General features: G+C 39.3%; 5 protein-coding genes across 8 annotated transcripts; 3 read left to right on the top strand and 2 right to left on the bottom strand.

Annotated features, from left to right (window-relative positions):
• Nucleotides 1–5674: 5674 nt before the first annotated feature.
• On the top strand, nucleotides 5675–27565 carry LOC149066207 (uncharacterized). 2 transcript variants are annotated; one of them, XM_089253265.1, is made up of 4 exons: nucleotides 5675–5771; nucleotides 21734–22215; nucleotides 25168–25650; nucleotides 26980–27565. In XM_089253265.1, exons 2-4 carry the CDS (start codon nucleotides 21759–21761, stop codon nucleotides 27459–27461), a joined length of 1422 nt encoding a protein of 473 aa, XP_089109391.1. In that variant the 5' UTR covers nucleotides 5675–5771; nucleotides 21734–21758; the 3' UTR covers nucleotides 27462–27565. The 2 variants fall into 2 exon arrangements, with proteins under 2 accessions (XP_089109391.1, XP_089109390.1); XM_089253264.1 differs by lacking the exon at nucleotides 5675–5771 and adding an exon at nucleotides 16276–16405.
• Nucleotides 27566–47686: 20121 nt separating this feature from the next.
• Nucleotides 47687–58057, bottom strand: LOC149066206 (transcription initiation factor TFIID subunit 12-like). 3 transcript variants are annotated; one of them, XM_089253161.1, is made up of 6 exons: nucleotides 57996–58057; nucleotides 53380–53495; nucleotides 52922–52999; nucleotides 48393–48507; nucleotides 47995–48083; nucleotides 47687–47838 (listed from the first exon to the last, which is right to left on the bottom strand). In XM_089253161.1, exons 2-6 carry the CDS (start codon nucleotides 53464–53466, stop codon nucleotides 47785–47787), a joined length of 423 nt encoding a protein of 140 aa, XP_089109287.1. In that variant the 5' UTR covers nucleotides 53467–53495; nucleotides 57996–58057; the 3' UTR covers nucleotides 47687–47784. The 3 variants fall into 3 exon arrangements, with proteins under 3 accessions (XP_089109287.1, XP_089109289.1, XP_089109290.1); XM_089253163.1 differs by having other exon boundaries at nucleotides 58000–58018; XM_089253164.1 differs by lacking the exon at nucleotides 52922–52999.
• Nucleotides 58058–65701: 7644 nt separating this feature from the next.
• On the top strand, nucleotides 65702–92709 carry metro (membrane palmitoylated protein 7-like protein metro). Its single transcript, XM_089253140.1, has 15 exons — nucleotides 65702–65855; nucleotides 65957–66042; nucleotides 71500–71618; nucleotides 74371–74448; nucleotides 79357–79434; nucleotides 82637–82768; nucleotides 83117–83198; nucleotides 84396–84481; nucleotides 85047–85315; nucleotides 88287–88438; nucleotides 88595–88681; nucleotides 89976–90056; nucleotides 90154–90356; nucleotides 90522–90662; nucleotides 90805–92709. Exons 2-15 carry the CDS (start codon nucleotides 65964–65966, stop codon nucleotides 90982–90984), a joined length of 1767 nt encoding a protein of 588 aa, XP_089109266.1. The 5' UTR covers nucleotides 65702–65855; nucleotides 65957–65963; the 3' UTR covers nucleotides 90985–92709.
• Nucleotides 92710–103201: 10492 nt separating this feature from the next.
• Nucleotides 103202–104404, bottom strand: LOC149066204 (protein Abitram). The gene has a single exon (XM_089253224.1). It carries the CDS (start codon nucleotides 104111–104113, stop codon nucleotides 103484–103486), a length of 630 nt encoding a protein of 209 aa, XP_089109350.1. The 5' UTR covers nucleotides 104114–104404; the 3' UTR covers nucleotides 103202–103483.
• Nucleotides 104405–117253: 12849 nt separating this feature from the next.
• LOC149066203 (zinc finger MYM-type protein 1-like) lies at nucleotides 117254–119065 on the top strand. Its single transcript, XM_089253089.1, has one exon. It carries the CDS (start codon nucleotides 117254–117256, stop codon nucleotides 119063–119065), a length of 1812 nt encoding a protein of 603 aa, XP_089109215.1.
• The last annotated feature ends 2831 nt before the right edge of the window (nucleotides 119066–121896 follow it).

Genomic DNA, 121896 nt, shown 5'->3' with positions numbered 1-121896 from the left:
ATGTTATAAACTCACTACATCAGGGCCTGTGAAAAATCTGACAAGGAGGCCCGCCAAAGAACCCAGCCAAGGGGCCCTGCTGCAGAATGGAGGCCATGGATATCAGCATGGGCAAGTTGGACATTAGCTCAGATGCCCCCTCCATAATTTTGGGTGCCCTAAATTTGAACGAAATTAATTCATCGAGCGATCAAATATCTTTGACCATATTCGTGAATGCCTCCGAATTCCTATTTCCCAAGGCACCCTGAAGTCAGCCGCCGCCCCCCCCCAATGTACTGTTTTTGTTGCTGTTGCTGCAACTTCTGTTAGCAAATGAAAAGAATCGAATTTCAACACTCAATATATGATTTGTTTGTTTCTCCAGACAGTATTATGATGATGATGACGCCACTGTTGAGAGGGTATAAAAGCGAAGGACGTAATAGGGTTCCTTGAAAAGTTCGGGAGGTTGGTTGGGAACTTTTGTGGTTGGGTGCCGAGTAGAGTTGAAATGAAGAAGATCCTATGCATCTTCTTCTGTCGTGCAAAAATCTAACGAAGGAGAGGGTTCATTTCAGAAAAGAACTTAAGAAACTGTCTATTTCTTGGCCGCCTGCATTGTCCGATTTGGTCAAATCAAAGGAAGTCCTTCGCATTCTAAAAATATATGTACAAAATATCTTTGCGAAAAAATAATTGGTTTCTATTTTATTTTTTGTATATACAATGTGTACATTCTCATTTTCCTTGCAAGTGCTGTTTTCGATTCTTGAATAATTAATCAAAATTTCCATTTAAGTACTAATTATTATTATTATTATTGTTATTATTATTATTATTTATTTTTTTTTTTCTCACTATCTTTGTATGTATGTATTGGTGTGTGTATATATATGTGTATGTGTGGATATATATATATACTTATGTGTGGTCGTATATTTTTCTATTCATGTGTGTGTATTGAATTTTTTTTTTTTTTTTTTTTTTTTCATTGATACCATATGGCATTCACTGGTGCAATATTGCGCTTTGAAGTGCATTCGTATATTGTTATTGTACATACTGATCTGATTTTTCCTTTCTTTTGTATTACGCTGTATTGCAAATTTTGAGTTTCTTGAACCGTATATGTTTGTTGTTGTTACTTACGTTTGTAAGCCTCGTGGTATACTCTGTGGAACACGGGGAGTTGTTTCTGAAGGACCCAAATAAAAAAAAAAAAAAAAAAAAATGTCCCGTTTTTACTCATATTTTCAACAAAGTATGAAGATAATTTTCATTAATTATAATAGTTATAAGTTGAAGGGGGGACAATATGACTCGCATTTGACGGGATATTGTCCCGAAATTTTTGCCATTACTACTTTACAAAAATACCCCGTTATGTCCCGTATTTTCAACGAAGTCCATGGGGATTTTTATTCTGTATTGAAATTCTGCTTGATGAAATTTGTGAGGAGCTGAGAAATTTCCCAAATAATAATTGCTGAATACTTATACTCCTTAAGCACAGTTTCCGTCCCACTAGGCCATTGTTTGGTCAGTCATATGATTGCACATTGTTTTGGTCACTCAAATACTTTTTCCAGCCTGGCCCAGGTCTTTGCTGATATGTCTTCGTTGAGACAGAGCGGTGGGCCATGGTCTGGTTAGGAGGAGGTCACTCAAATGCTTGCACACTCTCTAGGTAAGTCCTCCAAGTGCTGTGGATTTTTTTTTAAAGGCAATATCTCTCTCTCTCTTGTTAAAATTCAGAACAAAGAACAGCTTGGAATATCAGTGTAAAAATAACGTTTTCTTCTTTGAAAGTTCTCCGGGTTTCGGGATTTTTAATCCTTAGGGGACATTCAAGTATTACGTCGGCATCCGGGGGGGGGGGGGTTCGGATTTGCTGACTTTTGATGACGAGGGGGGGAGGGGTTTGAAGGTTGCTTACGTCATCAACCACCCCTTTCTGAAGATATGAAATATTCTAAGCTGCTGACGAAATTTTGCTGACGGGGGGAGGGGGGGGGGAGCGGGTCAAAAATGGCTGAAGATCTGCTTACGTAATATTTGAATGGCCCCTTAGATCAGGAAAGTGGGGTCATCAACCCTTCAGACATCGCTTGCCATATTGAAACTTCCCACGAAACACGCCCATTCTAGTCTTTTTTACTACCTGTGTCTCCAAGTCACTCTTTTGGTCATCACACGCTTGCACACTGTTGTGGCCACTCACACGCTTGCACGCTGTTTCGGACACTCACACGCTCACAAGCTGTTTTGGCCACTCACATGCCTGCACACTGTTTTGGTCACTCACATATGTACTTGTACACGTACTAGTTCACTCTTCGATAGCTCACTGGATGGTTTGTTGCAAAGCCATGGAGAGGCCAAGGTGAAGGAGAACTTCATAGCCCACTCCTTTGATCATTTACACATGCTCTAGGTCAGTCTTTTGGTCATTCACAAGTTTCCACATGCTCTACGTCACTCTTTTGAGCATTCGCGGGTTTACACGTGCTCTAGGAGGTCATGCTATTGGTCCTTCACATGCTTTCACCCTTTCTAGGTCAAATATTTGGTCATTCGCATCCTTGCACACGCTCTAGGCCACTCACTGACCTGTCCTTTGCCATGTATGTGACTCTTTTGGTCATTCACGTGCTTCCTCATGATCCAAGTCATTCTTTTGCTCACTCACGTGATTGCGAACTCTATCACTAACTAACTAGGACAATCACTAACCTAGTCCCTTACTGTTTGAGCAGCTGCGGATTTAATGAGATTGATACAAATTTTGCCGCTGTTCTCCCACAAGCTTTCTTGGCCAATCATTCCTCAAATTTGCCGCCCCTCTGAACTTGCCGCTCTGTGCTGTAGGCCTATAAAAAAGCCCCCCCCCCCGCCCCGTAAATACGCCCCTCACTGGTCACAAGGGACTCAAAATAACTGAAGATAGAATAATTCAGAAAATTATATAATTTATTAATTCTGAAATATATAATTTCTTTCTACTGGAAAAATTTCTTACCAATTATTTCTCTTAATTATTCCGAAATAGCTTTAATTAATTAATTGAATTACAATTATTTAATCGAGTTATTTATTCCGGTAATTCTGTAATTACCAAAATACTACTTGCATTAATTTTCAAACAGTTTCTTTTAATTATTTGTAATTATTCATAACAATTGGAATTATTTTTCTTTTCATCAATTCCGAAATTATTTCTTCCACTAATTCGGAAGAAATATTTTATTCGAAAATTATTATTTTTTCAGTAATTCTAGAATTATTCTCCTATTAATTAGAAACTTTTATCCAATTATGAAATAATTTTATGAAATTCAATTAAAAGAAATAATAATTTCCATAATTGCGAAATTATTTCTTTCATGAATCTAGAGTTATTTTTTTCATAAAGTGTATTTTTTAGAATGTCTGTTTATTCTGTAGGTAGATATTCCTTTTTCTAGATGCTGACTTTTCCCCCAAAAACTGTTAGGGGCCTCGTACTCCTGCTCTCACTGGCCTCATGGCAGGGCCACACATCGGGGGTGAGGAAGAAGGAGCAGGCTGATCTGGTGACCCGGACGCTGAACAAGAGGGAGCGCCAAATCCACCCTTTAACAGCTTCTTCTACACGCAAGGGACGCCAAAATTTTGGCTTGCCCCGGGTCACAAAGCGACCCTGCCTGCGGGTGTAATCAAATTAGTATCCCCTCCAAATCTACCCCCCCCCTATGCTAGAGCCCTGTCAGCCCCACTCTTGTGGGGGGAGGCCCATCATGTAGGTCTAACAGTGCCGTCTTTACGCATGGACCCACCCGTGCGCGGCCCGGAGATATCAAGAGCGGGGGGAAGGGGTAGGGGCTCATAAAAATTAGATGTGCTTGAAATTTTCGAGAGTAAGCTTATAAATTGGTAGACAAGAATTTCTAGGCAGGGGAAATTAGACTTTGAAAATTTACTTTACCTGGGAGCCCATGATGCTTTTCAGATGGCCCTGGCCTCTAAGGTACATGATTACCCCCCCCCCCGCCCCACCGAATAGGCGTCGAGATGGTCCAGGATCTATTGGGCTCCGAAAATACAGATTTTCCTCTCACTATAATTATTCACTTGGCTTTTTTTCGTCACATCTAAATTTTTTTATTAGTTCTCTGTGCCCCCCCCCCCGTTATGAAATATCCCAGTATCACAAGGGAGCCATACGGCGCCGGTTGAGAAACACTGCTCTGAAGTGAACTTCTGGGGCTGTTCAAGTATTACGTCAGCAAATTTTTAGCCATTTTTGCCCCCCCCCCCTCGTCAGCAAAAGTCAACAAACCTCTGCCTCCCCCCCCCCCTTGTCAGCAAAATTTCGTGATCAACTCTGCCACCTGCCTCTTAACGCATATTGGTGGGATCAGAGACTTTTTTTAATTAAAATTTCGGAACAGAAAATCCTTTTATATGTTATTCATAGGCGGCGATAGACTTGGAAGTCCTGGGGGGGGGGGGTGGCACGATGACAATGATGTCAATTCATATATACATTTATACATTAGATCAGTCGACTCCACCTTTGACGCTGGGGCCCCCGTATCTCCGCCCATGATGTTATTATATTCAATTTCTGTTAATTTCAATGCTATTTGAAGAATTCAAAATTTGTCTTTAAGAAATTCATTGCGACCGACCCTCGAAGCTACATATGGTAAACCCTTGGTCCGCTAACCAAATTTGGCCCTGGAGGTTACCTGATAAAGCCTGCCCCTCACAAACCTAATTTTGTAAAAATGGCAACTAAACGGCGCATTTTCAGATCACTTAAGTGACCCGTGGCACAGTTCCAGAACACTTAAGCAATCCGTGGCACATTTAGAGATCCCTTGAGTGGCATGTGGCACAGTTTTAGAGCACTTAAGCGGCTCCCAGTATGGTTCTACATCACTCAAGTTACCCCGCGGCCCATTCCCAGATTATTTACGCGATCCGTGGCATAGTTACGGATCACTTGAGTGATACGTGGCATAGTTCCAGAGCACTTAAGCGGCCCGGATACATTTCCAGTTCACTTGGGTCTGCGAAACATTAAAGATCCCCAAAGTAGCTCTGTAGGAGGGGACTCATCAGTAGGGAGAATGTTAGTTCGTGTGCCCACAAACCACCGAAATTTTTTTTTCGTTTTTAGTGCAAAAAGTAAGATGCCATTAAGAATATTTCATATTTTCATAAAGCATGGCCCCCACAAGGGGGAGGCTGACAGGGCTCCAGCCCTGGGGCCCGGGACGATTTTCATCATTTTTTTGTTTTTTCACGCCATAAATTCATTATAAAGGAGCCCATGAAAAGTCTGGTCTGGGGGCCCGCCAAAAGTCCCATCCTAGGGTCCTAGGGGCCCTGCTCCAGGATGTGGGGGCCATGCATAAAGGGTGGCTGATGACGTAAGCATCATCCAAATCGCCCCCCCCCACTTCCCCCTGGTCATCAAAAGTCAGCAAATCGGAAACAGCCCCATCGATGCTGACGTTATACTTGAATGACCCTTCTAAACATGAAACAGGCCGAATCCATGGAGGAAAGAATAAGAATTCCTCCATGGGCCGAATCAGTGATCAACTCTTGAGGAACTACTAGATTGCAGCACTTGATGATTCAGCTTGAGAGCACCGCAATAAAAGAAACAAAACTTTTAGAAGAAAAATATATGAAAAAAAACACATTTTTTTGTGTCACATTGCCAATATGTGTGTGTGGTGGTTCGCTTATTAATATCATTGGGATTGTGGATCAAGTCAAGTTTTGTCTCCAGTATAGTATGTATTATTTAATCTTTATTTTACAATGGACGAAAAAATTGCTGATTTGCTTGTTCTGTACATAATAATTGACTCAAGATGTCACTGCTATAATTATTATAGAATCTTGAGTGACTGTGGTTGACACTCAGGGGCGTAGCCACATATTTCGTTCGGGGGGGGGAGACCAATGATAGATTTGACCATATTTTTCCCTTTTATTGGTCATTCTCTCACATTTCGTGGGGGGCCCAGACCCGTCACACCCTCCCTGCTACGCCCTTTTGTTGGTGGGTGAGTTATCATTAATCACGTGACTGTTTCCGATTGCTCAGCGCGATTTGTTGAAAATTCTTCCGTAAAATATCAGAAAAGTGAAAATTCCGAAGACCAAAAAATTATACGCAATGCAATCAGTGATGGTAACCTCATCAATAAACTGACCATATTTCCTCGAGAGAAATACGGGAAATTGGGTTTCCAAATACGGGACATCGCCAAAAATGACGCCAAAACTAAACAAAGTTGCCAAATATTGATGAAATTAGGGAAAAAAATCACAATGGCGGGATATGAAGCGTTACTGTAAATTACAGTAGATTAAAATGAACTCCACGAAAAAAACGTTCATCAAGACAAATGTGTGAGATTAACATTCTTGATATCATTTATGAGTTGAAAAATAATTTCAATCTTTGACTTCGATAAAGGATAAAAATTCAAATAGGCTTCGTGTAAAAAACGGGAAAAACCGGGACACATTCGCCAAAAAGTCGGGATGGCCGGAAAAACAAAAAATACCCGGACTGTCCCGGGAAATACGGGACGTATAGTCACCTTACTCATCAAGTTCATCAATCTTTCATTCGATATCATTCAATCATCAAAATCACGGAAAAGTTCCCAATAGCGGGAAATGAAGCACAACTGCAAATTGCAGTGGATTAAGTTCAACGAAATAGAGCGATCGCTATATATTTAATATGTGCAGCATGGCCCCCCACATGGAGGGACCCAACAGGGCTCCAGCCCGGAAGTCAGGGGGCCGTGGGGTGGTCTTTTCGATTTTTTTTTTTCTTTCAGATATGTCCCATAGGAAAATAGACAGGACTCTTTAATATCAGTCATATCAATTTGTACTCGTATGGACGGATATATCTTGAACTAAGTACCTTCTATTCTTCACATTGCAATTTTTTTTTTCCTTAACCACATGTTCAGGTAAACGCACGGCCGTCTTAAAAGCATCATGGGCCCCCCGGGCCAAGGGGTTTTTCTGAGGCCCTATCTGGTAGATTCTAGAAACATTTTACCAGATCTCATATTTGTGAGGCCCCCCTTTTCTCTTGCGGCCTGGGTGTGCCCATGCATTAAGACGGCACTGAGTAAACGAAAGAAGAAAAAAAACGGAAACGAAAAAAGAACAATTTACAAGCGCCCCCCCCCCCGCTCTCGGATGGCAGTCATTCTCTTAGGAGGGAGGAAAAGACATTATAATAACCATGGGTTCATAGCTAATGACGTATAAGGACACCAGCATTTTGTGTGTAGCCTCAAGGCTACCCCGGCGACCCTGATGTTTCAGTTTTAGAAGACCATAACGTCTGGATGAAATGAAGAATGGCATAGACAGATGTCGCATTCCACAATGAAATTGCTTTTGGGTGGCGATAACGCATAACCCCCCCCAACCTACCCCACATCCTGGCACAGGGGCCCGTAGGTTGCACTCTTCAGCGGACCTACTCTATAGTGAATTAATAGTGCGAAAAAAAACAAAAAATGACAAGAATGGTTCAAGCCCGAAGCTCCGCCAGCCCCTTCAACGCCATATCAAACACACCATAATCTTTTCTCAGGGGGGGAGGGGGCCCACAAAAAATCCTTGGCCTGGACGCCCAGCGCTAGCATGTGGGAGCCATGATGTGCGATCAATATTCTTATTTATATTTGTAATGATATATATTGGGATAAAAGAAACAATATACACTCATTGCCATAAAAATTTGCGCACCAAGAAATAATTGTGGGATCGAAACGAAAGTTGGCCTGAAGGTACATGTCGGGCAGATATGCAAATGATTAGAAATGCAGCTTGATTGCGTAATGCCACTAGAGGGCGTTGAACTTCGTTCTCCTTGGAGTATAAAACAGGTAAGCAGAGCTTGCTGGAGTGTATTTAATCGTTTGCAAAGGAAATGCTGAGGTAGACATGCCGTTACGCAGCCGTCGAAGACCATATGAGCAGTTGTCAGAGTTCGATAGGGGAAGAATCATCGGGATGATAGAAGCTGGGTGGTCAGCTCGGCGAGTAGCTCGTCAACTAGGCCGTTCTGATTTTACTGTGAGGAGGTGTTGGGACCAGTGGACAGAAGAGACGTCATTTACACGGCGACCAGGTTCAGGACGCCCTCGACAGACCAGTCGTCGAGAAGACCGTCACATCATCCGAAACGCACGCGTAGAGCCAACTGCCTCATTGGCCGCTATCCAGACACAGGCAGCAGCTTCACTACGGGCCCCTGTGTCTTCCCGAACCATCGCAAGGCGCCTGGCTGAAGGACATCTGGTATCGCGGCGGGCGCCCATTATGTGTGCTGCCAATGACACCCACCCACCAACGCCTCCGTTTGGAGTGGTGTCGAGCACGACGGGATTGGACTGCAACGGAATGGAACCAGGTCGTCTTCAGCGACGAATCGAGATTCAACTTGAGCAGTGATGACAATCGTGTTCGTGTGTGGAGGCCCCGTGGTGAACGCTTCAATCCTGCCTTCGCTTTACAGCGACACACCGCTCCCACAGCTGGTGTCATGGTATGGGGTGCCATTGCTTACGATACACGGTCACCCCTAATATTGATCCATGGCACAATGACAGACCAGCGGTACGTCCATAACATCCTTCAGCCACATGTGTTGCCACTCATGGCAGGGCTCCCAGGAGCCATTTTTCAACAAGACAATGCTAGGCCACACACAGCAAGGATGTCACAAGACTGCCTCCGCCACATTACCACCCTTCCCTGGCCTGCTCTATCCCCAGATTTGTCACCAATCGAGCATATCTGGGATCATTTGGGACGGCAAGTTGGACACCCTACGAGGTTGGTCGAACTAGAGGCGCATTTACAGCAACTGTGGAACGAGATGTCTCAGGACATCATACGGCACTTGTATGCCTCAATGCCCGCTCGTATCGCATCGTGTATTCGCGCTAGAGGGGGTCCAACAGAGTACTAAAACTTCTGTTCATCTGTACTTTTTTCTGCAATAAATGATCCTTTTTCTTGGATTTTCTAATCACTTACTTATATCAACGTAGTACTTACATGTGTAAAATTTCGTTTTATTTTGACGACTTCTTCTGGGTGCGCAAATTTTTATGGCAATGAGTGTATATTGTTTCTAGTTTTGTAATTACATTTTTAATTGGGTTGCTGTATTTTTAAAATACGGGGTTGCCAAAAAGTCCGTAGAAACTTTAAAAATGAATAAAAACCGGAAAGATAACCGAAATAAAAAAAACAGTAGGTAACGGGAATTTTTTGAAGACAAGAAACAAGAAAAAATATAATTCAAAAACAGCCGATAAGAGGCGCTGACGTACACAAGTCAAAGAAAATATACGCAAATAACGAACAGAATGCCTCTCCAAATCGTTTATTACATCAGTATGTGTTCCACATCACCGCCACCACAAGGGATAACACATTGCGGGCGAGTCCCAAATCCAGCAAACGGCAGAGTGCAGCAAGTCCACGTACATGGTTTACAACGGTGGTGGTGGATTAGGAGCGCAAGTTCTTATAACAGTCTCATTTGTATAGGGTGACCATACGTACCATATTTCCCGGGACAGTCCCGGTTTTTTGTTTTTTTGGCCGTCCCGACTTTTTAGCGAAAGTGTCCCGGTTTTTCCTCTTTTTTACGCGAAGCTTACCTGAATTTTTATTCATTATTGAAGTCAAAGAATGAAATTATTTTCCCACCCATAAATTATATCATGATAATTACAATTATAAATAAGAATATTAATCTCTCACGTTTGTCTTGTGAACGTTTTATTTCGTAGCATTCATTTAAATCCACTGCAATTCGCAGTAATGCTTTATTTCCCGCCATGTTGATTTTTACGCAATTCCTCCAATATTTGGCAAATTTGTTTATTTTTGGCGTCACTTTTTGGCAATAATTGGCGATGTCCCGTATTTGGAATTCCTATTTTCCGTATTTCTTCCAAAGAAATATGGTCAGCCTACATTTGTATATTTTCACCGAAGTCGCTCGTACTAGCGCCACCTATCGGCTGTTTTTTTGTTATTTTTCTTTCCCCGTCTTAAAAAAATTCCCGTGACCTAGCGATGCTAACGCTGCAAAGCGTTTTTTTATTTCGGTTGTTTTTCCGGTTTCTATGAATTTTTAAAATTTCTCCGGACTCTTTGCCAACCCTGTATATGACATCCATATTTGTTATGAGCATCTTTTTCTCAGCCACCTGGTTGGGCATTTTGCCTGTTGTGTAGGCTGACCATATTTCCTCGAGAGAAATACGGGACATTGAGATTCCAAATACGGGACATCGCCAATTATCGCCAAAAATGACGCCAAAACCGAGCAAAGTTGCCAAATATTATTAGAATTACGGTAAAATCACAATGGAGGGAAATGAAACGTTACTGCAAATTGCAGTGGATTAAAAGGAATTTCAAGAATTAAACGTTCACCGAGACAAATGTGGGAGATAAATATTCTCATTTATAGTTGTAATTATCATAATATAGTTTATTAGTTGAAAAATAATTTCAATCTTTGACTTCAATAAAGAATAAAAATTCAAGTAAGCGTCGTGTAAAATACGGGAAAAACCGGGACACTTTTGCGAAAAAGTCGGGACGATCAAAAATACAGAAAATACCGGGACTGTCCCGGGAAATACGGGACGTATGGTCACCCTACTGTTGTGGCTTTGTATTTGTATAATTTATGAGTTGAAAAAAAGTTGCAAAAAAAAAGTCGGGATGACCACAAAAACAGAGAAACCGGGATTGTCCCGGGAAATACGGAATGTATGGTCACCCCATTTCTGGGGAAATTTTTTTTATACAGTTTGAAATATATATTTCTTCATTGGTATGAGTGTGTTGTGTTATTTTTCCCTAATACGTGTGTTACGATTGCATCTTACACACACTCTCCCCCTCTCGTCTTCTCATAGAGAAACCACAAACCACACATACATACATACATACATACATACATGGGATGCAACACATGTGCTCTCCTTTCCCTCACCAGGTATTTCTAAGACGCACTTGAGCACCGAATAAGTACGTATTACATAACATCATCACAACTCTGCAGACAGACATTGTGCCTCTGGGCCAATGAAACCCCTCACAGAAATCAGGCGATTGCCTTTGACCAATAGCAGTGGTCTTCACCAACTTGGTTTGGGAACACACGAGGCTTTAGCCAGAGAGAGAGAGAGAGGTATTGCTGAAGGTTGGACGACCAACATGTCGCGCTTGAAGAGTCGTGAATCCCTCCTAACCCCGGGTCGAGATCCCTCAATGTAGGGGACGCAGGAAAACCTTGCCCGAGATGACGGTGAGTGATTCAAATTATATAAATAATTATTTTGTGTTTAATTTGGTGGAGTGAGAGTGTCCAATGTTTCATGTAAATTGTATCGAGTAATATTCACGGTGTCGAAGTATTTTCAATTTTAATGAATAAAATATAAATAGTAATTGTCGAATTGAAAAGGTAATGATTATTTTTCAATCGTAGTAAAGCCATCAACATATAGTGGTGCCGTCGACCGGCGAATCTGTGGTATATTTTGCTAGTGTGCACTCTTAAATATTGTCAGGATTAACTTGGCGTAACTATACTGAACTGTCATTATTTTGCAATCGTTGTAACGTATTTGTGCTAGCGTATTTTTATATAGTTGACATAATTTAGAAAAAAAAAAACCTAATATGATTGTGTTTCTACCGTTTGTTGAAATAGTTCCTTTTATTGAGTGTGTGATTTGAGTCATATTTTGAACGTATAATTTGTGTTTCTCATGCTGAATTCCGATTATTGTCGACGATGTGATTTCAGTATCGTGATTGAGTTCAATTGTCAAGACCTAAACCTGAGCGCCATTTCTATTTCCTTTTCGGATGAGTCTGTGTGTGAGGGAGAACTCGTTTTTTCCCTTCCTCGTTGTCTCCTCCCTCGCAACTCGTGTCATGTCTCCGGTGGAAAATTTTATTCGGGTTTCGTTTTGGTTGTGTTGTTTCGTGATCACTGTTTAGCCGATTAGTTTCCCAGTCAGATTTTTTTTATATACACATAGGGATAATTTCACACAGACTTGCACAATTCACAAACATTGAGGTACATTTTGGATTTGAGAGGACTATATTTTATTCTTGTAGTGGTCTTAACCACTAAAAATATTTGACGTGTGATCCTCCTCTTTCTCGTCCCCTCTATCGTTCTTAAAACGGTAAAGGCTGCCGCCTGTACACTTCTCCAGGCGAGATACCTTACACAATTTTTCTTTTTTTTATATTTTTTTTACACATATTTGCCCTTACGTGTTTATTGAGAGTCGGCTAAAATTGTTTTTTCTTTTCACACCACATCATGGCTCACGAGGAAGCCCAAGGCTCAGAATGTCCAGCAGTTTAACATGTTTCCGATCATAGTAGGCACTTACAATTCCATACCCGTATTTGATGGAACAAATTCAGGATTGACAGTGACTGATTTTTTTTCAAGAATTGATCGTGCATCAGCCTTGGCGAATTGGGATGCTCATACTAAGAAAGAGATTGCATTACAGAAATGTTCTGGAGCTGTACTTGCTCACATTCAGTCAAGCTCTCACTTGATAGACCCTATGACCTATGAACAATTTCGTGCTCATGTAATAGACAGATTTTCTTCACCTGACAGACCTGAGATAGTGTTGTCTCAACTGACAACAACAACACAATCAGATTCTGAGAAAGTCAGAGATTTTGCTGATCGTCTTGAGTCACTGGCTCGACGTGCTATTCAGGTCACACCGAATGAACCGGTGGCCATAACAAATTATCGTGACACACTTCTTTTGGCCAGATTTAAGGCTGGCATACTATCTCACATGGAACCACTTATCGCTACTCACAATCCAGCAACCTTTCGAGAGGCAGTTGACTTAGCCTACCGTATTGAGCAGGCTAGTTCGAAACCTGCATGGGTTTCTTCTTCGTCTAAGGAAACCATTATGCCATCACAGGCACCTTCACTTTCAGATTCACTTGTTCCCACACTTCTGAACAGAATTTCTTCTCTCGAGGAACAATTGCAAAAACTACAGGTAACACAAAAATCTCCTGAACCACAAATGAGGCACGCTCGTTCTCCTCAGACCTCACGTCGCCTTGTCTGTTTTAATTGTGGAATTCCTGGTCACTCATACAAGATATGTCGAAAACAAAATCATTCATATTCTTTTCGTTCTCAGAGTAATTTTCCACGATCATCTCAAAATTCTTTCAACTCTCGAAATAACAATTCTAATTGGCGTCGAAATTTCTCATTTCGTTCTTTTTCTCCTGGAAATACCAGAGAGTCGGAGTCAAATTCTCAGTCTAGTCGTCAGCAAGAAAATTCTCAGTCTGGTCATCAACGAGAAAACTCGCCGTCTACTCGTCCAAAGCGTGTCAGCTTCAACATGGTCGCTGCTGAGAGTCCTTCCTCAACTCCTGAACTTCCGATTGTCAATGTTCAAATCCATGAACTAACTTTGCCATGTCTTGTAGACACAGGTGCTGCTATGTCACTAGTTACAGACGAGTGGTGTCAAAAGTACAAACTGACTCGTAAATATCAAGCTGTCACTCCAGCAGTGCGAATGACTGGTGTCACCGGTGAACCAATTGTGATTCGACACAAAATCTCTCTACATTTCGACATGAAAGATAGTCATTTCTCCCACACATTTTTTGTCATTCCACACAGTGCTTGTCCGTACTATGAGGCTATCCTTGGTGTGGACTTCCTGAGTGCACAAGCTGCTGCATTCAAATTCAGTAAAGATGGACTGTCATTGACCATTCCTCATCCAGTGTCATCTGTCAAAACCTCTGTTGCTTGCACCAAGAGAGACATTGTTAGTCCTCGCCACACAGAACTTTTCATTCCTGTCTCAGTGGCGGAACCTCTGCAATCTTCTATGGTCTTCAATGGTACCTGTTACTTGAACCAAGTTTCACATGTGGCTCATCTTCTACATGTTCCTGAAGAACACAACACGTCTGCCAGTGTGGCGTTACCAGAGAAATTTCCTGTTTCGAATGCAACTTCAGTACATCTCGTACAGAATCACTCGCTTGAAGACCTGCAACAAGCTCAAGGTGAAGATGTGTTTTGTCAACACATCAAGGACTGTATTACAAACAACAAACACTTGCCAAGACGTTACCAGAACATTACATTCTTTCACCACAATGACGTCTTGTGTGTTTCATCTAAAGCGAAACCGAGTAAAGTGAAAACTGTTCTTCCCAAGTCATTTGTTCCAGATGCTTTATCGTTGTCGCATGTTGTTTCATCACCTGCACATGCTAGACATTCACGAACACTCCTTCGTCTTCGACAGAAGTATTGGTTTCCTGACATACATTGTAAAGCTGACGAAAGCATTTGTTTCTTCATGTGTGTCTTGCTTGGGAAAACATAGACCACAAAACTGTATCGTGTCTCATGTGTCTACCACTGACTGTAAAAATTCATCGACAAATGATTCCCGTCTTCCAGATGATGATGATGATGATAAGTGGACTGATATGACTCAGGTATTTCCAATTTCTTCCTCTTTTTCGTCTCCTCAAGTATCTCGTACCGCTACTAATTGTGATTTGAGGTCATTTTTGCATAAAATTGGATGTCCCACATAATTCTTTTTCCATTCACTTAGGAAAGCTCACTTACATCTTATTATTCTTATTGTGTTGTATCTTATTATTCTTGTGCTAAATTTGCATAACCACTGTGGCACTCGTTGCTTATGTGTCCACTGACAAGAACTGTTCATTGTGTACCAACAAGAACTGACCCAGTCTAGTGACTGTATCTACTTCAAGTTCTTCGTTTGTATGTCGTGCATCGAGTCGACTTGTGATGTCAATATATATTCTTTTTATGTGTGTGATCTTTTTTGAATTTTATTTTTCAATTTGTGAAATGCTTAAAGCCTTTTTGATATATCATTAAGTTGTTACAGGCACTCTCACTCACCTTTTGGGTCATTCACTCGTCATCTACACCTTAACTATGTTTATATATATTTAAGTATTGGTGTGTGTTTGTCTCTGATATTGCTGTATGTGTGTGCACATTTATTTTTTTTTTCCTAGTTTTTCTTTCCAGTGAATCCTCGTTCTTTGTCAGCATTGAAGTTATATCATTGATGATATGTGTTTGTGCATACTGCTCCTTGTGAAGGTGACATGTTTTTTTTTGGGGTTTTCATGTGAAAAGTAGTTCTAGTGTTGATGTCATATTATGAAGCTTATTTCTTTTAGGCTGGAAGTTTAGATTCTTGGCGCCAGATGCTGAAGTTTGTTATTGTAGTTTTGATTCATTTTTTTTGAAGTTGTTGATATATAGTTGTGATGTTGAATTGTGATTCATTCTTTGTAAAAAAAAAAAAAAAGAAGAGAATGTCAAATTGTTTTTTTCCTGGAGCAGGGGATAATGTACGTAGATGGACATTTCTAATTGATTATATCTTCATTGGCAACTACGAAGCACAAGTTTGTCTTAAATTTTTCTTTGTATATTTTATTTGGTATAACACTGTTGATTGTGTATTACACACATACCAACCAAACAGCATTGTTTGATCCATATAGTATACTTGACTGCTGGCACAAAAATTTTTTTTTACACAACTTGTGATATTATTGCCATATATTTTGTTTTTCTCCCTGACATGTATTCAGATGCTCAGTTGTAACATGCATACATATACACGCACATACACCACATGTTTTTTTTTGTTGAACTCTGTTTGTTGCATTGTTGTACACATTATGTTTACAGTGTTACATTATGGTTGTCATGTATGCGATTCACTCTCACCTTTTCTCTCGTGCCATATGTAAGGGTCTCTCACCTGTTTCATATTCAAAAATTTTACTTCGTAAAATTTTTCCCCCCTTCCCGTAGGTAATATGTTACGATTGCATCTTACACACACTCTCCCCCTCTCGTCTTCTCATAGAGAAACCACAAACCACACATACAGACATACATGGGATGCAACACATGTGCTCTCCTTTCCCTCACCAGGTATTTCTAAGACGCACTTGAGCACCGAATAAGTATGTATTACATAACATCATCACAACTCTGCAGACAGACATTGTGCCTCTGGGCCAATGAAACCCCTCACAGAAATCAGGCGATTGCCTTTGACCAATAGCAGTGGTCTTCACCAACTTGGTTTGGGAACACACGAGGCTTTAGCCAGAGAGAGAGAGAGAGGTATTGCTGAAGGTTGGACGACCAACATGTCGCGCTTGAAGAGTCGTGAATCCCTCCTAACCCCGGGTCGAGATCCCTCAATGTAGGGGACGCAGGAAAACCTTGCCCGAGATGACGGTGAGTGATTCAAATTATATAAATAATTATTTTGTGTTTAATTTGGTGGAGTGAGAGTGTCCAATGTTTCATGTAAATTGTATCGAGTAATATTCACGGTGTCGAAGTATTTTCAATTTTAATGAATAAAATATAAATAGTAATTGTCGAATTGAAAAGGTAATGATTATTTTTCAATCGTAGTAAAGCCATCAACACGTGCATTTACCATAAGCCGTCGAAATTCCCAAAATTGTTCCGTTTCTGCTTTTTTTAGTGGTTTTTTCAGAGGAAAGTCACCAATCGCGGGAAATGAAGCACCGCTTCAAATTACAGTGAATTTAAAAAAAAGACAAATGTGTAAGATGCATATTCTTGTTTGTAGTCGTAATTATCGTAATGTAATTTCTGTGTTGGAAAGATAATTTTAATCGTTGATTTAAAGAATAAAAAGTCAAGTTGGCTTCGTAGAAAATACATGAAAAACCGGGACATTTTCGCAAAAAAGTCGGGACAGCCAAAAAAGCAGAAAAAACCGGGACTGTCCCGGGAAATACGGGACATATGGTCACCCTACATCGAGTAATATAAGCTCGACGATTTCCACTCATTCTGGAAATTGTGCTGCTATCTGTCGGTGTAAATATGTAGTCAAGAATTTCCCATTAGAGAGAGGATGACAATACGTCTTGTATTTGTCGGGACAGTTCCGGTTTTTTCTGTTTTTCTAGCTGTCCCGAGTTTTTTGGCCTAAATGCCCCGGTTCTTCACGTATTTTCAACGAAGCCAACTTGACTTTTATTCTTCAAATCAACGATTACAATTATCTTCTCATCTCAGAAATTACATTACGATAATTACGACAACAAATAAGAATATTTATTTCGCATATTTTTCATGGTTTTTTTTTTCAATTCGCTGCAATTTCAAGTGGTGCTTCATTTCCCTCAATTGGCGACTTTTCTGTGATTTTAGCACGAGTTCGCAACTTTGCTTACTTTGGTGATTATTGAAAATGTCCTGTATTTTCCCGTACTTCGAAGCCCAATTTCACGTTTTTTTTTTCGAGCAAATATGGTCAGCCTAATTAGAGAAGTATTGCACTGTATTTATATATGTATACAGTCAGGCCCCCGTGTTCGCGGGGGTTTTTTTTCCGTTATTGGAAATTTTTTTTTGGAAACGCTCAGCAATCGTCTCATTCACGTGTTTCGTTTGCAAAATTTGAGTTGTGCGTACTGCTACTGATAAGTGGCCATTCAAGTATTACGTAAGCAGATATTCAGCCACTTTTGACCCCCCCCCCCCGCCCCCGTCAGCAGCTTAGAATGTTTCATACCTTCAAAAAGGGGGTTGTTGATGAGTTGATGACGTAAGCAACCTTCAAACCCCATCCCCTCTTGTCATCAAAAGTCAGCAAATCCAAAACCTCCTCTCCCCTCGATGCTGACGTAATACTTGAATGACCCCTGATGGTTCTAAAAGACAAAAAAAAGTGAAAGGTTTGCAAGAAAGGATATATTGACTATGCTTGGCGAGAGTAAGTCAATTGCTGCTGTGGCCCACCATCACTGAATCAACGAATCTACGGTGATATATACGAAGAAAAAAAGGAACCTGAAATTCGTTCAGCCGTGGCTGTAGCTGCACCTTTGGCAGCGAAAACTTTGCATCGCCTACTGGATCCATGTGTTTCTCGTACAGAGAATGGTGGTTTTTTTTTTGTGGGTACAAGACTGCTACGAAAAATGTATTCCAATTGATTGTAATATTATAACGGAAAAGACGAAAAACTTTTACTCTTCTACAAAGGGAAGGGCTAGTGAAACGCCTATTTCATCAGAATTTTATGCACGTAAAGGCTGGTTTAAGAAACGATTCGGATTACGCAATGTAAAAATCATTGGCGAACAAACCTCTGCCGACCGCCAAGGCAGCAAGAAAATTTCCAGACTTTGCAGGCATTATTGTAGAGAAGGGTTGCGCATCTCAGCAAGTGTTTAACGCTGACGAAACCGCACTATTTTGGGGGAAAAAATGCCACAAAGAACATTTACGTATCACCCAAGAAGAAAAGTGAGCTCCTGATTTTAAGGAAAGTCAACTTACTATGTTGTTTTGTGCAAATGCGTATGGGTATATGATAAAGCCCACCGTCACTTCCATATCTGCGAATCCACAAGCATTGAAGGGAAAGGATGAGTCAAAGCTCCCAGTATTTAGGATGAACAATAAAAGAGCTTGGACTATGAATACACTTTTCCTGGATTGGTTTAAACGGTGTTTCGTTCCGGAAGTCAGGAGGTACCTTGACAGTGAAGACATGAAATTCAAAGTTCTTTTGATACGGGGTAAAGCGAGCATTCAAGGCTCACTACACACTCCACTCAATAGAGATGATCGTGCACGCAATAAGAGATGCAAATGCATAAAATGTCTAGGAAGGTATGGAAGAATCACACTATCCCTAATGCCATTACTGTCATAACTAGAGCCGTGGTAGCTCTTAAGAGGGAAACAGTCAACTCGAGTTGGATTAAACTTTGTCCACAATGTGCGCTCCAGGACACAACCATTTCTACAGAGCCAGCTGAAGAGATTATAAAAGACACTGTCACGGTAGCGAAACAGGTGGGTGGAGAAGGGTTCAATGATATGGAAACAGGAAAAAGCCGAGCAGATAATTAATAGCAATTCAGAGACATTGGTCGAGGCGGATTTAACTGACTGCTCCTGAAATTGAAGCGGCACCAGATGAAGAAGATCAAGATAAAAAAGTGGAGAATAAGTTCACCATGAGTAACACAGCGGAAGGGCTTCGTACGTTCAAATCAGCAATAGATTGTTTTCATGGCATAGATCCCTCTATGGTACGTTCTTCACATTTAGAAAAATTAGTAAAGGAAGCCTTGTCAACATATTCCAATATACTTGATGATGTGAAGAAGAAACGGCAAACAGAAATCACGATGTTCTTTCAGAAAACATCGTCAACAACCCCTCCCTCATTTACATTCCCTTCAACCTCTGCGTCACCCTGCTCTTCTCATGATGTTCAATGACCGAGATAAACAAAACAATCCTATGGATCCGGTTATTCGCGGATTTCCATATTCGCGGTCACCCCCGGAACGTAACCCCCACGGGGGGGGGGGGGGCTGTATAAAAATTTCTTTGTTCAATGAACTCTCAAAATTTCCCACAAACGCTCAGAATTTTCCTACGTGGACCAATTTTGGCCAAAAAATTTTCCCCTCGAGTTACCATCACTGCACGTAACAATAACAAGAGTGGGGCCTACCATACGGTTATCAGATTCGGAAACTGAGAAAGGAGGACGCCTGCGCGCGCACCCGTAATAACGTCACTTTTCCTAATTTCCACAACGGATGGCGCTCACTATACTGACCAATAAAAAACCACCACACAACAATAATTTTTCCCAACTAAAACAGAACTGCTAAAAAAAGCAAAACCAGAAAAATTCTGGGAATTTTTCGACGACCATTGGTGAATGCGTGGGGGGGGGGGGGGGTTAAAACATAAAAACACTCATATCAATCAAGAGAAATATGTTTCAGAGTGGAAAAAAACTTTCCTCAGAAAAAAAGGAAAATATTTCCGGAAACCGGAAAAAGAGGACAAAAAGATGAATTCTTCGAAACGTAGGACATCTGGTAACCCTAGTTTACCAGGGCCTCTTTCGCTCATGTACAAACGAAGCAAATGCCTCGAGCCCACAAATTTTCAGAGCAGAGACGGAACTGGGGGGAAGCAATTGGAAAGGAAATCAGGACTTGATACAAGGAATAATTCCAGAACTAAACGAAATCAGGACTCAATGAAATGAATAATTCCAGAACTAAACGAAATCAGGACTCAATGAAATGAATAATTCCAGAACTAAACGAAATCAGGACTCAATGAAATGAATAATTCCATAACTAATAATGGAAATCAGGACTCAATGAAATGAATAATTCCAGAACTAAACGAAATCAGGACTCAATGAAATGAATAATTCCATAACTAATAATGGAAATCAGGACTCAATGAAATGAATAATTCCAGAACTAAACGAAATCAGGACTCAATGAAATGAATAATTCCATAACTAATAATGGAAATCAGGACTCAATGAAATGAATAATTCCAGAACTAAACGAAATCAGGACTCAATGAAATGAATAATTCCATAACTAATAATGGAAATCAGGACTCAATGAAATGAATAATTCCAGAACTAAACGAAATCAGGACTCAATGAAATGAATAATTCCATAACTAATAATGGAAATCAGGACTCAATGAAATGAATAATTCCAGAACTAAACGAAATCAGGACTCAATGAAATTAATAATTCCAGAACTAAACGAAATCAGGACTCAATGAAATGAATAATTCCAGAACTAAACGAAATCAGGACTCAATGAAATGAATAATTCCAGAACTAAACGAAATCAGGACTCAATGAAATGAATAATTCCATAACTAATAATGGAAATCAGGACTCAATGAAATGAATAATTCCAGAACTAATAATGAAAATTCAGATTTCATAAAAAGAATAATTCAAATTTAATGAGAGAAATCTAGAATGGATAAAATTGATAAAATAAAAATTTGGATTTGAGGGAAAGAAATAATTTCGGAAAATTAGTGAAAGCCTTTCTGTTAGATTCGGGACCCTACGCCCGCGTCCCATTGACCCTACTCGTCAAGTCACGTCTGCCCACGAAATAGGCCCCTCTATTATTTTTGCACCAAGATTCACGTCTGGTAAGATCGGCTCTCGTTCGTTACGCATGATAATGCTGATATCCATCAGGGGCGTGCGTACACAAAGATCGGCCTTTGGAGGGAGCACCCGGGTAGAAAAGGGGATTGGCAGAGAGCACAAGGAGTTACTAATCTTCAGAAAGCATTTTTTAAATATACAGAAGTTGATCAAGATCAGAGACGTCGGAAGTGTTTCAGACCTGTGGGTGCTCAACTCGATTTTTACATAGGAGATTTTGATTTCTGAATTAATTCTGGGGAGCTCAGACCGACGCTTCAAAATACTGTGAGCGCTTGAGCACTCCGACGTCACTGATTAAGATAGCACAAAAACATTTGTAATTTTTGATCGTCTTGGGGAGGGGCCACGGGTCCCTTGTGACCTTCTGCGTACGCCTCCGATAATATCTATCAGGTTCACAGATTTCATCAGGAATGGTCGAAAGAAAGTCTGTTTTCAATCATTATTTTAATGAATTTGCTTTACAGTTAAATATTAACATATTCTCTATTGACATAATTATTTTTGGAGGTGTCACGAATAAATTTATATAATTGCCATTTTCCAGATCTGAAAAGACACGTTTTCCCAACATGGCGACTCTCCAAATCGAGGAAATTCCTTCCACAGTGACGAACGTGCCTTTTATACGTGTCGGAAACATCGATAAGGCCAAAGATGTCTCCAAAGTAGGGAAATGGATGCTATACTTCGACATGGAGTACAAAGACAAAGATGGCCTTTCGGAACTAGACAGAGTCTGGCCCGTCATAAAGAAATTGCATCGTGAAAATGTATTTCTGGCCGTTGAATGCTCAACGGCCTTCGTGACTGATGATCCTGAATTGGCACTCTATCCGGATGGCGAAATCAGTTGTTTCACCAGTGATTGGGACAATGTCCAAGAAATTGAGGCAGCGGCATTAGCTATCCGAGAGGCTGTACCTTATTACCCATACTACATTGATTACAGAAAGGACGGCCACTTGGGAGAAAAGTCTCTGTATACTTTCGATGTCAACAACGAACTTTTCGTACTGAATACTTTTGGTGAGTAGAAATTATATTGATGTATTGTTGCAGGCGCGGATCCAAAGCGATGTGTTGTGGAGTGCGACTTATTGCGTAGGTTCGTTGGATCGTCCTGTATTTTACGGGGACAGACATATTCGTCCATATTGTTCGGCTCTTGAGAGGGGTGATCCGCACCCGAGCGGAGACAAGCGTCTTCAGCTGCGAATACGGCAGTGGTTAGACATCCTAGGCTTCGAAAGGATCGGAGGCAAGCGTCTTCAGCTGCGAATAAGACCGAGGTTGAACGTCTTAAGCTTCAAGCGGAGTGGAGCGATTCTTCTGCTTCAAATGAAGCCGAGGCAGATATTTTCAGCTGCAAATCAGGCCGGAGTAGACATCTTCATCTTCGAATGAAGCCGAAGCAAATATCTTCAACTTCAAATGGAACGTAGACAGGTATCTCCAGCTTCGAATGGAGCGAATGCAAACATCTTCAGCTTTGATTGGAGTGGAGGTAGAATGTTCAGCTGTGAATGAGGATAAGGAGATCTTCAGCTTCGAATGTATGGCGGGATCAGACATCTTCAGCTGCTAAAGAAGCTGAGGCAGGCATCTCCAGCTTCGATTGGAGCCGAGGCAGATACCTTCAGCTTCGATTGGAGCCAAGGCAGATGTCTTCAGCAGCGAAGCGAATGAGACTGAGGTTGACAAATTTTTGTATACTATTCAGCTCTTGAGAAGGGCGATCATTTCCCCCCCCCCCCGATCCGCACCTGCATTTTTTTGGCTTCATTTTGACTAGAGATGTGAGGTGAGGTCCTGGGTGTAAAGATTGGAGAACAATCGAAAATATTCATTTTTCTTTTAAATAATTTAAATTTTTTTACTAATTTGGTTTATATTAGGAAATATAAATCGGTTTTCATTGCCAGAAACATTTGCAACAAAACAATTTTTGCTAAAATCACCCCCCAATGGCAACTTTTAGTTGGTGAGAAGTTTTAAAATGAGATGTTTTAAAAGTTTAGTTACGAAGATTTTAGAAAACCCTTCAGATTAAAACCTTAAAAAGTTATTTAAAATTAGATAAATTTTCAGAAATTAGTTCAAAGCAAAGTGCAAGTCAAAGTTGATTGACAAAGGAAGGTATTCTTATACAATCACCTTCATTTTAAGAAGATGCACAACTGTTGTTTTCTTCAATGTACATACAGTTAAATTCTGTATCACTCACATAATGTATGCTATTACAAATATTTTTGACAATACTATCTGGAAGGACTACTAGTATAAATAACTGAAGAATATCCTCATCGAGGAGAACATTCGAGAATATTCTCGGGAAGGAGTATTACAAATACACTGCTGGCCACCCAAATTGCAACACCAAGAAAGACAAGAGATATCGCAACAATATTTATTTTGTAGATAACATGTTGACCAAGCATCAAATGATTAAATTTATAGACTTCTGTGAAGTGTGGTTCCTGCCAAAATCAGTAGCCAGAGTAGCCGCCATTGTTGGAGATCACCGCTGCTGCCACACGCCTCGGCATTGATTCAAAGAGACTTTGGATGTGTTCTTGGGGTACAGCTGACCAAGCAGCTTCCACGCGTTGCCAAAGTTGATCTGGTGTGGCAGCTGGGGATGTAATCTGGGTCAATCGTTGAGCAACCATGGACCACATGTTTTCTATCGGCGAAAGATCCAGAGAGCGAGCTGGCCAGGGAAGCAATTCAATCTGGCGTTTGACGAAGAACCTTTGGACAATGCGTGCCACGTGTGGTCGCGCATTATCCTGTTGAAATATGGCTGTGGGCAAGCCCTGAAGGTAAGGAAGGACAACTGGCTCCAACACCTCGGAGATGTAGCGCTGGCTTTTTAAAGTACCGGCAATGCGTACTAGAGGAGTGCGAGAGTGATATCCAATACCGCCCCCATACCATAATACCCGGTGCAGGACCAGTGTGGCGGTGCATAACGCAGCTGTTCAGCATCCTCTCTCCACGGTGTCTCCAGACTCGAATCCGACCATCGTGGTGTTGCAGACAGAAGCGTGACTCGTCAGTAAAGACAATTTCATTCCATTGTGCCGTCCACATCCTTCTTTCATCGCACCATTGGCGGCGGAGACGTCTGTGGTTCTGCGTCAAGGGTAGACGAAGCAATGGACGTCTTGCGGACAGACCACTCTGCTGTAAACGGCGTCAAATGGTACGCGCTGACACTGGATGATGCGGTACAGACTGAATGTGCTGTGCTATGGTTCGTGATGTGGCTGAGCGATCCGTCACTGCCATACGCACAATACGCCTGTCATCACGTGAAGTGGTGCACTGAGGTGAATGCGATCGAACACGTCGGTCCGTCTTACCCTCCTGCATCCAACGATCACATCGCATTACAGTTGTTTGGTTTCGTCCAACACGACTACCGATTTCCCTGAAAGATAATCCACAATCTCGGTAGGCCACTATCCTTCCTCTGTCGAACTCGGATACTTGATCAAAAGATGATCGCTGTTTTCTACGAGGCATAATTGATCGTTTTTTTGAAAAAACCACAAGAAAAACACAATTGCCGTACTTCCAATCGTCGAAATCTCCAAGCCTTAAATAGCGCTTTGAAGTGGCGCCACAGGCGCGCGTGATGTGCGTCTGCGCTGAAATTCTAATCATTTGCATATCTCACCTCCGCTAATGCACGTTGTAAATTTCATATTATTTGCATGCTTCCTTCAGGGTGTTGCATTTACGGTGGCCAGCAGTGTAACTTGAGAGTAATTTTTATTATTTTCAATAAGAATATATTACCCAGTAATTTGTAAAAGTAGTCCTTCCAGAGAATATTCTCCAAAAATTATTCTCGAGAATTTTACACCTCTAATTTTGACAGTCCCCATGTCGTTTGATGCAAAGTATATATATTATGTCTTGGCCTCTTTATTTTTTTATTTTATTAACGCTAATGTGAACGCTATTTTCCAGATCGCACAGACATGTTTACTACAGGAACAGTCCCAACAGAAGAAACTCCATCACGAGTGACGGATGCACCTTGGCTTCGTGTCGGAAACGTCGACGAGGCCAAAGATGTTACCAAAGTTGGGAGATGGATTATCTACCTGGATATGGAGTACAGAGGTAAAGATGGCCTCACTCTACTGGATAGAGTTTGGATTGCCGTCAAGAAATTGTGTCACGAGAATGTATTGCTGGCGGCGGAATGCTCGACGGCTTACGAGCCAGATGATCCTGAAGACGCCGATTCGGTTGGAGTCATCTGTTGCTTCACCAGTGATTATGATGACGTCCAGAAAGTTGAATCAGTTGCGATTGCTATCAAAGGAGCGGCACCCACTAGTTTACCCGCGCTTTTTCATTACAAAAAAGGCAAGGAGTGGCCCGACGAAGGAGAATGTGTGTATAGATTCGATGATAACAATGACTTCTTCATATCAAGCAGCTTTGGTGAGTATCAGTGAGCGGTGTTTAATTGGTTTGAATGCTAATATTATACCCCTTTGGCACTATGGGTTATTTTTTAACTTCTGTGCACGCCGACTAAATTACGTCTTACCCCAACGTAGAGTTACCGGGAGAAATAGGTTCAGATCTGTTATCGGAACGACCATCAATTGGCGATGAAAATGCCGGCCAAGCCGTATGTAATTGTTTTGATGGATGAAAAACGTCGCCGCATGAATAACAAGCACAAATATAAACACCAGGCTGCCACATCAAGATCGTTCTAAATCGCGCCAATGATCGTTCCGTCCCATCGTCGACCAACGCCGAAATTTCTGAGAACCCGCATTGCGACAATCCGAGTTCGTTTCCCGCAGACGGTGCAGTGATGGTCGGCTGAACTAGGTTTTTTTTCTGTACTTCCCAACTTCAAGGCACGAGTGCGAGCGATTTCCCCGTTAAAAAATCTCGCAACAGAAAGCAACTGAACCTACAGCGGTAAACCGGTAAACATTTGCAATCATTAAACTTCACTCACAATTTGAAATATGTGCGGTAGCACTGTAAATTCATGTACAATACTTGATACAGACTCGCACACATATGGCACGACTCGAGCGCGGATCCAGAGAAAGAAAGAGGCGATAACCCCTTCCAATAGTCGAATAATATGGGGGTAACTTCGTGTCCCGTAAAATACGGGATGATCAAATGCACTTACACAATAAGTCGCTTCGCCTTCATTCGCAGCTGAACATATATGCCTAAGCTTCATTCGCAGCTGAACATATCTGACTAAGCTTCATTCGCAGCTGAACATATCTGCCTAAGCTTCATTCGCAGCTGAACATATCTGACTAAGCTTCATTCGCAGCTGAACATATCTGCCTCGACTCCATTCACAGCTTAAGATGTCTGCCTTCACTCGGGTGCGCATGCAATGGGTGGGGAGTATAGGAGCGATTGCTCCTCCCAAGAGATGAATAATATGAGACAATTCGCCCCTCCCGACACATCGTCCTGAATCAGCGCCTGGCACGACTGAATCCGGAGTAAATTGCCCATGGTGATTGACCGGAGTTGCGCTTAGAATGACGCCAGAATCGGCGATTAAAGGGCAGTATTCTGCATTCGAATCGTTAAGTTTTTCATATAAGTCTAACATCGGCTTATCAGTGTTAGAGGGCGGTTACAGTCCGCAACCAGAACTCGCACTTGAAACGTTTAACAATTATTTTAAATTAGGAGGTTTGTCTCTCTCTCTCTCTCTCTCTCTCTCTCTGTTATCTGTTCTTTTTTTTGCGCATTTCACTGCCAATGTTTATTTTTCAGATCAAAATGACGTTTTCAACAATGGAACTACCTCTATCGAGCAAATGCCTTCTCGAGTGACGGATGTGCCCACGCTACGTGTAGGAGACGTTACAGATGCCAAAGATCTCACTAAAGTCGGTAAATGGATTCTTTACCCCAACACGATGTTCAGAGGTAAGAATGGCCTCACGAAACTAGATAGAGTTTGGCTGGCCATAGAGAAATTGGTTCACGAAAATAAATTGTTGGCAGCGGAATGTTCTACTGCTCATTCACCTGATGTCCCCGAAAACGCTGAAATGTATCCAAAAGATACGATATGTTGTTTCACAAGTGACTTTGATGATGTCCAGGAAGTAGAATCTGCCGCGGTGGCGATCGTAGAAGCTACGCGTTACTCTGAGATAATATATTATAGAAAGTACGAGGACATGGATCGAGGCATGAGAACAGCCCTGTATAAGTTCGATAACAATGAGTTTTTTTTTAAAATAGGTTGAGTTGAACCACTAACATTAGGAACCGATTGTGCCTTTAAAAGACTATGAGTGGCAATAAAGTTGAGAATTGTGGCATATTGATCAAAAATTGTATCATTCCATTGTACAATACAGGTTTTATTTTTGAACATAATATCGTAGAGATTAATAATGCCGGTAATTTCCTCATCAGAAAAGTAAACATGAATAAATAATTTTATTACTATAATTAGCTAAAATACCCGGAGCTGTCATAGTTTTCCCTTCATGTGCTTTTTTATAATTCAAAGCAAGATTTGTTTTAATTAATAAGCAGTCCGTAAATTTTAATAAAACAAATAATGATTGTTTTCATACCCCGAAGTCCAGTTTTGTAGACTCGTGGGGTGGATCTCCCGACTTTGACAAAACTCTGGACAAAATCTATCCAGTGGGGAACCGGAAGCAATGCAGTCTTACGTATTGACCGTCTGATCCCACCACCACCCCTGAGCATGGTCCGGTAAGAAATTGCAGTCCAGGCTACAGCTGCTCGCAAATGCGAGCCGATCTCCCCTTTAAAAAAGTCTCCCACAGACAGCAATAGACCTACAAACACTACAAATGTAATTCAATCATAACACATCAATCACTTTACTTTTGAAATATAGATGGCAGCACTGAAAAATCGCCGCCGTGGTGGTCGAGTGGCTGTAGTGACGGACTCGCGTCGCGAGGATCCGTGTTCGAACCTCACCCTCACTACAGTGTTGGTCGGCTAAGGTTGGTTTCCTGTGGTTCCCAACTTCGAGGCGCAAATGCGAGCAGATCTCCCCATTAAAAAGTCTCGCCACAGAGAGCAACAGGCGTACAACGATAAATCATTCAATCATTACACTTTACTCATAGTTAGAAAAACTGGTGGCAGATGGCAGCACTACACATAACAAGCATTACACAGAAATAAACTTCACGCCAGGTTTCACTACACGTACCAATTCGTTTGAGGTTTCGCAGAGGAATATATCGACAATCATTCGATCAATTGACGATTAGTAGATTCTTATGGGATGGACGGTTATATACCATCATCTTATAATCCCGTTCATAATTTTGATTGCCCATTGGCGTTGATTGTTTAGATTTTATTTATCTGTTATATGACTTCGGGAGTTGACGATCAATTTTTATGCAAATTATTTTATTTTGCTGCCTTCGTCTGAGGTGGTCATGTTATGTTGTTTTTAATAAAACTTTCCGGATACACCCATCCTTCGGAAACACTTCGATATTTCTCGAAGTGGGGTTTGTCCGGCCTTCAAAGGTCAAAGTAGAAAGGTTGACCACATTTGATGAAATGGTGGGTACCTGAAAAAGAAAGAGGAGCCAAAGAGATTCCAACTCTACTCGGCACCCAACCACAAAGTTCCCAACCAACCTCCCGAACTCTTCAAGGAACTCTATTACGTCCGTCGCTTTTATACCCTCTCAACAGTGGCGCCATCATCATCATCATAATACTGTCTGGAGAAACAAACGAATCATATTGAGTGTTGAAATTCGATTCTTTTCCATTTGCTAACAGAAGTTGCAGCAACAAAAACACTATATTGGGGTGGGGGGTTGCAGGTGACTTTGGGAAGTAGGAATCAGGAGGCATTTACGAATATGGTCGACGATATTTGATCGCTCGATGAATTAATTTCGTTCAAATTTGGGGCACCCTAAATTATGGCGGGGCATCTGGGCTAATGGCCAACTTGCCCATGCTGAAATCCATGGCCTCCATTCTGCAGCAGGGCCCCTTGGATGGGTTCTTTGGCAAGTCTCCTTGTCAGATGTTTCACACGCCCTGATGTAGTGAATTTATTGCATGAAAAAATATATGATGATAAGTCATCCGGCGCCCGGGGTCTGGAATCCTGTCAGCCCCATTCTTGCGGGGGGCGGGTGCCATGTTGAAATCAAATCCAGGTTTACAGAGTCCCTTACCAATCGATACTGGTGTCCCCCTTGTAAAAAGCAGTCGATTGGCGTTATACTAAAAGTTCATGGTCCATCCTATCCATCCGGTTGAAAATTTTGAACACTTCGATCATATCTCCCCGACACCTGCGCTCAACCCATGTAAACACATTTAAAAAATTAAGTCTCTCGGGCCAATAAGGACACGCGTAGCTCTTCTCTGCACTCCTTCAACCAAGTCTATGTCCTTCTGTAGGTATGGTCTCCAAAACCTTACAGCATACTCCAGTCCAGGATGAACTAAGCCTCGAAAAAGCGGAAGAATGACTTTAAGAGAACGCGAAGAGACCTTTTTGAAAATGAGACTAAAGGCGACGGCAATGAGAAGATGTAAATTTCATTCTTAAAGACATGAACATTTTATTTACACACACACGGACAAGTTATATGCGACATCCATACTCTATGACGAAATACAATCAACTGATTAAAACGTTCGAAAAACTCTCTGGCGATCCGTTGCTAGGTTACCATCCATCGCAAGGCGAAAAACGCTACAAGGAGAAAACGTGACATCGTGACGTCACAGAGCATCGTTTATGATCGGTCACTACACACTCCCCCCCCCTAGTGTCAACGAAATTTGTGGTCGAATATCTGTCGGGGAAGTGGACGTGACGACCGGAGCGAGTCACAGTTGCTGGTACTGCTTGTGCTGGCAACGCTGTACTGGATGGCTGAATGGACACTTCTGAAGGTACCTTAAAGCTATCTCCAAGGAAAGCTGGAATCAAACGATCAATGGAGATCGTCTTGCTTGCCCCATTGATGCCAATGTCGAAAAATTTTTCTCTGCGGTCTTTGACAGGAAACGGGCCTTGATATGTTGGTTGTAAGGCAGGATGTGGTGCGTCGTTGCGTACGAAGACATGCGACGCGGATTGCAGATCACTAGGAATATACGTCGGCGTGTATCCGTGAGTTGTTGTAGGCACGGGCTTCATTGAACGCATTAGCTTTTGGATTTGATGGACGAAATCGGATTGTATAATGTCTGGTGTTTTCGAAAAATATTCGCCGGGCAACTGCAATGGTGTTCCGTAGAGGATTTCTGCGGAAGAGCATCCCAGGTCTTCTTTCACTGCTGCTCTTAGACCCAGTAGGGCGAATGGAAGAGCATCAACCCAAGCAGGATTCTATTGAATACGGCATCTCAGGGCAGTTTTCAGCGATCGGTGTTGTCTCTCGATCAGCCCATTTGCTTGTAGATGATAAGCAGTCGTTTTATGATGTTGGAATCCTAGATATCTGCTCAAGCTTTGGAAAAGCTGGCTCTCGAACTGCCTGCCCTGGTCGGTGGTGATCCTGTGCGGTATGCCGAATCTTGAAAACCAAGTGGCAATTAATGTTTTGGCGACTGTTTCGGCAGTTTGGTCTGGCATTGGAGAGGCTTCGATCCACCTGGAGAATCTGTCTATCATCGTTAGGAGGTACCGAGAACCTTGGCATAATGGTAATGGACCAACTATGTCAAGATTGATATGCTGAAATCGGTTGTTAGGTACCTTGAATTCAGCCAGCGCGGATCGAGTGTGTCGGTGAACTTTAGAGCGTTGGCATGGAATACATGCTCTAGTCCACTCATGACAGTCAGATCTAATTGAAGGCCAAACAAATCTGTCGCTCAGCAGTTTTGATGTTGCTCGGATGCCAGGATGTGATAAGCAATGCAATGATTCAAACGCTCGTCGTCGTTGAGAAATTGGTACAAAAGGCCTTATTTTGCCGTTTGACACATCACACCAAATTTCGGCTGTTGCGTCAGGAAGGCTGAGTTTTTTCAGTTGTAAAGATGATACACTAGAATTTAAGATGGTTTTGAGATCGTTGTCATTCTCTTGGTCAGCTGCGAGTTGCACATAATCTAAAGGTGTGGGTACAGAAATGGCCGATATTCTAGAAAGAGTATCAGCTGGAATATTGTCGGCACCTTTTATATGGAGAATTTCTGTTGTGAATTGGCTGATAAAGTTCAACTGTCGTAGCTGGCGTGGTGAGCACTTTTCTGGTTTCTGCCTGAACGCATACACCAACGGCTTATGGTCACTACAAATACAGAATTGTCTTGCTTCTAGCATATACCTGAAGTGCTTGACAGCAAAATAAGCTGCAAGTAATTCTCTATCGTATGCAGAATAACTGCTTTGTGCGCTTGAAAGCTTCTTTGAGAAGAATGCAAGTGGTTGTAGCTGATTATCGTTAGATGCTTGATGCAAGGCGGCACCTATAGCAAAATCACTGGCGTCCACATGTAAAACTAATGGTGATGATGCTGAAGGATGGTGCAAAAGAGTGGCATTAGCGAGCTGTGTTTTGCATTTTTCGAATGCTTGTCTGGTCTCAAGAGTCCAAGGAATTGATGTCTTGTCATTCTTCTTGGTGCTGGACAAGAAGGAATGAAGTGGTGCTTGCACAGCTGCTGTAGATGGTAGAAATCGCCTGTAAAAGTTCAAAGTTCCTAGAAATCTTCGAAGCTGCTTGATGTTTTCTGGAAGAGGAAATTCTTGGATTGCACGAACTCTGTCCGGGAGAGGCTTCGAGCCGTGTTCATTGACCAAATAGCCCAGGAAGGAAATTTCCGGTACATTGAACACGCATTTAGATGTGTTGATTGTCAGTCCGTACTTATCGAGTCTTTCAAACACTTCTCTAAGGTGCTTGTGATGTTGCTCTGCGTCATGGCTGGCGATGAGCACGTCATCAAGATACGAGAAACAGAAGTCGAGATTGCGTAGCACCTCGTGGATGAAGCGTTGGAACGTTTGTGCAGCGTTTGAGAGTCCGAACGGCATGACTACGAATTCAAACAATCCAAAGGGAGTTATGATTGCTGTCTTGGGAATGTCGTCGGGATTTACAGGAATATGATGAAATGCTTTGACCAGATCTATTTTAGAGAAAACTTTACATCCATGCAGATTCTGCGCAAAGTCCTGTATATGTGGCACTGGGTAGTTATCCGGCACAGTAATTCGATTCAGACTTCGATAATCACCAGTTGGTCTCCACTCATTCGGTCCTTTTGAAACCATGTGCAACGGGGAAGCCCAGTTTGATTTCGATGGACGACATATACCTTGGTCCAACATCATCTGGAATTCGGTCTTGGCAATCTTGAGTTGAGCTGGGTGCAATCTGCGTGGCTTTGCGAAAACAGGAGGACCTTTAGTTTCTATGTAGTGCAAGGTATTATGGGAAGCTTTCCTCGAAAACGGACGAGGTCTCGTTAATTCGGGAAATTCCTTCAAAATTTCAGTTATAGCACTGTTTCCTGAGATTGTTTTAATCGTTGTCGAAGGTCCATTGTAAGTAAAACCTTTACACGTGAGAGAAGTGAGTGGATCTATAAGTCGCTTGTTTTTGATATCGATGATGAGTCCGTAGTGAGCAAGGAAATCCGATCCGATAATTGGTCTCTCAACGTCAGCGAGGGTGAAATGCCATTTGTAATTCCGCCGTAAGTTCACGTCCAATTCCAGGAGTTTCAAACCGTAGGTAGATATACGGGAACTATTTGCAGCGAAAAGCTCAAAAGTTGTCGGTTTGCCGTTGCCTTTGTAAGGTAAAATTGATATATCAGCTCCAGAGTCAATTAAAAACTTCATGCCGCTTTTCCTTTCCATAATGAACAAACGGCTATGGTGAAGACTGCTATCGCCGCCACCGCATGCCGTTACTGCGGGGGGCTTGGACCGTTTCCCTGAATATTCTGAGCGTTGTAAGCGCAGGGGGACTTGCATCTGAAAGCTTTATTTCCGAACCTGCTATGATAATAACACACTTTAGGGTTTTCATCGGAGTCTCGATATCGCGAGCGATTCCTAGAACCAGAATAACGTCGGTCTCGACTGGAGTTTCGATAGCGGTTCCGGCTATTCCTCGGGTATTTGCCCAACTGCTCAACTCTTTTAGTCAGCTCCGAGATTTGCAGTTTAAGGTCTCTTATTTCCGAGCAAGACGAGGCTTCTGCTACATGACCGTAATTGGGTTCGGTGAGCTCAGCTACTCGATCAGCTAACTCGGCTAGCTTGTCCAGTTCTTCACTGCTAGCTGCTAACACCGTTTGTATACTCTTTGGTAGCTGTTGAAGCCACAATGATCTTGAAGGCAGCGTCAAGCTGGACAAAAGTTTGATCTTGTCCTTCGAGAACGTCGGCAGTTTCGCGTGGACAGCTTGAACTCGAAGATCGCTTTCTTGCTGTTCAGCCATGGCGATAAGTTCTTGGCAGGTTCGGGATCACGTCCGGGTCACCAGTAAAGGCGACGGCAATGAGAAGATGTAAATTTCATTCTTAAAGACATGAACATTTTATTTACACACACACGGACAAGTTATATGCGACATCCATACTCTATGACGAAATACAATCAACTGATTAAAACGTTCGAAAAACTCTCTGGCGATCCGTTGCTAGGTTACCATCCATCGCAAGGCGAAAAACGCTACAAGGAGAAAACGTGACATCGTGACGTCACAGAGCATCGTTTATGATCGGTCACTACAAGACCAAGCGTTCTATTCGCTTTTTTGACCACCGCTGAACAATGTTCAGAAAACCTAAGCCGCTCGTCAGTGAGAATTCCCAAATCGGTGACCCTAGTTGCATCCGGGATAGCGACACCTTTCAACTCGTAAGAGAACCGTGGGTTGCTCGAACCAAAGTGAGCGACCATGCACTTGTCAACGCTAAACGTCATGCTCCATTCATTTGCGCATGCTGCAATCCTGTTTAAGTTGGTCTGGAGCAACTCCCTATCGCTTTGATTCCCGATTACCCCCATTAGCTTCACGTCATCGGCGAATTTGCTAGAAATCTCATCGATACCCTGATCGAGTTTACCGATAAAAAGTGAAAAAAGGTATGGGGGCCAAGGACACTTCCTTGAGGAACTCCACTTGTGACGCCTGTCCAACCAGAGAATTCCCCGTTCACCATAACTCGTCGCGACCTATCTCTTAACCACGATTCTATTTACAGGTGGAAGGTGACATGATTTTCTTAAAAATACATTAAAAAAGCCGTCGTAACGAAATCGGGGGACTCTGAGCCAAAGGAGTTTTTCAAGCCTATGATTTCATGTAGGCTACACGTTTCGAGAATCCAAATTTGGCATCCAAAAAGCTATGCATAATCACAGAATTTACGGAATGGCTAAAAAACGGCTTAATGAAAGAAATAGTTTTAGAATTATTGAAAAAATAATTTCATAATTGAAGACGAAATAGTCACAGTATAGCTAAAAGTAATTGCAAAACTACTGATAGAAATAATTTCTGAATTATTGAGAATAATTGTCAAAATTAATTTCAAAATTTTTAAAAATAATAATTCATGAAAAAAAAAATTAAGAATTTTTGAAAGTAACGATTCCATAATTAATGAAAAGATAATTTCAGAATTATCGGTACAAAATTTAACATTTAATATAAAACAAATAATTTATCAAAAAGAGTTAATTAACTAATCAAGGAAGAGTAATTTAAAAATGAATAAAAATTCAAATTTAATGAAACAGAATGAATTCAGAGTGAATATAAAAGCGTTCAATAAATTTGGAGAACCCTGTCCAATAACTGAAAATACCGTTGAATGACTTGGTGGCCCGTGGGCTTCGTAGACAGTTCAATTTGGCCCGCAATGTCTGAAAGGTTGAAGAACCCTGCAGTAGAGCGTCATTTCTCGCCATCTGACAGTTCTCCTCAGGGTCATCTTAGAAGCATCATAGGCCCCCGAGCCAAGTGGTTTTTCTGAGGCCCTATCTGGTAAATTCTAAAAAATTTCAACCGGATCTCATTTTTTTGAGGCCCCCGGGCCCATGCACTAAGACGGCACTGGTTCTCCTACTCCGCCCAGTGCCGTCTTAAGGCATGGGCCTACCCGGGCACGGCCCGGGGGCCTCAAGAGAAAAGGGGGCCTCACAAAAATGGGATCTGGTTGATATTTTCGAAAATTTGCCTGGTAGGGCCTCAGAAAAATCATTTGGCCCGGGAGCCCATAATGCTCTTAAGACGGCCCTGACTCCGCCCCCCGATAAAAAGCCTTGCCACAGAGAGCAACAGGCCTACGACGATACAATTAGGGCGGTATTCACCGACATGGTTTAAGCTATAGTCACAATTTTTTGATAAGAGATCAATCTATGTTGATCTCTTATCCAAAAATCGTAACTACAGGTTTAAACCATGTCGGTGAATACCGCCCTTATTCAATCATTACACTTCACCCATAGTTAGAAAAAACTGGCGACAGATGGCAGCAACTACACGTAACAAGCATTACACAGAAACAAACTTCACGTCAGGTTTCTCTACACGTATACGCACAAACCAACATGTACCAATTTGTTAGAGGTTCCGCAGAGTAATATGGATGAGGTACATGTGTATGGTTTAGTAGCAGCAGCATGCAGCCGCATGATACAGAGCGGCCACGAACGACACGCACACTTGCCTTGGGACAGGAGACATTGCGTATCGCTAAATAAAGAGTTTTTTCCCCACTTATTATTGGCTTGTCATTTCTGCATCTTCGTTTATCCTCCAGCTGATCAGGTTGGGTCTTGCGGTCATACATTCCTATGACAGATTCTGTTTTTCGTTTTCTACCTTCCCTGAAAGATTGTACGTTGAGTTTTGAATCACCCTGGGTATATACAACTATATACATATATTGAGTATGTGTTCCTTGCCCCCCCCCCCCCACCCCCCAGAAAAAGTTGAAATGATGGGCCTTTTCTCTAACATTATTTTTGACGACATTCGGTGATATCCATCGAGCTTATATTACTAGAACTCCTTAATACACGATACGAAGTCGTCTTACCGCGAGCGGAGGCTTTCTTATCTATAGGGGATGTTGAATGTGCCCACAATCCAATGGTCAAAGCGAAAAGATAAATTCTAACTTGAAGAAGTCCCTGTTTATATTTGCACTAGGAACATCTGATTAGGATGAATACATTAATTACTACGAATTAATTTATAATTCAACTATTCATCAAACGACACAGGAAAAGCCAGCATATTTACATTTTTCCTACGAACCTACACTTCCAACAGACATCCTTAATCAGACAACTCCACATACACGTGTCTCATATTCTGATTTTGTCACACAAAAAACAACACAACTACAGTACACATTCAACACAAAGTGTGTGAAGGTCTAATTATGTACATCAGTAGAGAGGCAGGAAAATTAGCAACGAAAATTCGCGAGAGATAGGAATTTTCACCCAGGTCAATTAGTATTCTTGCATCAACCCGACGCTGATAGACACGCTTCGCTTCCTAAGCGAAGAAATTTCGTCGGTCCCTACAGAATTCTCACAGTTCACAATCCTGTAAATTTTACAATAATTGATTCAAGAGAAATCCAAAAGCAAAACCTATTAAAGTACATGCCAACAGGTTGATCCCATTCAAAGAAAGACGTCAAGAATTGGATTATATGCACAGTCCCCGTCCCCCATTAGGGACAACGAAAATAGTAGAAATCCTCCAGACCCCATTGTCCAACAAAGGCCACACCCTAGTTTCGATGAATTGTCTGACCTTCAATGGCTTCAATGTATTTCTCCAAGTGCCACACGTTCGGTGGGGAATCCACCCAGCAGTAGCCCTGGGCACTATTCCCAGGAGCCTTCTCGAAGCACAAATAACTCTGCCATTGTAAGATCACAATCTTCTGACCAAGGATGTCAAACCCAAAGGCCTTCAACAAAATACAGCAAGCAATGCACCCCCTGCCAAGGGCGTAGCGAAGGGAGGGGGACAAATCCATTGTTCTGTCACTTTGGTCCCCCCCCCCCGAACGAAATTTCTGGCTACGCCCCTGCCCCCTGCTCTGGATAATATGCCCCGTAATTTATTGCCTCAGCGTTCCGTTAGTCATCGGTACAATTTGCGATCTAACCAGCCTGCACCAATTAACACTTTCACTTTTGGAACATATTATACAAATACAAATAAATACAAATACAACACCACAACAGGCAAAATGCCTGAGGTGGCTGATAAAAATATGGATGCCATATATTTCAAAATACAGCAACCCAATTAAAAATGTAATTAACACAAATTATAAATAATATATACACATGATAAAATATTATACAATGCCCATAAAGAATACTTATGGTTGTCTTATTCTAAGAATGGATAGAGCTTCTCGATTTACCCCAACATGTTAATCGTATTTCTTTTTAAACGTGCCAATTGTGTTACAATTTACTACCTCCGGGGGTAAGCTATTCCATTCATTAAAAACCCTATTTGAGAAAAATTCCCCGCGACACCATAACCTTGCATTGTCCCTCACCAATCGATACTGGTGTCCCCTTGTAAAAGCAGTCGATTGGCGGTGTACTAAAAGTTCATGGTCCACCCTATCCATCCCATTGAAAATTTTGAACGCTTCGATCATATCTCCTCGACACCTGCGTTCATCCAATGTAAACATATTCAAAAAATGAAGTCTAAACCAATTAATTGTTGTTAATTATTCAATTGTTGTGTATGTAAATACATAAATAATATGGGACTTGAAAAATTGTATTGAATTGTTTGAAAATTTAATTCATCCAATTTTATAATCGTATTCAGTAATAAATTTTTTTTATTGCTGAAATTCCGTTGTGCATACAAATACGCTGTTGATTGTTCAGTGACAAGGGCTCCCCTCATTGGACGCTTATTTGTTTCCAATTTTTTTTTTTCCATGCAAAATTTTTCTTCAACCTGACTATCTCTCCTTCACAAATTAAATTTGAGGTAGACGCTGAAGTGATCAAGTCCCGTCTTACACTCATCGCCATAAAAATTTGCGCACCCAGAAGAAGTCGTCAAAATGAAACGAAATTTTACGCATGTAAGTACAACGTTGATATAAGTAAGTGATTAGAAAATCCAAGAAAAAGGATCATTTATTGCAGAAAAAAGTACAGATGAACAGAAGTTTTAGTACTCTGTTGGACCCCTTCTAGCGCGAATGTACGATGCGATACGAGCGGGCATTGAGGCATACAATTTCCGTATGATGTCATGGGACATCTCGTTCCACAGTTGCTGTAAATGCGCCTCTAGTTCGACCAACCTCGTAGGGTGTCCAACTTGCCGTCCCGAATGACCCCAGATATGCTCGATTGGTGACAAATCTGGGGAATAGAGCAGGCCAGGGAAGGGTGGTAATGTGGCGGAGGCAGTCTTGTGACATCCTTGCTGTGTGTGGCCTAGCATTGTCTTGTTGAAAAATGGCTCCTGGGAGCCCTGCCATGAGTGGCAACACATGTGGCTGAAGGATGTTATGGACGTACCGCTGGGCTGTCATTGTGCCATGGATCAATATTAGGGGTGACCGTGTATCGTAAGCAATGGCACCCCATACCATGACACCAGCTGTGGGAGCGGTGTGTCGCTGTAAAGCGAAGGCAGGATTGAAGCGTTCACCACGGGGCCTCCACACACGAACACGATTGTCATCACCGCTCAAGTTGAATCTCGATTCGTCGCTGAAGACGACCTGGTTCCATTCCGTTGCAGTCCAATCCCGTCGTGCTCGACACCACTCCAAACGGAGGCGCTGGTGGGTGGGTGTCATTGGCAGCACACGTAATGGGCGCCGCGATACCAGATGTCCTTCAGCCAGGCGCCTTGCGATGGTTCGGGAAGACACAGGGGCCCGTAGTGAAGCTGCGGCCTGTGTCTGGATAGCGGCCAATGAGGCAGTTGGCTCTACGCGTGCGTTTCGGATGATGTGACGGTCTTCTCGACGACTGGTCTGTCGAGGGCATCCTGAACCTGGTCGCCGTGTAAACACCTCCTCACAGTAAAATCAGAACGGCCTAGTTGACGAGCTACTCGCCGAGCTGACCACCCAGCTTCTATCATCCCGATGATTCTTCCCCTATCGAACTCTGACAACTGCTCATATGGTCTTCGACGGCGGCGTAACGGCATGTCTACCTCAGCATTTCCTTTGCAAACGATTAAATACACTCCAGCAAGCTCTGCTTACCTGTTTTATACTCCAAGGAGAACGAAGTTCAGCGCCCTCTAGTGGCATTACGCAATGCGCAATCAAGCTGCATTTCTAATCATTTGCATATCTGCCCGACATGTACCTTCAGGCCAACTTTCGTTTCGATCCCACAATTATTTCTTGGTGCGCAAATTTTTATGGCAATGAGTGTATATATTATTATTTTCTCGAAACAAAATACTCTTTTGCTTGTTGAACTCTCAAAATTTCCCACATGGAGCAATTTTTTCCCATGAGTGCCGTTTTGGATGGGCCCTAACGCAAGGGCCCCACCCGGATGCCTCAAGAGAAGAGGGGCCCTCACAAAAATGAAATCCGGCTGAAATTTTCTAGCGTTTACCAGGTAGGGCCTCCGAAAAACCACTTTGCCCTGGGGGGGAGGGCACATGATTCTCTTAAGACGGCCCTGGAGTCACTATCGGCCTACGGCAATATTTCGAACATAGAAATAATTTAATAAACACATTTTATTGTTATTACATCACAGATTTAATGTAAAAGAGAGAAACTAAACGAACCGGAGAGAGAAAGTTTTCAGGACGCCCTCTTGAAGAAACGGTACCAGGGCCCCCGAGCCCGTTTTCCCGCCTTGTTCCTGCCCTGCACAGCCTTCATGACGTCCAGCGCGACCGCCGGTTCCCGCTCCAGTTCGGCCCTGTGCTCCTCCAAGTCGATCGAGCAGAAGTTGTCCGCGAAGTAGCCCAGGGCCCTCTCCTTGAGATCGGTCGCCTCGAAGCGATCGCCCGCGATCGCGAGTCGCACGACGTTCCTCGCGTCGATCCGGGCAGCCATGTAATCGGAGCAGTAGCGCTTCAGGTCCGGCATCTGGTACCTCCCGGAAGCCTCCAGGAGCTTCAGGAACACCTCGACGTCGATCCCGTCCACCTTGCCGGAATTGAGGAACTGCAGCAGGGACGCCGTGATGTCCGGTTCCAGGTCCAAGCCCGTGACGTCACGGCTCGTAGCGGGAGGGTGGTTCGACCCGGCGACGCCGCTCTCGTTTCTGCGCTTCTTTGACGCGTTCGTGCGGACGCTCGGGGTCGAGTCGATCTCGCGTAACAAGTCGCCGGCGTCCTGGGCGTCGTACTCGCAGCTGACCTCCACCAAGACCTTCAGCTCGTCGCCTGGCAGAGCGATCGGCCAGGACGATCCGAAACGGAACCTGGCGCCGATCCTCTGGTTCCTCGGCCGGCGCTCCTTGTCGACGGCGACGGGATTCCTGTGCGAGTCGACGAGGTGGAACGTGCAGCGGAACGTCCTGGCGTTCCTGCAGAAGTCGCGGACGTGCAGGTACACGTCGACGTAAGCCCGCGGCTTGTTGCTGTCGGTGACCTCCAGCTCCGGACACGCGACCAAGTGCCAGTTGCGACCCATCTTCTCGTCCAGCGGCTGGAAGTAGTCGCTGTCGTAGCTTCGGTGTCCACCGTGATGGCTGGACGCGGCATCGTCGCACATCTTGCTGAAGTTGCCGATGGTCCAGGAGCAGCTGAATTTCTCCCTGAAGCTCTCCATACGGATTCGGCCGACCGACTTTCTGCTCATGGTTGGGATTCCCGTCCTGGTCGCTGATTAATTATTGAAATTAATACTTTGAAATGTCAAATGCCTCCGTGTTTGACAGCTTTCGTGGTTCAGAATGATGCTTTGACTCCAGTCTCTTTTTATCCTCCGTAGCAAGAATTTTATCCATATCATTTCGGAATAAAAGGCTTTATACATGCGTGATCGAGTTCAACAATTTTTTTCTTCTCTTTCTTGAGCTGACACATATTTTCTCAAGGAAAAATACAGGAGTTTGGATTGGAAGTTTGGAATATCACCATCGAGTTTATATTACTGGAGGGATAGGCTGACCATATTTCCTCGAGACAAATACGGGACATCGCCAATTATCGCCAAAACCGAACAAAGTTGCCAAATATAGTTGAAATTACGGAAAAATCACAATGGCGAGAAATGAAGCGTTACTGCAAATTGTAGTGGATTAAAATGAATTTCACGAAAAAAACGTTAACCAAGACAAATGTGGGAGATTAATATTCTCATTTATAGTTGTAATTACCATAATATAATTTATTAGTTTTAAAATAATTTCAATCTTTGACTTCAATAAAGAATAAAAAATTCAAATAGGCTTCGTGTAAAATACGGGAAAAACCGGGACACTTTTGCCAAAAAGTCGGGACAGCCAAAAATACTGGGACTGTCCCGGGAAATACGGGACGTATGGTCACCCTACTGGAGGGAGCATCCAGCCGCCGCGACGGCAGCAACATCAAATGCAAGAAAATCACGTGACTCAAAAGCTCGTTTGCCCATAGAAATGTACAGCACGGTGGAACGAAAAAGGGTGTTTTTTCACTTTTTTTGGAAATTGATGTTGCCTTAGTATTCAAAAGATGCCTTTCTAGGTTTAAGAAGTTATACCAAAATCTGTGAAAATATTTTAATATCTTGAGGTTCCTCACAGACCCTAAAGGTCGAGCAAAAAGACTTTTCTAAGTATACATTATAAAAATCTTTCCAAACATATAAAATAGGCAACGTTAAAATAGGCAAATTTCCCATTTATCGCGGTTATTTCGTAAATACGAAATTTACGTATCCCTAGTCATGATATCTACTCTATAATATAAAATCACAAACTCGGAAAGGGCCTGTTTCTAAGCAACCGAAATTAGTGACGATTTTATGTTACGGAAGTGGGTGACGGAAATCTGTTACGTTCTTGTGTTACGGAAGTCGGTTACGATTTTGGGTCAAGTTTTCATTTAACTCTAGCATATATCGGGACCATGTGATGTGCATGTACCGAGAGGCTCCTACATCCTACAGCAGGGCCCTTGGCAGGAATTTAGATGGCGAGCCCCCAAACCAGCTTTTCGGGGGCCCCCTCCATGGTTAATTTATAGTGTGAAAAATCAAAAAGTGATGATGAGAATCGTTCCGGCCCCTGTCAGCCCTGCTCTTGTGTGTGTGTGTGTGGGGGGGGGGGGGGAAGGTCATGCCGAGAGATATGTATATGTATAATATACATATAACACTAGTGCTCCAAACACACATGATCGGGTACCCGGGGGGGATTGCACGTATACCTTTATGGGGAAGTTAGATGTTTTCATTTCCAGGGGCCCTTGATAGATCTCATTGTTTTCTTGCTGCTTTAACGTTGAAAAATTTGCGATAGCGGGAGCCCAAGATATATCCAGTCTGGGGGCCCCCGTAAAAATTTTCCAATTCGGTCACAGGTAGTGCGTGGGTGGGTGGGCCTGGACTTTATTCGTTGGTAAAACGAATACAAATGAAATTTTTCATGGCAATCGCAGCGGGGGATGACCGACAAGCTTCCAAGTCGGGGGCCCCCTGTTTACAGGTTTCATTTTGGGAGCCCTGAATGAATCTCATTCTTTTTTGTTGTTTAACATTGTAGAATTTGCAACAGCGGAAGACCGAGATAAATCCAGTGTCTGGATTCCCCACTAAAAATCTGCGCATTGTGTCCCCGCTACTGGATGTGGTGCCCTGGATTTTATTCGTTGTAATATTGATAAAAATGAAAAATTTTCGTGTCCCCTCACAGAGGGTGTCCGACAAGCTTCTAGGTCAGGTTCCCGTGGAAATGTTGACAGGTTCTAATTCGGGGGCCCCTGTATGTATCTCATTGATTTTTGTTGTTTAACATTGTAAAATTTGCAAGACATCGGTAGCCCGAGATCCAGTCTGGGGCCCCTCTAAAATTCAGCGAATTAAATTTGGGGACCCCATGAGGAAATTTTCTGGGATTACTTGATGAATCTCATTCCTTTTTTGCTGCTTTATTATTGTAAAATTCGCTTCTTCAGTAAGCTGGTGTTTTCACACGTCCCTTTCCATAGCACCCTGATGAAGTGGGACTAAATAAACAAGATATAATGTGAAGAGAAAAGGGGGAAGGGGGTATATACTATCCCCCCTAGTATATATATATATAGATTATTCCGTCATGTCCTTGTGATAAAGTGTGAAAATCGGCATGACGGCAAATGTCGTCGTGGCCAGATGAGTGGCAACACCATCTATAGCAGCCGGCCTCCACACGAAGCTCGTGACGTCACTGAAGGTGGTCATCTCACCTATAGCCATTTTCTATCCAGTTGTTCGATGTTATGTGTCGGACACATTGGTACACACCTTTTATAAGGCAACTATTTCTTTTACGTATTAAATTTATTCCGATTAAACATATAGAAATATTTATACTATATACACACAAACTAGGGACAGAGCATAACTATGCGTGTTTCTCCCTCTCTCTCTACCAGTCTGCTCTTGGCGACCTTCGTGTTATTGGCGGCCGCACCATATAGACCAGTGATTCCCAACGTGGGCGTTAACGCCCCCTTGGGGGCGATGGAAAATTCCAGGGGGCGGTAGAAGCAACGGGTATAACATAGAATCCTATGGGTTAGATTGCGTTGGGAAAGAAAAAAGGTTGGTATAGAGACTAAAGAGATATAATATCATATCTTTAGTTTAATATTTACTATACTATTATAACTCGGTGGGCCGCACGGATATAATACAAAAAATGTGTAAAGATGACACATACGTTGGCCTGCTATATAAAATGGCTATAGCCATTCAAAATAATCCTCATCCAGTCGCCCTTAGGTGAGATGACCTGCTTCAGGGCGGTCACGAGCCGCCGTGATGCCGTTACGATCCAAAAGCACATTTTTGATAAAACAATTTTGTATTCAAATCGATTACATAAATTCAAATCCGCAGTCAAAACTGTTACGAGTATTGTATTTATTAATTTATGATAATTTTTAATTACAGCAAAAATATGGCATTTTTACTTAAAGTTGGCTTATAGCATCAGTACTCGCAGGGCTTATGAAAAGCAGTAAAACCTGACCTTGAAACCGGTTTACACCAGTTTTGCGATCCAAATTTTACTAGGACAACTAGAGCCATCTATTAGAAAACTCAAAATAAAAATAAAACCACAAAAAGCCGAGCCAATCGACTGTCTCAAAGTGTGTGTCGCGTCGAACCGAGGGTGTTTGGCAGGTCGGTCGTTCACTAGCAACTCCATCTATAGCAGAAGGCCTCCCCACGAAGCTCGCGACGTCCATCGCCATCTATGGGTAATTTCCTACATAGTGAGTTGTGCCGGAAGTGTAAGTGTGTATCTCATGTGTTGTCTGATTTTTCGGTGCTGCCATACATGTTTCAGAATTGCGGTGAGTGAAGTGTGGTGATTGGATTGCTTTTGTTCTGTTTTGTAAGGCCCTCCTCACACGGGGAAACTAAAATCGAGCTAGAGTTGCTTCAACGTGAGAGTTGACTAGAACGAGTCGAGTTGCCCGTTCTCCCTCACACGGCGCTACTAAAAAAATATTCAAAGCCCGGGAAACTGAGTAAAAACAGCACAGTCTATAGTTTTCCTTCTTATCTTCCGGTACTATCTTGTTAATCGGATTATGAAAATTGGACACAAAGGAATAAGAAAAATAATTTATATTATACGTGAAATTGCTACAGAATTTCAGCTCACAGGTAAATACAAAATTTCATTATTTAAATTAATATCATTTTGAAATGAAAATAAAATGGTAAAAATTAGATAATTTTTTAGTATAATTTCATGTTTCATTTGGAAAAAACATTCGCAATAAAATGTCTGTTTTTCCTCTATAAATGTGCCTTTCAGTACCTATATATATGTTGGATTTAATATATTTTTGTTTATTAGTTAAAATATTATCACGCAGAATTTTAAGTAGTTTCATGAGATGAAGTAGTAGCCGAGAGGCAAAAAATAAACTATAGGCAAAACTAGAGATAAACACATGAATCGTTTATGTTTCAGAGAATTTTCCCCGAATACTCCCACACACAGATGTGCGTGTACGTGACCTAGATTACAGACATTCCAAGCAAGGGGGAAAATCAGGACTTATCTACAAGGAAGGGTCCGCGGAAAGGGGGTGATGAGCCTATTGTCCGTTCCGGTGAAACCAGATCGGCCGCGTAGTGGATGCCCGCCTAGGGGAGTTTCACCGTATTTCAATAGCTTTGTAGTGCGTTCTTATCTGTATAGATGGCTCACGCTCCTGGTGATTGTGAAAGAAAAAATGTCAGTTGGAATTGTACCACCGATTTATATACACGTGTCATCCTTCTCGTTATGTTTCTTTCGTATATTAAATCGTTAAGTTTTCATTACGTTTCATGTCACTACAAGCATCGGATCAGCTTCAAACTAAAAAAATAGGGGCACCTCGGGTAGCACACGGAGAAATTAATTGGCCAGATGACTGAGTAGAAGCTACTACGAGCGAGAAAAAGTCGTCTGTGTATGCGTATATTACTGTAGCCAGTGCCGCAACTAGATAGTTTGTCACCCGGGGCAAGCCGGAATTTCGGCGCCCCTTGCATGCAGAGGAAGCAGTTACATGGTGAATTCGGCGCCCCTTCTGGTTCAGTGCACCAGACCCGCCTGCTCCCACCCAGTTGCTGCCCTCACTGTAGCGATCTTGCACGTACACACGCGAGCGGGGGTCCCACTCAAGTTATCTAGAAATGTGCCGCTGGGGCCACTCGAGTGATGTGGAACAACCACGGGTCACTCACTTCGGTGATCTAGAAATGTGTCGCGCGCCATTTGAGCGATCTGGAAACGCGCTCATGCTTTCTGGCAGCGGCATGTCTCATCATTTCGAAACTTTACCAAAATGTTCGGTGAGCGCCGCAACTTGGGGGGGGGGGGAGATGGGTCTGGTACCCCGGTCGCAGGACTAAAGGGGCGCACCGAATTTGCCCTTTAACTGCTGCTCCTACATTTCAGGTGGTGGCAAAAATGCGCGCTTGCCTCGGCTGAGGTACAGTAGAGCATCGATTATCCGAATACCGGTTAACCGAAAGCTTTCTAGTCGCCAAATTCACTGCCTTGAGGCGGCTATGAACGGGATGTTGTCTTTAAAACGTTTGCGAGATTTAGCGGCGAAAAACCGAGACTCAGCTCTGAAGCAAAAGAAAATTTCAGACCTTTTTCTAAACTGTAGGCCATTTTGAACTTGTCGAACTATGCTAGTCAGATCTCTGTTATTTGTAAGACGTGTAATACAAAAATGTATAGTTTTGTGTTTAATATCACTTTCATATTGCTCCTATTGTGACACTGGTACTACAATTTTTTTCCGTGAATGATCGGTTATCCGATAAATCAGTTATCCGAACAACCGTCCCCAATTGTTCCGGATAATCGACGCTCTACTGTATCTAGTTGCGGCCCCTCTATACATGCCTACGCTTAAGCATGAGCGGATCCAGAAGGGGTGGGATCGCCCGTCTCAAGAACCAAAAAATGAAGGGAATTTTATCTGCCCCTGAAAATACGGGACGATTCAACGAACCTAATGGTGTCAGCTTCCACTCAATTCGAAACTGAATGTGTGTGCCTCTGCTCCATTCGGCACTGGAGATATCTGCCTCTACCTTATTCCCAGCTGGAGATGCCCGCCTCCGCTTCATTTTAGACTGGAGATGCCCGCCTCCGCTTCATTTTAGACTGAAGATGTCTGCCTCTACTCCAGCGGTTCTCAACAGGGGCTCCGCGGCCACTCGAGGATAATAAAATAACTCAATAAATTTAGTAAACATACAAATAAAAGAGGCCTAAAGGGTACAGCCATATAAGTATACTAAAAAGGGCTCCTCGAGTTAAACAGGGCTCTGCCATAGAAATTGTACACTGCAAAGGGCTCCGTGAGTCAGAAAAGATTGAGAACCGCTGCTCTACTTCATTCACTGCTGATGTCCATTTCCTCTGTAGCTAGAGATATCGCCTTGGTTTCATTTGTTGCTGATAGTATCAGCCTTGGATCCTTTTTTTGTAGCTGAAAATATCTGCCTAGGCTTTATTAGCAGCTACCTCGGATCATGCGCGGTGCAGAGGGGCAGCCGGCCTTCCCAAGATCCAAAAATGAGGGGAAAAAATCAACGAACCTACACAATAAATCGCTCCTCCCAACACATCGCCCTAGATCCGTGCCTACGCCTAAGTAGTAGCAGTAGATGAAAGGGGCTCCTGTTCAGGGGTCTGGCCCTAAAATATAAATCCTAGGTTCTGAAATAAATCCTGGCCTGCCTAGAACAACGACTCATGATGCTGAAACATAAATGAAACACATTCATACAAAGCGAACATTTCCAGAAGGAATAGATACCATTTTAATTACATCACAAATCACACAATACAGACTCATTTCGAGGGCGGATCCATCTCGCAAATGTCCGAATCACTCATTCACTCACTGCTGTCGCTCTCGAAACTTCAGGATGGCTTTCCTCTTCAGCGACATGCGCTAGAAACCGAAACAGCAATTCAAAAGCACGTATTATTTTACACGCAATAAAATATCTGTTCTGATTCAATCAAAGCTAATTCTCGTTACCATTTTTTTTCATAATATTGTGCGCTGTGCAAAGGGAAAATTGATAAAAACGTTGAATGCGTTTACCTTGAGATGTTCATCCATGGATCCTTTGGTTCTACGAGAAGGTGGATCCTGGGCTCGGAACCCTGACACGCACATGTCGAAACGCTTCTCTAAATAGAAGAAAAAACATCCGTTTAGGACTGTTTTCAGTTACGAACACACACACAAAGGCGTAACTAGAATTTTTGGGTTTACGAAAACTTTGCCCACGACATTTCGCTCCCAGCACTTTATGTCCCTGGACATTTTGTATAAGTGACCAAGTGAGTGAACGTATAAGTGACCAACGGCATTTCCAACACACACTCATAGTCATTCACTTGCTCATTCATATGGTCATTTACTCATTCATACACTCATTTATATTGTCATTCACACGATCACTCTCAGATAGTGACATTATGGAGTAAAGTACTTACCGAGGCAGATGAGAACATCGTCGATTTCAAGGGTTTTCGACTGCCTATTTGCGGCCAGAGAAGCCGACAGGTCTGCCAGTTTTGTGATGAAATCGTCGTTTATCTCGAGGAGAGTCTACAGGGACAATAAAATGACGTATAATAAGTAGTTGTCATTATCACCTACGGATCGAGACATTTGTTAACGGTCTCGTTCATTCATTTATGTGTCTGAGAAAGGTGAAGCTGAAATAAGTTATATGAAATTCATCTGCGTAAATTTGACAGACACGATAGATTTCAGGCGTGTTTCAATGCATTATGGTGCAAAGATTTAAGCGGCATCCGGTGGCGCATCGGAATAAGATTTGTAGAAAAATTTGTGTGAAAAGACTAAAATATTTGTTAAAACTCTAAACATACGTATAAGAATCTATTCTTTACTATAAAATCGCGAACTCAAAAATGTTCAACGCCTTCTGTATCATGTGTCTATGCAACGGAAACCAGTACCGATTTTTTGTATCGGAACTTTGTCGCTGTTTTATACAACAGAAGTTGGTCACCTATGGGAACCTATACAACGTCGCGATTTTCTGCAACGGAAATTGGTCATTTTATGCAACAACGAAGTTAGTCGCGATTGTTGCTATTTTATGCAGCAATCGGATTCGGTCGTGATTGTATACAACGAAAATTGGTTACGTTTCTATGCAACGGAAACCGGTCGTTATCTAAGGGCCCTTTCACACGGAGCGGATGCGGGTCCGGAAGAAGTTTTAACAATTGGAATATACTGCGCCTTTCAGACGAGCCGAAAAATCTCCGCACCTAGGAAATGTTCATGCGGGTCCGGACGTCGTCCGCATGTGTCAAAACCTAAGTGCGGGCTCCGCATCCGCACATACAAGTTTTGACAATAGGTTTATTCGGAGCTATTCAGACGATGCGGATGCGGAGCGAATTCGTCCGCATCTTTGGCTACTTTTTGAAGGTGATTTTTCACGGATTTTTTTTTAATTATTTGCCATAATGATAAAATGACCATCATAAAACACCATATGATGGTCCCTGCTCATTAATATAATGTACCTACATACGTCTATCCCTTTGTTTCGTTCTGAGATTGAGATATAGCAACTTTAACTGCCTTTTGTCCATACTTTACAATTTTATACAATAAAACCTGCCAACAACGGCCACTGACGGAACAAAAATGATAAGCCGTTCTGTGCATTACGAATATTTAATTGACTACATACTTTAATAACTTTTAAATTTAATTTAAAAATTTTAATTTTTTTCTTTTTAAATTTTTTAAATTATTTAAAAATATAAATATCTGAAATATTATTTTAAATATTTGTTATTTTTTTAAATTTTTAATCTGTTAATTTTTTTAAACTTTAAAAAAAATACTTTTATTAAACAACGTTATCCACGTACGGTGTTCACTCAGGGCCGGATTAAGACGTTTGAAGACCCTAGCACTGGAATATTTTTGGTGGTTCCCCCGATACCTACAAGTTTATTTTACTCGATGTTCAGTCTATAAACTGAAAAAATGAAATTTTATATTTCAGAAATGACTAATCTAAGGATGGGATTTCACTATAAAAGGTTTATGAAAGTTATTTTATAAAACTTGAAAAAAGCAACTAATAAATTTATCGGTTGCATTTGCTCTAATGCAACCGATAAATTTATTAGTTGCTTTTTTGAAATAATTGTTATAAAATTTTTATAGTGTAATCCGGCCGGGATTATACTATAAAGTTTTATAAAAGTTGAAAAATTCAACCAATAGGCGCATCGGTTGCATTCCAGAAAATGCAACCGGTGCACACACACACATTTTGCATTCAAAAAATTCAACCAATAAGATAATATTGGTTGAATTTTTCACGTTTTATCAAAGAGCTTTTACAAAACTTTTATAGTGTAATCCCGGCCTAAGGCTGGTATTACACTATAAAACTTGAAAAATGTAACCAATAAACACATCTGTTACATTCGAGAGAACTTAACTGATCGGCCTATCGGTTGCATTTTTCAAGTTTTATAAACTAACTTTTATAAAACTTTTATACTGTAATCCCGGCCTAAGACAGAATTGTGATGTGAATATTTCTAAGCACAGACATTTTGAACGTCCCCACCCCTCCCCTTTTTTTCTACTTGCAAATTCTTTGATATCTCCTGAATTTTTTTTTTAGGAACATATTAGTTTTTGATGTTTTTGGATTGGATTTTTCGAATATTGGATGTTTTTGGAATTTTTCTTTCATATTTTTCCGGAAAGACAGATTTGTTTTCAAAATCTTTTGAAAATATTTGAAGACATTTTCTCCCATCGACTACTTGTGAGGATCGGAATTAAGACATCTTTATTCCCATATTCTATGTGGCTCTAGACTAAACCACCAAAGAATACCTCTAGGCTGCATATGGGCACTGAATCAGGGGTGAAGGAGAAAAACAGTTACAAAAATTGCGAAAAAATAGTTTTTATGCACGAATTTCAACCTAAAGATGCGGGCGAAACACCCGCATCTTCAGTGCTCGTGTGAAAGGGTATGCGGACCCGCTTCCGCATCCGCTCCGTGTGAAAGGGCCCTTGCCCTTTCACACGGAGCGGATGAGGGTCCGGAAACCTTTTAACTATTGGTACCTACGGAGCCTTTCAGACGATGCGGAATGCGCCAGCAACTTGGAAGTATTCGTGCGGGTCCGGATGGCGTCTGCATGTGTCCAAACCCCAAGTGCGGGCTCCGCATCCGCACATACAGTCCGGGTCGAACTCGCCCACCCGCATCTTTAGCTACTTTTAAAGATGATTTTGCATGGAATTTTTTTAATTATTTGCCATAAATACCCTTAAAAACACTATATGAAGGTCCCTGTTCATCAATAGGATGTACCCACATACGTCTATTGCCATTTCCTTCCGAGATAAAGGAGATATAGCAATTTCAACTGTCTAGGTGTTACATACTTTAACACGAGGAGTTATTAAAATTTAAAAAAAATTTATAGCACAAAATATGGGTAAATTTTGGTGATTTTTGGAAAAGTTGCATGTTGTTAAAGTTAAAATTCACAATCAAAAAAATAACCAATTAAAATCCTAAAAGCTCTCGTACCGTATACTGGGATGACTTTGTACCACTTTTTGAGGTTTTTCTTCCTTCATGCTTTGCCTAGGCTGCTGGGATTTTACAAAAGGTGCCTCACATCTCAGCTTTCGAATTATGGTGGCAAGGAAAGGACAGCGAATTTTTTTCAGCGAAAAGAAAGCATTTATTTTTACTTTTTTTTGGAAAATTTTAATTCCCCGACACATTAAAAAAAAAATAAAGACTTAAAACTCGAAAATATAAGGCTTCTTAAAAAATAGCGCACTACAAATATAACATTCATTTCTTCGAATCCACTACAAAAGTTGTCCCTGCCAGTAGGTCAAGGTTTCTTGATTTTCATTATGATTCGGCACCTCGGCGGATACCAAATTTCGTCAGCTGGGTCCAGGCCATTAGTAAAATTTGCCAACTTTCTTCATGGCCCTTACACAATGTGATCAAAAATTATGAGCATCTGTTGGTTTCTTATCACACTAAGAGCCTCTTCAAGTGTTTCATTTGAGTGATTGCGGTAGGGTCTTCCTTCCAGCTTCCACGCATACTTCCGAACCATTGCTGGGACAATAACAAACTAGTGGAAAAAGGGGCAAAAAACCCTGAAAAAACAGATGGCAAAGTGACCACCTGAATCCCCATTTTTGTTTATGCATCATATTTCTGCCAAAAAATTCAACATTTTTACAAATACAAATACAAATACAACGCCACAACAGGCAAAATGCCCAACGAGGCGGCTGATAAAAAGATGCCCATAAAAATATGGTTGTCATATGTTTCAAAAATACAGCAACCCAATTAAAAATGCAATTAACACAAATTACAAACAATATATACACATGATAAAATATTATACAATGCCCATAAAGAATACTTATGGTTGTCTTATTCTAAGAATGGATAGCTTCTCGATTTACCCCAACATGTTTATCGTATTTCTTTTTAAACGTGTCAATTGTGTTACAATTTACTACCTCCGGGGGTAAGCTATTCCATTTATTCCAATTCAAATAGGTATTTATCTTTACTAACTTCTACATAGAAATATTGAATTATCTAGTGTCTACGAAAGACACACTATCTGCACCAGGAGAAGTTTACCCGCACTTGAAAAATTTCGTGTAAATCACAATAGAACTTAAAACATTCTCTAAACAACAACATTCTCTTGCAACGGAAGTTGGTTTAGTTTCTATGCAACAGAAGTTTGTTGCTATTTTGTGCAATAGGAGTTGGTCACGAATCTATAAAACGGAAAACAGTCGCGATTTTATGAAATAGAAATCGGGTGCTATTTTATGCAATGGAAGTGGAAACTGGCGAGTGATCGTTTTCAGGCGTCTTTTTTTTTTTTTGTTCACGAAATAAACATGCGACCAGTAACAGCGAAACGATTTGATGAATTCAACTTACAGTGACGACATCCTCGTCGAGTTGCACGTATTGGTCGACAATCTTGGCCATTTCTCTCAGCTTGCTCGAAGGAAGAACCTGGAATTCGAAACCGTCATTTTCAGTGCACATGGTACTTACTCACGAAGATCAATAGAATGACGCTAACTACAGTATATCTCGATAATACGAAACCGGGATATTCAAATTCCATGCCAGAAATCTATTTTACGTTCTTTCCAGACACAATTTAAGCACTGTCGGGTACAGCGTAATAAGCGGGGGAGTACGTAGTATCGTCCTTTGTGAAAGAGCCACAAATTTTTTTTTCCTTAATTTTTTGTCGGTTTGGGGGGCACGGGGTCCCGTACGCCTCTGGTAACAAGTACATCAAAACAGGACGTCTGGTCACAATGAGCAGAATATTCTTTCATGGAGATTATTTCCAGTTAGTTTCACTGGTAAAATTTAATACTGACCTGTTCATTGTTGTTTCCCGCCGCTTTCTCAAGACCGGCCATTTGATGGCTGTAGCTGGAAGGGCCCTCTCCTGCCTCCGAGGCCATTACGATTTACGTATAAATCTATAATTTACCTATACACAGAAAAGAGGCACAAATTAGAAACAATTCGATTTACACATAACAGCCTTTTTAGTAAAAGGAAGTGTTCGTTTCCGGAATCACAATTTGGATCCGAAACACCGGAAATCACCAATTGTCACCAAAGGTTTACTTTTACAGTATTACTGCGATCGAGCTTATATTACTGGAGGAAGCATCCAGCCGCCGCGACGGCATGGACATCAAATGCAAGGAAATCACGTGACTCGGTGAAAACAAAGTTCGTTTGCCCATAGAAATGCACAGTTCGGTCTCTAAATGTTTCATTTTTAAAGATTAAAATAAAGGATAGAGAACTCATCTATAAAGACGAAAAAAGATTAAATCATTTATTTCATTAATACTTGAATCATTTATTTCATTAATACTTGAATCATTTATTTCATTAATACTTGAATCATTTATTTCATTAATACTTGAATCATTTATTTCATTAATACTTGAATCATTTATTTCATTAATGCTGAAAAATTTCATCAATTCTTGAATTTTCCTTCATTAACTTTGGAATTCTTTCATTAATTTTGGAATTCTCTTTCATTAATTCTGGAATTATCACTTTCATTAATGCTGAAATTATTCCTTTCATTAATTCTAGAATTTTCTTTCATTAATTTTGGAATTATCACTTTTATCAACCTGAAATTATCTTTCATTAATGTTGGAATTATAGCTCTCATTAATTTTGGAATCCTCAATTCTGGAATTAGCTTTCATTTATTCTCGAATGATCTGCCATTAATTCTGGAGTTATCGCTTTCAATTATTTTAGAATTATCACTTTCATCAATGCTGAAATTATTTCCTTCATTTATTGTTTTAAATTCCTGTGGATGCCATAAGAAAGTAACGGGGGGATTGTGTGTGTTTTCACCGATTCGAATGATCTTCCGACAAAAGATGTTTGGGACACCGTTCTCAGCATTGCGACCGCTGACGTCATACTCTCTCCAGTAATACAAGCTCGATGATTACAATTAGGCTGACCATATTTCCTCGAGAGAAATACGGGACATTGAGATTCCAAATACGGGCCATCGCCAATTATCGCCAAAACCGAGCAAAGTTGCCAAATATTGTTAAAATTACGGTAAAATCACAATGGCGGGAAATGAAACGTTACTGCAAATTGCAGTGGATTAAAATGAATTTCACGAAAGAAACGTTCACCAAGACAAATGTGGGAGATAAATATTCTCATTTATAGTTGCAGTTATCATAATATAGTTTATTAGTTGAAAAATAATTTCAATCTTTGACTTCAATAAAGAATAAAAATTCAAGTAAGCGTCGTGTAAAATACGGGAAAAACCGGGACACTTTTGCGAAAAAGTCGGGACGTATGGTCACCCTAATTACAATACTTTGACAGTACGGGAAATCATGACCTCAAACATAGGAAATCGCCAGTTGTCGCCAAAAGTACGCGAAGTCACAAATTACAGCATACAAGCTCAACTCATGGCCCCAGGAATCATCTGATGTGGCCCGTGGCCCTCAAACCTAATTTCGCAAAAAACGAACTATATAAGCGGCACACTACCAGATCCCCTTAAGAGATCCGCGGTGCAGTCCACATTAGTTAAGTGTCCAGCGGCACGTTTCCAGATCACTTGAGGAACTAGCGGCATATTCACAGATCACTCGAGTGACCCGCGACACAGCCCCAGATCACTTGAACGGGGATTACGGCACGTTTCCAGAAAACTTAAGTGACCAGCGCTAGTGTTCCAGATTACTCAAGTGAGCCGCATCACATTTTACAGGTCGCTTTAGTGGCCCACGGCACAGTTCCAGATGACTTAAGTGGCTCGCACTTTCCCAAAGGTTTAACACCCTTGAATAACAGTATTGCTAAACCCCCGAAATTTCGTCACCGGTGCGCTATTACAAATCGCAATGAATCAAAATGAATTCCGTAGGGCAACAGTATTTCCCGGGCATTGCAATTGTGGGCATCGCTAAATTGCAATATGGGTAGAGTTGGTGTTTGGTGAAGTAGCCATTTCCGTATTTTCACGTAATTTTGTGACAATCGCGACTTTTTCGTAAAAAATGTGTCCCGTTTTTTTCACACATTTTTAAACTAAGCCTACTTTCATTCAAACCGAACACAACTCAGGTCTGTCGCCATGGGAAATTTACTCCCTAGTGAGTTGTGCTATAAGTGTATGGCTAAGCACAAATTGAGACGCGTGCAGCGTTCGCGACACGACGCAGGGCAGCACTGTCTTGCAGCCAACGGAAATCAGGACGACACCACGCTAATCGAGTGTACGCGCGCGCACTCGTTGGACTTGCTGTTTAGCCGCAGATTTTCGCGTCCCTAAAAAGGGATTTGGATTGAGATGGCCCTTGTTCTCTATGGCCTACTTAACCAATTGTCCTGGCTCCCCCTTCCACTTCATTCACGTCCATATCCCCCACCCACAATGGTTGGGGCTTGCAGGGTTCAAGCCCCCGGGGTCTGGGATGCGTGATTATCATTTTCTTTTTAATTTTTTACGCTATAAATAAACTAGAGAGCGGACCGCGACAAGTCTTTTCTGGGAGCCCGCTAAAGGTCTCAGCCTAAGAATGCGTGGAGCCCCCCCCCCCCCTAGAATGTCCTACTTTACCGCACCCCGACCCGGCGATTTCCAACCAGAGGAGTTGGGTGGGAAATGAAGGCTCCATCCATCGGTGGTCGCCCCCAGGCTCGGTAGCTAAAGAACTTGCTTCTAACGTTCTATGCCCGGATTCGAACCCATGGACCTTGATGGTGGGAAAACGAGCATTTTACCACGGCGCAATAGAATATCCTAGGACCGCAATGGCTCCGGGTTGAGAAACGCTGAACTAATACATACAAATATATACTACAAATCGCATGAAATGTACGCACGCTTTATCATGGCCTTCACATGCCCCCCCCCCAAAGCTGGTAGCCCCCAAGCGACATTTTCCACGGCACCTTCTATAGTGAATACCATCGAAGGTGCCGTAGAAAGTTATTGCTTGAAAAAACAAAATATAATTATAATTGTCCCGGGACCCAGTCAGTGAAAACTGTCAATGACAGGATCAATGAAAACTGTCAATGAAAATCCCTGAAAAGAAGCTGATCAAATTTTATCAATAACTATTCTTGATTATGACGATTATGCGATTTATAATTGTCATTTATTTACCTCAATCACCAATTTCCGATCATAAATTTTATATTTGTTTACTGGTGATATCCATAATGGCCCATGTATATAGATATGTTCAAGCTCAATAAATGATTAGGTTCCCCGGAGGCACCCGAGTCCTCAGGGACAATGTGCTTTTATCACCGAGTGTGACAGAGGCCTAGGGGTGTCTCTCGGTACCTATAATTATCACTCTTATTCTGGGGAGGTTTGCCAAATAATTTTAGCCATAGCCTTGAAATTCGACACCCGTAATGATACCCTCTAAAAAAAACTTTTTAAAGATGTCCCGGTTTCTCAGTCGCATGATCTGGCCACCCAAGTCACATCAAGTAACTTCGATCACCACACCTGGCCAGCGGACCATGGGTTGAGAACCGGGCTATACCCAGAAATTTCTTTCGGGAGGCAACCAGTGATAGAATAGATTTGGCCATCTTTTTTCGGTCGTTTTCTCACATTTCGGTGTTGAGGGCGCACCACGGACTTGATTGAGAACAGCTAGCTTCACAGGGCCACAACTATATACTTCGTCCCCACAAAGGGGGGACTGGCAGGGCTCTAGCCCTGGGGTCCGGGACAGTTCTCATAATTATTTGCTTTTTACGCTATAAATTAACTACAGAAGGGGCCCGTGGAAAGTCTGACCGATGGGGCCCGCTCTAGGATGTGGGGGCTCTGACTTTGTCAGCCGGGGCAAGCCAACACTTTCTATAGCATCCTGGCTGCAGGTGAAATGGACGACTTCAAGTGACGTCAATGCTGACTTCGCGCGGAGGGTTTGCGCTATAGACGGTGTTGGGCAAGCGCGCGTTTTGGCAGTCGAAAAGTGAATTCGGTACACCCACCAGCCAGTGCCGTCTTAATGAATTGGGCTCACCCGGGCACCTCAAGAGACGAGGGGCCCCCTCAGAAATACGAGTAGTTGAATTTTTCGAGAATTGGCCAGGTAGGGATTAAAAAAAACCACTTGGGCCCATGATGCTCTTAAGGCGGCCACCAGTGCCAACCCTGGGGCCTCACAATAATGAAATTTTGGTTGAAATTTTCTAGAATTTACCTGGTAGGGCCCATGATCATCTTACAGATGGCCCTGCGTACGCATTATCAAGTCACGTGTATTTTGTAAACAAACGTTCAGTGAAGTATCAAATAATTATAATAAGCCAAGCCCAAGACATCGCGCAAGTCTTGGGCTGGAAACTAGGAGACAATCATTTACGGGAGTAAATTATCATAATGAATTCAAATAATGAAATTATTTCATGAAATCATGAGCATGTCGAAGCTTTCACTTACCTACCGCGGGGAAAAAAAAAGCGTCGGGCGACCTTCAACATCGGACGGACAATGGCCCTTTCACCTGACTTGAATTTCAGGAATTTTTTTTCGCCAGACACGCCTACTTTGAGATACGGCAAGTGACGCAGCGTGCAGCTCGACGCGGATTGGTTGAGAAACTTGGTGAGATTCGGGTTTTTAGCCAATCCGCGTCGAGTTGCATACTTCATTGTTTCCCGTATGACGCAAGTGTGACCCTGCCTTAAAAATCATGCCCCCCCCCCCATCCTGGAGCAGGGCCTCCTAGGCTGGAATCCTTTTCGGGCACCCAAACCAGACTTCACGAGCCCTTGAGAAGAAAATTTTTAGCATGATAAAACAAAAAAAATGATGGTGGTTGTCCAGGGCTGCAGCCACCGCCCTTGCGGAGGGGGGTACATGCTTAACAGGAGGGACCATACGCAGGCCCCTTAGCCCCCCCCCCCCCAGCACCAAAGTTGAAGTCGACTGATCTAATGCATATATGTATAGATGAATTGACGTCATCATCATTGTGCCCCCCCCCCCAATAATGATCATGCTTCCAAGTCCAGACTTCCAAGTCTATCTCCGCATATGCCCCCTTTCCTGCAGGGGCGGCGCTTGGGCCACGTGACCATGCTGCCAGATGGGGCGTCGCTCTAGGAGGAGCGTTAAATCGTAGTTGGAAGGGCGAAAAAAAAGCTGTCGACCAAAAAAAACGTAGTTATGGGTGCCTCCCCCCCCCCCCCCTTCTGTTCACTACGTACAACCTCCGTGATTCGAACCTCGCGTTCGAGGAGACCTTCCCACTTATACTGCTACCCTGCCCCGGATAATAGTCTGAATAAAAGAGGGGAGGAATGCGCAGCACTTTCTTTTTGTCGTGTAGAGGGGAGGGGGACACACTGGCTTATTCTTAGAAAGGATAAATTAACTTTTCACCTCTTAAAATTTCTAAGAGTTTATTGAAGAGTTTGTAGGAGTCAGTCTGTGTTAAAAAAACACCCGTACTAAAGGTAATTTCTTTCACAACATTTTAGTTGTTTTACAAAACTATTTTCATTTTTGATAGGTTTGGGGGGGGGGAGTGCCTCCACCCCTTCCGGCATGCGACTCTGTATAATTGCCCAAACTTTCATGTTACTACTACTACTAAACCAGAGACATGCACCTCGTCCATATCCCTGTGCTTAACTTCTAACGAATTGGTCCACGTTGGAAAGCGTGTTTGTGCGCGTGTAGTGAACCTTCAGTGAAGTTTGTTTCTCTCTGTGTATTGTTTGTTATGTGCAGTGAGTGCTGCCATCTGCCAAACTTTCATGTTTCAAGACAAGAAGCATGGGTCGCAAAGCTGATCTTGTTGATTTTGGAACGTGATGAGAAAGGTTAGGAAAACCCCCGAATCATAGGCGGAGATAGACTTGGAAGTCTGGGGGTGGGGCACGGTCATTATTGCTGGTGGGGGGGGGCACGATTATGATGTCAAATAACATATACTTATATATATTAGATCAGTCGACTCCACCTTTGATACTGGGGAGGGGGCCAATGCCACCTCATGCCCGCCCCAGTATTTCCGCCCGTGCCTTGAATTAGCTCATCCCGGTAAATAAAGCTCGGGTTCGAGTGCCAATAACTCATCTACCAGTTGATAGCAACAATGTTATTCAACAAATGGATATCTCATTCTCAATCTTGAGTGAAATCTTACAATGCGCTTCTGTAGTATTGAAACGTCTGTTGTAAAGATCATTCGAATTGCAGATTTCACTCCGGTAAGACGTGTTCGCATCTAGCCTCCAAGGAAAGACCTCTCTTTGAAGTCTAACCTAGACTGAAGTAAGTATAACAGTTTCTTGGGCTTGGGGAATTGACATGGTTAGGTAGCTTTGGGAGGATTTCCCAATGTTTACGTTCGTCGTATTTGTGGTTTGTTGTCCTCCCTGTTAGATTGGGCTCAGCTCTGAATCAGCGAGGTACCGAGTTTCTTGACCTCCTGGCTGGTTGAGTCGAGAGCCCTTTGTGTTCTCGAATATCTCTCGCATCATTGGAGGTCAGTTTGCTCAGCCACTTACACTCAACATCGTCGTGGCGATGGTAACACGGGCTAGTGTCTTCTAGTCACTGTGCCAGTTGGTGCCGGGTTTTGAGGTGGTGGGTTTACTGATCCAGGGCTGAGCTCGTATCATTTAATTCAAAACTACAGTATACGCAAATGTACACATTTAAAATACAGAATTCCGTAGCCCAGACCGATTACACATCCGCTTAATGTACCGGAAGACTTTAGTCCGGGGAACTGCGGTACTGTTAAGACCAGTGATTATCAACATTTGGAAGCCCGGTTGATTTTTTCTTGTGATCCCGCTCATATAAATAACTGATAGGGATATAAACAAAAATAAAACGGCGAGTCACTCACGGCCCGAATTGGCTGTTGTTAGGGCCACGTGGTTGCATGGTTGGAAAATACAGGGTGTTCTGTAAGTCATGATTCGGCCTTTACCTCATCAATCGTTCATCATAGAGGTACGGTTTAGATTTAAATAATGCTCAAAATGTATTCAAAAATCACTTTGTACCATTTTTCAGAGTGAAAATACAGTGTGTCACAAAATAAAAAAAATCTAAATTTTTATACGGAGACCCTATCCTAAAAAACGCAATTAGAAAGTTGTTGCCCTGTCTCCTCTGAGGCTAACGAAGAAAATTCATAGATATTTGAATTCAAAAGTCTGAGAAAAATTGTAAAAGAACAGCATAAACTAACGGACAACGCTCCTTTCTCTCATTTACGCTGTTCTTTCCCAACTTTTCTCCGGTTTTCAAACTCGAATATCTCGGTGAATATTGAGCTTAGAAACATGATTTTTTTGGCTTAACAAGAGACCAGGAAAATCTTTCTAACTGGGTTTTTTGGACAGGGTGGTAATATGAAAATTTAGATTTTTTTTTTTTATTTTGGGACACACTGTATTTTTTCACTTTAAAAACTGGTACGAGGTGATTTTTGAACACATTTTGAGAGCTTTTTTTTAATACTGTAACCATAGCTCTACGACGAACGGTTGGTGTGACAAAGGCTGAATTAGGACTTACAGAATACCCTGTATAAAGTGGTCTAATTAACGCTTCTCGTATATGCATAAGGCCCCTTTCACACGGAGCGGATGCGGATGCGGACGCGGATGCGGACGCGGATGCGGATGCGGAAGCGGGTCCGCATACCCTTTCACACGAGCACTGAAGATGCGGGTGTTTCGCCCGCATCTTTAGGTTGAAATTCGTGCATAAAAACTATTTTTTCGCAATTTTTATAACTGTTTTTCTCCTTCACCCCTGATTCAGTGCCCATATGCAGCCTAGAGGTATTCTTTGGTGGTTTAGTCTAGAGCCACATAGAATATGGGAATAAAGATGTCTTAATTCCGATCCTCACAAGTAGTCGATGGGAGAAAATGTCTTAAAATATTTTCAAAAGATTTTGAAAACAAATCTGTCTTTCCGGAAAAATATGAAAGAAAAATTCCAAAAACATCCAATGTTCGAAAAATCCAATCCAAAAACATCCGAAACTAATATGTTCCTAAAAAAAAAATTCGGGAGATATCAAAGAATTTGCAAGTAGAAAAAAAGGGGAGGGGTGGGGACGTTCAAAATGTCTGTGCTTAGAAATATTCACATCACAATTCTGTCTTAGGCCGGGATTACAGTATAAAAGTTTTATAAAAGTTAGTTTATAAAACTTGAAAAATGCAACCGATAGGCCGATCAGTTAAGTTCGCTCGAATGTAACAGATGTGTTTATTGATTACATTTTTCAAGTTTTATAGTGTAATACCAGCCTTAGGCCGGGATTACACTATAAAAGTTTTGTAAAAGCTCTTTGATAAAACGTGAAAAATTCAACCAATATTATCTTATTGGTTGAATTTTTTGAATGCAAAATGTGTGTGCGTGTTTGTGTGTGTGCACCGGTTGCATTTTCTGGAATGCAACCGATGCGCCTATTGGTTGAATTTTTCAACTTTCATAAAAGTTCTTTTATAAAACTTTATAGTATAATCCCGGCCGGATTACACTATAAAAATTTTATAACAATTATTTAAAAAAAAGCAACTAATAAATTTATCGGTTGCATTAGAGCAAATGCAACCGATAAATTTATTAGTTGCTTTTTTCAAGTTTTATAAAATAACTTTCATAAACCTTTTATAGTGAAATCCCATCCTTAGATTAGTCATTTCTGAAATATAAAATTTCATTTTTTCAAGTTTATAGACTGAATATCGTGTAAAATAAACTTGTAGGTATCGGGGGAACCACCAAAAATATTCAAGCGCTAGGGTCTTCAAACGACTTAATCCGGCCCTGAGTGAACGTCGTACGGGGATAACGTTGTTTATAAAAGTATTTTTTTTAAAGTTTAAAAAAATTAACAGATTAAAAATTTAAAAAAATAACAAATATTTAAAATAATATTTCAGATATTTATATTTTTAAATAATTTAAAAAATTTAAAAAGAAAAAAATTAAAATTTTTAAATTAAATTTAAAAGTTATTAAAGTATGTAGTCAATTAAATATTCGTAATGCACAGAACGGCTTATCATTTTTGTTCCGTCAGTGGCCGTTGTTGGCAGGTTTTATTGTATAAAATTGTAAAGTATGGACAAAAGGCAGTTAAAGTTGCTATATCTCAATCTCAGAACGAAACAAAGGGATAGACGTATGTAGGTACATTATATTAATGAGCAGGGACCATCATATGGTGTTTTATGATGGTCATTTTATCATTATGGCAAATAATTAAAAAAAATTCCGTGAAAAATCACCTTCAAAAAGTACCCAAAGATGCGGACGAATTCGCTCCGCATCCGCATCGTCTGAATAGCCCCGAATAAACCTATTGTCAAAACTTCTATGTGCGGATGCGGAGCCCGCACTTAGGTTTTGACACATGCGGACGACGTCCGGACCCGCATGAACATTTCCTAGGTGCGGAGATTTTTCGGCTCGTCTGAAAGGCGCAGTATATCCCAATTGTTAAAACTTCTTCCGGACCCGCATCCGCATCCGCATCCGCTCCGTGTGAAAGGGCCCTAAAATATAATGATACGGTTCCGGATAATTTCTCACAAGTCGCTCCTTGAAATAAGCAGAGGATGAAACAATTTGCAGGACTTCAAAATTTATTTCACAGAAAACAGCTATTTACCAAAATATATTCTTGAGAAAAAAGATGTAGCATTTTGCTGAGAGTTGCAAAATTTCGACTGTGGCAGTTAAAATGCAGATAAGGGAAATTTTAAAAACCACTCAAGCAGTGGTTCTCAAACTTCAGTCTTCCGGGGTTCCTTTGTCTTGGTGGACATGTATCGGCGGCTCCACATAAAAGCACAGTTACGCGGGAGCCGTCGTTCTACCAAAGAAACGCTTCATGGTATCGAATAAACAGGGGCGGTTCTTAGGTCGTGTGACCTGCACGAGGCGCCACTCAAGGGGGTTGCGCCAAATCCGAGTTTAAGGGGTTAAGGGGCGAAAAAAATCTTTGTCGAATAAAAACACGGGGATTGGGTGCGCCAAAAATAGGTAACGCATGGGTAGAGTTTTTTTTTCTCGAGCCGCCCCTGTGTGGTTAGGCACACATTAATAAGGGCAGTTAACCGCGGCACCCTTGGCAATGGTTGGCGGTGCCTCAAAGAGCAGCGGTAACGACTTTGGGAACCACTAATGGCTTGAAGGGTTAAGCTCTATATGTTACTCGACCCGGGCCATAGGGGCCATTCAAGTATTATGTCAGCAGATTTTTAGCCATTTTTGACCCCCTCCCTCCGTCAGCAAAACACTGATCCCCTTCCCCCCCTTGTCGGCAAAATTTCGTCAGCAGATTAGAATATTTGATTTCATATCTTCAAAAGAGGTTGATTGATGAGGTAAGCAACCTTTAACCCCCCACTGTCATCAAAAGTCAGCAAATCCGATACTGACGTAATACTTGAATGACCCCCCCATACGACTTAATCCAGCTCAGCACAAGAGTGGGGACACAACCAGGGCCATCTCAAGACCATCATGGGTCTCCGGGCTAAGTGATTTTTGCGAGACCCTACTGGGTATATTCTCGAAAATTTCAACCAGATCTCATTTTGTGAGGCCCCCCCCCCCTCTTCGCTTGGGATCCCCACCCGGGCCGTCCTCGGGTGAGCCCATGCGTTAAGATGGCACTGGATACAACCCGTGTCCCAACTGAAATAGCATGACTTATGCTTTAAATTAAGATTCTAAAACTAAAAGCCGGCTTGAAGGGTTAAAGCTGAGGTTCTCAAACTGTGCGCCACCAACCTTTGTCAGGGCTGGCAAAGGTTTTTCGAAGAGATTCTTTGTTAAACAGCTCTGGGGAACCAAAGAAAAGCGTTGGCACTGATTTGGCTAGTAAGGGACGCCGCGGGGGGGGGGGGGGAAACCCAGAGAACCCCTGGGTAAAAGGCATACATGCTCAACCACAGCCGACTTGATCCAAGGCCAACGAAGCTAGAGATCATGTGACTTTATCCGTCCGATCTCGGGCATGGCTGACTCGATGTGTTTGGTCACGTGACACATTTCAGATGACGCGCTGCGAATGAACGTAGGGAATATGTTCCCCAGGGTCGGACGGAGAGATAAAGTCACATGATCTCTGGCTTTGTTGGCCTTGTGCTGAGTCGGCCGTGGCTCAACCCACGGGCCAAATGTGGGCCTCAGTTTTCTGATGTGGCACACGATCTCAAACATGATTTTGCAAAATATGAATCAAGAAGCATATTTACAGATCATTTTAGTTACTCGCAGCACAGTTCGATCAATGGTCACATGTTTGGGAATGATCTGGGAATACACGTGAACATGTGACCCACGCCACATTCCCATATTGACATGCTTAATTGATCCGTGACACATTTCTAACTCACTTCCACGGCATATTTACGGTGACCCATAAGAAGTGCCGTCTTAACGCATGGACCCACCCTGGCATGGCCCGGGGCCTCAAGAGAAGAGGGACCTCACAAAAATGAGATATAGTTAAAATTTTCACGGACTATGTAAATTTTCCTGAGATAAAAGAAGTGGCCCGGGTGCCCATAGTGCTCTTAAGAAGAGAGTCCTGCCCGTAAGTGACACGTTGTCAAGTCAATGAAGTGGCCCACATGGGCGTCGGAAGTGTTTCAGACGAGTGGATGCGTGTCTTGAATTTTGTGTAGGAGAGATTTGTGTAGATTAAATTTCCTAATCAATTTCGGAGATGCTCGGACCCATGTTACAAAATACTCAGCGCCCCCGGCTCCGACACCACTGGAGGCGAGCATTCTTCACCAGAGCCGTCTTAAGAACATCATGGGGCCCCCGGGCAAAATGATTTTTCTGAGGCCTTACGTGGAGAATTCTCGGAAATTTCAACCACATTTTATTTTTGTGAGGCCCCTTTCCTTCATGCGTTAAGACGGCACTGCTCTTCACCAAGGTTTCTAGAATATATAACACTTCTTCACAACGTCGAGCGCCTTCAGGGCTAAAGTTTGCCGCACTCCGTGTTTTTTGAAATCAGAATTCACCAACTTTGAACAGCCTTCACTCACTGTGTCTAGATGGCGCTGCAACACAACTGGGAGTTTCGGTATCTCGTCTGTTTCGAAACTCCTCCCAATCAACAACCTAACTGAGCTGTTTGTGTTAAAGCGTCGTTTCTCACGAGCACGAATTTCATTTGTGATTATTATTAGTTTCGTCCGAAGAAATTCATGAAATCGACGAAATCTCTCGAGAAACCCATCGTCTGCGCTTGTTCCATGTCCAAGATAATCGCCAACCTCATAGGTATTTAAGGAAAACCAAGTATTCAACGAGAAGGGGATTTTTTTTGTTTACATGGCGTGTAAAGGATGCAATTAAAGCTAATTTATTTGTTTATTTGAAAGGTCTTGTATGCAACTGACGAAATGGGATGACGGAAAGAAAAGGGAGATGGTTATTGGTGCGAAGAACTCGAATACAAATGACCAGGGTGAGTGCAAGGGTCGTGTGTTTTTTGAATGTAATAATTCATCGCTCTATAGCTTATAGTAATTATTCGAAAAAGCTTCGATATTAGTCACCACTTTGGCGATTTTTTTGGAACCGAACCCCATCCGACGGCATGACGAAAAGTCGCCAAGGCCGTCGGACGCCAAAAAAAAAACATCGCCAGTATGGAAAACATAATGATGAAGAATAATCTAAAAAAAGCTAACGCTATCTAGATCAGTGATTCCCAACGTGGACGTTAACACCCAATTGGGAGCAATGAAATGTTCTAGGGAGTGGTAGAAGCTACGGGTATAATATAGGATCCTATGGATTAGATTGCGTTGGAGGCGATAGGGAGAAAAAAATTTCTGAAGAAGGGGGTGATGGGACAAAAAAGGTTGGGAAACTATGAGCTAGACCAGCGGTTCTCAACCTTTTTTGACTCGCTGATCCCTTTTTAGTAAAAAGATTCTACGGCGGAGCCCCGTAGGCTCATTTTTTAATTATCCATCAAAGTTACTGATTTATTTTTACTATTTAAAAATATTTATAATTATTTTTTTTTAATTTTACGGTTTTTTTTTATTTATTTTCCTTGAGTGGCTGCGGAGCAACTGGAGAGTGCCCAAGGGCTCCACAGAGCACCGGTTGAGAACCGCTGATCTAGACCTTTCAAACCGAGGGAAAAATCCCCAATACTCTGTATACCGTGATTTGGCAACTTTTTTTATCACCAAACCCGCTTTGGGGCTAGCGTAACTGCCCCATTACCAAAAAACAATTAAAAACGTGGAAATAAAAGAAATATTTTATGTATTATAATAATTATTATTTAATCATTAAAAATCAAACACCTTGTTGGCCATACTTTGTACGGCGCATGCCTGGAACACACAAATGGCTTTTCCACCGTGTTCACGCACAGACATTGCTCCCCTCCTCGTATTGATGAGGGGGGGGGGGAGTTCCCCTTGGATTGCAATCCTAGTGCAATGAGACACTTAACGTAGGGAAATATAAAAGCTTTTTTTTTTACAGCTCGCCTTTTTTCATCCTCCACGTAACAGTGATAATCCACTTTAGAAATGTGAATAACACGTGTAATCATTTAATAAAGTAAAATCCACATGTGCAATGATGGAATTGAGCAGAAGGTATGCTGGTACTACCGAATTTGAAACAAAAAATCACAAAAATGCAAAATTAAAATTAACCAAAAAAAATAAATTTCACAGGGTTTGAAGTTACTAGGCCTTGGCCCAACAGAAGCAATTTAACACCATCAATAATGGGTGGGGGGATCTGTGCAGAAATGCAACTGAACAGAATATGCAGCACTGCCACACAATCAAAACAACACATAGTTCAACAATGCAATGGTGTAGAAAACGTTTCGTCCAATGACTAACATACGCGCATGCTATTATGGAGAAATAAGATGGATAAGGGGGAACGAAGTAAAATTGCTACAGCTACAACCATAGATTTTGCTTTTACTTTGTCATGACCTCCCCCATCCCCAAATATAAATGATAAAAAATCAACAAGAAATGCTACAGCTTACCGCAATGCGAATGTATTAGAATATTTGTGAATCAATAAATGATAGCAAGAACCAGCTTCGTGAGCCGTTATTATTGTCATCTTGATGCACCTGAACCACATTTGGTTAAATCAAAGAAAATGTAATTTTTTTCCTAACGCCCGTTATTAATATTATTAAGTTCAATTACTAAGCAGGTTTAAAGCCCTAGCAGACAAAGAAGGCAATATAACCTGCAGACAAGCACAGAGAAAATAAACAAATGTTTTCCAAGGTGCGACATTTGGCGACTTTCTGAAGGGTATCTAAAGTTGTTCATGCTACCCGGTTCTGGACCTCTTGCGGTTCACAGATTTTTGCTCCCGTAAAATGAAGGCCACAGCCTTCTTCTTCAATCATACACAACACTAGCTACACACTCAGACTGTTAGGTGTACACACTCACTTTGTTCCAGACTCTGCCACGAAGCTGGGCCGGAAGAGATCTCGGCAACGGGATAAGTCCGGTGGCAGAGACCCTGGCGTTCATTCATTCAGCCTTCTTCTTCAAGGTTGGTCTAACTTTCTGCTATCCATATGAAGGTTTTCAACAGCTGACTGATGTGAAGATGAATTTAAGAAATAAAAAAAATCCGACATCCCTTGTCGGGGAATCAAACCCATGTCCTCTCACTTATCAGATGAGCGTGCTAGATGACTACGCTACAAAGGCAACAAAACCTCAATTTTTCCTTAGAGCTTGTGTGTGCTCAGCAAGAAATTGCAACATCCCATGAAAGTCGGGGAACACCACCTTTTTTTAAATGTTATATTCTGGGGTTCATTTCTGGTATGATGGGAAAAACGCTTTTGATGCCACGAACGTTTTTTTGTCTATGACTTGATAACAATTATAGAAATTGAGCATTAACCTTCCTGACCCGGGGGTCTTCAACCTTTCTTGCATTGTGGGCAAAATTGGAATTTCAATGAAGCCGGTAAGCCAGCAAATCATACCTTAGTACGCTGATGTGCAAAAATTAAGGACGAGTCAGTTTTTCTAATGTAATGTCATGCAAAAGTGTTCCAAATCGACACATATATAATGAAACCTGTCTAAAACGAACACTGTATGAGACGGAAACCTGTCTTAAACGGAACAAATATATAGTCTTGTGAATAGTTAATGCTTTTTCAATCATAGGAAACCTCTTCAAGATAGAAACTGTCTAACGCTGAAACGGAAGGCATATTTAGTCCATTTGAAAATACAAAATCTGCTAAAACTGAACAAATTTTTGGCCAGGTGCAAATTTTTTGTCCTTTAGATGGGAGGAAAGTTAAGTTGTTCTGATCCCCGTTTTTGTTAGGCAAACTCTTTCACTTCTTGGAAAAGCGATGAATGCGTATTAGGAACTGGTTCTGGGGTTTGGGCTTGACAGGAAGCAAATTTACTTTGAAAAATTTAGTGAAAGTTTGTATCGCATTTCATTTATGATGCAAATGGTGACTTTTGTTAGAAAACACTTCTATTTCTTGGAAAAAGTTTTATAATTTCGAGAGAGTAATATGCAAGGGAGACTGAATTATTGTTTGCAATTTAGCGATACCATGTTGTTTTGGCTACTGCAGAGATTTTCATTCAGTGTAGAGATGTCCACTAGCAACAAGAAACACGTATTGAATTTGAACAAAAAAATAGAGTTTGTAGAGGTGTAGAAAAAGCAAAATTTAAATGTTACAGATATTTAGAATCTTTTTTTTCACCAACGCTACTGATTGGTTATCACTGTTTTTTAAAAAAGGTGTGTAATTTCTCAATTTTTATCTTAAACACAGTGAAACCTCACTATAACGATACTTGATATAAGGATATCCTTTACTTCAATAAATCCCTCTATAACTATATTTTTAGGAGATTTCTGAAACCGCTATAAAAAAACAATATTTTTTAATATTTTGCTCAAAATTATTTTGAGTTTAACTTCGCCACTTGTTTTCTTTCTTCTGAAGGCATCTGATAACATCAGTATTTCTCACTAAAAAATCAGCAAAAGCTAAAGTAAGGTATTAGTATTGCTACTTTCTGTATAAGACATGGAAGTGCAATGCGGTAAACTTGGGAAAATGCATGCAAGTGAATTTTTATAATAACTTAATCAATTAAAATTTTTTGTGGCGTGCATAAAAGGGCATTTCCTGACGCTATTAATAATGTTGATGTAGAAAATATGGCAACAGCAGCATAAATTTGATTGTACACAAGAACAATTTTCAATATAACGCGATAATCCCTCTACTATGATATTTTTTCTTGGTCTGCAACATATTGTTATATCAAAATGTCACTATACTAAAAAAATTTTGACAAGAGTAAGTGTTTATTCTATTGCTATTCGAAAAAATGTTTTATATTGAAGTTTAACTATTAGCGCATTAAATATTAAATCTCAAATGCATGGTAATTTGAAGCAGCAAACACGAAAAAATTCAGAATAATAATATTCGTGTCTCTGTTTAACACTCATTAGTTTATAGAAGTTAGGGTGATATTCTCAAAACTTGAGTTTTGTAAACTATAGAAATAAATCACTGCATATATTTTTATATGCACCTCTATGAAACAGAAACCTGTTTGGAATGGGAAAATAATTTCAGTCTCTTGACCTTCCGTTTTATACAGATTTCACTGTAATACCATAACAGCCCCAGGACGTAAGAACATGGCGAAAAAGTAAGCAAAACTTTTCAAAGAGAAAAAAAAAATCCAAAAGATAAAAAGGAACTTTATTGAAAAATTAGAGCACAATATAGGACAGAAGACCAAAACGTCCATGTGACAAGTGACTGACAAGGAAAATCCAGCCTTTAGTTGGGGATTTGATCATCCTTGCTGCTATGCAGGATTTACATCGTCTGCCCATGCTGAGTACAAGTTTGTCAACGAGCTGTTGATGCACTACTGTCCATTGCTGTTGTAGCACCAATCACACCTCTGGAATCGTTCCTGTCGGCTAGTGACATGCTGCCAAACGTCTCTCCAGATGGTCCACACGTGTTTGATTGGGTTTAGATCCGGAGACCTTGCCGGCCAATCGGATAGTAAGACGTTGAATGTCTTTGCTCTCCAAGAGCTCTGCGACAACCTTTGCACGATGAAGTGTAGCATTGTTGTCCATGAAGAGGATCTGAGGACCCATAACATCTCTAAAAAGAAGCACGTGAGGAAGGTGAACCTTGGTACAATAGCAGGCACCAGTGACTGAACCACCTTGGAAGAAGTATGGGTACCAAGCATTATACACCTCCCCAAATGAGAACTCTGCCATTTCCAAACTGGTCCCCTTTGATGATGTTGGAAAGGTTATTGCGTGTTCCCCCGCTCTCTCCAGATGTGTTTGTATCCATAATCGCTAGTCAGACTGAATCTACTTTCATCCATAAAGAGTGCTTGACCTCAGTTTTTCAGCTTTGTCCTTAATTTCTGCATTGTTGTGTAGCATTGTTGTCCATGAAGAGGATCTGAGGACCCATAACACCTCTAAAAAGAAGCACGTGAGGAAGGTGAACCTTGGTACAATAGCAGGCACCAGTGACTGAACCACCTTGGAAGAAGTATGGATACCAAGCATTATACACCTCCCCAAATGGTTATTGCATGTTCCCCCGCTCTCTCCAGATGTGTTTGAGAGTCCCCCATCGAGGGGTTAGAGCACCACCTCTCGATGAGTGCAAAATACAATCCTGCCGTTCGGAACGGCAATAAATTGTAGCTCCCAGACTAATTAGCCCTCGTGTGCAGAATGACAGTGGTGCGACAAAAATTATCAATACCAATATTTTAGGTCCCATAGTAACCTGGGATTTGTCAAACCATGCATGAAAAATATTATTCTTCTCTTTAGTTTGCTGAGTCATATGATTCTGTTTCAGATATCAAGAGGCTTCTTGCATCCTTGGAGGAGGTTTCGAGGAGAGTTGACACACAACCTGCTGATGTAATCTTCTTGAGAGACATCTTGTCGAGTTATTCTTTGCAAGCACTTGTGTTTGTAAGTTTTTCTTTCTTTGTATTTTTCTCAAAAGAAACTATATTTTAATGCATTTTTTTTTTACGTTTTCAAAATGCTGCATGAAAATCATGAAAGACTGAAACTGAACCAGCAGAAATTCGTAACACAGAGACTGTAAAAACTTCACATTGCAAGTAATTAATCTGTAACTAATCATTGATTAATCCTTAATCAGTTCCTAACAATTTTTTTTTTTTAAATATGATTTCTGCATATACCCAAGAGATGCATATGATCTGTCCAGGGAATTTGTTAGTACGCATTCATGCCGAAGTGGGATTCAAACCCAGACCTACACAGCCAAAGGCTAACTCACTAATCATTCCACTGCCAGGTGGCAGTCTTGCATCATGCATTTTATACATTTTTCAATATTTATTAAGTCTTCAAAGACAGTTTTTCATAATTTGAGCAGGAAATAGATGTGTCTAATGTAGCTGTATTAGAGTTGGCCATCCAGATCCCTGCCAAGTTGGTGAATTTCTTGACATCAAATTTGTTTATACAAATAATCAAATACTTTTAATCTGATGAACGAGTGGTGTCTTGTAGTATGAGCAAATCACGAGAAGAAATTCTGACCCAATAAACCGGACTCAGAATTTTTACTTGATTTGTCGCAATACGAGTAGTATGTATATCAAAGCCTCCTAGGGGAAGAGTAATATAGAAGAGGCTTCACATATTCACATTGTCTGTGGAGTGTCACATGATCATATTTGAGCTGATGGTTCTCTTTCACTCATTGGGGCTAAGGCTGTCAACGAGTTCAGGGACTGGGTGCAAGCGTTTTTCAGGTTTGAATGCATATATGTATTAATGAAGACCTTCCATTGTTTAGGAGACAATTTTTTGGCTTGGACCCTCTTCCCAGGTCCATTCTTATGGGGTCACTAATTACAGGAAGGAAATTCATTGCACAAGCCGTGAAAGGCTGTTCCACAATCGTGTTGTGTATTGATACAAGTGGCCATTCCAGAGTGAAGCCTCCTTGCTTTATTGTACCATTCCAAAAATATTCAATACAAAATAAGTAAAAATAAATCAACCTGCACTATATCTTGTGATTGTAGTTGTGATTGAAATGAATCATTTTGGTTTCCATTATTTCTTGTGGAGGGGGGGAGTTGCTTTTTGATATACTTGTGTTTTAGATTACGAACATGTTTACATAATGAATTACTCTCATAAAGAAGAGTTTCACTGTTGTCTTGTTATTGAGGTAAAATAGACCAATCTGGTATGCCGCCCATTTAATAATATCAATATCTGATTGGGTATACATGTGTGAACTAAATTATACCTTATACAGATTACCTGTATTTTACCTATGCAATTGAAATTATATTTACTGCCACAGGCCATATCAGATTACTCTGAGGGCCACGCTTTGAACATTTAGTAGAATATAGTGACTTTCATCAATGAATTTTATAAATGACTTTTTTGAATGTACATAAGTAACTTTCAATGGATCTCTGACCAGAGGTGCGCATTGATGGTTTTGCCGCCTGCAGGCTACACAAATTTTGCCACCCTTCCCCCATTCTAGTCTAATTTTTTGACTACTCATTCCTCGAATTCACCACCCTGTGCAATAACTCACTTGGCCTCCCTCCCTCCATTCCTGCAAGTACACATGTGTTTCTAAGTCATTCTTTTGGTCACTCCCATGCTCAAACACTTCAAGTCACTCATTTAGTCACTCACATGCTGGCACACGCTCTGGATCACTCTTTTGATTGCTCACTGACATGGTTCCTTGCTGGGTCACTCTTTTGATCATTTACACATGCTCTAAGTCATTCTTATGGTCATTCACATGCTTGCACACACACTATGTCACTTACTCACTGAGCTGGGCCTTTGCTCAAGGCCCAGTAAGTCATTCTTTTGGTCATTCAAATGTTTGCACAAACTCTAGGTCACTATTTTGCTCATTAACAAGTTTTTCACATGCTCTTGATCACTCTTTTTGTCGTTAACCTGCTTTCACACTCTCTAGGTCATTTTTTTTTATCATTCAAATACTTACCTAGAGTGTATGTAACTCTTTTGCTAACTCACATGCTTGCAAACACTCTAGGTCACTCACTCTCTTATCAGTACATAGAAGTTAATTATACATGGTAAAACCTTGTGTATATATTTATGTATACAAGGTTTTTATCATTTTTACCACAGTGTTTACCAGTAAATACCTAGTTTTTACCATGTCCTGGTAAAACCCTCAATCCTGCATGGAGCAGCGTGATAATGCAACCCCCATCAGACATCATGCTTCTGATACGATGACAATGAACTGTCGTCTGCTAGGTATATGTTGCTTCTTCAAATGAAAATGGAGATTTTTTTCTAGGCAACTATGAGATTCATCATTGTGACATATCATGCATTCATTGTCTATATGTAAACATGTAACATCGCAGAATTTATGAGGTTTTTGTAGTTGATTCTCTCTCTTTTTCTCACACACAGTCATCTTTTTTTTTAAGAGCCATTTGAATTAAGCAGGTTTTCAGATTAGCAGGACTCTAGTGTATATCAATTCCAGATTCGCCATTTCTTAAATTGTAGCCGGAAAAAATTGCAATTTCATATTAATTAATTTTTTTTTGATATCGTAATTAGAGATTTGCTTTCAATATTCATAGTTTTAGTGAGTATGTTGTCACTGCAGAACAAAATATGAGTATACATAAAAAAAATATAAGACTTGTTTTTATTGCAGGTCCATAACAGAGTTTTGGTGCATAATGATCGCCATATACTGCCAGTCCATTACAATGCCTGTGATCTTACTGAGGAGGTTAGTCTTTTTTTTTCTTCCCTTATATTAAATCTCTTCCCTTTGCCATATAGTTGTGCATTAGTCATTTGATAATCCTTAACATGTTGACTGTATGTGTGTGTGTGTGTGCCTCTAATTACTTTGAATGTTAATCCTGTTGTTTAAAAAAGAATATTTGAGAGCTACTGACTCTGAGCGGGAAAGACAATAAATAGCCTTTGTTTTCGTATGATGCTTCCTTATTTAAATATTATAAAAAAAAGTTGAGTAGTGTTTTACCTTTAATCAGAAAATTCTTCTGGTTGCTGAGAAAAACTTCCCATTTGAATACAGTGATACCTCTGCTGACGAATTCCTTGGCTTATGAATTTTTTTTTTTTGGGGGTAACAAAGATTTTTTCATAATTTTTATGCCTTAGATAATGAACATTTTCATTGATATGGATACACACAGAGTTCATAAATATTATGATATTTTTGAAAATATCAAATATTTAGATATATATCCGATATTTTCTATACAATAGCCAACATATTGTTGATAGTGAATGTTTTCAGGCTTGATGTAAACTAATAGTTGGAACATATCCCTTTAGGATTCCCTTAAACATTCATCATTTTTAAATAATGTTTTTAATGTAACTTTTTGCATTCAACATCAAAATTATGATCTGATATTTTTGACAGAATAGTCAAGCTAATATAGATTATAAAAGTTTCACAAATGGTGTAAACTGTAAAATTTTGAGCATTTCCAACTTTTACATTTGTTAAGTATTAATAAGATATTTTAAATCCTTTTTCACATTTGACTGGAGAAGCAGGCAAAATATGATAGTTTTGAAAATATCTATACTTTTTCTTGATTGAAAATATTAGTTTATTCTCGACTGAAAATATCAAACCATCTCTTGAAAATATCTAACCATTCTCAATTGAAAATATGAGCCCATTCTCAATTGAAAATATGAGCCCATTCTCAATTGAAAATATGAGCCCATTTACAACTGAAAAAATTAGACTAAAATATCATTCCTTTTGTGGCTGAAAATATCAAACCATCCTCGACTGCAAATACAAAGGCCACAACAGGTAAAATGCCCATAAAAAATATCAGCCCATTCTCTTGGCTGGAAATATCAAACAATCCGTGATCGAAAACATCAGCCCATTTTCGGCTGAAAATATCGACCCATCCTCTGCTGAAAATATCAAACTATTCTCAATTGAAAATATCAAACTATTCTCAATTGAAAATATCAAACTATTCTCAATTGAAAATATCAAACTATTCTCAATTGAAAATATCAAACTATTCTCAATTGAAAATATCAAACTATTCTCAATTGAAAATATCAAACTATTCTCAATTGAAAATATCAAACTATTCTCAATTGAAAATATCAAACTATTCTCAATTGAAAATATCAAACTATTCTCAATTGAAAATATCAAACTATTCTCAATTGAAAATATCAAACTATTCTCAATTGAAAATATCAAACTATTCTCAGTTGAAAATATCAAACTATTCTCAATTGAAAATATCAGCCAATTTGTGGCTGAAAATATAACATCATCCTCGATTGGAAATATTACATCATCCTCGATTGGAAATATTACATCATCCTCGATTGGAAATATTACATCATCCTCGATTGGAAATATTACATCATCCTCGATTGGAAATATTACATCATCCTCGATTGGAAATATTACATCATCCTCGATTGGAAATATTACATCATCCTCGATTGGAAATATTACATCATCCTCGATTGAAAATATTACATCATTCTCGATTGAAAATATCAAAACATCATTAATTAAAAGTATGAAAACATCATTAATTAAAAGTATGAAAACATCATTAATTAAAAGTATGAAAACATCATTAATTAAAAGTATGAAAACATCATTAATTAAAAGTATGAAAACATCATTAATTAAAAGTATGAAAACATCATTAATTAAAAGTATGAAAACATCATTAGTTAAAAGTATGAAAACATCATTAATTAAAAGTATGAAAACATCATTAATTAAAAGTATGAAAACATCATTAATTAAAAGTATGAAAACATCATTAATTAAAAGTATGAAAACATCATTAATTAAAAGTATGAAAACATCATTAATTAAAAGTATGAAAACATCATTAATTAAAAGTATGAAAACATCATTAATTAAAAGTATGAAAACATCATTAATTAAAAGTATGAAAACATCATTAATTAAAAGTATGAAAACATCATTAATTAAAAGTATGAAAACATCATTAATTAAAAGTATGAAAACATCATTAATTAAAAGTATGAAAACATCATTAATTAAAAGTATGAAAACATCATTAATTAAAAGTATGAAAACATCATTAATTAAAAGTATCAAAACCTCAATTAAAAGTATCAAAACCTCAATTAAAAGTATCAAAACCTCAATTAAAAGTATCAAAACCTCATTGATTAAAAGTATCAAACCATTCTCTACTGAAAATACCAGCTCATTCTTGACTGAAAATATCAGCCAATTTAGGGCTGAAAATATTAGTCCATTTTTTTCTGAAAATATCAAACCATCCGTGGCTGAAAATATCAAACCATCCGTAACTGAAACATCAAAACATCCTTGATTGAAAATATCAGCCCATCCTTGATTGAAAATATCAGCTCATTCTTGACTGAAAACATCATCCATTTACTATTGAAAGTATCAGACTGAAAATATTATCCCATTCATGGCTGAAAATATCAAACAATCCTCTACTGAAAATATCAAACCATTCTGAACTGAAAATATCAAACCATTCTGAACTGAAAATATCAAACCATTCTGAACTGAAAATATCTGCTCATTCCCATTCTTAACTGAGTATTTTTATGTTTGAGCAAATCTGCTTATTTATTTACAGATGAACTAATTTATGATTGATAAACTAATTTACCAATGAAAATACCAAATCCTTTTCGACTGAAAATATCATATGCCATATATCCAATATTTATTTCCCAAATATCAATTGATATATATCAATGAACCCTGCTCACATACATAAAAAATCTCAATTTTAACACCAGTCATAATCAGAATTACTGTCACTCAAGCCCAATTAATTCATGTTCACCTTTGAATTTTTCTCCAGATGTACCTAAACTTCTCTTTCTGAAAGTTTTTGAACCACTCGTGTGAAATAAAAGATTCAGCTAACAGAAAGTGCATTGGAAAAAAAAGAGCCTATTGTTACGAATTATAGACGATTGATGGTGCAATCCTTTATCGCAATATTCCGTTGGCAACAAGAAATGATACCGACAAACCAGTCACGGCCCAGGCTCTGTCCCTCCAGGGATATAAGCCTTTTACCCTTGCGGGTTGAAGAAATGATACCGGTTTCGGTCTAGCGCAGAGACATGTGATTGGCGGAGAACTGGTGGGAACATTCTAGAAAGTCCCCCCCCCCCAACCAGACAGTGGTCCAACGCCACCACCCCCCATACGGTGGCGCCGCCAAATTGGAAACTGAGAAAAAGAACATTCCACCAAATTCTATTTTACAAAGTTTCCACCGGGGTTATAAATAGTCTGGCACTCACAAGATGGCAGGCTCAGAGAGGCTCAAGGAAGCTCGAATAGAGACAGATTCGATGAAAAGTCAGTCGTGGTTTAAACTTTGTGAGAAAGTTGTTAGCTCTCTGATTAGCTTGTAAATACGTGTAAATTGCTGTTTTGTAAATAAATCTGTGTTTATCTGTCGAACCACTTCTTGTTTTGCAATCTCGAAGTCTTGTGGAAAATTATCCGGAACACTATGTTTTCAGAGCACACATTTTTTTTAGTGCAAGAGTAAAACTGAACAGTCTTGACATGCTTGGAGCTTCTATTTTTCATCTGCACGTATCAGACACAGAAATAAAATGACCAAATCACAAATATATGGGCGCACTTAAGAACTCGACTGGGTTGTGTTAACTTCAGATTTACAAATCTGGTGTTGGTAGTGTAAAATGAAAAATATTTTCAGAGTATCTTGTCTTCCTATAAACTTCCATTTATCCAATTTTGAAGCTATTCGGTTTACCCTTTGATCCATTTTTTATAGTGCTCCTTGGTGTTTTAAAAAACACTTCTTTTTAAATTTTGAACAGCACCTGGAATGAATAAATGTTTTTCCATAGAAACTTGTATAAAATATCTTGTTTCGTTACAGAATGAAGTGTAATCATTAGCCATGGTATCACTATATCTATTTGAAATTATAGAACGTTCAATATTGTTATCTAAGAGCATTGGTTGAATCTTTTTGGTAAAGGTTGTTTTCTTCAATGTGGAAATGCAGTAGTGAAGAGTCCCTGTGAGGGCAGAGATGAATTTTCCTTTCCTGAAACATCGATATCTCTTCACTCAGCCAGTTTTCCTTATCTGTCGCATTACCAAAGGAGAGTGACGTCTTTCGTCGTATACTGCCATCTGGTGGTCCTGATGTCATTTGCGAGCTATTAGCAGAGTGTTGCCACCGTCCATTGTACGGAGCCATTCCGCATATGCATATGCTCCAAGGAGAGGAAATTCTATCTGTCTTCATAGCTTAGCTGATAGAGCACTCGTCCGGCAAACGAGAGACCAGGGTTCATGTCCCCGTGTGGGCAGAGATAAATTTTCCTTTCCTGATACATAGAAATCTCCTCACTCAGCCAGTATTCCGTATCTGTCAAAACTTCAATAACTCACATTTTTAATATATTGAAGTAATTGTTATTTCCAGCATAATATCTTTTCAGAAAATCTAAATTTTATTGCTGGAATTTTTGTTAACCTGAAATGACATCAATTTTTTGAGAGCACTTTGAGATGTTGAATCAATACAATCAATACAGCACACAATAGATAACATTTATCATTTGGCTAATGTGTTTTTTCCTTTTTCAGGTTGTTGAAACTCTGCAGAGAAGTCGATCGATACACTCTCAGGAGCTACAACAACTTTTAACACAGCCATCCATAAAAGTATATATAGTTTCCTAATTTCTTGTCAAAAAAAGTAAGGCAATTTAGCTAGAATATTGAAAAAAAAAAATGTGTTTGTTTTTTTGCTATAACTGTGCAAGCAGACAATGGCGCCAACATGAAGAAAACGTTGGAGGGGCAGAAAGTTGCTTGTCGTCTCATATTTATAGGACTCGATCGCATACGCAGGAGAGGGAAGGTTCATTGCATTGTTTTTTCAGAAATTATTGGGGGAAATTACTCAGGCCCCCTTACAAAATTTATTGGATGGTCTCAAATGGCCTCTGCTCTTAGGTTTCGGTGCCTATGCAAGCAGATGAGAGTCATACATAGCAGTGTTGTCTGAACCGTGACTCAATCAGTAGATCCAGTGTATTAATAGTTGGACCAACTCAGTCATACTGTGTCACCTCAGGAATTTTTTTTTCTTTTTGTCATGTGTAGCTCTAATGTATTTCTAATGTCAGAGTTATGCATCTTGTAAAGAACATAATACCAGAGTTCCAATGTTTTAACAATTAATCATTTTACATGCAATCTAAGTTTTCTTATTTCTGTGCGGTTAAATCTCCATGTTATTTGCATTTTCAATATTTTTCCTAATCTTTTCAGTCGATAACCTTTAAACAGGAATAGATATTTCTGCTTTTTTTTATCGCCTGTTTTATGAAGTATTATTATACTCCATTCAGATTTTTCTTTTATTCTGTTTTTCTATCTAAATTGTTTTTTTTTAATTATCCTACAAAATAAGCATAAAAAAGATGTATACTTATTGAATATATCAAATACGATCAAAACCTTGTTAGCCAGTCACCAGAATAATGCGTCAATATGCTTACCAGGTCACTTTTTTGCAATCCTGATTTTCTTAAATTTCATTCTTAAGTTACTAAACTCCTGATAACGGGTCTCCATGCTTAGCTGCAGGGGCCAGTTTTCATAAATATTCATAGAAATCAGAAACTTTTCATACCATGTGTGTACACGATACTTGGTGCTCAACTATTCATGATTTTCCTGCCATTTGACAGAGCATGAACTCCTGTGGAAGGGAGCTTGATAGACTTCAAGCCTGAGACCCAAGGATGAATCTAATTTTGCATGAGTGTTTTTTTGAATGCCATAAATTTATTGCTGAGTGTCCCATCAAAAGTGTTCCCTGCTTAGAGGCCCGACTATAGGATAGGAGGGAGTACACATGATTGTCGTAGGGCTCTCTGGCAAAAAGATGGTAGAACCTACCTACCTATTTGCACAGTTACTCTTAAAAATCATGGTACCAAACCTTGTTATTAGAGCTACCTATATATACAGGGTGTTCTGTCAATGGACCGACAAATGCAGAGGGTTGTTAGTAGACATTAAGAGGAACAAAAATTTCAATGTCACATGGTGTCGCAAACCACGTTCAGAGGGTGAAAATCGTGAAGAACACATGCAGGTTTTGATCACATTGGAACAACAAAAAGTACAATAATAACTACAAAATGATTCATTCGATTAATTATTGCAAGAGTTGTTGTGGAAGTGGTGGCTGCTAACGTCATTGCACAGTCTACAATGATGTAAAAATGATTCCCGGACATGCTCAAAGATACCAGGTATGCTTTTGATGTCTGCCACGATGACGACAGTCCGCACTTTGAGATCCGCTGGTGTGTCCACAGGTGTCACATAAACGAGTGATTTGAGGTGACCCCATAGAGAAAAGTCACACGGATTGTGATCTGGTGAACGTGGAGGAACGGATAACTAACTGCTACATGTGCTTACTACCACAATAGCGCTAATTTATATGTCGTCCACCGTGCATGATCCTACTGCAGCGCATGCGTTTTGCGATGAGGACACACTCAAAGATACCTATTTATGCTTTTGATGTCTGCCACAATGACGGCAATCTGCGCTTTGAGATCTACTGGTGTGTCCACAGGTGTCACATAAACAAGTGATTTAAGGCAGTGTTTCTCAACCGCCTGGCCCTAACATTAGTCACACCAGGCCGTGAGTGTGTGATTCAGTTTTTTTTTCCTCCATTCATTTCTCGTCAGTTGTGTGTATGAACGAGCCTTTCACTTACAGTAAAGCAATTTACCGGGCCGCGGCATCCAAAGGTTGGGAACCACTGATTTAAGGTGACCCCATAGGGAAAAGTCACACGGATTGTGATCCGGTGAATGTGGAGGATACTCATTGAAACAGGTAACTAACTGCTACATGTGCTTACTACCAGAATAGCGCTAATTTATATGTCATCCACAGCACATGATCCTACCGCAGTGCATGCGTTTCGCGATGCTGCTTACATCAGATATAGTGAGCAAACACATTCAGCGATCAACTGAGATCCACCTTTCATCTCCTGTGGACTCAGAGCCTGCATGCATTTTTCGACCTCTGAACATGGTTTGCGACACCATTGTTACATTGAAATTCTTATTCCTCTTGATGCCTACTAACAACCCTCTGAGTTTGTCTGTCCACTCTGTATATGCACTTAAGGCCCCTGGGTCATGTTAAGATTTCTCTGAGAGAGCCGTTTGACAGGGACTCCCAATTTTTATTTTCACGTATCCCTACAACTGGACTTCAATTGCCAGTCACCAATAAATTAGAATAGTTTTAAAATATTGTAGTGATTAAATGATATTGAACATTATTATTGTTTTAGTTTTGGTCTTATTCATAGGACAAACTTGGATAGTTGTTGTAATTAAAATTTTAATTATTGCTGGTCAATAAATTCTGATGGTCTTGAACTAATATTTTATTTTTATTATGGAAGTATTTTTTACCATAAAAACTATTACAAAAATCGACAAAGGTCAAAATTACCCTATCTTGGGCTTTTGCAAAATTTCACAATCATGGAATGGAGGAAAAAATTAAGATAAATAAAATGTAAATCGATATAATTAACTTGCGTCTATCAATTTTCAATTGTGAGCTCATTTTATTAATGTTTGTTTTATGTGCATGAATTCATCAATACATGATAGGGGAGTAGCAATGCCATGGCCTACTCCGTTTATCGGGTCCCTTTGCTTATGAGATCATATTTTTCCTTTCCCAAGAGGCACCCCTTAACAATATTTGACTGTATATAATCTTTATAGTCAATTTTGTATAGATTTGTTTCCCATTTGAATGTGTTAGTACATGAGTTTTGAATTTTTTTGTAATCAGATTTTTATTTCAGGCTCTGTTATCTGCTCATGACCAAATTTCGAAGAAAGATTTCCAGCCAGACCTCCCAGAAATCGTCCATGAATTAGATGATGATGAAGAAACTGTTAAAATTGTACAGCTAGTCAAGAGTAACGAACCTCTGGTTGGTGCATTTCAATTGAAATAATCAGAATATTGATTTCATTACTTGGACTAATGGATTCTTCAAATGCTTTTTAGCCGCATAACACTTTCATTCGAAAACATGATACAAACACTGATAGTTGTGATTAATAATCAATGAAAGTTTGACATAAATGCTAGACAATAATGAGATGTTTGTTGAGCAATTTTTTAATTTTGACCTCTGAAATACACTTTTTGAAATAATCAATTCACTTTAATTTTCAGTAAAAAAAGAAATAACCAAAAAATATAAAAAATGCTTGAGAAACACTCAGATGCATCAAATTTACGTTTTAATTATATGTTTTTTTCATTTTGTACATAGGGTGCAACGATTAAATATGATGAAAAGACTAATACCATAGTAATAGCAAGGGTACTCCATGGGGGTGCCGCAGATAGGAGTGGTAAGATATTGTTTGGATTTCTAAAAAGCAAATATTTGCTTCTGTTGGTCTCGTATCTCTGCACTGATTTATCATTTATCATATTCTGTTGAATGCTATTTATACAGCAATTTTGACTGCACAGAAAAAATATATTGGGCATTGCGCGCTCTGAGTTATTATACAGCTCCTCCCCCTTATCGAAATTTGCAAATTTCACTATACTATGAGAAAAAAAAATTGTCATATAATCCATGCATGGCAGACTTCCTATAAGAAATTCCCTGTGCCTCAACCCCCAAGCTTTTTGTGGCACCTCTAAAGGCTGATCTTGTGTATGCCGCTGATTGGAGATTGCCCTGCCTTTCAAGAAGAGACATAGTGAGTCTGACACTTCTGTTGTGAACTTTGTTATGTATTTATGGGAATCATTTTCACGCAATTGCAGTGAACACACACTGTATTTTTAGCTTATATTTTCAGTTTTGAGCATTAATTAAAGGTGCCATTAAGAATATTTCATATTTCCATAGGGTGGGGGGGAGTTGGTTACATAATCAGTGATCATAATTTAAACGTTCCCCCTTCCCCATCATCAAAAATAAGCAAATTTAAAAAATCCTCTCCCACCCCCCAAATTAGAAAAGTAGGAAAAATCAAAATTTTAATTCCATATTGATATGGCCTTTCTCTCAGCCCAATACATCAAGTATAACGAACTACCTTTTTCTGGATGTTATTACTCAGAAAGGAAAGTCATCTGGTCTCTGCCAGTAATATTGAACCCAGGTCCTCTTGTAATCTGGACAAGTGTAGTTCCTGTTACCATCTACATCACTGGAAACACAACCCTGCCTGCCTTATTTCACGCACAGTGGCATGGGGCACTCACATAGAGGCATTAATAGCTTTTCTTATCTTCAGCAAATAGCCCCAGGTGGGATGATAGAGAGATTGAACCCTGACATAAGAAATTTTTTTTTAGCTTCTGTGTATGTATTTTTGATAACCTTGACTTCAATTTAATGATTTTTTTATTTAATGAGAAAAACTTTCAATCCTATCAATAACATTTTGTAAAGAAAATTCTTTAACTTATGATGATAGACATTGATAATAAATAAAAACATTACATTATTATTGTTTATCCTATAAACAATAATAATGTAATGTGTGTTAATGAACAGTTTTTGACGTGACAATATATATTGTATTTAGGTCTAATACAAGTTGGAGACGAAGTGCATGAAGTAAATGGGATAAATATTAGAGGGAAATCACCAAGGGATGTTGTTAATATTTTGGTGAGTAGCCTTATTTAACATCATATTAATTTTGAAAAAGGCGGCTGTGTTAGAATTAATTATTGTGTAGCCTAACTGTGAGTTTATGTAAGTTTCATGCATAAGATATGTGTCCAAGGATTGCCATCTACCTTTCAAATTATAAGTGAAAAAAAAAAAACTGGCATTTTTTTCAGTAAAATATAAATGCTGTAATGACTGTTATTCGTTGTGATGAATTTTTTGTGTATGAAGAAATAGCACGTTTTTGTGCCTTGAAGTTGGAAAACCAACTTCAGCCGACCATTGCTGTGCCAGTCTCAGAGTTCAAACCTGGCTTTTGTCAGATGAAGCAACAAAGATACATGATTTAAATACCCACAATGGGTTGTAATTTGAGAATTTAAATACCCAGATAACTGGTCAATGCTCATTGTAAACACAAATTTGAATGGCGAATAAATAATGGTCACATTGAATTTGCATCTTGAATAGTCTGAAAATTGGCATTATTATTATTGCTACACATTTGTGCAGGTATATTTCACATGCATGCTAATTCTGTATGTATTTCATCTTATTGCAGCAATATAGAGATGGGCCTATTACATTCAAGCTAGTTCCAAAAGACTTGGGCATCCCGTTACGCGAAAGTCGTCTACGCGTCAGAGCACATTTTACGTACAACCCATGCTGTGATAATCTTATACCTTGTAAAGAAGCCGGACTGCCATTCATCAAAGGGGATGTATTGCACATAGTCGACCAGGAGGATTTGAACTGGTGGCAAGCCCGCAAACATGGAGAAAGAAATTCCAGAGCTGGACTCATTCCGAGTCGCCAACTCCAAGAACGGTGAGAGGAAAAAATGAAATTTGACTAAAAAAATATTTTTTTTAATTAAACTCTCTTTAAATTATAATTTCAAAATTTTTAATAAACTGCTATCGGATGCACCCCATACTATACTGGAGTGTAAAATTAAGAAACAATTGACAAAATCAGGTGCTGGAGTGGTGTAGTGGTAAGATGCTCGTCTCCCACCATCAAGGTTGCTGTCAGGTTTTGTGGGTGGGTTTGAACCCGGGTTATTACTTAGGTGATAAGTTTCTTGAGCAACTTAGGTTTGCTAAACATGTGGTCAAAAGCATACAAAATGCTCAGTTTCATTCTCATAAAGGTCTCTTCGTGTTCACCTAAAGTGATCCAACCACTTTTCTGGCTCTTAGTTCGTCCTGGATTGAGGTATGCCATAAGGTTTGAAAACCATATTTACAGAGGGAAATAAACTTGGTTGAGGGGGTGCAGAGAAGAGCTACGTGTGCTCTTGTCAGCACACAAGGCATGAGCTATGAAGGCTTGCTCTTTTGAATATGTTTAAATCAGAAGAATGCGAGTGTCAGGGTATATGATCAAAGTGTTTAAAATTTTCAATGGGATGGATAGGATGGACCATGAGCTTTTAATACATCATCAATCAACTGCTTCGACAAGGGGACACCAGTATTGATTAGTGAGGGGCAACTCCAGATTGTGGTGTCGAAGGGAATTTTTCTCTAATAGGTTTGTAAATAAATGGAATAGCTTATCCCCAGAGGTCATGAATTCTAAACATAGGTGACACATTTGAAAAGAAATACTTGGGTATTCTTTTCAAATTCAATTAAAAGAAAGACAAATTGGGATAAATCAAGAAGATATCCATATTTGGATGGGACAGCCATAAAAATTTTTGTAACGGGCACAGTGCCAGTGTTATCTCTGAAAAAATAATTTTGAAGAGTAGTTTCACTTCTCTTCAAAATTATGAGGGGTATTTTTTTTAACAGTGAGCAAACAAATAACTATTTAAAAAAATTACCTATAAAACTTAGGAGGATTAATTGTGGAGTATTTTCACTCAACGAAATTTGGATGAGTAAAATTGACAAACACTGACTGGGCAGTATACTATATTTTATTGAAATTATTGGTTTTTATAGCTCTTTTTGGATTGTATTTTTTTTTCTATTGCTTTTATTAGGTTGCTGTACTTTTGATATAGTTTACACATATTTGACATCCATATTTTTTATGGGCATCTTTTTATCAGCCACCTCATTAGGCATTTTACCCGTTGTAACCTTTGTATTTGTACTCTTATTTATTTGTATCTGGTTTTCAATATTTCATGTTGACCAATCCTTAATTTAGCAACACATTTCAAGTTCTTGACATATCCAAAATGAAAGAAACAGGCTATGATCTTGAGCAAGAAACACTAATCTGTGAGAAAGCATACTCCCTAGTCTATGTCAAATGTTTATATCAGATGAAGACAAATGTAAGCTTCTGGTCATCTGCAAAAAATACTGCCTCAGTTAACAACAAATCGGAAATGCCAATAATGGCATGGTCTGCTGACGATTCTGGTAAAAGTGCTGTTGACTGTGAATGGACGCTTTCATTGAATTACAGTCCAATGATGGGAGTAGTGAACACAAAAGAAAATATAGGCTTATTCACCATAAAGGATTTTTTCCCATGATTTAAAATCTTAATTTAACTTTAAAAATTTTTAGTCTGTGCTTGTGGCTTGGTCCATAATCTTTATCAGAGTGTGGATATGAACAAGCACAGATGAAATGATACCATAGCCACCAATATTAGAGAATGAGAATTAAGGAGATTTTCATATGGATCCAAATTCTGTTCAAAAACAAATATAAAAGAAATTTTCCCTTTGGAAAAACGTGGCATCATGCTAACTATTGCCATTCAGCACAAAGCATCACCATCATCGCCAAACAAAGAGTTAAATCACCTGTCATTGCTGCACTCAAATCACACCAGCAAAAAAATCATCAGGCCAAAAAACTTGCGTCACTAGCCATCTTATTTCTTGCATGAATGGAAAAATTGGTGATTCAATGCAGTGACGACAATTTACATAATGTTTGTTATGTCATTTCGTAGAGGATGGGGCGAAGGCAGTAGTCTTTTTCCCGAATCTTTGAAAATAATTATTTTTCCAAAAGTAGGGATTTCTTGTAATCATTGACAAAATTCTGGAAACATAAGAATTTTTCAGATGTGTCCAAGATGTAGAGTAGAAATCCTGGGGAGATTTTGCAGCTATGTGGTTATGCCCGGGTGGCGTGGTGGTAAGATGCTCATCTACCCAGGTTCAAACCCAGAGAAGAATTTAGATAAGATATTTTGAGGTGACCACTGATATCTGGCGGATTCATTTTCTAACCAACTCATTAATGGCAGTAACTTGCAATGTAGCAATATGGCCAGAGTTGGTTTTTTGTGAAGTATATGAGGGAGCTATGTAGGTTACTTGAGTAATAATGATAAATCACATCTGCTCGTAGCACTGTTTACATGAGGAAATGTAAAAGTCTATCTTTCACCCAGGAATAGGGAAAACTTGCAAAGGATTATGGAGAGGTGGCATGAAACCCCCCATAAATTTTTCTGTCACTTTATTTTTCTTGATGAGGTAAAGGTCTGCCCAGCCAAAATTTGGGTAAATTTTCTGGACCCTTTCAAAAATATGGATCTGGAAAACTGACTTTCACAAAATAGGAATTAATGAAACCAAAATTTGGCATTTAGTTTCTTTTGTGATAAATTAACTAAATTAGTACACTTCCCACAAAATTACTTATTTTTTCAGGGCCCAAAACGTTTCACAAGGAGGTTCATATTCACCAAACAAATCACCATTCACTCCTAATCTTGCGCATGTGCATTAGATAATCGAAAGTTTACTGTATTTTGGGGTTTTTTTAATCATTATCAACATCACAGGACTTTTTTTTGTTTCAAAATTTTATAGGCGATTTGCAGAGATGCGTGATCTGACTACCTGCCAGGTTGATGAGTACATTTATGGTTGCATACACATTAACTCACATTATAGGATACATTTGAGGAGAGATCATCGGCCACGGAAAATCAAGAAAATCATGTACAATCCTCATAATGAAGGTAATCTTTTATTTCTTTCCCTCCAAAACATATCAGAAACATATTTTTTTAATTGTGCAACTTCATAACTTTTATTTATATAAATTAACTTCTGAAGTGATTTTGTATGGTTTCAACCGAGTATCAACATTAAATATCGTTTCTAATACTTTTTAGATTTTGATAGAGAAGAAATCCCAACATACGAAGAAGTTGCAAAATTGTTTCCAAGGCCTGGTCTACACCGACCAATTGTTTTACTTGGTATGATACCTTTCTTCGATTTTCAGACCTGCCAACTCTCCAGATTTAGGCCGGAGACTCCCGATTTTTCACCCTTTCTCCTGCTTTCTGGAATGATTGAAAATTTCTCCGGATTTTAGCCAAAAAAGTGGATTTTCATCTTGATTTTATCAGAAAAATTGCAAGTGTTAACTACACGTATTTCATTTTCAGCATATGCTTTTGGGGGGGGGGGGCTGAAGTATGAACTAAAGTTGCCAGACAATCGCAGATGGGAAAAATTCATGCAGCAAATGCAAGTAGGCATTCTTTTCTCATTATGAAACTGGTTCATCTGTGAAAAACAGTGCTGGCTGACAACTTATGCATCATACTATCTATGTCATACAGTGATAATTGCATGCCTCTAGCACCAGCCTCAAAAACTGATTTTTTTATGGGCAATGTTACAAAACGAGTTTGCCAGCTCATGCAAATTTTTCGCTCGCTAGAGCACTAGATTCAGCATATATTTTATATATATATATAGATAGACTTCCTTTGCCTTCCCCCCCCCCCTTCATTGCAGTTCTTTCACGCTGTCATAATCGCCCACCCTGTCCTGAGCTACACTTCTAATTTTTTTGTGTGGTTTTGCATGGTCGCAGGTATGGATTTTGCTTTATGTTCTGACTGTAAATGTCATAGATTATGGCTTTTAAAGTGATTTGTGGAAGCTCTACACAGTCGCTGTTGTGTGCTGACCATGCAATATAAAGCTGTTGCGATAAAGTTGCATCGAAAACAAAACATGAAAAAATTTCAGTTCAATTGCGGGTCCATGGAGGGGCAATTTATTGTGTAGGTTAGTTGAATCATCCTGTATTTTACGGGACAGATAAATTTTTTCTTGGTATTTATGGTGCTTGGGGAGGACCCACTCTCTCCAGATCCAGATAGCATAAAAATTGAAAATAAATGCACTTGCCTCGTATCAAAAATTTGATGAATTCTGATAGTCTCTGTGCATATGATTTTATATCAAAAGGTGTTGCTTTTCAAGAGAAGATGAAAATGTCTTGCGTTATTGTATTCTGCTCAAAGGCAATGCAGGACTTGCCTGGGCAAAGGGCACTTTTCCCTAATTGATTTTTTAAAAAATTTTAACAAAGAAAAAGTTGATCTTGTCTATGGGAGAATCTCTGGATTCCAAAAGTTGGCACGTCTGGATATTCATTATCAAAGTTGAAAGTGTTTTGCTCAATCTTTCTGTTATGACTAGTTGGCTTTTTTAGTTTATGCTAATTGAAAAGAACTTTTCTTCTCTCATTGTTAGGCCCACCTGGAGTAGGAAGGAATGAATTGAAAAGGCGATTGATTGCATCGGATCCTGATAAATATCGAACCACTATACCACGTATGTGCTAAGATGTTTTTGTATCTTGGTGAAGGTCTTCATTATTGGATTGTGTAATCCCAATGACTATATCAATTCTAATTTTCACTCTTCATAGATACCAGCAGGCCTCGTAATCCTTGGGAAGTCAATGGACAAGAATACTTCTTCTGTTCTCGCGAGAGCATGCAAATGGAGATCAAATGTGGACGTATGGTCGAGTATGGAGAGTACAAGTCGAATTTGTATGGCACGAGTATCGAAACTGTCAAGTCCATAGTGAATGCAGGTTACATATGCGTGATGACTCCACATCCTCAGGTTTGATGTTACAATGCTCAAGATATTGTTTCTTTTGTTAGGTTATGGTATCTTTATATGAGGAGCCTGCAAATACTAAAACAGGCATTTAAATTTGAAATTCATGATCAAAATATACTTTGCAATTTTTGAATACATTGGAATGTTTCTTGTTCTTCAAATTAGGCATTGAAAGTGATGCGTACGCCTGAAATAAAGCCTTACATAATTTTCATCAAGCCGCCTTCCTTAGAAGTATTGCGAGAAACTAGATTACTCGCTAATGCAAGATCCACATTTGATGAGTTCTGCTCAAGAGGGTTCACGGTAAGAGCTTATTATTATCAATGATCATTGTGATATGATGCTGTGCATTTTTTAAATGTCTTTGCCATATATTTTTCAAAGTATTTGCATATTATAAGAGAACTCTCATGCACTTTTTTCTTTTCTTTACTTATTTCCAAAGGAGAATGAGTTGCGTGAAATTGTTTACATCGGTCATAAACTGGAATTCCTGTATGGCCACATGTTCGACGCCGTTATTGTGAACGATAATCTGCATCAGGCATTCCAAGAGTTTTTGTGCATTATCAGACAAGTCGAAACCGTGCCTCAGTGGGTCCCAGCCAGTTGGGTGGCTAGCTAGCCATCTCTTCTCCCCAGTGGAATAATCTCCGCCTCATCCAATCGCAATTGCATTTAAATAAATATATATATATATATATCTGCCTAACTAGTTCAAGTGTAAAAATATCATAAACTATATTTATACATTTACCATATGTAAGAAATGCTTTATACAGGATCACGTATACAAATGTAGAATACATAGTATTTTTGTTTCGTGTACCGAAATCATGTACATAGTGTACTTGAAAGCTTTTATATTAGATGTGGTCCATTTATATATATATATGGTGCAAGATTTAACTTATTTATTACGTTTTTGGAAGCAGTTGGGTAAGTAAGTGCTTGATAAATATAGACCTTATTCATGGTATTGGGTACAAATAGTCAAAGAAAAGCTCATGAAAATATATGACCATATCTTGCGAAGGTACGACAATCGCTCTTCGTCTGCTGTTAGTTATGTTTTAGCAATTTTTTTTTAATGGGTGATAATAGAAAGATAGCATTGAGAAGTGCTTAAAAGTTACTATTATTATTAGTCCAGAAAAGACGGAATATTAATTGGAGGATTTAATTTCTTGTAACAGGAACTTTTGGAATTTGTAATGGTTTCTTTTTATTTTTGTACAACTATTTCCACTTTTTCCTCTTGTGCACTAGAACCCGGCTGATCTGAAAACCTGCTTAATCTGAATTGCCAAAAAAAGCTTGGATAAAGAACAGAGGAAGAAACCAAGCATTTGTTAAAATTTGTATCTTACAGTAGCCCCTCATTATAGTGTGCAGTCCAGTATTTCTCACCTTTTATTGGAGCTGCTTTCGAATATTTACTAACATTGGAATCTAAAGTTGTTGGTTGTATCAAGGCTTCAAAAATTGAGAAAAAAAAATGTTTTTGCCCTATATCCAAATTTCTAGGAGAGCCGAGCAGATTTTGTCCCGCAAAAAAAAAGATGAAATACACCGTTTTATTCATATATAGGACAAGTTTTTTATTCAATTTTTACTACTTCAAAAACCTAGGTCATCCTTTATGTGCAAGCAAGTATCTAAAAAAAAATTTCACTAAACAACAAAAAAATCCAGTGAAAAATAGAATTTAATTTAAGAAGTAATTCAGGATCTATTGAAAATTCAATATTTATGAAAGAATTAAAGCCAGAATCAGAAAACAATCAAAAATTTATGAATAAAACATTCAAAAATTTATGAATAAAACATTCAAAAATTTATGAATAAAACATTCAAAAATTTATGAATAAAACATTCAAAAATTTATGAATAAAACATTCAAAAATTTATGAATAAAACATTCAAAAATTTATGAATAAAACATTCAAAAATTTATGAATAAAACATTCAAAAATTTATGAATAAAACATTCAAAAATTTATGAATAAAACATTCAAAAATTTATGAATAAAACATTCAAAAATTTATGAATAAAACATTCAAAAATTTATGAATAAAACATTTCTGGAATTAATAAAAATTCCGAATTTGTGAAAGTTTCCAATACTTTTGGGCCAGACGCAGGGATCCTAGCTGTGGCTTCAAATCCAAAGGTGTAATAGATGCTCAAGCACCCACAGTATTTTGTAACACCATTTTGCGCATCCCCAGAATTTATTCAGAAATCTCCCTATAAAATATGTTACATCACCCTGCATTTATGTTGTGTCTCCCTAAAAATTGTATGCATTTCTCTGAATTAATAAAAATTAGAATTGATAAAAATCTAATTTATTTTAATCTCTACTATAGTCCGTTTCAGGTTAACTTTGCAGTGAAGAGGAAGCTACGAGGGAACCGCATCACTCGTTGCTATGACAACGAAAGCCTCTTAACCTATGTATCGATGCGCGGCCTCGATAAGGTATGGCTGATTCTCGCCAATCTCGCAGAAAAAAAATATTTTTTTCGTATAACGTAATGCTTGTAGAAAAAATTGCAGTTAGTAACAATTAGCTAATGAAAAAGAAACCATCGTCGATACTTTCAGAAATTAAAGTGCGGTTTTTGAAATAATTTTTTTTTTATTGTAAAGTATCTTAGTAACTCCTATTAACCCGGTTTTCACGTTTGCATTTGGGAATAGCCCCCAAATAATAATAATAAAAATGATACGGAAAAATTTAGAATTCTTTTACTCACTTTTCTTGCCGCAATTTCCACCGCTCACCCACCCGAACGCATATACATCGATGCCACTTGTTATCACTACAGTTTTAGTCATTTTTTACGGATTCCCATTCTATGGAATCCTGACTTGAAGTTGTAGAACTATCGAATACTCTATTACTTATTAATTGTTGTTGCTCCAACATGTGTTCCATCAGGCCATCTGCAATCCAAAATTCCCCTTCCTTTCAATAACGTGCTTTATGCATTATTGCCAAAAAGAACGGAGAACGTTTTAGCGTGTCAATCTCTGGTGAAAAGATACAACTGTCACAGAAGGAAAAAATACATTGCAAGCCTAAACCATTGTGGGTCTCTCTCGCTCTTGCTTATTTATATTTATCTGGAGAGACAGCCTCTGTGTGTGCTGTGGGGGAGAAGTTGGTGTGGACGCAAAAGAGACATTACTTATGTCAACACCCTCCGCTATCGGCTATTGGAATTCAGAAACCACCCCTATCCTACGAACACGGCAAGAAATATATAATTAAAAAAAAAAGCGGGGGGCGCCGTAATAAAGAGTGGAACCGTAACCTACACCCATAAAGAGAGCCTCTCACAACGGTATCGGCGCTGTCGTGAAAGAGGGACACTTCCTGTAATCTATGAGTGAATATCTGAATTCGTTGGAAGCTATTTTCGGGAGAAGAAAAAAACTGATTGAATATTCGTCGTAGGCCTATAACTACATTCAAAACTGAATGGAAAGTTCAACAAAATGACGATATAATATATATGTAATTTTGCAACCAAAAAAAAAAGCGCGACAGTGATATTGGCGGGGAAAATTTCTTGGAAATCGCGCCAAAATGTTCTTGAGCTCGCCATGGATTTTTAATAATGGTAACCAATATTTTTTCTAATTTAAAAATTTTAAACGAATATACATTGGTTCAAAACGGTATTTTTTCAGTATCCTTTTTGAAATCATAAAAAAAATTGAAATATTCTATATAAATGATCAACAGAAACCTCCGATGTATGGGAACTATATTTGCGGCGAAGTAATACACTCTCTACCTTTCTCTTCACTGCAAAGTTAACCTGAAACAAACTATAGGTGCATGTAAATACTGTAACTTTTTTTTTGGACTTTCCCATGTGAGCAGAAGTATAGTCATAAAACCAAAAAAATTTGTGTTGTCCTCAAACCCTGTTTTAGTGATCATACGAAGAAACGTTTTGGCACTGATACCAATTTTTTTATTCGCCATGTTAACCTGACATTTGTGAAGGCCTGGACTCCTTTGTTTCCCGACATGCACAATATAATGATGATGTTGCTACATCTGCTTCTAAATAATATAAAATGACAGCGTAGCTACCTTATGATCTCGGATTTGTTGGCTGATAAACGATGAAAAAAACATCTAATTTTCATTAGATTAAGTGAGAAGAGTACTTCAGTACCAGCTAGTTGGTCAGCCAGGACAAGTATGCATTTTGGCTGCATCATGATGTTAGACAGGTGATCAAATGAAGAGGCAAATTATAAAATTTTGTACCCCTAGCAGACCTGCTTCATGCGGGGCATGAAACTTGCCTGCTCCTTCTTAATTGTGGACTTGCTGTCTTTCAGAGCTGTTAACCTAGAAACATGAGGACGTCATATGGTATTTGTTTCATTACCATGCTGTTCCATGTGTGAAAGATTTCCTTCAAAAACTCCAACAGCTTTTGAATGTCTTGGTGGTTGAGCTTCATAAATATTTTTCTTTAGAACTTACGCTGGGCTTTTTCTGAATTTAATGTTCCTTTCATTCCCATCCCATGTACAACAGTTTAGCCTTTTCATTTAACCCATGTACTGTACTTATGAAGAGAAAAACTGATATTATGCTCCACATCAATTCTGTCTTTGCAATGATAAGAGTTATTGGGTCCGTTATTCTTGTCTAACATGTAGGGAGGGATATCCGCCGTTATTACTGTTTCAAAGAAAAGATATATTCATGCCCAAAAAATTTACTCCTTGAGCTTTAATTGTTTTGCTTATCCAAACAACCTTCAATTGGTTCAGATTAGCAGGGTTCTATTGTGTACATGTATTGAGATATCCATAAAACTGTTGCTGTTTTTGATCAGAAACAAAAATGTAATGCTGTGAATTTCACTTGCTGTTAGTCTCAAATTAATCTTCATTGAGATGCACAACCTTTCATCAATGTTCCTCCAGCACCTACATAGGCTGACCGACCAAAAATGTGTGCACACAGGGCCAAACTTAGGCAGGTGCGAAGGATGCTGTCGCACCGGGCTGCAGAAGGGGGATAAAAATATTTTGATTACATTTTGTCATCAACTTCTTAACCAAGCAATGCCTTAATTGAAATTCAGTTCAAGATAGAGAATCTCTTAACATTCGGACATCAAACCAGGGTTTTGACAGACCTCTTCCCCCAAGCAAAGTAGGGGGGTTCAGGTGCATCTAGTGTCCCAAGCGCTCGACCAGAGGGGAGTGCTAAATTCTTTTGACCACTTATTCAAAATTACGTGAAGGAGGTATAATTCATGCTTTTTCAGCTGAAAGACTATCCAGTTGAGAAACTGGATAGAATATCAGTTTTCCACCAATGTTCCAATTATTGAAATTCTTGCTCTGAAAAGTCACTTGCAAAAAAAATTCATATTTTTAAGTGCAATATTTATTAAGATATAAAATCACTTGTATTTTGGCAACTTAACACTGTGTTGGCAAGTTTTCATTGGCTCAAAAGTTATTTTTAGTGACTGTATGCAAATAGAATGAACTCTACCATTTTTTTATTTGCAATAAATAACAATAACATTTTCTGACAATCACAGAATTTTTAACACTTTGAATTTAATTAATGTTTTGCAATTTGCGAACCACACCCGTTGGCAATAAATGCTGAAAACTTCAAACTCTGATATCTCCATTAATATTGCGTTTAAAAATATACAATTATTTTTTTGTAGATGACTTCTCAGAGCCTCACTGGAAGTTTTAGCACACAGGGTCTACATAAAAAAGTTAATTTCTTTATTTTGTTATGTATATGACCCCTTGAGAAATTTTGAGTAACACTGCACCTCATTTCAAAACATTTTTTTTTTAATTGATAGAATGCTTCTAAAGTCAACAGTTGCAGAGATATCTACTGTGCAAACGATTTGGGAAAGCCTGTATAATGCTGGCTCTAAAACTCGGAAGTGTTTGTTGCAAAGAAATCTGAGGATGACCAGTCGAAAGTCTGCTTTGTTTGCACAGGATATCTTTCACGCAAAGGTGGCAATCGAGGTGGTGATAATCTGCTGGTGCAGGGTTTGTGTAAGTATGGTGAACGACAAGTTTTTTCAGAACTTTTTGCATTGACAAATTTCCGGCTCTTCAATTTTCTGGATGACCACCTTTGCTGCAAATCCTTCACAAACGAAGCAGACATTCAGCCGGCATTGATTGATTTTTTTTGCAATCAAGACCTCCAAGTTTTATGGTGAGGACGTTGCACAGCTTCGAGCACATTAGGAAACTGAGCTGCATGTCTATGTTGATTACTCTTAGGACTAACAGCATGTGACATTAGCTGCATTCCTTTTTGTTTCTTGTGATCAAAAACTGCAATAATGTTTTCGATTACCTCATGTTTATGATCTTATGGGTTAGAAATTATGGAAAAACTATTGATCCTTTCACACAAGTTTTTTAATTATGTAATTTTAGTGAAGCGATTCTTGAGTTTTCTACTTCTTAAATTGGTATTGAAGGAGGTAGGGTCCCGTTGGTGACACTAGGTAGTTTTATCAGTCCCATCTTCTGTCCAAAACACACGTTTGATCTCGTTTTATTACTCGTGGTAATAGCTAAAACAAAATTGAAAGATTTTACATTGAAACTTAGCTAAAACTATGATAATGGACTTTGATTGATTCAGCCACCGATATCCCACGGAATCAATTTTTGCTGTCTGGAATCGCCATGATATCCATAGAGATTCTGTCCATGTTGTTGCATCCCAAGAGTAGTTTTTGTCTACTTCAATGTTTCTCAAAGCGCATGTCACGGTGAGCTGGATATTGACTTGTGTACGTATTTACGCTTTGAAGTGGGTCTTTTATAGGTGAAAATATCTACTATAAACTATTCTGTGTGGGGAGCCGCAGATGAGCCATGAATTGGGCAAGGGAACCATTGGTCTAAGGTATCAAGTTTCTTGCGATGAAATAGAAAATCTGAAGATAGGAAATGGTACAAAACTAAACGTGGAGAAGGTTATAAGTTCTGCAACTTTATAATGTACTTTATTCATAAACTAAAATTGTCATTCAAGTTCTCGAACGTCGAAATTTCAGACCTTGCCTTACATAGTGTATAAAATACATAACATGATTACTTGAGTAGAAATGACTATTCTGATACACTACTGCTGCTGCCTATTTCGTTTCTAAGTGCAATTTTTTACACTGGAGCTTCATTCGTACAAAGAGTTTGTGGGCTCAAATCTCATAAGTTGAGCAAAATAATTTCAAGAAGAACATCTGGCCGTCGTTCAACATTTCTCAAACGGTATCGTTTGCATAGTTGAGAATTCGAGTGAAGATTTACAGATGGTTCTTTTCTCTCTAAGTAATGCCTTTTTACTCTGAAACTGCCATGAATATACTGCGAGCTCATACTCCAATAATCATAGTCAGATTTTGATTGGTACTAGTATGTAGGCTTTCACTGCCAGAAGGATTCCGTCTAAAGAGCCATTATTTCATGGAAATTTGACTTCTAGGTGTCAACTTGGGAAGTAGGCATTATCAGTTGGAGATAGAAGCAAAAGTAAACGTGATAATTTTCTTTGTCTCCATCTCTAACGAGATATCTATCAATATGTTGGATGAAAAGTGTGGAAGTCTAATTTCTTCGGGACCATGGCTCTTTAGCCAGGAGAGAATCTTTTTATAGCATTTCAATTGGGTTTTGTCTTCCTTTTTAAGATGTTGCCGCAGCCATTTTACGAATGAAGTTCCACTTTTAGTCAGATTGAATGTAACTTTTTTTATCTGTGATGTTTTTTTTAGTAGCGAAGAAATTTATTTTGTTCCATATGTAACTTTGTGTGAATAAAATTTTGTAGTGAAATATTCCGCTCAAGTGTGCTCTTTCCCCCTCCCCTGAATCATTGGGGTCATTCAAGTATTACGTCAGCATCGAGGGGGTTTCGGATTTGCTGACTTTTGATGGCAAGGGGGGGGGGAGGAAAGGTTTCTTACGTCATCAACCACCCTTTTTTGAAGAGATGAAATATTTTAAGCTGATGACAAGGGGGGAGGGGGGTTAAAAATGGCTGAAAATCTGCTTACGTAATACTTGAATGGCCCCAATTCGGAGATAGAAATTGATATTTGCTACTTGATAGGTTTCAAATGTTTTAACTTGCGAAACCCTTGAAAGGAATGGGACTTTTGCGGAATCCAGATATGAATATTTCTACAACATAGCTATTTTTATTGTACCCCCAGTAAAAAAGTTCTCTCCAGTTGTCGATCTGCGGTCTGGAGCAATTTCTCAGCCCATGGATGGTATTTTCTTCTCGTGCCTCACCCAAGAGTGACACCCTTTCTACTTTTCAAATTGAATTTAATCAACACTAAATTGATAATAAATGAAAATTTTTATGGATAACATTCATCTCTAGGACCCTGGGCCAGATCATCTCTCCCAAGAGCCGAATTATATGGAAGAAATAGGTCTGTAGTAAAATATGGGACAAACCAACCCCCCCCCCCCAGCTTCAGAAAATGCACTAGAAATGGTATATATATACATACAAATATAGAAAAATGTACATTATGAAAATTAAATTTTTTGTCGAAACGTCAGGGGATCGAGCATCCATGGAGGCCAAGAAATGCCCTCTGAAACGTTCCGTGTTACGCCAATGTCAGGGTGTCCCGATGAGAGCCCTAGACATTGAATATAACTTTTTCATTTTTGAGTTTTCATATTTTCGCCATCTCTTTCCAGTTCACGTATTAATTTGCTTGCAGTATTTCATTTAAAATATGGAACTTATACAAATATATTCATGCATTGCGTATACATATACATACATATTCATCAAAAGCGAATATAAAGGGGCTACAGTTGACCCCTGTTGCCGGAGGCGAATATAAAGGGATCCGATCCATACAGTGGCCCATGTTCTTTGCCCCCCCCCCCCCCGGAAAAAGTTGAAATGACAGCCTTCAACAAATCTACACAATATAAATCAAATCATCCTGGTCCATGCCTACCCTGGGCTAGAGTGCAATGAGCTTCCTACTTGTGAAGGGTTTTATGCATGGCTGTCGCAACATCATCTGAGGAAAAAAGTCACACAGGAAGAGTAAGCTGTTTGTAGAAGTATTGGAATGTGATGTTTTGACTAGTAACCTGACACCAGAAGGGACCTATAAGCTGGCACATTATCGTGATGGAGCAGCCACGACACTGCCTTCCAAGGATAAAGAATTATCTTAGAGGGCATACATTTTACATCTTTGTACGAACAATGGCAAAAATGCATAATTGCATAGAGCAATTACTTCGAAGGAAACAACAAATGAACAGGTTCTATTTGTATTCATTCTTCCGTAATAAAATAAGTGTCGGAACTTTTTGAAGTATTTACATGCATTCAAGAATCATAGATCCAGACATTGGCGTGCGTAGAGGGGGTATTTTAGGGTTCCAACCCCACCCTTGAGCCAAGATTATAATGTTATTTTGCAGAGAAAAATGTAAACCCCCCCCCTCTCAGAAGGAAAAAAGAAATCTGAAACGCTCGAGAAAATTCTGCATATGCCTATGGTGCCAGATATTGTGTAGGTCATGGATTAACCACTTTATGATCAAGTACGTAATATTGCATCCAAACACCAGTGGAATGAATTCAATTCTTTCCTCTCTCCTCATCGTCGCGAAGCTTTGTTCCTGCCCTATGAAAAAAGTTATTTTTATCTCTGTTTATTTCTATACTCCTATTAGTGATTCATTTTCCACATGTGATGTATCATTTTACAAATAGAACAGGTAGGGTGAGGGTGAAAAGAGAAAAATCTACTTCGTTCCTACTCTCTCTTAACTAGTCTTATCAATTATTCTGTTTTCACCCTTTTTCATTTGTGTTTTTTCCTTGTCCTGTTTTTTTTCTTCCCTTATTTTTTTTTTTCTAAAATGTGGTTCGGTTAGATCATTCAAATTTCTTGCCAATAGCTCGTAAGCAAGGGGATTAAGATGGCCTTAGTTCTATGGACAGCTCCGCTGGGTTGTAAAAGTAAAGTAGTCATATTTTCCCCCACATATTTCACTTAAGATTTATGTCTTTACAGTTCTCTATGCCTCCTGACAGAGAGGGAGGCATGCAGTGCATTGCACCCATGGTGAATAAACTGCCCGTGGCTCCTATTTTATCTGTTTTTTCACCCATGGCCCCTTAAAATATCTCAGGATTGCAGGGGGAGGGGCATTTGGTCTAAAGCAGTAGTTCCGGGCCACATGGTCCTACTGGGATTCCTAAGATATTTTCCCACTTGTTTTTTTTAAATTCACTTCTCGACAGTCTCTGAATCTTTGGAATGAGCTCTGCCAGAATTTTGCAACATAGAGTATATTCAAACGTGAATGCTTTTGATTGAAATTATAATGTAAAGCGTCAGTCGTTTCTAAAAACCGGGAACACATCCACGTTCTGCTACAAAATACTGTGAAAGTGTGTTTCCGTGTAATGCTTGTTATATGTAGTGCTGCCATTAATTTTTCTAACTACGTGTGAAGTGTAATCACACTTCAATAAGGTTGAATAATTACATCGTTGTAGGCCTGTTGCTCTCTGTGCCGAGACTGTTCAACAGGGAGATCGGTTTGCATTTGCACATCAAAGTTGGGAAACGTAAAAAACCAACGCCCACCACTGTGATGACGGTGGACACACTATATTTTAGCTAGTGTTTTAAGTTTTGAGCATTAACTAATAGAATGGTATAGATTGCCATATTGTTTTCATCTCGCAGGGCTGTCTTAAGAACAGGATGTGGGCCCCAGGCTAAGTGATTTTTCGTAGGCAAATTCTCGAAAATTTCAATCAGATGACATTTTGTAAAAGTACAAATGTTTCTTTTTATAAATAAGCTCCTCAAATATACTTACTGCAGGACTTGACAAATTGAAAATTATTTAGGCGCCAGCCCAATTTCTTAGTCTACTTTACTACCGTACAGCCAACTCTGGTCATATATCGCCATACAGTGATTTCCCACCAGTGGATTTGGGTAGGAAATGAAGACACCATCTATCGGTGGTCGCCCCAGGCTCAGTGGGTAAAGAACTTGATTCTCTCTCTCTCTCTCTGATGTGCTTTGGCCAGATTCGAACCCACGAACCTTGATGGTAACCTCCATAGTGAAAGAGGAGCATCCTACCACTTCGCCACTCTGGCAATTTCTTAAAGTGGTCCACTAGTTGTGGGAATACCTCTCTCGCAACTGAAATAGCCCAATTTCTTAACAGTCAAGCATAGTATTTTGCTCAAGAGAAACAGTCCTAAACAATGTTTTCTTACTCTCCTCATGTTAAGAGATAGTGTAATGAAATCAGGAAATTTTGTGTTGCCGTTGGCTCCCAACCACATAAAAAAAATTTAGGTGCAGAATCCGATTTTCTAGTCACACCATGGCGACCTAGAATTTGTCCTGAGGTCAGAGAGTTACTAAATTTATTCATTTTTTTCACCATTGGAAAGGATAACCCATTGTCTCATTTACGGTATTCTTCCCCTCTTTAGCCGACATGCCAGGAAACAACGAGAAAGACCAGTCTGCTGGAAATACCCGTATTTTCTAGCATGCTGGGAAATTTGAGTCAGATTCTGGGAAATTTACAAATTGTAATTTGATCTTAAAAATCCACTGAATTGGCTAGATACATATTGCAATAAATCTTCTCGTTAAACCTTGCTTTTCCGGCATGCCAGGAACCCGATTCCCTCGAATTTTACAGTATGCCAGCTAATGCGGGACAGTACAGTATGATCAACGGCTGAATATGACCAGCCCATCAAAGTTGAATGCATGCCGGTCTCCCATTTAAAAATTGCCACACACAGATAGCAAGCAGACCCCACAACACATATTAACATAACATGAAAATTCAAGCACGTTTGCCATATTTATTTAAAAACATGGGAGTTAGATGGCAGCACCAGCAAGAACACAAAACAAGTGCAATTCTGACGATATAAATATATTAGGACCACACATACAGCCACAGGTGACAGAAATGCTTTGAACATGTCGTGTTAGTCTCTGGTTTAATGTAGGAAATTTTGATTTCTTAATCGATTTTCTGGGTGCTCGAACCTGTTCTACAAATTTCTGTGGTTGCTCCGACCAGGGTCTAGATGCGGTCGCATTTTTCGCAAAATGCAAAAGAAAATCTTAGAATGCAAAAGAAGTGGTAGCCATTTTTGCAAAAATGCATACAGAAGGTACGGAACGAGTAGACATCCAACCATTAATCATTACATTAGTATTGTAGCATTTTGCTAAAACTTTCCTCCCCATATTCGCAAAAGGAATTTTTTATCCAGCTTAAACCCTGGCTCCGACCTGTTCTTCAAATTTCTGTGGATACTCGAGCACCCATGGCCCAGATGCTACTGCATATAACCAAGAGCACACATTACAGCATGTACCGATTCAGTATAAATTTCGTGAAGGAATATGGACAAGGTGCATTGCAAGGGTCAAGTAACCTGTCAAAATTTTCTTTTTGGTCTCACTTCTAAAAAAGTTGGCCCATCACTGAACTAGACAATGCTGCCATCTCTTGGTCAAATATTTGTCAGCTGCAATTCAAGGAATTCATGGTAATGATGGAAATTTGTGGGAGACTCCCACAAATACTTTTTCCAGCATAAAACATTTGACTATGTATATTTCCATCGATAGATGGCAGTGCATTTTTACACAATGATGGGGGATAAATTTTGTCGAAAGGGAAATTTTGCCTGACCAGGTTACCATCACTGTGTAGGTAGCCAATGATACGAAAGCACTCAGAATTATAGGTACCAATGAAATTACACTTTAATTGAAAATATAAATAAATGGATACAATCATGGGCCCCCCCACAAAGGCGGGGCTGGCAGGGCCCAAGACAGTTATAATTTTTTTGTATTTTCCCGCTATAAATTAACTATAGAAGGAGCCCGTGAAAAGTCTGGAAGGGAGCCCCGCAAAAGATCCCAGCTAGGGGCCCTGCTCCAGGATGTGGGGGGCCATGGATACAATCATGTCCGAGGTTGAGAATACTCAAGTTCATAATAATGGTGATAACACACATCTATGTCATTCCATGTCGAGATGATTCGGGCTGTGACTGTCCCAAAGACTTCTCCTCGTCGCCAAGCTCAGCCGCATCAGCTGTATCTCTGGAGGAGGATCCCGCGCACTCCCCGGGGATCGTCGGTACAGCTTGGGATTTCGGAACGGGACACCCGTTCCTGTTCTTCGTTCTCTGAAACGGTGGCAGAATGACGGCGACGTAACCGTCCGACCAAGGTTTCTCGGCGAGTAGATTCGGTTCGGCGACGAGCCTCTCGTTCACTTCGACCAGAGTCCCGTCGACGCAACTCGCGAGTTCGAACTTGGATCCGTCCGAGCACCGGACCGAACACAGGAGCGACGAGGCTTTGAGTTTCTGCCCGCCCCTCTTGAACCGGCCGGACACTTTGTTCTTGAGGCGGTTGATTTTGTCCGAACATTCGAAATCGACGGAGACGACGGTCTTCCCGTCGGTGATGATCGGGTGTCGATTGGAGACGGCGATGACGCACAGTTTGTTGGAGTGTCTCAACACGCACTGGCAACGATCGGGGACGAGTTCCGGTTTGAAATAGCGTTCGGTGACGCATGGGTGACGAGCATCTACGCGGAATGTTTGGAGAAATTCGCTCAGTTCATTCGTTTCCATGATCTTCAGATGTCTCTAACATACACGTGCCACAGATTGTAAACATTCAGCTCCGCTCATTACAAGACGGATCACTCTTAAACAGATGTCCTTAAAAAATTTCCTGCCAAAATCCTCCTCGAAAGTAGCCCAGAATATTTGAACCTGTGCTGCCATCTATGAAGCAACAAGCGAGCTACAGTTTGACGATATTCTAGCACAGTGGTTCTCAACCGGGGGCCATATGGCCCCCTTGTGGTACTGGGATACTTCAAGGAGGCCACGGAAGAAAATGGAGAAAGGGGCCATGACAGGTGGTTTGGAGAGCTGAGAAGAAAAATTAAGGTGTGGAGAAATAAAGATTTCATATTAGTCACTAACACTTACAGCATAGCTACCAAGTCTCCCGAATTTTATCTTCATCGCTCGATCTCCCGAAATGTTCTTAAATCTCCCGAATTTTTACGAAAATCACAAAAATCCCTAATTGTCCCTAAAAATTCCCTACTTCATTAAAAAAATCCCCGCTTATGAAAACAATCCCTAAGGAATTTCTTGTGGGGCATGAAGCCTCTTTTTTTTCCCTTTCGAAATGACGTCACACGTCGTAAATGGGGAAATTCCCTTTTTAAGGAAGTTTTACATACCCTCTGATGGTAACAAGAAAGTTGTTTGTCTTATCGTGCAGGGAAATGGCTTAGCAGCCAATAGTCCTGGATAATAATTGAAGATTATGGTGATGCACATGTGGTCAAAATTTCTTTTGTTGAAGTTACGTACGTGCGATATAACAAAGCATGAATAATGATAAGCAAAAACATATTTAATCAATTTTAAAGATACTTATTCCGATGAATTTCCTTTCATCAAACGTTCCAGAAGAGGGCTGACTTTTCCTTTTTGTACAAGTTGTGTTACGGATAGGCTGACCATATTTCCTCGAGAGAAATACGGGACATCGGGATTCCAAATACGGGAAAATACGGGACACTGCCAATTATCGCCAAAAACTACGCCTAAACAAAACAAAGTTGCCAAATATTGTTGAAATTACAGAAAAATCGCAATGGCGGGAAATAATGCATTACTACAAATTGCAGAGGATTAAAATGCATTCGACGAAAAAAAAAGTTTACCAAGGCAAATGTGCGAGATTAATATTCCCATATATAGTTGTAATTATTATAAAATAATTTGAGTTGAAAAATAATTTAAATCTTTGACTTCAATAAAGAATAAAAATTCAAGTAGGCTTCGAGTGAAATACGGGAATAACCGGGACACTTTTGCCAAAAAGTCGGGACGGCCGGAAAAAAAGAAAATACCGGGACTGTCCCGGGAAATACGGGACGTATGGTCACCCTACATATTATATATACACACATAGTCAAGGGCGTAGCGAGGGAGGGAGGGGGTGTCCCCCCCCCCCGAGAGTTTTGAAAAAATGGCGGCTTATTCTTCCTGTTTGCTAAATTTTCAGGGTTTTTTTTTCTCTGTTTCGCTTAATTCTTCGCTTTTGTCGTTTTTTTTTCAGTGTTCAAACGTATATATAATATTTATTTTGCTCTTTTTGGTCAACTAGTTAGTATCTGGGGTGTTCCTTCAGTGACGTAGGTGTAGATACTTCTAATACTGCATTGTTCTCTCCCAATGAATACCATCAATCATTGAATTCTCTATCCTCTAATATGTTTTCTCCCATGGAGACATTGAATGACTTACCTTCTACATCGGCGGAAAATAATCTCTGGGTTTCGGACATCGGCCCCCAAGGACATTATTCAAAATCTATCTGGATCAAACTTACAGTTCACCGTCAAGATTGTTGGAGATACGACCATCCCTAAATCAAAGCCCAAGGAATTACGTATGTGCCTTGAACAAAAATTCCTGAATGCAAAACTCATCGATGAAATCCGATTCGCAAGAAATGGTGACCTACTTCTCACTTCAGCATCACCTGAAGTTGTATTGGAGGCCCTATCGCTGTCCTCTATTGGAAATATTCGGGTCAGAGCGACTCTACTTACTGATACATTATCTTCAAAACTGCTTCTGAGAGATATTCCATGTTCCGAAAAGCTGAGTGATGTGGCGTTAGAGCTGATGGACAATGGTTTGGTTCCATTGTGCATTAGACGTTTTGTGAAAAATAAAATACCCACAAATACTTTGTTGATTACCATCTTGGGCAGTTCCATTCCTGCTGATCTCAAATTATGGTTCCAAATCTTCCATCCTCAAGAGTTTATAGAAAAACCAAGCCAATGCACTCGTTGCTTCAAATTTACCCATCGTACTAAATTTTGTCCAGTTACGAACACTATCTGTAGGACCTGTGGTGATCATCATGATACAGAATCATGTTCAAATGCTCCTAAATGTATAAACTGCGCTCAAGGTCATGATCCCATGGACAAGAAGTGCCCAACATATATTAAAGAGGCAGAAATAATCAAGTACAAAACAATCAAGCGGATTCCAATTCATCAAGCTCGCAAATTCTTCCAAGATAAATCGCCAACTTTTGCTGACAGAGCAAGTATAAATTGTGTGCCATCAACTATCACAGACTTAAAAATCGATATCCAAAATTTGGTCCGTAAAGAAATCGAATCAATGCATGAAAAAATAATTGAAGATGTGAAAATCTCCATGCATGCACTGATCACTGAAGCTATTCAGTCAATTGTTCCAGATCTGATATCTCAAGTCATCAAGGAAGCTGTACCACTATTGTCATCTGCACTTAACAGCGAGCTGATCGCATCCGCATTCACCAGTGAACTGCCTCATAAGAAAAATAAATTACAAGTTCCTCCTTCAAAGGATACTCCTGCGCAGCAGCCATTGCTAGAGTCCTCTACAGTCACACCAAAGCGAAACTGTTCAAACCATCATAATCAATGATAACTTTTTTTGTTTTTCTTTTTCCCCTCTCTTATTTCAGTACAAGTCAGTACTGTTTTTGTGTTCAACTGCTAGATTTGCAGATATGTTCATTTTCAATTTTACTTCATTGAATAAGCTATTCATGGTTTTCAAAATTTTGTTCTTTCTACTTTAGTCAAGATTATTCAATTTTCTGTATGTTTACATCATTGAAGGTGCTTCAATGGAACTTGCGCAGCATCAATAACAAGAGATTACACCTTCTTCGTTTTCAAAAAGATTATGATGTACTTTGTCTCCAGGAGACATTCCTTACGTGTAATGACCGTTTCCACTTACCGAACTTTATAATATACAGATGTGACCGAGACAACAGCTCAGGCAGAGGTGGTGTTCTCACTGCTGTTCGCTCTACATACCCTTCACACGTTATTCATAAATTCTGTCTTCAAGGCGTTGAAGTAATCATTATCAAGATTCATTTCCATAACAAGTACATTCATATAGCAAACACCTATTTGGCTGACACTTCCGAAATCCCTACAGTTATGAATACCATTCTTTCTAAAATCTCATCTCCATTCATCATTGTTGGTGATTTTAATTCGTCCCATTCTTCCTGGAACAGTCCTCGGACAGACACAGCTGGCAGAAATCTTTTTTTGTGGCTTCAACAAAACCCAGTTTGTCTGATCCAACCCAAGTGTGCTACTCATTTTTCAAGCAATTCGTCTAACACAATAGATTTATGTTTTTGTTCTTCAAACTTAATGGGTAAAATTAACTGGTACAGCAGTGACTCCCTTTACGACAGTGATCATCTGCCTATTTGTCTCGACATCAATCTTCGGGTAAATAAATTTTCTCGCAAAATAGCCATCACAAACTGGGATTTCTTCAAGGAAAAGTTATCATTTGACAATACTTGCTCTTTTTCTGATCATGTAGAAAAATCCTGCATATCAGCTACAAAAAAGGTACAATCACATCCTCACCAGTATAATGAGTATTTTGATTCATCCTTAAGATCATTGCTCATCTGCAAGAAAAGGTCATTCAGACAATATCTGAGATGCCCTTGTCCTCCGTGTTGGATCATCTTTAAGAAAAATAATGCAAAATTCAAGAAGGAGCTCAACCTCCGAAAAAGGGAATTTATGTCAGAAAATATTTTTATTCATGCCACTTATTTTACAATTCTTAGAAAACTCAAACTCATCCAGTCTAAACTCCAAGTGGATCGTCATCTTGTGTTCCATGTCAACAATTTAGAAGTGGTGGACCCTATGGATCAGCTTAATCTTCTCCAGTCATCTCTTATAAATAATTACACTCACAAGGTCTTTGACTGTTTCAGTGGCCCCCATCAAGACTTCTCTAGTTTGATGAATGTTCCGATTACCATTGGAGAGCTCAAATCTGCAATTCGTCGTACTCCAAACACATCGCCAGGTCCTGATGGTATCAACGCTAAATCATACTCTTTAATTCCTGACTATCAAATTCATCTCTTGTGTGCTGAATACAACAAAATTTGGCTCTCTGGATCTATTCCAGTGGATTGGAAGTATGGAAAAGTAATTTTTTTACTCAAACCTAATAAAAACCCAAGTTGTCCTAAGTCTTATCGTCCACTGACATTAACAAACGTAAAACTGAAGATTTTGGAACGAATAATTCTGTACAGACTCAACTGGATCTCATTAAAATACAAACTCTTCCCAGCGAACATTTATGCCTTTAAACCACGTTCTGGATCTCAAAACCTTCTTAATGACTTAAAATGCTTTATTTCTAATACTTTCAGGCTCAAAGAATTTGGCGTCATTGTTTCTCTTGATATTAAAGGCGCCTATGACTCTGTCATCTATTCTGCTCTTTTATACAAGCTCAAATCTTTTGAGTTTCATGGTACTTTCGTTAAATGGATGGAGAATTTTTTGATGGACAGAAGATGCATCATTAGTTGGAGAAACCATCAGTCAGATTGGATTGACTTAAAAAGGGGATTGCCTCAAGGATGTGTTACTTCTCCATGCCTATTTAATATTTATATTTCTGACATTCTTTCTCACCTTCCCAACTCCATTCATCCCTTCATTTATGCTGATGACATTTTTCTTTGGATCAGTAAATCAGACTTGAATGTTGTTACAGACGAATTGAATTCTGCCTTAAACCTTGTTTCAAACTGGATGGATCAGTGGGGATTTGTTCTGTCTACTGAGAAATGCAGTTACAGCATTTTTTACGAAAAAAAATATTCCTTTTCTCCCAAATATCCAAATCAACGGTGCTCAGATAAATTACGAGGAAAATATCAAGATTCTTGGAGTTATTTGGGATCAAAAGCTGAGTTGGAGCCCCCAGATCAATCACATTTCCAAAAAAGCCATTAACATTTGTAATATCATGAAGTTGATTGCAGGCAGCAGGCTTCGTGGAGCTAAAGGGCATAAACTTTTGGCTATCTGTTCTAGCATTACTTCAAGCTTCATGAATTACAGTTCATTCTTGTGGCATAATAGCTCCAAGAAAAATATTCAAAAGTGTTCTGCTATCTATCACCAATCTCTTCGCATTGCTACTGGTCTTCCAATCTCAACACCGATTCCTCTGTTACTCAGCATCTGTGGAAAACCTCCATTTTCACTGTTTTTGTTAAAAAATGCTACTAATCATATTATCAAAGCAAGAGCTTCCCATTACAGCTCTGTGTTCAAACATATCTGTTCTAATTTCAGTTTTGACCGTCAAGGCTTACATACTAAAATTTTGGATCCTTCTATTATTCAATTCATCAAGGACAACAATTTACTTATTCCTCTTCAACCTCTGTTTTTTGCGAATCCTCCTTGGCTTATCACCAATATTGATATCACAACCAGTTCACTTCCATTTCAAACATCATCAAATGATCTCCTCACAAAGCAACTATTTTATGAACATGAACAAAAATTCTGGTCTTGTTCTACTATTATAGCTACAGATGCCTCAAAAGGAGCTCATACCTCTATTGGAATTTTCTGTGCAAAAACTCGTAATTCATTTCAAGCAGCGCTCCATGATTGCTCATCTGTCTTCACTGGAGAATGTGTTGCAATAATGATCGCAGCACTAAAATTCATTGTCAGTAATGAAAACTACATAATTTTATCCGATAGCAAATCAGCTATTCAAGCAATCGCCAACATCAACCCAAAATCACATTCCGTGGTTTTAGCAACTTTTTATGCCTTATAGTTAGCATCATTGCGGGCGACAAGAATCTCATTAGTTTGGTGTCCAGGCCACAAGGGGGTCTTCTACAATGAGCTTGCAGATCATCTAGCACGTACAGCAGTTGATTCCGAAAATCCAGTTTTCCCTACATATGCTTACTTCGAGGATGTGATTAATCTTTCACACAAAAATTGGCAATCATCAATTCATCAATATTTTTGTAATCAACCCCTTTATCCAGTTGCCGATCGTTTCTTCGATGCTGTTAAAAAATTTTCGCCCTATTTTACTAGCCGCAAGTTTGAATCACTCTTTTATCGTCTCATGACCAACAGAGCACCTACCAATGGTTACCTTCACAGAATTCATCAAATAAGTTCACCTAACTGTATCTGTGGCAACAATTGTGAATCTAACAATCATTTCTTATTTACGTGTCCTAAATGGTCAATTTTTAGGGAATGCTTTCTGCAGAATGTAGGCCTTGGTAATAATCAGATATCTGACTGGCACACACTCATTGAAGTGACTCCGAGCACTTTGATCAAGGAATTTGAAATTTTCATGGGAAAATGTAACCGTTTTTGATATTGGCTGCTTTCTTTTTTCTAGGAGCTGAGATTTTTGTGGTTTTTTTTCTTTGCATCATCTACCAGTTTGTTTGTTTTGTTGTTTTTTTTTTGCTAAGACTGTTTCTTCATTGTACTTTGTTCCCCACAGTTCTGTTGTTCCTGTTCATCTTCGCAGATGTTTTTATACAAGATTGCACTCTGACATTTTGAACTAAAGCTGTCCTAGAGCCCTAAGCAGGCATAGAGGACGTTAATCTATCTGTATCTGTATCTGTACCCCCCCCCCCGAAATGTGAGAAAATGACCGAAAAAAGGGAAAAAGATGGCCAAATCCATTGTTCTGTCACTTTGGTCCCCCCCCCGAACGAAATTTCTGGCTACGCCCCTGCACATAGTATATGAAGGCGTCTTTACTACGACCACTGAGCAAAGCTGCATTAAGATTATGCATTGAGAGTCTTTCAAACGGCTTTGCCACTGAGCTACAAGTAAACTTAAAACTAAGGCTTTACTTATAGCTCAGTGACTACGACGTACTACTAAGCATTCTAGGAGCTATTGGTCACTAACAGAAAAAAATTGGACTTGTGCTGCTATCTAGACACAAACTAAAAAAAACTGAACTAGTACTGTTTTCTAACCATAGATGGCAACAAATTCTTTATAAAGGATTTTTTTTTTCATTACTAGTCAAAGTCGTCTGAATATTTTTGTCGACGAACATGGTTGTTCGATTTGTCGAATGGAATTTTGCATATGGAAATGTCCTTTCCACTTGTTAATACAAGATTCATTGAAAGGCTTGTTATTTATAGAAATGAAGATTACACACAAGGAAGAAAATTCATCACTGCCCCAAGCACTGAGTTAATAAGTTTACTTATAGCTCAGTGGCCTCAAGCGAGAGACAGGAGTGCATATTTCGCAAATGCACCGCTATTCCGCGAGATTTTTTTCGTAATTTTTTCCACACAGCCAATCACGTTGGTTCAGCCTCTACGATAATTCGCGTAGCTCTACGATATCTTCATTTTCCTATCTGATCGCGGAACAGTGGTGCAAAATGTGCAATCGCGCTATTTTCAATGTTATAAGAACGATTTTATTTTTTAAACCAACAAATTTATGCATTGAAAGCAAACTTAGATATTCAAATAGATTTTGGGCAAAGGATAATGACTTGCAAAGGTAATATATTGTAAAATATAATGCATCAGCATAAAGAATTAAAATGTTTAAATCATTTTCTGACGAGGAGTTAGAAAAAAATGGATAACTTTCACGAGCTGAATTCGAACCTGATAATAAGACGCCGTTCAAGTATTACGTAAGCAAATTTTTAGCCATTTTTGACCCCCTCTCCCCCTTGTCAGCAAAAGTCAGCAAAACGCTGACCCTTCTTCCCGCGCCCTCCCCCCCTTGTCAACAAAATTTCGTCATCAGCTCTGCCCCTCTGAATCCTAACTCATATTTTCATAGAGGATGGTTGATGACGTAAGCATTATCCAAACCCCCCCTCCCCCCCTTGTCATCAAAAGGCACCAAATTGGAACCCCCCCCCCTATTGATGATGACGTAATACTTGAACGGCCCCTTAGGTAGTGGGAATTATCGTAAACCAAGAAGAGACGTGATTGGCTGAAATCGTGTAATCGCGGAATAGTGGTGCATTTGCGAAATTAGCGACCGGAGTTCGAACAACACCACACTAGAAATATATTTAGTGTGGTGTTGGTTCGAGTCCCCGTGGGAGCAGTGATGAATTTTATTCCTTGTAAATACTTGAAAATCTTCATCTCTCTACAAATAACCAGTTTTTTAATGAATCTTGAAATGGATTTTTTTTTTTTTTAATGATATTACTGATACATAGGCTGACCATATTTCTTCGAGAAAAATACGGGACATTAGGATTCCAAATACGGGAAAATACGGGACATTGCCAGTTATCACCAAAAACGACGACAAAAGCAAACAAAGTTGCCAAATATTATTGCAATTGCGGGAAATGCCGCATTACCAGTGGCGGATTACCGCACAGGCGCACGAGGCCTCGGCAGAGCGGAGGGCCTCCAAATAGTTGTGTGCTTCATCCTACATATGAATTTACATGCGCATCAACAAATCTCTTGAACTAAGTACAGTATCTGCTCTCCCTTTTTTTTTTTTAACCGCAATTTTTTTTGTTTTTTCATGTATACTGTACGTATAAGAGTACGTATGGAAGAAAAACGGGAACTGAAAGAAAAGAACAATTTACAAGACGCAGCTCTCAAGGGCCAGTTCTTCCCCGACAAAGAAAGAAGAGACATTGTAATTTATTGTTATTGTGATTTTGTCTCCCACTTGTTTGAATGAAATACTATAAGCTGGTTCAAACAACATATACATTTGCAATCTATGACTGGAACCATACGACCATATGACAAAAGAAAAGTGGGGTTTGAAATGAATGCTGAATGACATGCATTCTGAATCACGTGATTTTTCTGTTGCTCTTTTAACACTCCCTCCCCGGCTGAAAAAAATCAAGAGGGTTTCTTTTCCTTCTTTCTAAAAAAAAGAGCTACATTTTTGGATTGGTCAAGGAGGCTTGGGTAGACAACATCTTTGTGTCAGACCGAAAAGTGTTTATTGTTAATGTAATTGTAATGTGTGTTATTGTAATGAAAAAAATTTTCACGCCGATCCTCAAGATTTCCTTTAGGATTTAGATTGCAGAATCTCCAAAAATAACGGTAAGCAAAACTAAAGATATATAAATTATCTGATAAATTTTTATTTGAGTATTTCAATTCAACTACAGTAGTCTCTCGAGAATTCGGTCGTGCTCTAATCCAGCACGTCCAGTAGTCCAGGATATTTAGGTGGTGTGGTGTCACTTTTCTCCTGATGCCCTAACCCCTTAACACGTTCTAATATTTCTTAATTGCTGATCACGTCCTGACTATGTCTTTGCACGAAATTTCATATATTATTTCAATGGGTTTCTTCAAAGTTAATCCAGCAATTTCGGTAAAATCTGGCACACCGTGGTCTAATACGTGCCGGATTAGCGAGAGTCTACTGCAGGGGTCTTCAACCTTTGAGGCATAGCAGGCCATATTGAAACATTTTATAAAGTACGCGGGCCACAATGTTATACTGTGGCATTTTTCGTTATTAAACGAAACGGGGGGGGGGCATAATATAGAAGATTTTTATTCACTCTGAATACAAATAATACAAAGGCAAAGGCCACAACAGGCAGAGTGCCCAACGAGGTGGCTGAAAGAGAAAATAATAATAATTAATATAATAATAGTAAAAATAAAATAGAATAAACAAATAAAAAAATAATAATTTCTAAAAAAATTTTTTTAATAATTTCTTTCATTGACAATAATTTTAATTCATTCTGAAATAATTTCTTTCATTGACAATAATTTTAATTCATTCTGAAATAATTTCTTTCATTAAATTTAATTCATTCTGAACTAATTTCTTCCATTAAAAACATAATTCTTATATTTACTCTGATATAATTTCTTCCCTCTATTTCCTCTATTGAAGAAATGTTTTTCTATTAAATATTATCAGTATCTTTATATCAGATCAAATATATTATATTTGAGATATTATCAAATCTTTATTAATCAGTAATATTAAATTACTAAAACTATGACGGATCTCCATTTTTGCCGTGTGGCTGAAGGCACCAGGACGGACATCTTAGATTACTAAAAATATGATGCAGAATTTTACTGTGATTTTTTTTTTTAATGGGAGTGTGATTATTTTTCATCTAGTACCAGAGAATATCATTATATTTCCTTATCTTATTTTTGTGTTTATGGTTTTAGTGATGCAAAAATAAAAAAAAAAGTTATGATTTTCATAATATTGTTCATTTTAGTGAACCATCTCGTTCTTGTTAGGGTCAAAAGGGTGCAGTGGTGGATAAACGCAAATTTGTGGGTGGGGGCGTGGTTGTGACCATGTGTTCAATTTTTCAGGACGGTTCAGATTTTTTTTGGAAAAAATTCTGAATTTTCCCCCTTTTTTAAGCAAATTTATTTTCTTGGTTTGTTATTCAGTCAAAAACGTAGAAAACATTTTTTTTTCCATTTAATTTTTTTTCCATTGGGAGGGGGTGACAGGCTCCTACCTTTAATCCGCCCCTGATAGGGGGGCCTCCAGATCAGGTTGCGCCTGGGGCCTCCCAAAATCATGATCCGCCACTGTGCATTACTGCAAATTGCAGCGGATTAAAATGTATTCCACGAAAAATAAACGTTCAATATTCTCATATATAGTTATAATTATCATAAAATAATTTATGAGGTGAAGAATAATGTCAATCTTTGACTTCAATAAAGAATAAAAATTCAAGTAGGCTTCTTGTAAAATACGGGAAAAACCGGGACACTTTTGCAAAAAAGTCGGGATGGCCAAAAGAACAGAAAATACCGGGACTGTCCCGGGAAAAACGGGACGTATTTTAATAATGGTCACCTTATACTGATACAGCAAGTGTCGTAAATTCCGCTAAGTAAAACGTTGAACATGACGAAAATGTGAAATGAATATTCTTATTTATACAAAGTTATAACTATCATATTTTGAAGAATAATTTCAATCCTTGATTGAAGTTGTTTCAATGGAGAGCAAAAATTCAGGTTGGCTGAAAAAAATGTGTTAAAAACGGGACTTTTTTGATCAAAATAGTCCTCAATCTAGGGTGACCATATTTCCTCGAGAGAAATACGGGAAATTGGGATTCCAAATACGGGACATCGCCAATTATTGCCAAAAATGACGCCAAAACCGAACAAAGTTGCCAAATATTGTTGAAATAACGAAAAAATCACAATGGCGGGAAATATAGCATTACTTCTAATTATTAAAATGAATTCCACGAATAAAAACGTTCACTAAGACAAATGTGGCAGATTAACATTCTCATTTATAGTTGTAATTATCATAATATAATTTATGAGTTGAAAAATCATTTTTAATCATAATCTTCATTAAAAATAATAACTTCAATAAGGAATAAAAATTCGAGTAAGCTTCTCTGCAAAATACGGGAAAAACCGGGACACTTTTGCCAAAAAGTCGGGACAGCCAAAAAAACAGAAAATACCGGGACTGTCCCGGGAAATACGGGACGTATGGTCACCCTAGTTACGGACATAAACATCGGTCATGGAAAGACTGCCATCATCACTCATGTGAAATGAAAAAAAAACATCAAGCAAGTGTCACAAAAAGTCAGTGTTCTTCAAAAATTGACGCTTTTTTCCTTCATCTTCCGATGATTTTGGAGTCATTCGCGCAGAATGTTTGTTCACAGCGTCTCTGATTGAACACAATATTTATTTTTACATCATTGAAGTTTTGGCCTCCAATTTCACTTGTTTTTTGCGTAGGAATTTTATTCCCAAGGGTTTAACTTCCATGTGTGTAAAATCCCTATTTTAATTTGACTTCAGTTTTTGCAGGGCCATATTATCGCATGGGCAAATCGGGACTTTGCCCAGGGCCCCCCGCTTGAAGGGGGCCCCCAAATCTATAATAATAAAGTCTGAAAAGTTGTTTTTTTTAAGTAAAACTTAAATACTTAGAAAAAAAGGAATTTCGTTTTTGTAATGCATCTAAACTTTTTAAAGAATAGAAACTATAAATATAATTTTTTTTTTACATTAATAAAATATTTTTACAGTTATTGGGAGAGAAATTGAACTTCTATTATTCAACTGTAATACTACTTTTTCTAATAAAGGAAAAATGAGTTCCGATTGGTCGGTTCAGGGAATTTTCTGTTGATACCAAAAAAAGTTAAATCTCAGATGAGAAGAAGCACCGGTGCTGCGATGCTAGCCGTTGTAAAGGCATCACAATCCATAACAGAGAAAAGCAAACAATGTTTGTTTTCAGCATGTTTAGCATTTTATAGCTCAATGGTAACTTCAATATTATAAGTTTAATTATGTCCTCTCGAACTTATTTATCTGGCTCTGCAAAGAGAAAGTTGAAAAAACAGAAAGATGAGGGGGAAAAAAAAATTGCTAGTTCATTAAAAAATTATTTTGCAGCACATGCAAAAGTCAATGCGCCATGTAATGAACAATCTAAAGCTGAATCTGATGATGATGAAACAATAATTAATGAATATGATAATTCCAGAGCATGTTTGAGGAATGTTGAGATTCAAGATGATGATGATAGTAAGCCTAGTTGTGTAAGCCTAGCTGCTACTGAGAAAAATGAAAATTTTCTTTATCCAGACCCAGCAATGTGGACTGTTATTAATAATGAAATGGTGGAATATTTTATATGTAATCCCCCTCCTCAAAATACCGATTTGCTATCGGAGACTGAAAGAGTTTTTGGAGGTGTGAAGAGAAGTCTCACTATTTCTCAATTTTATCATACCAAAAGAAATGGTGAAAAACTTTTAAGGAAATGGTTGGTTTTGTCAGCTTCATCGAAAATGTTATTTTGTTGGGTGTGCAAATTGCTACATGCCAATAGCAACAGCTCATGTAAAGGTCAGCTAATTGAAGGATTTTGGGACTGGAAGCATGCTGCTACCAGATTAAAAGAGCATGAAAACTCTTCTTCACATAAGCAAGCCATGATGGATCTGTCACTCCGGGCAAATGTCTCACAAAGAGTTGATTCATCTTTGGTACAGCAATATGAAGAGGAGACGAAGTATTGGATGTCTGTGCTTAAACGAGTTGTTGCTGTTGTGAAATTTTTGGCTATACGGGGTCTACCTTTTTTTGGTGATAATGAAACTGTTGGATCTAGGCACAATGGAAATTTTTTAGGCTGTTTAGAAGTGATAGCCAAATTTGATCCATTTCTTTCAAAACATTTGGAGAGATATGGGAATCCTGGCAAAGGAAATGTAAGCTATTTGTCCTCAACATGTATCGATCAGTTTATTCATATAATGGCTAAACAAGTGGAAAAACAAATCATTGATGAAATTCTGCTTGCCAAATACTACTCAATTATTATTGATTCTACCCCAGATATTACTCATCTTGATCAGTTGTGTTTTGTGATTCGATATGTTGTCGAAGCTGAACCTGTGGAAAGATTTCTGAAATTTGTTCCAATGTACAGCCATAAATCAGAAACCCTAGCAGAAATTGTTTTAACAACTCTAAAAGATGCTGGAATCAATGTATTAAATTGTCGTGGCCAAAGCTATGACAATGCATCAAATATGGCCGGCAAATATTCTGGGTTACAAGCCCGAATAAAAAGCATAAATCCTTCCGCTGATTTTGTTCCTTGTGCAGCTCATTCTCTTAACTTGGTTGGTGTTAATGCTGTTGAGTCATGCAGTGGTGCAATGCAGTTTTTTTGTCTTGTGCAACAAATATATACTTTCTTTTCTTCATCAACACACAGGTGGCAGATACTAAATGAAGAACTGAAAAAACGTGGCGATTTTTCAACATTGAAGAACCGCAGTAGTACTAGGTGGTGTGCTGATGCTCATGCCGTTAAATCATTAAGGAAGAACTATAATGCCATTGTACTTACTCTTAACAGATTAGGTACAGAAGAAAATGAAACTGCATACACAAAATTGGAGGCACAATCCCTTTTGAAAACGTTGAAAAAGTTGGAAACTGTACTGAACATCGTTGTATGGGATACCCTTTTACAAAGGCTTAATCAAACCAGTGTGGAACTTCAAAAATCATCTATGAATTTAACGCGTGTCACACTTTTGTACCAATCTTTAATTGAATTTACTCAATATGTGAGAGACAATTTTGAGGAGTATGAAAAATTAGCAAGAGATATGTGTGAGCCGGATGTTGATTACGATGTAGCAAGAAAAAAATTAAAGCCAAGAAGCAAAGATCCTCATGCAGTACATAGCTGTGAAGTTGACCTGACACCTCGTGAAGCTTATAAATCAAGTATTTATTATGCTGTTTGTGATGCTTTAATTTCACACCTTTCTTTTCGTAAAGAGCCGTATAATAGCACAGCGAAAAAGTTTGCTTGCCTGAGTGAAATGAAGTTGAAATCAAAACTTATGGATAAAGCGATTTCTTTGCAAAAATCCTACCCTCAGGATTTAGATGATTCTTTTCCTGAAGAGCTACAGCAATTTTCTTCACTTGTGGAAGATGGATATAATATTGCAGATATGTTTAAAAAACTGAAATGTTTAGAGCTGGAAGAGACATTTTCCAATGTTGATAGTGCCATAAGAATTTTTTTAACATTGCCAGTAACAAATTGTTCTGGTGAAAGATCCTTTTCTTGTTAAAGCGTCTAAAGTCTCCCATACGCTCTAGTATTCTGCAGGAAAAACTAAGCTCTTTAGCATTACTCTGCATTGAAGGAGAAGTAACAAAAAAATTGGATTTCAGTAATGTAATTCTTGATTTTGCGAAAATGAAAAGCAGAAAAAAAAGTGAATTACTTCACAGTAAAACATTTTTGTGATGCATTAGCCACGCAACTGGTGATTTTATTGATGTGGTTAGTATTTGTCTCATACTTTATTATTTCTTGATAACTAAAGGGTACACGTGAAACAAAATGGTTTAAATTTTCAGTTTTATGTTCAAAAGTTTTTGATCAGACAAAAAATTCTAAAAATATGCAATTTATATCGTTTTACACCCGAGAAATCTATTTTAGATTAGAGAGGAGGGGGGCCCCCAAAAGTATCCTTGCCCAGGGCCCCGATTTGTCATGATCGGGCCCTGAGTTTTTGAGTAGGGATTTTATTCCCTACGCTTCAACTTTTATGTTTGGAAAATCCCTATTTTATTTGGAAAAATCCCTATTGTATTTATTAGGGAGTGGGTTTTAGCATAAAATGCGGGTATGCGCGAAAATCTCCCGAATTTTCATTTTCAAAAGTTGGCAGCTATGACTTACAGTGAGAGAGAGAATCCAACAAAACAACCAATAAAACCAGGGCCTTCTTTAGGGCATGGACCCACCCAGGCCTCACCGTCTACATTTTGCAACAAGTTCCCTAGGATGGGGTTTTTCTCAAGTCCCCGGCTAAATATTTTACTATATGAAATTTATTGTATGAAAAACAAAAAAAATGATGAAAACCATATTAGGCCCCGGGCTGTAGCTCTGTCAGTCCCACTCTTGTGAGGGGTCATGTCCAGGGGCCTCATGCCCATAAGTGACCCCACCTTATGATATTTTGTATAGTATAATATTAATTTTGAAAATAAGTAGGAAATTTAATAAGTAGGATTTTTTCTAAACTTATTGAAAAAATTCTTTCAATTAGAATTTTTTTGTATTCTGTGAATTTTTTTGCTAAAAACCAATTTGGTTTTCTAAAAGGACGAGGTGCTGAAAATGCCCTTTTGGCCTTTTCGAAATTTATTTATAATGGCATTGACAAGAACAAATTTACTGTTGCAATATTTTTAGATATTTCAAAGACTTTTGACAATGTGGACCATTATATTCTCATTCAAAAACTTAATTCAGCTGGTATTCGGGGTCATATTTTAAATTGGTTCACTTCATATTTATATAATAGAGAACAAACAGTCAAAATACAGGATAATTTCAGTAATTATGTCCATATAAATAGAGGAGTCCCACAAGGATCTATATTGGGTCCTTTACTTTTTCTGATTTTCATTAATGATCTTTGTAATTTAGAATTTGACGGTTCCATGATCACTTATGCCGATGATTCTGTTTTAATGTATTCATGTGATGATCTTGACAGCCTTAAGAATCATATTAACCACAATCTAATATTAATTCAAAAATGGTTCTATGCTAATGATTTAAAATTAAATTTACAGAAGACAAAATACGTTAATTTCAATCTTATGCAATCTGATTTACATCTTAATCTAAAATTTCATACCCTCGATTGTGATTTTCAACCTCATTGTCATTGCGATGCAATTCAAGAAGGAAATAGTATTAAATACTTGGGTTTAAATGTAGACAGCAATTTAAAATGGAAATCTCATGTTCATGAACTACTTAAAAAACTTCGTTTTGTTTTATATCATTTTTATTATATAAGTAAAAAAGTTTCCGCTAATTTCTTAAAAGACCTTTACTATGCTTGGTTTTATTCACTTATAAATTATGGTGTAATTATATGGGGTGGTGATTATAAAACTAATTTATTGCCTTTATTTTCAATACAAAAAAAGAGTTTTCAAAACTTTGAATCGGGGTCAGCCTCATTCTTCTACAATTTTTAGAAATCTTAATCTACTTCCTTTACACCATAATGCTCTTTTTCGTATTATTATTCTGTTCTTAAACCGTAATAAAGGCTTATGCAGTTTAAAAGATAATGTTTCCGAGCGAAGACCTCATATGATTTACCGAATTCCTACTTTTAGGAAAGAAATTTTTCATAATCATTTTTATTATTTAGCCTCCGAAATTATATAATTCACTACCACTAGAAATACAAAATATACCCACACACACACGGCATTTAAAAAATCATTATTCAAATTACTAGTTTCAATAGACGATGTAGACTCTTATTTTGACCTTTAGGAGGAGCAATAAAATTTATTCAATTTAGCTTTGCCACTTTAATTATGTGTATTTTTTTCAATTAAAAATAAATTGTTGTTGTTTGCGTTTGTCTATGTATGTGCGAGTTTAATTTTTTTTTTCCTCATATATTTTTATCTATAATGTTTTGTTTTATTTTACATTTCTCGCCATGCATTAAGAACTTTGTCTTTTTTGTGTTGTGTACGTTTTTTCGTTCTTGATTATTTTTTTATCTTTACGTATTTTTTTATCTTTACGTATTTTTTTATTTGACAGGGATAATTTTGTCTCTTTTATGTTGTATATCTGTCTCTTTCTTTTTTAATGTTTCTGTTCATGTCGTATGTTTTTAGATATTTTATTCATTAATTATCATGTAAATTTTCAATCATCCGTACAGGCATCACAGCCTCTGGATGATAAATATGTTTTGTTTTGTTTAAACTAATCTAAATCTCTGTATGTTATAAATGAATAAATTGATTTGATTTGAAATATGTAGGCTGTTTATTTCCAGCTAAAGTATGGAACTACCATAGCATCACTTTGCCTAAGGAGGGGTGCCCCCATGATGTTGAGACG

Source organism: Pholcus phalangioides, unplaced genomic scaffold, assembly GCF_987345545.1.
Source record: "Pholcus phalangioides strain wild (caught in Gottingen) unplaced genomic scaffold, Ppha-v1.0 ptg000032l_1, whole genome shotgun sequence".
In the NCBI taxonomy this organism is placed as follows: Eukaryota; Metazoa; Arthropoda; class Arachnida; order Araneae; family Pholcidae; genus Pholcus; species Pholcus phalangioides.
The sequence above is the reverse complement of the archived record's forward strand: the minus strand, read 5'-3'. Positions and strand labels throughout refer to the sequence as shown.

What these genes read in the sequence shown, in the direction of transcription:
- LOC149066207 (XM_089253265.1), top strand. Translation starts at nt 21,759, where the DNA reads ATGGCGACTCTCCAAATCGAGGAAATTCCTTCCACAGTGACGAACGTG. An exon ending in TTTCGTACTGAATACTTTTG is followed by an intron (nt 22,216 to 25,167) that starts GTGAGTAGAAAT and finishes GCTATTTTCCAG; the next exon opens with ATCGCACAGACATGTTTACT. An exon ending in CTTCATATCAAGCAGCTTTG is followed by an intron (nt 25,651 to 26,979) that starts GTGAGTATCAGT and finishes TTTATTTTTCAG; the next exon opens with ATCAAAATGACGTTTTCAAC.
- LOC149066206 (XM_089253161.1), bottom strand. Translation starts at nt 53,466, where the DNA reads ATGGCCTCGGAGGCAGGAGAGGGCCCTTCCAGCTACAGCCATCAAATG. An exon ending in CGGGAAACAACAATGAACAG is followed by an intron (nt 53,000 to 53,379) that starts GTCAGTATTAAA and finishes TTCGAATTCCAG; the next exon opens with GTTCTTCCTTCGAGCAAGCT. An exon ending in CGATGTTCTCATCTGCCTCG is followed by an intron (nt 48,084 to 48,392) that starts GTAAGTACTTTA and finishes TCTTCTATTTAG; the next exon opens with AGAAGCGTTTCGACATGTGC.
- metro (XM_089253140.1), top strand. Translation starts at nt 65,964, where the DNA reads ATGCAACTGACGAAATGGGATGACGGAAAGAAAAGGGAGATGGTTATT. An exon ending in CCTGTGATCTTACTGAGGAG is followed by an intron (nt 74,449 to 79,356) that starts GTTAGTCTTTTT and finishes TTCCTTTTTCAG; the next exon opens with GTTGTTGAAACTCTGCAGAG. An exon ending in TGATGACTCCACATCCTCAG is followed by an intron (nt 90,357 to 90,521) that starts GTTTGATGTTAC and finishes TCTTCAAATTAG; the next exon opens with GCATTGAAAGTGATGCGTAC.
- LOC149066204 (XM_089253224.1), bottom strand. Translation starts at nt 104,113, where the DNA reads ATGGAAACGAATGAACTGAGCGAATTTCTCCAAACATTCCGCGTAGAT.
- LOC149066203 (XM_089253089.1), top strand. Translation starts at nt 117,254, where the DNA reads ATGTTATTTTGTTGGGTGTGCAAATTGCTACATGCCAATAGCAACAGC.